Raw genomic sequence first — 144,179 nt, 5'->3', positions numbered from 1 at the left:
TATTCCTTCATCAGTCTAATAAGGTCTCACCAATTTTATTTATAATTTCAAAGAACTGACATGTGGTTTTCCTATTTTTTAAAGTTCTTTATCTCTTCTCTATTTTGTTTTCAAATTTCTTTTTTTAGATTCTTAAGCTAGAAGCTTAGAGAATTTATTTTGGATCTTTCTTTTTTATAATGTCAACTTTATAATTATACATTGCTCTCTAATCACTTTTTAAACTGCATCTCACAGACACTCATGTTGTATTTTCATTTTCAGTTAGTTAATTTATTTCATGATGTATTCTAATTTCCTTTTTGATTTCTTCTTTGAGCAACAAATTACTTAGAAATGTATTGTTTAATCTCCAAATATTTTAGGTTTTCTAGAAAGCTTTCTGTTACTGATTTTTAACTTGAATTCATTGTGGTAAAAAAAATACTCTATGATTTCATTCTTTTTAAAATTGCTGTGACTTGTCTTATGAATGAGCATGAATATTGCTTATCTTGATTAATATTCCATGTACACATGAAAATAATTTATATTCAATGTTTTGGGATGCATATTTATATATATAATTATATTTATGAATTTATATATTTATATGTTATTATACTGTGTAATAATATAATTTTACATTTTTATAGTCCAGAAAGTTGATGGTGTTATTAAAATATTCTATAACTTTGTTACTTTACCTATTCAATGCCACATACAAGAAAACAAAAAAGAAGAATACAGATTGGAAAGGAATGTTGAGAAATGTATCCAGTCACTAATGACATGAGAATGTACATAAAACTGACTGTTCTTTTCTAATGGAAAGTTAAACTTATTGTTTTTTTTTAATAGTTCCTATTTTAAAAGAAGAGAGTTAAACCTGTAAGCTCTGATCTTCAAAGAGAGAGAGAGAGAGAGGAAATCTAAATAAATACAAAGCTTCCCTTTTTGTTTCTTTGAAAAGAAAAAATTTTTTTTCATTTGTTTCTTGACTCCTATTCTTCTAGGAGGGAATGAGAATTTCTCTACTACATTCACATAACTTTATTCAGAGATATTTTATCTGCACAGAATCAAGGGTGGCCATCAGACAGAACCAAAAGGCCAGCCTTGATATTTTCCCGTCCCACTTGCATGAGACAAGTCACTTGAATATTTCTTGAAGTATTTAGAAATGATTGTATTTTCTGCATATCTAAAGATCTACCATCTTTGTCCATTATTTTCTAATGAAAAATTAAATTTACCATTTCTATTCAATAATTTCTACTTAATATACAGAAAGGCTTATTTCTCCTGGGAAACTTTCTATTGCTATAAATATTCAATGTATCCTTACAGTTTTTATTTTATCTTCACCATTGGTTGTAAAGAGTTGAAAATAGTATAATCATTCTTTGTGTGTAGATAGACTTATGCTACACAAAAGTTATAATAATGAAGATGATTGCTATGAAAAATGAGCTTAAACAGCTAAAACATTAACAGTGGAATTATCTAATAAACTTAAAGCAACTTGAGACATATTGCCAAAAACTGAGATTATATCAACATGTAAGCTCAGTTTGTGTTTAAATATCATTTATTTTTGTCATATTTTATCAGTCTAAGCAAATGCTTTTAAGGTACTTGAACGTAATTGAATTTTCTCTACTATAGCACTTCAATTATTTAATAATTTATATCACTCTTGAAGGTTTCTATTTAGTAATGTTTCTTTCTTTATATTTCATCTAAGATGTAAGATATATTCTGGGGGCTAACAGAATCATATTTCTAAAGGGTTGCATTCATCTTGTATTCTTACTATTCACTTTTAATTGTAAGCATAATCAATAGTCTAGCTTTTAAGATACATTATACAAGAGAGAAGTAATAAGGCTCTTTGAATGTTTTCCAGCATTTGCCTGACAAAAGTGACAATAAAAACAAATATTAAGATTCAAGCATACACTATGACCTAGCATGTGCTCTCCTTCATTTTGCAGAAAAAGATTGTCCAGAAGGAGCTAGTCTACATTTCTACATGTTATTTTGAACTTATTTTAAAACACTGTTGTTTAAAATAGTGCTTATTAAAACAAAAACCTTATTTTATTTCAGCTCGCTCTTCATTTTACTGTAAGAAGCCTTCATAACTTAGTAATTGAGAGGGTCCTGAGTCAGACTACCTGGCTTTATCACTTCTAATTCTGGGACCTTGGTCAAATTACTTGAGCTCTTTGTACCTCTACTTTCTTATATATATGTAAGGGAAATAATGATATGGTTTATTTCATAAGACTATGCTTTATGAGATAATATATGTTAGGGATTATAAAATTGGCACATAGATAGCACCTAATTAACATTAGGAACTTATTATTACTCTGAACTCACACAGAATGTTTAGTTATACACAGTTGTCATTTTGACAAAAAAAAAAACTTTTAGGAAGATAATTCTTTCATTCACTCAGTAAAGATATGTTGAGAGTTTACAATCTGTCAGGCAATGTGCTAAGTGTTGAAGGAAGGATAAAAACTGTTTCTGACCTAAAGGAGGTAACTGGTTGTAGGGAGACAAGTGAGGAGACAGCAAAACAAGATGATGGCTGCTATGATATAATAGAGCAGGGATCAGCAAACTTTTTCTGAAGGGTCAGATAGTTAATTATTTTTGGCTCTGTGGGTCATGCAGTTTCTGTTGCAAGTACTCAGTTCTGCTGTTGTACTGCCAGCTAAAAATTGGCATTTGCCATCTGCCTTTACAAGGGTTAAATCACAAGCTGCTGTGACTGCTGACCTACAACACCCCCTGAAAGGAGTTCAGCGTAGAGATCAAGAATGAGGCAGTCTGTGCCCTGTGAAAAACTGGCAGAACAGACCTTCAGATAGATAGATATTTTCAGGAGAAGATTTTATGAGCCCAATTCTTGGATCTCCTCATCTCTAGAAAAGCACTAAAATCATAAATGGTGACATCTGCTCTTCAGGACTAGCAGTAGCCTTCACAAGACTATCAGCAACCTTGTTTAAAAATATGTGCTTGATTGCATGTACTTCCCCTTAACCAAAATCACATATATACTGACCTACCCCCTTACATCTTCAGAGCAGTTTCTCAGAGCTATCTGAAATGCTTCCTCCCAGGCTATAGTCTTCATCTGGCCTCCAAATGAGGCAAACTTAACTCACAACTCTCATGTTGTGCAATTTTTTCAATCGGCAGTACTAAAGCACTTGTTTCAGACTATACAAAAATAGGTAGGAGGCCAGATTTGTCTCTAGTCCATAGTTTTTTTTTGTCTGTAGTTTGTTGACTCCTGAGATAGAAGGATCAGGGTTCCTGGAAGGAGTGGTTTTAAGGGAAGTCTTTCTGGACAAAAGTATGACAAACAGGTTTAAATATAGAGTACAGATAATTCAGGTGAAAATGAGTGAAGGAATAATATGCAAAGCATAAAATAGCATGTGCAAATAATAGCCATCTATAATAGCCTCCAAAACTGAGTACTTACTCTGTACTCTGCACTTTACATAAATTATTTAATTTATTCATCTCAATATCCATATGAAGTAGTCATTATTATGTCTATTTTGCAGAGAAGAAAATTGAGACTTAAAAAATTAGGCATCTTGCTATGGTCACACAGATTATAAGTACCAAAGGGGTGTTTTGAAACCAGATCTAAGTGATTCCATGCATGCATGAGCTCTTAAACATTAAATTATACGATGCCAACAGATTTTTAGCTATTTAGAAAACAGCAAATACTATGGCCAAGGCACTGAATGGATTTGAGTTGATGGAAGAAATGGGGCAAGATCAATGCTGTATTAGTGACTTTGGAATTTATCCTGAGGGTTAAGGAAGAATTATTATAGGATTTTTAAGCAACAGACCTGTGTTTTAGAAAGATGATTCTAGCCACATGGTGGAGGAAAACTCATTGATAATCAAGGCCCTCAATCAATATTTGTTAAATTTTTTTAAATAATGAGTGTATTAAAAGGGTTGAAACAGGATACATGAAATGTATTTGGAAACTAGAGCAGTGATCTAGGGAAGAGGTTATGAGGGTCTAAATGAAGACAGTGATTGAGGGAATGGGAGAAGAGATAATAGACATACAGTTGTTCTCAAATTTAATTCCCTAGCATAATTACTGTGGTGCTTTAAAAAATTCCACATGCTAAATATCATTCCTGGAGATTCTGATTCAATAGGCCTGGGTGGGAACTAAGCATCTACACTTTGTAAAGATTTCATGGATGAATCCGTCAGCCGCATAAAGAAGCCCTGGGAAATAGAATGAGTACCATGTAAATTGTGGCACATTTACTAAGATTAGGAATGAATGAAGGGGAAGAAGATAAATTTCAAACTGAAGAAGGTGCAGTTGAATCATTTTAGGTGCATCAAATGGAGACATCTGACAGGCACTGGATAGAGTTTCCAGAGCTCAGGAGCATGGCTAGACGGCCAATAGAAACATGGAAGTCAGTAATCATTCATAGAAAGAAGATTGAACATATGTTCTATAAGTTATGTTACAGCTGAATTCAAGATCAGAATGCCTCAGAGAGTAATCAGGCATTGGAACAGAGGACTATTGGCTTCCTAGTACTTTAAAACACACCACTTTTCTTTTTTTTCTTTTTTTAAAATTTTATTTATTTATTTATTTATTTATTTATTTATTTATTTATTTTTGGCTGTGTTGGGTCTTCTTTTCTGTGCAAGGGCTTTCTCTAGTTGCGGCGAGTGGGGGCCACTCTTCATCGTGGTGCGCGGGCCTCTCACCATCGCGGCCTCCCTTGTTGCGGAGCACAGGCTCCAGACGCGCGGGCTCAGTAGTTGTGGCTCACGGGTCTAGTTGCTTCGCAGCATGTGGGATCTTCCCAGACCAGGGCTCGAACTCGTGTCCCCTGCATTGGCAGGTGGATTCTCAACCATTGCGCCACCAGGGAAGCCCAAAACACACCACTTTTCAACCGTGGGTTTGTCCTTTATTAGGGTCAGCAAGGTTCTACATGCCAGCATGGTGCCATAAAATTTCCAGAAATTAGGCATTTTCTAGTGCTCTCCTCAAACGCGGAGTATAAAATTGTTTTTAATGGGGCTGAGTTGGTCAGGAGGAGACAATCCCCAACAGCACTAACACTCAGTGTACACCAGCTAATCGGAACACCCCCCCATCCCCGGGGGAGGCAGTTGCCACAATTAGCAGAACTTTTGCAAAACCGAAGAAGTAAGTGAGTACAAAAGAGAATGGGCTGTACACTTAGTCAACACCTACAGCAATTTCTAATGTTTCATTTAACAGAAATAGTCCGTGCCATCAGTATAAAGGACAATGCCTATCTTTTGTTTGTTGGAAAGAAAGCATATATCCAACTCTCATAAGGATAACTAAAACCATTTTGATTTTTTTTAAAAAAGGGAAGCTAGGGCAGAGACAGGTCTGAAACTTTCACAGTTTAGATGGCATCTTTCATGAAATTCTTGATACTGAGTCAAATTAACAAGAAGCTTTTGATAACTACTCTGAAGAAGCATTATAGAAATGCATTTTTGTACATTTGGGCTTGAGGACAATTATCTAGTAAATCAATGACTGATGGTGGGTAAATGAATGCACAAGAGCCTTTTTATTTATTTATAATTTCTGCTCTTTGGATTCCCAAAAGAACTTGAGGTGGCTTACAATAAAAATGTTTATATGTATATTTTATTTTATTTTATTTCTAAAAAAATTTTATTGGAGACTAGTTGATTTAAAATATGTTAGTTTCTGCTGTACAGCAAAATGAATCAATTATATATATACGTATATCCACTGTTTTTTTAGATTCTTTTCCCATATAAGTCATTATAGAGTATTGAGAAGAGTTCCCTGTGCTATACAGGGAACTGTATATTAGTTATCTGTATATTAGTTATTAGTTATCTATTTTATATATAGTAGCGTGTGTATGTCATTCCCAATCTCCCAATTGATCCTCCTCCCCGTTTCCCCCCTGGTAACCACAAGTTTGTTTTCTACATCTGTGACTCTATTTCTGTTTTGTAAATAAGTTCATTTGTACCCTTTTTTAAAATTCCACATATAGGTGATATCATATGATGTTTGTCTTTCTCTTTCTGACTTACTTCACTCAGTATGACAATCTCTAGGTCCAAAAATTTTTATTTTTATTAAGGCAAAAAATTTAAAAGTCAGTATTAAAAGGGCCATAATGAGACACAGTGACCCTCTCTCTGCTTTCTCCCTGAGTCCTTCTCCCCCCGAACAATTATTTTTCAACTTTTTCATGTTTTTTCCTGATATTTGAACATAATATATATGTTGCTATTACTTGACTTAATCTTTTTAATATATTAACTTCATTTTATATTAGTTCTCCTAACCCCCCTTAATTCTCCCTTTTCCATCCTTCTAATAATAGTTCTATCACAATGTTTGATTGAATCAATAGGCAGTGTCTACCTCATGTCACTATGCATATTATTCATTGTGGAGCCAAGTAGCATATCATGACTGTTTCCCTTCCAGCACAATCTTCTCTATCCTCCATATCCACAGAATTAATAATTTGCTTGCTTTTTCATTTACTGAACTTTATGTATGTATTGCTAATTCTTCCCAGTAGCACCAATAAGTTCATATGGTTTTCCAAATACTTACACAACTAACCTATATTTATTATTTTTTTCTTTCTTTCTGGAGAATGTCCTCCAGACCCTTCCACTTATCCGCTCTATTCTGGACAGGTTTCTTCTAATGCATAGGTGTCCTTTTGGGAACTTCTCTTTCTACTTTTCTACATTGGATTCCTGTTTCTTGAATCCAATGGTTTCTTCTTTCTTGGTTTAGTGCCTTGTTTTTCTGGATGACATCCTTCACTAGCCTACAAAGAAGTGGTGCATGAAAAAGAATATTTTTTGTCTCACTTTTTGAAGATGTCTTTTGCCATTCCATGGAATTTTAAAATTTGGGTTATCTTATTTTTAAGTTCCACGTGCTCTTTGTTGTCCCTTTATCACAGTATCTCTTTTGTGTTAGAAATGAAATAAATCTTTTTGGTGGTATTAATTATAATGATTTCTTAAAGTTTTCTTATTTTTCCCTGCTAACATTCAGTATAGTGTTCTATGTATGTCAATTAGGACAAGCTGGTTGATAGTGTTGTTCAATTCTTCCATATCCTTACTGATTTCCAGTACATATATTCTATCAGTTAATAAGAGAGATGTGTGAAGTCTCCAAATGTAATTGTGGATTTGTTGATTTCAGTTTTGCTTCATGTATTTTAAAGTTCTATTGTTAGATGTATATACATTTAGTAGTATTATACCTTCTTAATAAATAAACCCTTTTATTATTAGTGATGATAATCATTAACATTATGTAATCTCTCTCTCTCTCTCTTTTTTGGTAATAATCCTTGTTTTGAAGTCTACTTTGTCTGATACTAATAGAACCGATCAAAATTTTTTTAATTATTTTATTTTATTTTATTTTATTTTTTGGCTGCTCCGTGCAGCATGTGGGATCTTAGTTACCTGACCAGGGATTGAACCCATGCCCCCTGCATTGGAAGCAGGGAGTCTTAACCACTGGACTGCCAGGGAAGTTCCCAATTTTTCTTTTGATTAAATTTTACATGGTATGTCTTCTTTTTCCACTTTTATTCTTGCCAATCTATATTTTTATATTTAAAGTTGGGTTCTTATAGTTAGCTCAGCAGTTAGATATTGATTTTCTTTTTAATCCAATCTTACCATCTCTGCCTTTTAATTGGAATGCTTAGACAATTTACTTTTAATGTGATTATTGTTATCGTTACATTTAAATCAGCACTCTGCAGTTTTTTTCTCTATTTTTCCTATCTATTATTTTTTTCCCCTCTTTCCCTTTATTTTCTGTGTATCTACTATAGGTTTTTGCTTTGTGGTTACCATTAGGCTTACATAAAACAACTTATATTGATAACAGTCTATTTAAGTTGATATCAACTTAAGTTTGAACACATTCTAAAGCTCTATGTTTTTATTTCCCCACTGATGCTTTATGTTTTTGATGTCACAATTTACATCTTTTTATCTGTGTATCCATTAACAAAATACTGTAGTTACAGTTATTATTATTATTTTTTTTTTTTTGCGGTACGGTGGCCTCTCATTGTTGTGGCCTCTCCTGTTGTGGAGCACAGGCTCCGGACACGCAGACTCAGCGGCCATGGCTCATGGGCCCAGCCGCTCCGCGGCATGTGGGATCTTCCCGGACTGGGGCACGAACCCGTGTCCCCTGCATCGGCAGGCGGACTCGCAACCACTGCGCCACCAGGGAAGCCCCTACAGTTATTTTTATTATTGTTGTCTTTTAATCTTCTTACTAGCTTTATAAATAATTAAGTCACCACCTTTACACTATTAGATTATTTAAATTTTACTATATATTTACTTTTACCAATGAGATTTACACAGTTCACTCTTGAACAATGCAGTGGTTGGGGTATTGACCCCACTGCATAGTTGAAAATTTTCATATAACTTTACAGTCAGCCCTCCACATCCTTGGTTCTGCATCCACGGATTCAACCAACAGTAAATCATGTAGGACTGTAGTATGTATTTACTGGAAAAAAATCCATGTTTAAGTGGACCGCACAGTTCAAGGGTCATATTGTTCAAGGGTCAACTGTGCTTTGCTATGTTTTTCTGTTACTAATTAGTGTCCTTTTATTTCAGCTTAAAGAATTCTCTTTAACATTTCTAGTAAGACATGTTATTTCTTTCATTTGTCTTCTTTTTCTGTCTGTTTTTGATTAGTTGAATATTTTATATAATTATACTTCATCTCCTTAGTTGTTTTACTAGTTAAACTACATTCTCTAATTTTGTTTTTAGTAGTTGCCCTACTACTAAACAAAGTTGACAGCATACAGCCTTAATTTATTTCAGTCTAGCTTCAAATATTATAATATCACATTTTTTATCCTGTAAGAAACTTGTGACAGTAAACTTTCGATTTTTCCCTCCCTTTCATTGTGCTATTATTATCATAGTTTTTATTTTACCTGTGTTATAAATTCAAAAACATTGTTACTGTTTTTTTTTCTTTAGATAATTTTGGGATAGAACATTTAAAAATATTCTTTTATAGCTATCTTAATTTCTATTTTTTCCAGGGCTCTTCATTTTTTTTATTAGTTTCTGCTTTATAACAAAGAGAATCAGTCATACATATACATCTGTTCCCACATCCCTTCCCTCATGCATCTCCCTCCCTCCCACCCTCCCCATCCCACCCCTCCAGGCGGTCACAAAGCACCGAGGTGATCTCCCTGTGCTTTGCGGCTGCTTCCCACTATCTATCTACCTTACGTTTGGTAGTGTATATATGTCCATGCCTCTCTTTCACTTTGTCACAGGTTACCCTTCCCCCTCCACATATCCTCAAGTCCATTCTCAAGTAGGTCTGTGTCTTTATTCCCGTTTTACCCCTAGGTTCTTCATGACATTTTTTTTTAAATTCCATATATATGTGTTAGCATACAGTATTTGTCTTTCTCCTTCTGACTTACTTCACTCTGTATGACAGACTCTAGGTCTATCCACCTCATTACAAATAGCTCAGTTTAGTTTCTTTTTATGGCTGAGTAATATTCCATTGTATATATGAGCCACATCTTCTTTATCCATTCATCCGATGATGGACACTTAGGTTGCTTCCAGCTCCGGGCTATTGTGAATAGAGCTGCAATGAACATTTTGGTACATGTCTCTTTTTGAATTATGGTTTTCTCAGGGTATATGCCTAGTAGTGGGATTGCTGGGTCATATGGTAGTTCTATTTTTAGTTTTTTAAGGAACCTCCATACTGTTCTCCATAGTGGCTGTACCAATTCTCATTCCCACCAACAGTGCAAGAGTGTTCCCTTTTCTCCACACCCTCTCCAGCATTTATTGTTTCTAGATTTCTTGATGATGGCCATTCTGACTGGTGTGAGATGATATCTCATTGTAGTTTTGACTTGCATTTCTCTAATGATTAATGATGTTGAGCATTCTTTCATGTGTTTGTTGGCAGTCTGTATATCTTCTTTGGAGAAATGCCTATTTAAGTCTTCTGCCCATTTTTGGATTGGGTTGTTTGTTTTTTTGGTATTGAGCTGCATGAGCTGTTTATAAATTTTGGAGATTAATCCTTTGTCAGTTGCTTCATTTGCAAATATTTTCTCCCATTCTGAGGGTTGTCTTTTGGTCTTGTTTATGGTTACCTTTGCTGTGAAAAAGCTTTTAAGTTTCATTAGGTCCCATTTGTTTATCTTTGTATTTATTTCCATTTCTCTGGGAGGTGGGTCCAAAATGATCTTGCTGTGATTTATGTCATAGAGTGTTCTGCCTATGTTTTCCTCTAAGAGTTAGATAGTTTCTGACCTTACATTTAGGTCGTTAATCCATTTTGAGCTTATTTTTGTGTATGGTGTTAGGGAATAATCTAATCTCATACTTTTACATGTCCCTGTCCAGTTTTCCCAGCACCACTTATTGAAGAGGCTGTCCTTTCTCCACTGTACATTCCTGCCTCCTTTATCAAAGACAAGTTGACCATATGTGTGTGGGTTTATCTCCGGGCTTTCTAACCTATTCCATTGATCTATCTTTCTGTTTTTATGCCAGTACCACACTGTCTTGATTACTGTAGCTTTGTAGTATAGTCTGAAGTCAGGGAGCCTGATTCCTCCAGCTCCATTTTTCGTTCTCAAGATTGCTTTGGCTATTCGGGGTCTTTTGTTTTTCCAAACAAATTTTGAAATTTTTTGTTCTAGTTCTGTGAAAAATGCCAGTGGTAGTTTGATAGGGATTGCATTGAATCTGTAGATTGCTTTGGGTAGTACAGTCATTTTCACAATATTGATTCTTCCAATCCAGGAGCATGGTATATCTCTCCATCTATTTGTATCTTCTTTAATTTCTTTCATCAGTGTCTTATAATTTTCTGCATACAGGTCTTTTGTCTCCTTAGGTAGGTTTATTCCTAGATATTTTATTCTTTTTGTTGCAATGGTAAATGGGAGTGTTTTCTTGATTTCATTTTCAGATTTTTCATCATTAGTGTACAGGAATGCCAGAGATTTCTGTGCATTAATTTTGTATCCTGCTACTTTACCAAATTCATTGATTAGCTCTAGTAGTTTTTCGGTAGCATCTTTAGGATTCTCTATGTATAGTATCATGTCATCTGCAAACAGTGACAGCTTTACTTCTTCTTTTCCGATTTGGATTCCTTTTATTTCCTTTTCTTCTCTGATTGCTGTGGCTAAAACTTCCAAAACTATGTTGAATAAGAGTGGTGAGAGTGGGCAACCTTGTCTTGTTCCTGATCTTAGTGGAAATGGTTTCAGTTTTTCACCATTGAGGACAATGTTGGCTGTGGGTTTGTCATATATGGCCTTTATTATGTTGAAGAAAGTTCCCTCTATGCCTACTTTCTGCAGGGTTTTTATCATAAATGGGTGTTGAATTTTGTCGAAAGCTTTCTCTGTATCTATTGAGATGATCATATGGTTTTTCTCCTTCAACTTGTTAATATGGTGTATCACATTGATTGATTTGCATATATTGAAGAATCCTTGCATTCCTGGAATAAACCCCACTTGATCATGGTGTATGATCCTTTTAATGTGCTGTTGGATTCTGTTTGCTAGTATTTTGTTGAGGATTTTTGCATCTATGTTCATCAGTGATATTGGCCTGTAGTTTTCTTTCTTTGTGACATCCTTGCCTGGTTTTGGTATCAAGGTGATGGTGGCCTCGTAGAAGGAGTTTGGGAGTGTTCCTTCCTCTGATATTGTTTGGAAGAGTTTGAGAAGGATGGGTGTTAGCTCTTCTCTAAATATTTGATAGAATTCGCCTGTGAAGCCATCTGGTTCTGGGCTTTTGTTTGTTGGAAGATTTTTAATCACAGTTTCAATTTCAGTGCTTGTGATTGGTCTATTCATATTTTCTATTTCTTCCTGATTCAGTCTTGGCAGGTTGTGCATTTCTAAGAATTTGTCCATTTCTTCCAGGTTGTCCATTTTATTGGCATAGAGTTGCTTGTAGTAATCTCTCATGATCTTTTTGTATTTCTGCAGTGTCAGTTGTTACTTCTCCTTTTTCATTTCTAATTCTATTGATTTGAGTCTTCTCCCTTCTTTTCTTGATGAGTCTGGCTAATGGTTTGTCAATTTTGTTTATCTTCTCAAAGAACCAGCTTTTAGTTTGGTTGATCTTTGCTATCGTTTCCTTCATTTCTTTTTCATTTATTTCTGATCTGATCTTTATGATTTCTTTCCTTCTGCTAACTTTGGGGTTTTTTTGTTCTTCTTTCTCTAATTGCTTTAGGTGCAGGGTCAGGTTGTTTACTCGAGATGTTTCCTGTTTGTTAAGGTGGGATTGTATTGCTATAAACTTCCCTCTTAGAACTGCTTTTGTTGTGTCCCATAGGTTTTGGGTCGTCGTGTCTCCATTGTCATTTGTTTCTAGGTATTTTTAAATTTCCTCTTTGACTTCTTCAGTGATCACTTCGTTATTGAGTAGTGTATTGTTTAGCCTCCATGTGTTTGTATTTTTTACAGATGATGTCTAGTCTCATAGCATTGTGGTCAGAAAAGATACTTGATACAATTTCAGTTTTCTTAAATTTACCAAGGCTTGATTTGTGACCCAAGATATGATCTATCCTGGAGAATGTTCCATGAGCACTTGAGAAAAATGTGTCTTCTGTTGTTTTTGGATGGAATGTCCTATAAATATCAACTAAGTCCATCTTGTTTAATGTATCATTTAAAGCTTGTGTTTCCTTATTTATTTTCATTTTGGATGATCTGTCCATTGGTGAAAGTGGGGTGTTAAAGTCCCCTACTATGATTGTGTTACTGTCGATTTCCCCTTTTATGGCTGTTAGTATTTGCCTTATGTATTGAGGTGCTCCTATGTTGGGTGCATAAATATTTACAATTTTTATATCTTCTTCTTGGATCGATCCCTTTATCATTATGTAGTGTCCTTCTTTGTCTCTTCTAATAGTCTTTATTTTAAAGTCTATTTTGTCTGATATAAGAATTGCTACTCCAGCTTTCTTTTGATTTCCATTTGCATGGAATATCTTTTTCCATCCCCTTACTTTCAATCTGTATGTGTCTCTAGGTCTGAAGTGGGTCTCTTGTAGACAGCATATATATGGGTCTTGTTTTTGTATCCATTTAGCCAATCTGTGTCTTTTGGTGGGAGCATTTAGTCCATTTACATTTAAGGTAATTATTGATATGTATGTTCCTATTCCCATTTCCTTAATTGCTTTGGGTTCGTTATTGTAGGTATATTCCTTCTGTTGTGTTTCTTGCCTCGAGAAGTTCCTTTAGCATTTGTTGTAAAGCTGGTTTGGTGGTGCTGAACTCTCTCAGCTTTTGCTTGTCTGTAAACGTTTTAATTTCTCCATCAAATCTGAATGAGATCCTTGCTGAGTAGAGTAATCTTGGTTGCAGGTTAATCTCCTTCATCACTTTAATTATGTCCTGCCACTCCCTTCTGGCTTGTAGAGTTTCTGCTGAGAGATCAGCTGTTAACCTGATGGGGATTCCCTTGTGTGTTATTTGTTGCTTTTCCCTTGCTGCTTTTTTTTTTTTTTTTTTTTTTTTTTTTTTTTTTTTTTGCTGTACGCGGGCCTCTCACTGCTGTGGCCTCTCCCGTTGCGGAGCACAGGCTCCGGACACACAGGCTCCGCGGCCATGGCTCGCGGGCCCAGCCGCTCCGCGGCATGTGGGATCTTCCGGGATCGGGGCACGAACCCGTGTCCCCTGCATCGGCAGGCGGACTCTCAACCACTGCGCCACCAGGGAAGCCCTCCCTTGCTGCTTTTAATATGATTTCTTTGTGTTTAATTTTTGACAGTTTGATTAATATGTGTCTTGGCGTATTTCTCCTTGGATTTATTCTGTATGGGACTCTCTGTGCCTCCTGGACTTGATTAACTATTTCCTTTCCCATATTGGGGAAGTTTTCAACTATAATCTCGTCAAATATTTTCTCAGTCCCTTTCTTTTTCTCTTCTTCTTCTGGAACCCCTATAATTCGAATGTTGGTGCGTTTAATGTTGTCCCAGAGGTCTCTGAGACTGTCCTCTGTTCTTTTCATTCTTTTTTCTTTATTTTGCTCTGCATCACTTATTTCCACTATTTTATCTTCCACCTCACTTATCCGTTCTTCTGCCTCAGTTATTCTGCTATTGATCCCATCTAGACTATTTTTCATTTCATTTATTGTGTTTTTAATCGATGCTTGATTCATCTTTAGTTCTTCTAGGTCCTTGTTAACTGTTTCTTGCATTTTGTCTATTCTATTTCCAAGATTTTGGATCTTGGTAATAGAATCTTGGATCATCTTTACTATCATTATTCTGAATTCTTTTTCAGGTAGACTGCCTATTACCTCTTCATTTGTTAGGTCTGGTAGGTTTTTATCTTGCTCATTCACCTGCTGTGTGTTTTTCTGTCTTATCATTTTGCTTATGTTACTGTGTTGGGGGTCTCCTTTTTGCAGGCTGCAGATTCGTAGTTCCCATTGTTTTTGGTGTCTGTCCCCAGTGGCTAAGGTTGTTTCAGTAGGTTGTGTAGGCTTCCTGGTGGGGGGGACTAATGCCTGTGTTTTGGTGGTTGAGGCTCGATCTTGTCTTTCTGGTGGACAGGTCCACGTCTGGTGGTGTGTTTTGGGGTGCCTGTGGCTTTATTATGTTTTTAGGTAGCCTCTGTGCTAATGGGTGGGGTTGTGTTCCTGCCTTGCTAGTTGCTTGGCATAGGGTGACCAGCACTGTAGCTTGCTGGTCGTTGACTGAAGCTGGGTGCTGGTGTTGAGATGGAGATCTCTGGGAGATTTTTGCTGCTTGATATTATGTGGAGCTGGGAGGTCTTTTGTAGACCCGTGTCCTGAAGTTGGCTCTCCCACTTCAGAGGCACAGCACTGACTCCTGGCTTCAGCACCAAGAGCCTTTCATCTACCCGGCTCAGAATAACAGGGAGAAAAAGTAGAAAGAAAGAATTAGTAGAAGAATGAAAGAGAGAGGGAAAGAAAGGAAGAAGGGAAGAAAGGAAGGAAGGAAGGAAGAAAGGAAGAAAGGAGGGAGGGAAGGAGGGAGGAAGGATGGAAAGAAAGAAAGAAAGGAGGGAGGGAGGGAGGAATGAAAGCAAAAGGAAGAGTGAATGGAAGAAGGGAGGGAGGGAGGGAGGAAGGAAAGAAAGAAAGAAAGACAGGAGGGAGGGAGGGAGGAAGGAAAGAAAAATAAAGTGGGAAGAAGAAGGGTGGGAGGGAGAGAGGAAAGAAAAAGAAAGAAGGAAAGGAGGAGCGGAGGGAGGGAGGGAGGAAGGGAAGGTAGGAAAAAAAGAAAGAGCAGGTAAAGTAAAATAGAATAAAGTATGAATATAGTAGCGTTATTAAAATTAAAAAGTAGTTATTGAAAAAAAAAATGGACAGAACCCTGGGACATATGGTGGAAGCAAAGCTATACAGAGAGAATCTTACACAGAAGAATACACATACACATTCACTAGAAGAGAGCAGGGGGAAAAATCAAAAATCTTGCTCTCCAAGTCCACCTCCTCAATTTGGGATAATTCGTTGTAAAAAGAGGAAAAGGGCGAGAAGTCTGAAATCTTGCTCTCTAAGTCCACCTCCTTAATTTGGGATAATTCGTTGTAAAAAGAGGAAAAGGGGGGAAAGTCTTAAATCTTGTCCTCAAAGTCCACTTCCTCAATTTGGGATGATTCGCTGTCCATTCATGCACTCCACAGACGCAGGGCACATCAAGTGGACCGTGGAGCTTTAATCCACTGCCTCTGAGGCTGCACAGAGAGATTTCCCTGTCTCTTCTCTGCTCTCACAGCTCCCGGGTCTCAGCCTTGGACCTGGCCCCGCCTCTGCGCGTAGGTCGCCGGAGAGCGTCCGTTCTTCGCTCAGACAGGACGGGTTTAAAGGAGCCGCTGATGTGGGGGCTCTGGCTCAGTCAGGCAGAGGGGAGGGAGGGGCGCGCAGTGTGGGGCGGGCCTGCGGCGGCAGAGGCCTGCGTGACATTGCAGCAGCCCGAGGCGCTCCGTGCGCTGTCCCGGGAAAGCCGTCCCCGGGTCCCGGGACCCCGGCAGTGGCGGGGTGCACAGGCCCCCAGGAAGGCGGGGCGGACAGTGACCCGTGCTCGCAGACAGGCCCCGCGGCGGCGGCGGCGGCAGCAGGAGCCCCAGCGTCCCACGCCCGTCTCCGAGGTCCGCGCCTTTAGCCGCGGCTCGCGCCTGTCTCCGGCGCTTCCCCAAGCAGCCCTCTTAATGCCCTCTCCTCGCGCACCAGGAAACAAAAGGGAAAAAAGTCTCTTGCCTCTTCGGCAGCTCCAGACCCTTTCCCCGGACTCCCTCCGGGCTAGCCGTGGTGCACTAACCCCTTCAGGCTCTCTTCCTGCCACCAGCCCCAGTCCTCTCCCTGCGCTCCGACTGAAACCCGATACCCGAGCCTCAGCTCCCAGCCCCGCCCGCCACAGGGGCTGAGCAGACAAGCCTCTCGGGCTAGTGTGTGCCTGAGGGCACCGATCCTCTGTGCCGGAATCTCTCCGCTTTGCCCTCCACACCCCTGTTGCTGTGCTCTCCTCCGCTACTCCGAAGCTTTCCCCCTCCGCCACCTGCAGTCTCCGCCCTCGAAGGGGCTTCTAGTGTGTGGAAACCTTTCCTCCTTCACGGCTCCCTCCCACTGGTGCAGGTCCCGTCCCTATCCTTTTGTCTCTGTTTATTCTTTTTTCTTTTGTCCTACCCAGGTATGTGGGGAGTTTCTTGCCTTTTGGGGGGTCTGAGGTCTTCTGTCAGCGTTCAGTAGCTGTTCTGTAGGAGTTGTTCCACGTGTAGATGAATTTCTGATGTATCTGTGGGGAGGAAGGTGATCTCCGCGTCTTACTCTTCCGCCATCTTCCTCCGGGCCATTTTTTTATATATATTTCTAATTTGCTCTCTGAAGGACTTCATTTAACATTTCTTAAAGAGTGTGACTACTGGTAATGAATTCTATTATCTCTTGTTTATATAAAGAGTTCTTTACTTTTACTGGATATACAATTCTGGATTGACAGATTTTTTTCTTCATTTCTTTCTTTTAGTACTTTAAAGATATTGTCTTGTGACTTGTATAGTTTCTAATAATGTCTGCTGTAATTCTAACTTTTGCTCCTCTATACATAATTTGTCTTTTTTTTCTGTGTCAGCCTTCAAATTTTCTCATTATCTTTGTTTGTTTTTTAACAATTTGTGTATTGTCTTTGTGATTTTAAAATATTATTTTTACTGCTTGGGTTTCTCTGAGATTCTTGGATATATTTTTTGTCATGTTTTATTACTTCTGGAAAATTCTTTGCTTTTAACTCTTTACATATTTCTTCATAAAATAATTTCTTATTTTTCCTCTTCTCCTGGGCTTCAAGTTACATGTATATTGGACAATTTGATATTGTCCCACAGTTCTTGAATGCTTTTTTCTGTTTTTTTTTTCATACATTTTCTTTTTCTTTTCAGGTTGATTAATTTCTACTAACTTTTCCTAAAGTTTTCTGCTCCCCAGTTTATTTGTACTTTCTTTTTTAAAAAAAATCGGATCTTCTCTGTTCTTCATTTTAATCAAGGTATTTCTGAGTCATTTTGTTCCATGATTATTTCTACTTAACAAAATAGAGATGCTTTCTTTTGTTTCTATTTTGTTATTTTGAGATTTTGCATTAACTATTTTATCATTTCTATTGTTTTTAGTTTTACTCTTTTTTCACCCTAGTTTACTGAATGGAATGCTCAGCTCTTCTAAGAAAAAAAGTTTTTTTGTAATGTTTCATTTCATACTATTTCTTCTAAGTGATGCTTAGCTGCACCCCATGTTTTGATATATAATGCTTTCATTATTGTTCAATTTTAAGTATTTTCTAATTTTCATTATAATTTCTTTTATAATCTCCTTTCCATTGCTGAACTCTGGAAAAATCAAATACAGAAATAAATTTTAAAAACTTCATTTCCATTATTATTTCTTTATTTTAAAGCTGTAATATTATAATTGTAATTTTCAAATGGGTTTTTGTCATCATTTTTTATGTTATTGAGACTTAGAGGAAAAAAGGGGTCCTTATTAGCAATTGGCATGAGATTTACACAGCACAATTTTGAAAATTATAACCAGTTTTGTATACAGTTCACCCTTGAACAACTTGGATTTGAACTACACAGGTCCACATATATACAATTTTTTTTCAATAAATACAACAGTAATACATGATCTGTGGTTCATTGAATCTTCAAATGCTGAACCACAGATATGGAGGGCCAACTGTGGGACTCGAGCATCCACAAAATTTTGTTATCCATGGCCGGTCCTGGAACCCATCCTTCATGGATACCAAGGGAAGACTGTATTTCATTCGTAGCAAATCTTGGCCTTGTACTTCTGGTCTTCTACTATAGGTACACCAAATATTAATACTCAGGTTAATGGGAAGGTGTATAAAAATTTATATAGGAGAAGCCAGGAAATACAAAGATGGAATAAAATATAAGATTAAGAAAATACTTGGTCTGTTGTTTCAGCTGTGGTCCTGAAGTTGAACTTTACAGCAGTCAAAACACAAATAGTGAACACTAATTAAATTTCCCACAAGGAAAATGTGAACTTATTCTTTAGAAAATAGTTTTCCCTAGTATTCAGGACACATTTGTCTCAAAAAAGTTTTTCATAAGAGGGACACTTCATTGTGTAAGTGAGCTACTCAACAACTTCTCAATAAAAAACATAGTAATGGTATCACAGCAGTGCCCATGTCCATGCCTCTATGTAGTTCATGACTCTAGAAGACATCATTTGCAATGTCTTCTGTGCCAATGGCTCTCACTGACATTACACAGGATTTACACTGCCCATCTATACACAGAGTTCCTGCAATATATAAACCGAGGCTATAACACTGAATGTAGCTTAGTGAAAAGCTTCTCCAAGAGAGAAATTTGCTGTGATTCCTTTGAATAATTTCACCCTGAGCAATGGTCCCAAAACTAAGGGCTATGGAAAAACCCTAACCATTATTCATGACAACGTAATATCTGCCTCTTCTAAATGGCTCCACAGTTTTAGTAGCTGTGTGGTCTTAGGCAAGTTAGTTAACCTTTCTAAACTTCAGTTTGCTCATATGTAATATAAGGATAATAGTTAAACCTGCTTCATAGGGTAGTTTTAAGATCTAAGTGAGAACATCTATATAAAACACTGAGCAAAATATAAAACTATAATTATTTTAAAGTTGAATATGTTCTTAGACTTCAATACAACAGGGTTTCCATATGGTAATGGAAATACAAATATTTAATTGTCTATATATTCTCCTATATTGATTTTACTTTTAATAAAGGATGAACTACTAAAAACAAATCAGTTATTAACTCTTATAAAGAAAACATACAAGATTACTCACACATGCTCATATTTAGCTTAAGGAAAGCCATCTGTGGTATTCCTCCCTGCAGATGAAGTCATAAGGCCCAGTTTCAAGTGATGTCATTGTTACTTAGTAAATGTGCATTCTTAGGTACATAACGTAGTATCTCTTGGTTCATTTCTTCATCTGTAGAACTGAGAGATTGGAGTGGATGATTTCTGAGGTCCCACTGTGCATTCACCCTATATGATTCTTTGGCTCTTGTTGGTACTACTTTTTGAATAGTTCAAAACAACAGGATCAACAAATTTGAAATCCATCATGGTCCAAAAGTCTGAGATTAGTGGGAAATGTGGTAGTAAAGTTCCAGTGCAACAACAAATCAATATCTAACTGCCATTTTGCTGTCTTCAAAATGCAGCCCTTTATATCAACAGAATCATACAGAGCTCTGTTTCTTGGAAAGCAATCCAAGAAAGAGTGATTTAGAGAGAAAAGCTCGAGGAAAGATAAGCAAAGTCAAGGAGAAATACAAAGGTGGCTCATAAAATTGACCCACATCAAGAATCAAATTGGTGTTAGGATTCAAGCTAATATTTACTAGCTGCTTAGAAAAAAAATCCCCTGCAGGACGAAAAAAAATGTTTGAAAGGATACAAATTTGTTAGATGTCTATAAGCATTTGGAAAGGGATATGGAAAAAGAAAAAGAAGCAAATTGAAAGCCCTGAATGTCTTATGTTATTTTAGAGTAGAAATTAAATGCACAGATTGAAGGAGGCTTTTTGCATGTAACTGCAATAGCTACACCTACCCAGTGCTCTCCTTTGTTCCCCTTAGCCAGTCTAATTGTTTCATATAATAAAAACATCAGGGTTACTCTCAGTTTTTTTTTTAACTTGTAAGCAAAAGATATCATTAGTGTTGCTAATCATCCCTTTCATATTTCACAAACAAATAAGTTGTGCAGGTGTCCAATCAGAATAAAATAATCCCTCTCCCTAGAGTAAATTCCATGTAATTCCCTCACACTATCTTGCCTCTGTGACTCAACTTTCTAAGCAGAGTTCACATTTGTGTTCTGCTTGGTTTTTATACCTACAACTCATAACAGTGGGATGGGAGAGTGTGAAAAGTTCCCTTTTATTTTATTTTGAGGGATAGATCTGTTGATATATGGTGACCTGAAGGAAAAAAATGAACATATTTAACTGATTCCAAATATGTTATTTTCATTGATGATTCTCTGGTTATGAAGTCGAGATATTTTGATTGAGCCTTCCTTAGAAGAATTGGACTTTTCTTTCTGTTGTTTACCACAGAATTATCCCAGCTGGGGGTCCAAAATAAAATTTATTGTTTATACTTGCCTCAGCCTTCTGTAGATTTCAAATAGAAACATTAAAGCCCTGTGGGGAATGGTGAACTCTCATTGATTTTGAACTGAATTATCAAATATTCACTGGGATGATAGATAAACCTGTAGCAGTTTATATTACCTTTAAAAATGGCAAGACTTTAAAATTTCTGCAAACCCCCTCGAAAAACTTAAAAACATAAATATCAGTGCCAATCAGTGTTAAGAGCTCATTCAACTTTTATTAAGAAAACTAAGTTCATTTATTTTCTCACTTAGTCTTTGGTATATAAAGAAGAAATACATTAGTAAACAATATGCATCCTCCTTTTTGACTTAGGCAATCCTACCATAGATATGATTGTGCAGCTTGTTTCTATAATTACCATTTTTATGATATTTTGATTCTGTTATTCCTTTGTCAGTCAATACTTAGAAGTTTTTTGCATCTTCTTAAGTTTGAAAGTCTGACAAATTTTAAGCTTAAAATGTTTGCTAGGTGAAATGCTCCCAAGTGCTTTTTTCTTTTTTCTTTTTTTTTTTTTCAGGATCTAAAAACATTTTCTGTGACCCCTTAGAGCTAGAAGTATTGATTTTTTTAATGGGTACACTTTTCTCAAATGGAGTCCATCGTTTAAATCCAACATCCACTCCTTGTTGAAGGAGCAGTTTCTTGTTTCCAAGTAATTACTGTTCTCTTTTTTTTTTTGCCACTGATAATGCTATGTTTAAGGTTCTGTATATTCTTTCTCTCAAGGAAATTTAAAGTTGGTCTTCCATGCCAGAAAACAAGGAGGAAAGTGAATGTTAATAATTGATAAGTTGTTATAAAAGTTATGTCACAGAATTTTAAAACAGAATTTTGAGCTTTATTCTACATAATAAACATATTTTATATCTTTTGAGATCAAGTGGGTATATCTTCCCAGATTGAAGTAGATAGGTCCACTATTTTTTTTTCACTTTGTACAAATTTTCTCAAGAAGTTAGGGATTGAAATCTGTCAGATATTACGATTTTTTTTATTCTACCTTTATGAAAAATATGAAAAGCATCCTGAGAGCGAAGAAGTCATGGTATCCATTCTCCCAGAAGTTCCAGTCACTTACATTGTTGATCACATAACCACTAGGCCCTCTGCCAATAACCTAAGATATATGATGGTAGATGATGATAAGGAAGGCATTCTTTTATGGATTTGCAGTTACTTTCTTGCCTTAGGCAAGGTGGAGTTGAGATTTGTCTGGTCCCCCTCAGTTCTTTCTAGCTGCCTGGACAAGGTGTAGCTCATCCATCCATTTTGACACCAACCTCCTAAGATGGCCTTGCTCATAGACCTGGGCTACTAGCCAATATTCATTAATTAAACAAAAGTTATCTGACAGTTTGTTAATTCAAGGACAGTTTGCTCTGACTCTATACAGCTTAGGAAGATAGTCCAACCAGAGAAAGTTGAGAATTCATGGTATAGTGAAAAAGCACAAATAGTTCAATGGGTCTAAAATGTAACATTCAAGAGGCTCATTATGAGAGATGAGGCTGGAGAAGTTTGAAGGAAGAGGAAGGCAAATTGTTGGGTACCTTATATGCTGTGGTATAGAGTTTGTACTCAATTCTGAAAGCAGGAGAGCCATTGAATGACTATGAGTAGGAGAGTAACATATTAATTGTTTTTGTTTGTTTTGTTATTTTGCAAAAATTCAGTCTGGAAGCTCTTTGAAGAAAAGTTAAGAGCAGGAGAAACTGGAGTCCATCTGACCATCCAGGAAACTCTTTATCAACTTATTTAAGAAATCTAAATGCATAACAAAAGCAGCAACTATGGATTGGCGTACAAAGACAGATTGGAAAGACGTTGAGAGAATAGAATAGGTAACATTTATTGTTTATTTAGATATGGGGATATAGATATATGTAGGAATAAACTCACTGCTGCAGAAACTCATAATCATTTCCAGTCCTGCAACCAGAGAAATTCACATCCAGGAAGTAGTACCATTCCCTGAAAGAAAAAACAGGGGAGGGGGGAACAGATTTTAGAGGGAAATAATGCTGAATTCAGTTGAATCAGTATTAATTCATACCCTCTTTAATTAAATGGATATTTTACTTCTTCCGAATACTCTCTTCACCATTCAACACCTGTGGTCTTCTTGACTCCTGTCTCAGTGGTCCAGGAAGCAACCATTTTAGGGGCATCTGCAATATATTTTTGGCAAAGAAGTTTCCCTTGCATAAACTGCTTTCCTCTCTGCCTTAACAACCCTACTTCTCCTTTAAGGCCTAGCTCATTCTCTAACTCTTATATAGTGTAAGTAATCTATACTACATTTTAACAGTTGTGTCCGCTGGGCCCTATAGGCCTTAAATATTTGAAATCTTCTTTCCTTTCCATTTGCCCTCTCTACCACCACCATTCTGTAGACCAGCTTTTCTAAAGTATGAGATATGTCCCAATGGTAGTACTTGAAATGATTTTGGAAGATACACTAAGATGGTCTTAAATAAGATAGAATCACATAGTGAGAAAACATTCCCCTTTCAATTCTCTTTCATATATTCAGGTTACTTCAAGAGGGAAGGTTCAATTTTGACTGTAATGAAATAACATTAATTTCCTTTAAACCAAAAGCTAGTAAACCTCCATTAGAGCCTTTTAAGAGTCAATGTTACATAGCTAGAATTAGATAATTTCTTTGTTTTGTTTTTTATTGCATTCCTTTCTGTTTTCAAAAGGTGATAGTGTTGTGTGTTTTTTTAAAAATTATTTAGGGCGGTGAAATAGAACTTTCTTTTTAAATATATTTATTTCAGTTAAGTGAATTGAGTAAATTAATGACAGTATTAAAGAATTAATATAGATGGTGTGCCAATATGGGAAAAATTATGAGAGTATTATATTTGTATCATGAATATAGCAAAAATCAGAAATCTCAGATGCAGATCACTAAGTCTGGGAAACATAATTATGATTCCCACCAAGCCAAACTACTTGGTTTTCTGCAAATACACATTCCTATTTCAGACTTTTATGCATTTGCTGTGTAGGTACCTTAGCTTGGATATTTCCCCCAGCCTTTTCCACTTAACTTAGTTTCTACATCTCCAATGTGAAACCTTTGCTTATCTTCTCCTATTTACTCTGTATAAACTGTCACATTAAACTGTACTACAAGTATTTGTACAAATATCAAACTCCCCAAATGATTTCAAACTCTTCATAGGCAGAGATTGGTGTCATTCATCTTTAAATCTCTACTTTCTAGCACAAGGACAGATACAAAATAAGCAAATGTTTGATGAATGAATTAATAAAAATTTTGCTTATCTCTTGCAGATTAATAATGTTGTTACTTACATTGTTAGTTTTTTTAAACAATGAGTGAAAGTAGTAATAATGATTCTAGTCTGTGTGCATCTGGCATGTGTAGGTGTGTTTTAGCAGAACAATGTGAATGTACTTAATGCACCAAACTAGACACTTAAAAATGGTGCAATGGTAAATTTTACATTATGTGAACTTGTCCAAAATTTAAAAAAAAATACTTTACAGAAGATAAACAAAAATTTAAGATTTTAATGTTATTTATTATGTGAGCTAAGCAGACATCCCAAAAGGTGTCTACTCCCTCTGTTCAGGCTCTGTCACGGGCTGACCACCCTGACTGTCCCCAGTGTGCTTGGGTTCTCCAACCACTATGTTATTTCAGTAATTTGAAAGTAAGTATGAAACAGCAATGGGTCCAACACCCTTCCAAAAAACCTGAAGAACTGGATAAATGTACCTACCTGAAAAGTAATGCTTCCCACTCCATGAGACAGATATTGTCTATCATATCTTTATTTCCTTCATGTGTTCGTATCACAATGATCCTGTCTATTTATGTTTGCTCATTTATTGTCATCTCCACCTCCCACTCCAAGAATGTGAGCTTCGTGGAAAACCTTATCTGCTTTCTTCACTGTTATATCCCTATTACCTAGAAGAGTTCTTGGCATATAATTACTGTTAAGCAAATCGTTGGTAAATCAGTAATTTAAAAATATCTCACATTCAGAATGCACTTTAAGAAATATGTGAATGTGGACTTCCTTGGTGGTGCAGTGGTTAAGAATCTGCCTGCCAATGCAGGCGACACAGAATTCAAGCCCTGGTCTGGGAAGATCCCACATGCCGAGGAGCAACTAAGCCCATGTGCCACAACTACTAAGTTGCTGTCTAGAGCCCGTGAACCACAATTACTGAGCCCGCGTGCTACAACTACTGAAGCCCGCATGCTTAGAGCCCATGCTCCACAACAAGAGAAGCTACCGCAATGAGAAGCCCATGCACCACAACTAGAGAAAGCCCACACGCAGCAACGAAGACTCAACACAGCCAAAAATAAATAAAAATTAAAAAAAAAAGATGACTTGCACAAAGAACCCCTGAGAGGATGGAGGCTTGTAGTTACCTGCTGCAACAGATATGTGAGTGGGGTACATCACTAAAAATAGAGAGATGTTTAAGAATCTGGTGCCCTCTTATCCTCCAGCAGCCAGTCAAATTCCAAATCTCACAGATGTAGTCTGGAGGTATATCCTTAATATAATTTAAAAAGAAGATGCTTGGATCTAAGCATACCAGAGGGATGGGATAGTATACTGGAACTGAGTAAAAAAAAAAACAAACCCTCTTCTTTGGAGAAACTAAAAGGTCTAAGAGAAAGGATCTCCCAAGTCTGACAAATTATGATAGTGGGATTGCAACTAAAATTTGCTGCTTTTAAGAACTACACTTGAAAATATGAATGAGGAGACATTTGAGGAAAACCTCCAAACCTTCAAATGAATGAGGGAGCCTAAGAAACCAACAAAAACATACAAATAAAAGGAATTATGAGAAAATAGAGATGAGACAGGAAAAGCTAAAGATTTTAAACAAACATTACAGTACACCATGATATTGGATAGATAAGAGAAATTATCACTTCCATCAAAAAACATGATGCCATGAAAAAATAATTTGAAAACATGAGAGAGATAGTCAAACCAAAAGTTTAAAAGGAGGGTGGAAGATAAAGCTAAATGAATTTCTCAGAAAGTAAAAGAAAATGACAAAAAAATGAAACAAGGAAGGAAAAAAATAGCCTGTTAAACCCTTGACCAAGAAGGGTTCCTGAAAGGTAGACAAGAGAAAATGGGGAGTGGCAGTGGAAACTATCAAAATAATGGAGGGAATTATCCAGAGTTGAAGATCAAATGTCATCAGATTGAAAGATATCATTGAATGTTACCCTCACCCTCCAAAAAAGGTGCAGCATCATAAAAGTTCAGCTCACCAACGTTAAAAAGGAGATCCTAATAGCTTCCAGAGTGAACAAACAGAAGGAATAGAAATACAAAGGGCATTGGATTTCTTACCTGAAAGTTATATTTTCAAAACTGAGACAGTTATTTCATCTCAGGATCTGTAGCAGGTAAAACAGTCAATTGAGTGAGAGAAGAATAAAGGTATTTTCAGACATACAAAAACTTAAAATTTTACCTCACATGGGGAGAAGGGACAACTCTTTTGCATAGAAAAATTCCAAATAGCTTATTAGCTACTCCCCCCTTCAAGAAAGTAGAGCTTTACTCTCTACTCCTTAAGTGACATGTGGCACTTAATGACTTATTTCTAATGAGTACTATATGGAAAAGAGGAAAACATAACTTTAGAAGAGAGAAACCTACCTGGCAAACACTACCTTAACCATATGATCAAGTTTAATATCATTGGTGATAAGTCACGTTGTTAATGTGCACCTTTGATATGATGTAATGAAACAGCACTTTTTCCCCAAAACACATTACCCAGTTTAATCATGAGAAAAAAAAAAATCAGACAAATCCAAATTGGGGGACATTCTCCAAAATTCCTGACTGGTGCTCCTCAAAACTGTCAAGATCATCAAAACAAAGAAAGACTCTGAAATATTATAGCCAAGAGGAGCATAAGGAGACATGCCTGCTAAGTGTAATATGGTATCTTGGATAGGATTCTGGAATAGAAATGGAACATTAGGGAAAAAAACTAATAAAATCCAAATAAAATGTGGATTTAGTTAATAATAAGATATCGATATTCACTCATTAGTTCTGACAAATGTACCATAGTCATGTACTCTGTTAATAACAGGGGAAACTGGATGTGGGGCATAGGGGAACTCTCTGTACTGTCCTTCCAACTTTTCTCAAAATCTAAAACTATTTTAAAATAAAAAGTTTATTTTTATACAATTAACATCCACAAAGTTTTATTGGATGCTTCTGGAAGTTTTGAAAGTAGAGTAAGTAAAGGAAGACATGAGATTAGAAAATAGATGATTTGGCACAGGAATGTGTCATGAGTATGAAGAATACTGAGTTTCATTTTGATTGAGGTCTTTTGAAGCCTCAAACAAGAAGATCTTCTGGAAAATGATGCAATCTCAAAATTAACAATATGACAGAGCACTAGAAAACAAGTCAAACCTATGACAGCGTTGATAGAAAATTATGATCAGGAATATTGTCTTCTACATAAAAAAGGAAAATGAGGTAATATATGAAAATTAGGAAAATCTAAAGAAAGAGTGTGCAACAAAAGAAATGTAATTATAGCTCCCTATGTGGATCTGAGGTAGACAACACTCTTTCCATAATATCACAGAATGCATAATAAACTAACTCTCTTAGAGAATGAGGAATTGAATGGTGATGTAAGGGAGTTAACTTCTTATCTACTGTAACAATCAATAGTAATGCTTAAAATTCATAAAAACCAACACAGTAGTATATTTTTCTAAATGGGCATAAATACCAGGAGAAATAGCTAAACCAGTTGAAAGTGGTTTACTCTGTGTAGCAGAACTGAATAGTAAGGAGATGCAAGGCAGGGTTCTACTTTATTTTTCATACACATATTATAATTTTTTGTAGTTTAGTCAAATATGGAGTTTATTGCATAAAAATTTTGTTGTAAGAGTTTAAAAAATTTTTTTATTGAAGTATAGTTGATTTACAATGCTATGTTAGTTTCAGTTGTATAGCAGCGTGATTCTTTTTCTTTTGGATTTTTTTTCCATTATAGGTTGTTACAAGATATATATATATATATATATATATATATATATATATATATATATATATATATATATAATCACTAAGTCTTCAGTACCTGCTGAGTGAGTGCCTGCTCCCTAGTAAACAACCCCTAAACATTTGTAGACAATTTTAAAAAAATTAAAGTTTCATGCTGTGTATTTGCAGTTGATAACATGAAATCACTTGGTATCAATATTTTGGCATCTTCTCTCAAATCTTCTGCTTTGTCAGTTGTTAAGATGAAGATACTACTAATTATCTAATAGCATTTTGGTAAAGATGTATAAGGACAGCAGGCACAGTGTGTCTAGCACACTGACTGGCTCATAGTTAGAACTCAATAAATATGAGGTTTTGCCTCTCCCCCATGCTTTTTTTCCCTTCACTATTGGCACACCTAATTATCCTATTTCAAGCTTATTCCATACATTTCATTAAAAACAATTATTTTTAAACCTTTCCAGTGAGCTAGAGAAGGCCTTATTGTAGATTAATCACTCTTCTGTCAGATACTTCTTTGTTTCCCTTATACTTTCCACCTTTAACAAATGTTTTATTTATAGGTATATATTAACTAACATGTGATAAAAGTAAACATTTATATATAGCAATCTCTAGCTTAATATTATTAATCCATTCAGATATTCTGTGCAAAATAAAAATGAATCTAGACTGGAGGCATTCCCATCACTTTAAAAGGAAAAACTGTAAAGTGTTGCTTGTCAACTCCAAACTCCTAATCAAAGCTAGAACGGAAGAAAAAGAAAAAACTTACAAATAATAACAAACTATTACATTGGGAAATGGAAAACATCATTTTGAAACCATCAAATAACATATTTGTAAAAAACAAAACAAAAGCCCCACATCTCTGTGTATGTAGTACCATGGCCTCCCTTAATACCAGCAGCATTTGAGATGCATAATCACTTTATTGATGGTCTGCTGACACTTTTCAAATAATCTATATTTACTACTAATTATAATTAGATTACATTTCTAAACTTTTTCCATTAAACTTTTTTTTAATGTTGTATTGTGTTCTGGGGATACTGATATAAAATTTCCATATAAACATTAGGTGAAAAATGTAGTGAAGGATATTTATATTCTGGGAAGTTTGGGTATTGAAATCAAGAAGTATTTTTACTGGCAAAACATTGATGTGGAGACATTCTGCCATTGTGCAAGCACACAGGCTCTAATACAGTTCCATTTTAAAGGGAAAAGTTTGAATGGTTATAGTATTCATGTTTTTAAAAATAAAAATTGAAATAAATACTTTTATTATCTTACACTACCTGAAATCACTAGAATCACAGCTTAGGATATATTTATCTAAGGCAACACCTTTATTGTAATAGGATAAAATTTAGGTCCACAGAAGTGAATTGATATTCAAAAGACATATTAAGTTAGTGGAAGAGCTGATCATTGCAGTGGAACTCCTTGTTCTGTGCTCTTTGATGTAAAGCACTATTGAATTACGTTTAAATTTTAAGGGAAGGCTTTAATCAGAACCAGAACCTATATATTAAGGTAATTTCTGTGATAATTTTCTCCCGTCATTCAAGAATTGCCAAAATAACAAGGGACATACATTTTTAGAATGTTATTTCACGTTTGAAGAGTAATATAATTAGGGCAAGTATCTAAACTAAAAGAAAAAATTCAAGTGATTCTTATAAAGATAAGTGGCAATTCAAGTTTCAAATTTATAAAAATAGTCTTTAACTTTACAAATCAATTAGTTTTTCAACTTTCAGCCTGAGTACATTTAAAAGTTCAAGTATTTATTTATGATCTTTGGCCTGTACAAAACTCATGCAATATACTATTTTCTCCTAGCATAGGTAACTTGTGCTTGATTTTAACTTCCTTATCAATATCAAAATTCATCCTAAATTTTTAAACCTCATCAAAGGCACTTTATCAATTGGATTTCTGTCAAGTTTAAAACTGTATTCATGACCCTTCCCTAGTGGCGCAGTGGTTAAGAATCCGCCTGCCAATGCAGGGGACACGGGTTCGAGCCCTGGTCCGGGAATATCCCACATGCCGCGGAGCAATTAAGCCCGTGCACCACAACTACTGAGCCTGTGCTCTAGAGCCCGTGAGCCACAATTACTGAAGCCCGCGCGCCTAGAGTCCCTGCTCCGCAACAAAAGCCACCGCAATGAGAAGCCCGCGCACCGCAACGAAGAGTAGTCCCCGCTCACCGCAACTAGAGAAAGCCCGCGCGCAGCAATGAAGATCCAACGCAGCCAAAAATAAATAAATAAATTTATTTTAAAAAACTGTATTCAGTCAATATTAAGGATTCTTTAAATTATAAATGTCAGTTTAATTCTTAAAAAACTGAACTTACTGTTGCATAAAAAACAATGAATCTTTGAATAGTATATTTGATAAGGCATGATTGCCAGTGCAGCACATTTTCAATATATCCAATATACCTTTGTGTTTAAAATCATACATCTGTGGGATTTGGGGGGGAAATGGTCATTTTTAAGTCTGCTGTCCATCTCTCATATTTTACAGATGAAGAGGTAGCATTAGAAACGTGTGCTTTATCCAAGGTTACAGCATAATGGTACCATTTTAAAGAGTTGCTACATTGAAAGTTCATGAAGATCCTAAAATTGATTTAAGGCTATTCTGTTATTTCTTTCTTCTTTCTCCATGAGAAAAACAGCAAAGTCACTTAGGACATCAGATGACTTCTTTTTTCTAAGTATTTTTTAATGTTTTAAATATGCTTGAATTTGCTCTTAATGAGACCACTTGATTCCAGAAATGTCAAAAGGGGCAATCAATAATAATAATAAATATTTATCGAACACTTACTATTGAATGCTTTGGTCCTGGGGACAGTGAATTTTATTTTGATCTTAGCACTTTACTCAAAAACAAGAACAAAGTCAGATTGCTAAATCTTAGGAGGGAAGAGTTGTCAGGGGGAGGCTTTTGCTATAAACAAATCATCAACCAACCAACCACTTTCTGAGACTTCTACCTTTATGTATGCTGTTCACTTCTTCATTCATTTTAAGTTCCCAGTGCAAATTTTAGTTTTAAATACAAGTAGTCAGGGGAAAGATAGTAATATAAAAACAAACTCTGATCCAATCATCTTGCTGAACCAGTGAGCTTTGGCCAGAAACAGGTGGGCTACCAAGACTGAGAATAGTGATGGGAATATTACTAGACATCTCAGAGGACCCAGAGACCAAAGTTAGAGGAAATCTAGAAACACCTGAAATGGTAGTAAAGGACAAAGCAAGAGTTTTTATCAGTGGTAAGTTGATGGACATTGAGAATTAGAATTTTTCATTGTTCAGGAATTGAGGCAGACAAGACAAAGACTGAAAGAACCAACACTGACCAGAGGTCAAAGCTGGCAGGCAGGGATGTCCATAAGAAGCATGAGGGGCTTTGAGATAAAGTTGATAAAAAAATGCAGATGAGGTCATTTTCTGTACCAAACAGGAAGTTCATATAAACTGCTTACTAGCAAAATATTTAAATAAATATTAGTCAGTAAATCAGTCAGTCCCAGGCTTTGGACAGGCTAGAACCCAGTGGTGAGAGTAAATAGAAGAGTTAACCTGGATGAAAAAAGGCAGATGAGAGATCTCATCTGAAGCAAGTACTTGCTTCAGGTAGGATGGCTCTCCTCATACTTATGGTGTATTGCTCTATTATCATCAGTATTTGTGCAGTAGTCTCTAAATTCTCTTACCAGAGGACAATTTTCTCAGTTTATATGGTCAAGTGTTATGGCCTTGATATTATTTCTATTTGTAGGCACACAGATAAAAAGCTGGTGTTGCATACTTCAAAGAGGTCTACATTTTAATAGTTAGATGTTCAGCAAAATATGTTAGGATTTGTCAGAGTGCCAAGATAACTTCCTATTAAATATTATAACATAACAAACACTTGGTTTGATATTTGTCATTTGCTGTCTTAATTTTTGCACCTTTGAAAAGATTTTGTTAACACATGAAAAATCAACTCTACTATTTTCCTACCAAGTCTACTATCACCTTACCATGGTGATCATAAAAAAATGATAATAATTTATATGCCTTAAAAAATTAAACCCATGAGCTTTATTCAAGTTTAATGAAGTAGTAAAGTTAGATGTATAATTAATTCAGACTCTTAGGAATAAATCCTTTTATCCTCTCATGCTAGCATTTTTGTTTTGAGCATATAGAAATGCACTGTGTTGGGCCTCCCTGGTGGCGCAGTGGTTGAGAGTCCGCCTGCCGATGCAGGGGATACGGGTTCGTGCCCCGGTCTGGGAGGATCCCATATGCCGCGGAGCGGCTGGGCCCGTGAGCCATGGCCGCTGAGCCTGTGCGTCCGGAGCCTGTGCTCCGCAACGGGAGAGGCCACAACAGTGAGAGGCCCGCGTACAGCAAAAAAAAAAAAAAAAAAAAAAAAAAAAAAAAAAAAAAAGAAATGCACTGTGTTCATAAAGTCAAATGTATATTTTCAGTCTGGGAACATTGACCTATTCACCCAATCCTTCTTTAGAAAATTGATTTTTCTCAATGCAATATTTTATTGCTACTGCTATAGGACCACGGTTTTGACATTTTTTAAATTGGCAGTAAATGTGATATCATAATTTCTAGTTAATGTCTTATGGCATCCATAAATTAATAGGTGAATTGGAAGCAGGTATTGTCAAAGAGTGGATTTTTATAATCCATGTAAAGGGTTAGATTTTTAATCTGCATTGCTTTGAATTATGAAAGGTTACCTTTTTTTTTCTGGAAAAGTTCTGTGAAAAACTTTTTTTCCACATGGAGGTTACTGTTTAAAGAGTACCATTTAATAGTGGAACAAATGATTAAAATTTTCCTGATAGAGAAGAGTGAAAGGGTAAACTCTGGAAAACTGTGTAATGTTAGTATTTATGTCACAAGAGGAGTTTCCCTGAGGTAGCGTGCAATTTAACACAATACAAGTGAGCCTGCACCTGTGGAGACTGCAGGACTGGGAGGTGATCCAATATTGATGAAGTTAATCAATACCCAACCTTAGCAAACAGTTAAATATATTCACAAGAATTCAAAATAGTGGTCTGAAGTCAGAGTAATAAAAGCTTTTACCGAGGTCACTAAACAGAGTAATTAGAAGCAAGCCTATATTTTAAGTCCTCATGGCATTGTGTCAGGCAAAGTTTTTACCTTTGCTTCCTGCAGATGATTAATTCAGACCACCCATAAACCACATAGCCTTAGCATAAACAATGTGACTTTGGTAAGAGGAGACCGAGAAAGTGTAGAAGAGGGTAAGGTGGAAAGGTAACAGCATTTCTAACTGTGCACTAAGGCACATGGTAGACACTCCACAGATACTTGTGTATGAGTAAATAAATACGTGAAGTAAAGAATAAGTAGTGGAAAGAAAAAAGGAAAAGGGAAGGGGTGTGGATAGGGAGCAGCCATAAGGACTGATGGAAAATGTGTTTAGAGAAGCAATAAGAAGGGAACTTTGAACACCATTCTGGCCACAGTGACTCTACTGGCGATAAGTGGAGTACTTTAAAGCAGGCATGAAGGGGCCTTTACAGGACTGGGGGAACCCTCAAAAATGAAAGGGTTTTTAAAGCCTCACACAGGAGTAACCACTTGTGAACAGCCTCTCCTTATTCTCAGAAGAATTTGTCAGCGTCAAAGAGCCTCCAATTCCCCTAGAGAAAGAATGCACATAATTATGATATGCATAGCCTTTGAAGTCAAACAGATTTGGATTCAAAATTGGGCTGTTACTTCATAGCTGTATGATTTATCTCCAGCAAGTGACTTAACCATTCAGAACTCAAGGGAAACATAGTAGGTATTCAATAAATTGTGTACTTAAAATAAGCAGTGTTTACTTATATTCATCGAAAATAGTACTTCTAATGGTAGAACTGTCACTTACATATTCTGATTTGGTTTTATTCTAATTCAGGTGGTTCTGGGCTGTTTTCTACATTGATGAAAAATTTTCCAACTACTGCTGACCACATATGCAATTAACAATATCATTCTTTGCTGGTCTTGTAATCAGGTAAGACTATAAATATGCAGTATTGATATGTAATGTTAATTATGATTATCTGATGAAATAAAAAAAATTAGTGTAAAAGAAAATCTATTCCTATTGTTTATACTAAGAACATTTTGATCATAGAAATGTGGATTATTTCACAAAGAGGAGTTATCTACCCAAATTAAAACACTGCTGATCACGCAGCTAAACATCCAGCCCCACCAAAGACATTGAACATTTTTATTTTAACATTTGTAAAAACCATTCTTATTAAAGGCTTTATTCAAATTATTAAATCTTTTCTAAGTTGAAGTTTCATTTCTCAGTTTTAAAAATGGAAATCTTTTCATGATAGAGACTCTTCTATGATTACCTAGCAACTTTACTGCTTGAGTTATTTACAAATTACTGAGATTTCAAAATGTCTACATAAATAAATGGAAATAAATACCCTATTTTGGATTTTAAAAGCTTAATATTATAGTGATATGAACCCCAGCCAAATTAATTTTAATTATTATGTAATTCTGTTCAATTCTCAATATTATGAGAACTTGGTAAAATGATCTGAAAGAGTAAACATGCTTGGCTAAACAGCCAAGATATTCTGAAAATGAATATTAATGAAGAAGGCTGTTCCCTACCAGATATTAAAAACATACCTTAATGTTATATTTATTAAAACAGCATGGGACTGCTACATAAATAGATAGATCCATGGGAAAAAAAGGAAAATACAGAATCATACTCAAATATACAGCTTGCACACACATACAGCATTAACCCTGTACCAGGTATGTTTTTAAACCTATGACAACATTAATTCCTTTCCTTCTCACCACTACCCTGTGGAGTAGGCACTGTTATTAGCTCCTTTTTACAGATAAAGCTTGGTAGAGCATAAATAACTTGCCTGAAGCCACCCAACTCATTTGTGAAAGCTCAATTTGCATCTAGGCAGCCTGGCTCCCAGAGTCCACATTCTTAGACACTGCTTTAACCCACTTTTATTGTAAGCTAAAGAAGCGGTCCTTAAAGTGTGTGTTGGAGACTCCTCAGGTCCATGAGACTCTTCCAAAGTCCATAAGATCAAAGGTATTTTTAAAACATACTAAAAATAGTATTTGCCCTTTTCACTCTCATTCTCTTACAACATAAAATAGAGTTTTCAGAGGCTGTGTAGCATGTGCTATTGCAACAGATTCGATACACACCCAGATAAGAGAATCCTGCTGTCTTCTCTGAAGTTAAACATTAAAGATATTTGCAAAAATACAAGATAAAGCCACTCAGATCACTAAAATGCTTTTCTTTTGGAAATATTATTTTTTATGAAATGTTATTTATATTAACATGTAAAAGGGGTCTATTATTTTTCAATAAATAAATATTACACAAATTTCTGAATTTTCATTTTTAAAATAGTAAATATTGAGAGGTATAACCTGTTTTTGTTGTTTAAATTCCATAAGCAGGTCTATGAGGTCCTCAATAATACTTAAGAGCATAAAGGGGTTCTGAAACCAAAATGTTTGAGAATTGCTGTGCTAAATTAAGCATTTCAAATCATATGGCAGAGAAAGTTTTATTGAACAGTGTATTGGACACATGGTTCAACCATTTTGGAAAAATAAAAATTATAGTCTTCCAAAGACTCTACAAATTTCTGATAGAAGTAGAAATAGATAACAATCTTTCTCTGAAGCAATCTGGCAATACAGAACAAAAGCCTTAAAAATATGACTCTAATTCATCAGTCTCAAAGTTAGCAATATATCTTAAAGAAATAATGACTAATGTGTTAAAATAACTTAATTAAAATAATGCTAATTATTGCTTTCTAAAAATACTGAAATCTTAATTGTATAAAAATAGATTGATTAAATAATTATGAAATGAGTAAAGAAGTTCCAAGCAGCCATTAAAATGAAATAATCAAGGACTATTTCTTGATGTAGAAATACTTCCCTACATACTGGTACCCCCCAAAATTTATATGCATGCATACATGTGTATAATATACATATATAAAATACATATATTTTTATGATCATGTTCTTGTAAACATTTTTATATAAATCTCTAGCCATGCATATAGCATAGCAGAATGAATATATATCAACATTTAAGCAGAGCTATTCTTTAGTTTTTCATCTATATTTTTTATTTCTATATTATGAACATATATTAATTTCATGAATTTAAAATTTTACTTACGACAGTACAATTATTCAACAGTGAGGAAATGGTAAAATTGTAGCACTGCATGATATATTACACTGCAACCAAAATGTTCAGGATAAAGCATGAAACTAAATGTACTGAGGGAATTCCCTAGTGGTCCAGTGGTTAGGACTCCACACTTCCACTGCAGGAGGCACGGGTCGGTCCCTCATCCGGGATCTAAAATCCTGCAAGCCATGTAGCCAAAAAAATTAAATATATAAAAAATAAATGCATTGAGTGATATGTGATTGAATCTTGCAACAACAGAAAGAAAAATAACAGAAATAGCTATCAAGGACATAGTTTGCACAGTGGGGAAAATGTGTATATAAATCGGATATCCAGGTTTAATATCATTCTTTCATACATATTACATTTCTCAGGTGTAAAAATGGTTTGTAGTTATGTAGGAGAATGCTCTTGTTCTTAGCAAATATGTGCTAAAGTATTTAAGGGCAAAATGTCATGAAGTCTCTAACTTGCTTTCAAATGACTCAATAAAAAGTGTATATTGATGCAAAAAAATAAAAGAAAGAGCAAATGTGGCAGAAGGTGACAATAAGTGAACATAGGTGAAGGGTACAAGGGTGTTGACGGTACTATTATTGCTTTAAATAATAGGTTTGAAATCTTTTCAAAATAAACTGTTGGTGGGGGGAAGGTGAATAGCAATACTAAAGGCTGCAACGAGGGGTTGCAATTAAAGAGGAAGAGATGCAGCAGATAATTAGCCGTTAAACGATGTCTAGGTGGAGACATCTTTTTAACATTCATTGAGCACCCACTGCATGTTCAATAAATACATAAGTGTTGTGGAAAAATAGTCATGAGAAAGTTTTAGTGACAAGAGGAAATGTTTAGGCAGGACAAAACAATTACAGTATCATCACAGCTTTAAAAAATATATGTACAGAAAAAGACTATTAGGAAATATATGAAGTTGTTAAGAGTGGTTTTTTTAAGGAGTTAAATGCATGAGTGATTTTCATTTATTTCTCTATACAGTTTTTTATATTCCAAAGTTTTGACAATGACTAAATATTACTTTTCCAATGAGAAAAACATAGCTCTGAAATCAAATGCACCATGCCATGTGGAATCTTTGTACTTCTGATTTACACCTATTACATTTTATTGAAACAGGATGATAAACCACTTTGCACTCTCTAGCCTGTGAGAGCCTAACAGCCACAAGATGACACATTTCCAAGAACACATCCCAACAGTTTGTGAAAGTTTATGCATGGTAAAAAACCAGCAAGTACTGTGAGTAGGGCTGTATAAAGAGATGTCCAGCACTTGGACATTAGGATAAACTCTGAAAATTTTACTCTGAAAATTTAATCAGGGGCTTCCCTGGTGGCACAGTGGTTAAGAATCTGCATTCCAATGCAAGGGACATGGGTTTGAGCGCTAGCCCAGGAAGATCCCACATGCCGCGGTATAACTAAGCCCATGTGCCACAACTACTGAGCCTGCGCTCTAGAGCCCCCATGCCACAACTCCTGAGCCCACATGCCACAACTACTGAAGTCCACGTGCCTAGAGCCCGTGCTCCCAACAAGAGAAGCCACCGTAATGAGAAGCCCGCTCACTGTTGCGAAGAGTAGCCCCCGCTTGCTGTAACCACAGAAAGCCGTGCACAGCAACAAAGACCCAATGCAGCCAAAACTAAAAAGAAATAATAAAATAAATACATTTATTTAAAAAAATTATATCAATTAGATAAATACCTATTGGAAATAAGCAACTCTCATCACTTCACCTTAGCTAACTGAAGCCATTAATGGATCCAAAGAAAGAATATCAGTATGTGACAGGGGCCACTTTACAAAGGCAGTTGTGAGGGATAGATTAGCAGATTTTCCTTCATAATTCAGTAAAGGCTCTCTGGGCATCAAGTTTTGCCTCATAACTAGAGCAATGAGTCTGGAATCAATCACAATCATCATGTTTATTTTGATATCCTTGTTGATAGGATAACTTTAACTTTGCCTATGCTATCAGAGACAAAGGATGAATTACAGTTCATAAATAAAAGATGGCCAGTATTGAAATGAGAGCATAGTTTTCAGGTACTTATTTCAAAAATTCTACTTATTTTATGGGCCAGAGTTTCTGATTCAAGGTGAAATTTCTTGTTTAAATAAAAATAAGTGAAATTCCATTATAACATCAGATTTTAAAGTTGATATTTACATGTATCTTAATCTGTTGGGCTGCTATACAAAATTCCACAGACCTTGTAGATTATAAACAACAGAAATTTATTTCTCACAGCTCTGGATGTCAGAAGTCCAAAATCAAGGTGTCAACATGGTCACATTCTTTGGTGAGAGTCCTCTTCCTAGTTTATAACCAGCACCTTCTCAGTGTGTCCTCACATGGTGGAAGAGGCTAGGGATCTCTCTGGAGCTTCTTTTATAAGATACACCCCAAAGTCCCCATTTCCTAGTACCATCATCTTTGGGGGGTTAGGATTTCAACATATTAATTTTAGGGGTATACAAATATTCAGACCATAGTAACATAAAAAAGGAAATTGAACTACATTTCTTTTTGTAAATGGACTGCTGCCATTATCCACAAAAAATCCCATCAATTAGCAAATCTAAAATATAGCTCAGTGTTGGGTAATAATATAGTTTTGAGTGACCTGATGATATCTCTCTAAATTGCAAGTTAATTAGTTTTAAAACGTATTGTCCATATCTTTGTTCCAATATGGCAGCTTATCTCAAATCAAGATAAGTATATTTTAGTATGCCAAATTGTGTCAAAATTTATCAACATTATCCAAAGTTATACTGCAGGAATCAAACTGCCAAAGACACCAGGCTAAATGCAAGAAAAGCAAATCTTAAAATTGAAACAGTAAATTCACGTTTTATTTTTTGATTAGTAATTATCACTCAAACAAAGTCCACACCTAGTGTCATTACTTCCCTCTGCAATATTCCTATGAAGCTAGCGAGTGTTGATTAATTACATTTGGGCATTTTTGTTTCATTTTGGCCAACTGGCCTCATATTTATGTATCCTAATGGGTTGATATTCTGAATAAACATGGAGTACAACCAAAGGGCCTTCAGATATATTTTATTATAATATATTTCTTGGTAAGAAATGAATGAGAATCTATTATCTAAAAAGTCAACATATTACCTACAGCATTTATATTATTTATAAACTGCCTTCTCTAAATGTCAAATTTTAAATTTGACCCAGAATTCCAACTCTTGTAATTTATTCTGGAAGTAATCAGGAAAATGCATAAAATGTATACACAGAATATTATTCCAGCATAGTTGGTAATTTTTTTAATGGAAACAATGTTGATAATCAATTTTGATACTCCATAAACAAGGAAAAAGCTTGTTTACATTTATATTTATTGACATAAATAGAGGTCCATTAGAAGTTTTATGGTACAGGTAGAACCTTATTATAGTATGATCCTATCTGAGATGTTTATATGTCCATAATATTTGATAAATTGAAAATAATCTCGTAAGACATACCCCAAGCTGTTAGCTGCAGTCATAGAAATTGTAGGGAGATTTTAATTTATATTTTGTATCTCTCTTTCATACCATATGCACTTTAAACAAAAACCAAATCATTTTATAATTATAAAAAACTAAAATTCCAACAACACAGCCTGCCCGAGCCTATATTGATTGATATGTGACAAATGTATATTAGTGACCTAAGCAGTCCCCTACTCCATCTTCAATCCCATCTTCATTTAGTTTTTTCCTACTCACCTTCTTTGGACTCAACCTAAATATCACTTCCCTAGGAAAACCATCCCTAACACTTGTAAGCAGATTAGGCTTTCCTATTATAAACATGTTGCACTTATGTTTTGTAATAAAATTTACAATTGCAGTTTCTTGTTCTTATACATTTTATTTGCAGGATTATACAATTCATTATGCATGGACTGTAGCTGTGTTGATCACTGCTGTATTCCTAACACTTAGCCTTCTGCCAGGCTCATGGGATGGCTCAGGTACCTATTTGTTATATGTATCAATGAATGAATTTTAAAATGTGATGCATCATCTGAGAAAGGATAATTCTAAGTTTGTTTACATAAAATATTATAAAAAATATACATTTAGTTCATATTCAATAATTTGACAACTAAAAGAACGTGTTACACAGAACTGTCCTAAAATATTGAGAATATATAAGGTCTCTAAACATAGCACTGAATTTTGTTTGACTGAATGAGATTATAAGACAATTGAACCAACAGTTATTATTAATCCTATTTGTAGGTTGGAAAGCTGAGGGTTATGTCCCTTGCCCTAGAAATCTTTTTATGCTGTGGCTCTTTATATGAAATACAGAGACTTGGATCGTTTGGTTATTAGATGGTATGGGAATTAGAGTTGAAATCGTCTGTGTTTTATATTCTAACTTTTTCAGTTACTAGCTGTACATCTTAAAGAGGCAGCTAACCTCTTTGGGGTTAATTTCAGTTACAACCTAGTCACAATTCAATACTTAGAATGTGTTGCACTATGTAATGATCAAAACTCTTTTCTTAACCTACTGTATAGCACAGGGAAGTCTACTCAGTGCTCTGTGGTGACCTAAATGAGAAGGAATCCAAAAAAGAGAGGATATATATATATATATACGTATAGCTGATTCACTTTGCTGTACAGTATAAACTAAAACAATATTGTAAAGCAAATATACTCCAATAAAAGAAAACTATTTGCTTAATGTATAATTACATCTCCTCTTTCCTATTTTGTGCAGTTGCTTGGAAGCTAGTGGTGGAGATGGGAGACATGGTGCTTCTGCTATCTATTCTCTCTTTGCTCACTTCCTCATTACCTGCTACTTTGATTGAAGCTGGGAGAGGGAGAACAGGTAAAGAGGATAGGTGAATTCCTATCTGGCTGGTTGGGTTCATGCTCTGGTCTTGGCAGAGTTGGTGTACTTGAGTAGATGTTTAAAAGATTAAAGTTGACAGTGTTTTGGAGCATTTTTAGAGGCTATTCAAAGATATTTTGCCTGCATTCCATTCTGGAATACACTTTTCCCAAGAAGGTGCACATCCTTTCCTTGTAGTTGCTGGTTCTCCTTTCCTATCCACTAATAATGATACAGCTCCACTTAGCACCTCATTCTGCAGAGAAAATAAACCAAGATGATAGCCTGTGGTGCTCTCCTATGTACCCCATGTCTGGATCACAGAATTCCTTCCTTCCAAAAACTCTATGAGGTTAGGATGATTTCAGTGCATCAGTAGCACTCTCCTACCACCAAAGCAGTTATTCATCATATCTCTAATCCTTTCACAGGATTAACAGCAGATTAGAAACTGTGGAGTGAAAGATTAGTGAACTTGTAGACATAGCAATAGAAAATATCCAAAATAAAACACAGAGAGAAAAAAGACTGAAAAAATTAACAGAACATGAGTGAGATGTGGGACAACTTCAAGTAGGCTATGTCCATGTAATTGAAGCTGCTGATGGAACAAAGAAAGGAAAGAAAATAGAAAAATATTTTTTTAACTTATGGTTAAAAAGTTCAAAATTGATGAAAACTATAAGGCCAGGGTTTCAAGAACCTCAAAGATACCAACCACAAGAAACATGAAGGAAACTACTGCAAGGTACCTCATGACAAAATTACTTTCAGCCAGTTAAAAAGCACAAGACAACTAGAGAACAAAAGAGGGCTTCCCTGGTGGCACAATGGTTGAGAGTCTGCCTGCCAATGCAGGGGACACAGGCTCGTGCCCTGGGCCAGGAAGATCCCACATGCTGCGGAGTGGCTGGGCCCGTGAGCCATGGCCACTGAGCCTGCGTGTCCGGAGCCTGTGCTCTGCAACAGGAGAGACGACAACAGTGAGAGACCTGCATACCACAAAAAAAAAAAAAAAAAAGAAAAGAAAAGAAAAGAAAAATAGAGAACAAAAGATATGATAAATATAAATCAGTAGTTCTAAACTGGGGACTATTTCACTCTCTCAGGGGGACATTGAACAATGTCCAGATACAATTTTCATTGTCAAAACTGAGGGAATGAGTGAGTAGAGGTGAGAGATGCTGAATGACGACAGACATTGTGTCAGAAATAATGCAAGCCAGAGGATATGGAGCAACTTTAAAGAACTGATAGGAAAACACTGTCAACCTAGAATTCTACACTCTGCAAAAAAGTTGTTTTCAAAACAATGGTGAAATACAGACCTTATCAGACATAAAATGTTGAGAGAATTCATTATCATGAATTATAATTAAAGAAATGTTAAAGGAAGTCTTTCAGGAAGAAGAGAAATAAGACCAGAAAGAAACAGGGATCTACAAAAAGAAATAAAAAGCACTGGAAATGGAAAGTGTACAGATAAATATAAAATACGTATTTTATTACTTTTAAAGATATCTTTAAAAGGTGGCTGCCTAAAGCAAAAATAACAACAATGTAATATGTGGTTTATAAGGTATATTTAAGTAGAACACACAAAGACAATAGCACAAAGTCTGAGATGGGAGGAGAAATGGAAAATGCTATCGTAATATTCTTATGTGTGAAATGATAGAATATTACTTGAAGGAAGACTGCAATAAGTTAAACATGTATACTGTATACCTTTAGCAACTACTGGAAGAAGTAATTATAGCTTAATAACAAACAAATGAGATAAGATAAATCAGGCAAAATACATAACTCTCCAAAGAAGGCAGAAAAGGAGACAAAAAGGAATAAAGAACAGATTAATCAGCCAGAAGACAAGTAGCAAGATAGTAGACTCAAACTCAAACATATCAAAAAGCACATTAATGGATAAGGTGAAGACATTCCAATTAGAATGCAGAGACTGATGGATTAGATTTTTTTAAAGTGAGATCTAATTATATATAGCAAAACAGAAACCTACTTTAAATACAAATACAGAAGTACTATGAAAGTAAAAGGATGGAGACAGCTAACATTAATCAAAAGAAATCTGGAGTGGCTATATAAATATCAGAAAAAGTTGATTTCAGGGAAAAGAATATTACCTGATAAAGATGATCATTTCATAATGATAAATGGGTCAACTTATCAACAGGACATAAAAATCTTAAATGCTTTATTTAAAAATCTGTGAAGGAAAATACACAAAGCAAAACACATTAAAAAATACAGGAAGAAATAGGAAATTTTACAATTACTATTGTGCAAATACTGTCAAAATATAGTATGTAAAAGTACAAATACTGAAAATTTCAATAACTGCTAGAATAAGTAGACATGAAATCAATTAGATATAGACATTTATTGTACAATCTATCTTACAACAGCAGAATACACATTCTTTTTAAGACCACAAGCACCAGTTAAGACTGGCATATTTAAGGGTAATAATTTGAATAGACACTTCACACAAAACAACTAAATACATGAAAAAATACTTGACATTATTAGTCACGAGGGAGATGAAATCTAAAGCACAAAATGATATTACTATATACCCATTACAAAGGCTAACATTTGAAAGATTGACCATATGGAGTGTTGGTAGGAGGTGCAAAAAATATATGTTATGGAAAGCTTTTAGAATTTTTTGAGCAGGAGAGAAATATATGGTTTATGTTTTACATGATCAATATAGTATAGCTATTGTATCATTATGATAATAACTGATACAGATTATTCAAAAATCCCTTTGAGTTCAACAACTTATCTAACTAATTAAGTTGAGTACAGAATGTTCATGATTTGATATGTTCAGATAGTTGACATGGGTGAAAAATGAAAATCCAGACATAATTCAATGGTCTGAATCTGTGTACTGACTATGCTATGCAAAGGATTAATAATCTCTAAAAGTGAAAATTGGTCTTACAACTCTGCAAAGCACAGTTTTGTTTCTGGATAATTACAGAATAATATAAAATATCTATTTTATGTATCCCTTAGAGCAGTGGTCCCCAAACTTTTTGGCACCAGGGACTCGTTTCGTGGAAGACAATTTTTCTACGAAAAATTGGGGATGGTTCAGGACGTAATGCGAATGATGGGGAGCGATGGGGAGCCGCAGAGGAAGCTTCGCTCTCCCGCTCCCCTCCTGTTGTGTGGCCCCATTCCTAAGGCCGGGGACCGGTACAAGGGGTTGGGGACACCTGCCTTAGAGAACTCTTTAGACTAATTCAAAGTCTTACAGCAGTAATAATAGCTTACTGCCTTCCATTTTTCATAATAACAAGATACTGATTACTTGGAGAAATTATTTCAGTATATTTAATTTTTCTTTACATTTCACCTACCAGCTTACTAAGGAAAACTTGATATTATTGTCCACCTCATTAAAGAGCTTAAAAGAAGTCACAGAGGATTTAAAGTAAACAAGACAGTGGGTGTTAACAGAAAATTAAATATATTTTGATGCCTTATTTTTACATTTCCTTTTTTTTTTTTTTTTTTGGCTTTTGGCGGATTATGGGTGGTCAGACTCTATTTCCTGCTTAGAGATGCTAATATTCTGTTTTACTAATGAAATGATGGGAAAAAAGAAAAAGAAAAAACATGAGTCACATAGTGCAAAATGCCATCCATGCCATTTTCATTCAAGGTATATTCACTAAGCACCTTCTATGTGGCAAACATATTAGGGATTCAGTAGTTAATACCACAGGAAAATTCTCTGCTTTTGATAAATGTACATTCTAGTGAAAGATACAGACTAAAAGGAAATAAACAAATGTATATCTCAGGGGAGAATATAGTTAATGAGCACATGAAAGGGAATGGAGGAAAAGGAGTGCTTCTAGGGTCCTCAGAGAAGGTCTCTCCCAAGTAGTGCATCTGAGCTGAGATCTAGACAGTGAGGGAGGGAACTTAGGCAGATTTTCTTAAACAGTAACATTCCAGACTGAAGAAACTGCAAGTGCGAAGACCATGGGAATTATGCTTAGCCTGCTTGAAGAACAGAAAGGAAATCCGTATGACTGGTGTGTGACTGATGCAGAGAAATGTGGAGGAGAGTAGTCAGAGAAATTGTCAGGGTGGGAGTGGATCACAGAGCACCATGAAAGTTTTGGGGACTTTACTGTGAGTGCATTTGGATGCCATTGTAAAGCTCATCAGAAGGGGTGCATGAGCTGACTTACATCTTGAAAGGATTACTCTGTCAGATGACCTGAGTTACTACAGGGAGACAAAGATAAAAGCAGGAAGACTTCCTGGGGAACTTCTCAGTAACCTAAAAGAAAGAAGATGTAGGGAAAGAAGTGAGTTGCCTATAACTGATTTCCTGACAGACTACATGTGGATGTGCGAGAAAGAATCAAGGATGGGTCCGAGTTTTGGATTTCAAGCATCTGCAGGGAGGGAACAGAAATTAACTGCAGGAAAAAAAAGCAGGTTTGGAAGTAGACCATTTGAAGTTCATTTGGAGTATGTTAAATTTAATATCTTAGAGATATCTGTTTAATTGACTTCTGCACCCTTTGGATCAACACAGCCCAGCATATCTATTTTCTGATGGTAGAACACCAAGAAATGACCTGAACTATTCCTGTAGTCTTGGAGACAGGTCACCATTACCATTGACACCATTGCAGACCACAGCATCCTAGCAGCAGGCAATTCAGGGCCTGTCAATTTATCGACTGATATGTCCTATCAGAGTGTCATTTACTGCTCATGCCTCAAGTATTTTGCCTCCTTCCCTGGGACTTCTCCATAGACAATATGGTGTAGGATGTTGAAGATCTCATGTATTTCCCACACGTGATATCTGTAAGTGGGGAGTGATGACTCTTGATTTGAATCCTTGACCAATGAGAGGCAGGAACTGGTGAATATATTCTTCTCTCTTTCTCCATGAAATACAGGTATGTCCCAAAGGATGGAATAATTAGTCAGACTTGGAAATAGTAAGCTCCATGAAGGATCCTTATTTTGATGCTCCCTAATTTCTTGCTTATCTCTAAGATAGTATTCCATAATAAAATAATGGAACACAAGCTCCTTGCCTCAAGCTAAGACAACACCCATGTGGAAAATCTAGTCAGCAACTGGATAGACAAGACTTCAGTTTAGAAAAGATGTCTAGAAACAGAAAATATGGAGTTATTGGCATATTAATGGAATTTAAAGCTTTGAGACTGGATGAGAACCCCTAGAGAAGGGATGTAGATAAAGAATTTTCATGAAGACTGAGAGTTGGGACACTCTCCATTATTCAAAGTTTAGAAGATGAGGAAATACAGCAAAGGAGGCAAAGAGGAAGTAGTCGGTAAGATAAGAGGAAAACTGGGAGAATGTGTGGTATCCTGACATCCAAGAGAAGAAAGTATTTGAAGGAGAGCAGTCAAACGCTGCTGAGAGGTTAAGATGAAGACTGAGTTTGGATCATTTTCTTTGTCAACATGGTGGTCACTGTGTTCTTGAAAAGAGTTTATATCCTGGGGTACTGAGGCAAAATTCAAACTGGAATTGGTTCAGGAGAGAATGAGAAGATTGGAAGTAGGTTCAATAACTCTCCCAAAGCATTTCTCTGCATTCATTCCTTTGGTGACTACAACCAGTGTAAATGCATTAAATGCCATCTACACATTGAAAATGCCCAAATGCATATATTCAACCCAAACCTCTCACCTTATCTATAAAACTGTATGTCCAAATACTTTCTTGACATCTCAACTTGGATTTCTAATAGATAATGTAAATTTAACATATAAAACAGACTTCTGAACTCCTCACCTTCTCCCCCAAAACCTTATTCTCCTTTAGTCTTCCACATCTCATTGAATGGACATTTCATTCCTTCAGACTTCATGTCCAAAAATCTTACAGCCATCCATGACTCCTCTCTACACATATAACATTCAATTTGTCAGTAAACCCTGTAGATTCTATTTTTAAAATATATCTAAAACCCTACAGTTTTCACTTCTTCCTTTGCTACTATCCTGGTCCAAACCATCATCATCTTTTACCTAGATTATTGCAAGAGCCTTCACTCTGGCCTCCCTACTTCATTCCTTTCCTCCATCACTTTTCTCTATTTATATTCAATAGGGCAGGTAGGCATAATATTTTGGAAAGCAACCATACTCAAGTTTCTCCTCTTCCCAGAACCTGCTAATGACTTCCCCTGTCAGAGTACAAAGTCAATGTCTATTCGATGGCCTACAAGGCCACATGCTTTCAGGCCCTTCTTCCTTCTCTAATTTTATCTCTTGCTGCTTTCTTCCTCAGTGTACATTAGTATCCTAGCTGTTTCTCCAACAGTCTGGCACATTCTGGTCTCAGGGCTTTGCCTTGACTGTTCCCTCTGTCTGGAATGTTCTTCCACCAGCTAACCAAAAGAATCATTTCCTTACTTCTATCAAGTCTTTGCCCAAATGTGAAGTATTTGTAATACTTGATACTGCAACCCCAGCCCTGGCTCTCTCCCGTCCTCTCATCTTGATTTGTTTTCTTTCTATAGTACTTACTTGCTTTATAATTTATTTATTATGTTAATCCACTATCTTCTTCAAGTAGAATGTAAGTTCTTCTGACAGAGATTTTTATTTGACTTATTCATTCTTTTTTTTTTTTTTTTTTTTTTTTTCTTTTTGCGGTATGCGGGCCTCTCACTGTTGTGGCCTCTCCCGCTGCGGAGCACAGGCTCCGGACGCGCAGGCCCAGCGGCCATGGCCCACGGGCCCAGCCGCTCCGCGGCATATGGGATCCTCCCAGACCGGGGCACGAACCCGAATCCCCTGCATCGGCAGGCGGACTCTCAACCACTGCGCCACCAGGGAGGCCCTAACTTATTCATTCTTAATGCCTAGAATACTGACTGTGTATAGTAGGTACTCAAAACGTATTTATTGAATGAATAAAAATGATTACATCTCCATATTATATGTATTTCTCAGGCAGCAAATACTGGTAAAATTTTAAAACAAGTTTGATATTATTCACATTGGAATCAAACTGCCTTGATTCACTAGCTTGCTTTAAAACTCATGTAATCTCTGCATTGATGACATAACATTTTTGATGTAAATGTTCAAAGGTCTTACAAGTTCTGTTCCAGTATGTTAGAATGCTCTTATTGATGTGGAGAGTCAAAGATAAGGCAACACGAAGAACAAGATGAAAAGAGAGGTTTAAGATAGGGATATTTTGGAACATTTGCTGACAGAGCACAGAATATAGGTTTGTGGATATGAATTTCTTATTCAGAGCCAGGTTGAGCAATGTGACCCTTTGCCAAAGCTTCTTACATTTTCCTTAGATTACTGATGTGAAGCTTCTGTTTTATTGAAGCTTATGGTGATAAGAATGTTGGGCCCAGGTTAACATCTCTTTTTTCTTGAAATCCAATGAAAGCATTTTATCACTTATGAGGAACACCATACATTTGCATTCAGCTGAAAAATAGAAAGCTGAAAAAGTAAGCTTTTTACTATGGGCATTCTGAACTAGGTTTCAACCTGTCATTGTCAAAGAACACTTTCTTCCATTTTTTTAAACAAAATATGTTATTTCCAAAGACATGCTTTATTTCTCTGTAGAGATGTCCTGAAACTTAGCAGAGAAAAACAGATTGTTAGTACATGACTTAAAAGTAAAACAACAAAAAATTCTCTAACACAATGTCAAAAGAAAACCTAAGAAAATGTACTGTCCTGGATTTTTAGCTTTGATTATAGAGTGACAAATTACTGTAAAACCTAAGAAATCTTTCTTTAAAAAAAAAATTTGTTGTTTGCAGATTTGGAGAAAATTTTTAAATGTTATATAAAAAACAATATAAAAGTGTAGGTGGATGATTGGCAAAAACAACCTAGAATTTGAGATCAATGACCTTTATTGTTATTCTGGAATAAACATTAGAAGGGAAATAACCATTCATTAGACTCAACAATAGGTAGAAACCACAGTTGGCATGAAAGTTGTATTTCCCTTATATCTTTAAGTAGTGCTTTAGATTTGCTTAACAAGACAGACTGATTTACATTTCCTTATAGTTCTTTTTCTTTTTTGGCTTCCACCAGAGTGTACTGTTGGGACCATTTTCCCTTAAATCTTAATTTGTTTTCTGATCTATGAGTTCATTTTTCTAGTTGAAGGAATGGAACAATGTCCATAACACAGTGAAAAATGAAGCTTTCAATCATGAATCCCAGTTATTGAGGAAAACAAATGGCAATATGTTTAATAGAATGCCATATCCAAATATGTTGAATGGCTAAATTTCTTAACATTTTAGTCACTAGTATTATTTTTCTATTTTTTCCTTGTGATTTTCTTTCTAAATTCCTTTTTTCAGTTCTTTTTCTTTGTAATTTTATCAAATATTTTTCTTGTCACCTGGGGAATATGAATTTGACATATAACAAACAAATACCCTTAACACTTATAAAATTGAACTCTATCATAGGAGCATGATTAGTTTAATGTAAAATATAATTACTTAAATATATAAAGCTTTTATCATTTCAAATGACTACATTATTACATAGTACTTTTATGAATGATTCTATATCAAATATATTCAAAATATTTTACATGTTCCATTTAATATTAAGAACTATTTTTAGACCTTGTCTATAGCACATAAAAAGTTATTTCTATATTATGTAGGTATTTGCTCAAATAATTTCTATAGTGAATCAAGTTCTGGGGAAGATGAAGTAAGCATACTCTACCCTCTCTCTCCAACTGAATGTGAATATTAAACTCTGAACAGAAGAGAGATAGATAGATAGATAGATAGATAGATAGATAGACAGATAGCTATCTGACACTTAAAATAAATGATAGCAGAAGATTTGGGAAGGATTCCAGAATTTGATGTACCACCAAACCAGAGGTAAATATCCCTTTTTCCCCCCTCTGTTATCACCTGCCAGGGACTCAAAGGCAACTTGAAACCTAGCAGTGCCACCCAACAGGGATAGAGAAAGCCTCATTTTCTGTACCAAGAAGTTGTAAAGAAGACTCCTAAGGTCCAGAAAGAATAGGATTAAATCCTCTGTTTTATTTTCTTTCCTCTCCTGTCCCAGCCTCCAGGCAAGACCTCAGTGGCACAGAAGCTGAGCAGGCACCTAAAATACTGAAGGAAGTGATGTTCCTTTATTACCAAAGGAGCTGTGGTTCAAAGAACTAGAGATGAAGATACTTTGCTTTTTATTCCTCCTTTGTCCTCTTCTTACTAAGCCTCAGCTACCATATCAATTGTGGAAAGTGGAAAAATAGGGGCACTAAAGCCCTGGCTTTCTGATTAGAAGACCATGAAATGGGGACCCAGAGGACCAGAAAGTATTGAAGAGACCACAGAGAGAAGGGAACTCTAGCAAGATATTGCATAAACTGGTGTGTGAACCACTGGGCTCACATCCCCATGCTATGCATGTGTGAATCTGGTACACAACCACATCCCATAGCCTTTGAGAACTATGGTCAAAACCTCTTCTCAGGTCCAAGACTGGCCACTGAGTTAGTTGTGCAAGAGATTTTCACTGGAACCACAGCCCACAGAAGGTGGGATGGAAACTGTAGCCTGAACCTAAGTAGGTCGATTTCCTAGTAAAACAAAACTAAACAAAAATTTGACTATTATCATAGGATTTAAATAAGACCCAGAGTCTCATAACCTAATATTCAAAATGTCCAGGATACAATCCAAATGAAGAATCAGGCATATGAAGAACCAGGAAAATATCAGCTCACAAGCGATAAAAACAATCAATAGATGTCAATGCTGAGAGGACACATATCTTGGAATTATCAGAAAAAGTCTTTAAAGCAGCTATTATAACTCTGCCCCCAAAGGGTAAGGCTGAACACTTAAAACAAATGGGAAGGTAGAAAGTCTCAGCAAAGAAAGATAAGATGTAAAAAAGACTAATAGAAAATTTTAGAACTGAAAAATACAATAACCAAAATAAAAATGACACAGGAAAGAGTCAATGACCTTGAAGATAAATCATTAAAAATTATCCAATCTGAACGACAGACAGTAAAAAGATAAAAATAAATAAACAGAGCCTCAGGGACTTGTGGGACAATACCAGAACATCTAGCATTTGTCAATGGAGTCAAAGAAGGAGAGGAGAAAGAATGTGATGCAAAAAAATATATTCGAATGGCTGAAAATTCCCCACATTTGTTGAAAGGTCTAAATATACAAACCTGAATAACTCAGCAAGTTCTAAAGAGGATAAGCTCAAAGGAATCCATGCCCAGACACATGATAATGAAATTAAAGACCGAATAAACATAGCTAAAAACAGCCAGCAAAAAATGATGCATAACATATAGGTGTTTGATGATTCTAATAACTATGGATTTCTCATCAGCATCCATGTTGATGGGAAGGAAATGGAATATTTTTAAAGTGCTGAAAGTAAAGAACTGTCATCCTAGAATTCTGTGTCCACTGCAAATATATTTTAAGAGTAAAGGTGAAATAAAGATGTTCTCAGATTAAGGAAAACAAAAAGAATTTACTTCCAGTAGACCAGCCAGAAGAAAAATGATACTAGAGGGAAACTTGAAACACCAGGAACAAAGGAAGAAATAGAAATGGTAAATATCTGGATAAATATATTAAACTATTTTTTCTTAAATTCTTTAAAATATGTATAATGGTTGAAAGCAAAAATTAACATGGTCAGATAAGGTTTTCTATATATGTAAATGTAATACATATGAAAACTGCAACATAAAGAGGAAGGTGAAAAGGTCCTACCTATATGGTGGTAAGGTTTCTATATTCCACTTGAAGTGATAAATATTAATTATAAATAGAATGCAAAAATTTAAGTATCTATATTGTAATCTCTAAGGATATCACTGGAAAAAAATGTCTACAAATAGATATAATAGAAAACTCAATCAATAAATTTAAAAATGGAAATTAAAAGATGAAACAATCCAAAACTACCAGGAAAGGAGAGAGAGACAGAGGAAGGAAAATAGAAAAAATAAGAAGAAAACAAATACTAAAATGCTATACCTAGATTCTAACATTTTGAAGCACATGTCAATAATTACATTATATGTAAATGGTTTAAACACACCAACTAAAAAGACAGATTGCTGGGTGAATGGAGCCATTTTCAAAAGGTTACCTGCTGTATAATTCCATTTATATGACATTCTAGAAAAGACAAAACTACAGTGATGGAAAAGAGATCAGTGGTTGCAAGGGGTAGGCATGGGGGGAGGGTGTGACTATAAAGGAATAGCAACAGAGTTTTGGGAATGATGACTCTGTTCTATATCTAAATTGTGGTAGTGGTTACATAAAACTATACATGTGTTAATATCCATAGAATTATTTACCAAAAAAAGGTCAGTTTTACTATATGCAAATTAAAAAACAAAATTAAAAATAATATCTATATACCTAATCTTTGCTGTATGCCAGGCACTGTCCTTTAAAACATAATTTTGTATAATCTTTAGAACAATGTTTTGAACTAGATAGATTCTTCTCTATTTCACAAGTGATGAAAATTAATAATTGAATGCCTTACTAAAGTTTAGTAAATGACTCATTGAAAAGTAAACAATTAGAAGTTCACACCAGAATATAACCAAAATCTTTCTGATTCAAAAATCTTATTCTCTGTTTGATGATGCTTATTTACTCAGAAGCAGTGGTCCACATCTAAAAGTGGGGGAAAAAATGTTACTATCACACATATTAGAAAACAGAGAAACAAAGACATTATAACACAACAAGCATATTTTCTGCTAATTATTTTTATTTATTTTGCTGTGCTTTGTTTAAAGATAAAGTTTCTGTAGGATATTAGTAGTGTAGGAAGAATCTGTTCATTCATTTAATAAATATTTACTGAATATATTGCAAAACATCCTGTGCACTATGGTTGATTCAAAAATGAATCAGATACAGATCATATTCTCAAGGTGCTTATGATCTACAATGGAAATTAGAACACGTATATGGACAATGTTAAGTGTCTGTTCTGACTGTATCTCCATGAGTAACAAACCACACCAAAACTTAGAGATTTTTAGTAACTTAAAACAAAAATGTATTATTCTGACAGTGACATTTATGAACTGGGATCAGCTGGGTGGTTTTGACTTGGGATCTCTGATGTCATTCACACTCTCTTAAGAGTTGAGCTGGAGATATCTGAAGGTTCCCGTGGACTGAATTTTCAATATGCATCATTCACTTGGCTAGCAATTGATTCTGGCTGTTGGCAGGAAGTTCAGCAGGGGCTATCCATAGGAATGCCTACACATGGCCTCGCCATGTGTTTTGAGCCTCTCATAGCATGGCAGCTGGATTCCAAGAGTGAGTGTTCCAAGAAGCCCAGGTATAGCTACGAGACTTCTTAAGACATAGTTTTGGAAATAACACAGAATCATTTCTTATACATTCTATTGGTCAGTTCTGAGTCAGACAGATTTAAGTGGAGGGAACTGAATAGGGTCATGAATATTGAGAGGTGTGGCTCATTTTCAGACTATTTTCATAAACTACCACTCTCTGCCCTTTGGTCCCCAGTGAGCCGCATCTCTAATACATGCAAAATTTACTCATCTCCCACCCAAGACCTGTGAATTCTCATCCTATTACCGCACTGGCTCAAACTTGAAGTTGAGGAACTTATCATTTAAACTGGGTCAAGTTACATCATTCTGTTTGATCTTAAGGCCTATGGAATAATGAAAACAAGTTATCTGTCTCCCACAGTAATAACATATTTTGTATGTTGTGTGTGGGGAAGATACGTACAATATACACATCTGACATAAAATGGTGACAAGTATGAGATACCCACAATAGACACCTTCAAAAAGAGGGTGAGAGACTGAAGTATCTAGACAATTCCAAAATGCAGGCCAGCACAAGTTACGAATTCCTTGATGAGAGAGCAGTTGTGCTCCCTGGGAGTGATTCTCCACTCTTTACTATGAGTTACCCTTCACTCTTTACTGTAAATGGCCTATGTTTGCCAGTGAGTAACTTTCTCAGCCTGCTCTACCTGGAGCCTTAATGGCTCTTTTCACTTTGAACTGTCCTTAGAACAGCAGTCCATGCTGGTGGTGCTTCTGCCAATACAATTTTCTTCAAACTTCATGAGTTTGGGGGGTTTTTTTTGTTTTGTTTTGTTTTTTTTTGCAGCACGCAGGCCTCTCACTGTTGTGGCCTCTCCCATTGCGGAGCACAGGCTCCGGACGTGCAGGCTCAGTGGCCATGGTTCACAGGCCCTGCCTGTCCGCAGCATGTGGGATCCTCCCGGACTGGGGCACGAACTCGTGTCCCCTGCATCGGCAGGTGGACTCCCAAACACTGTGCCACCAGGGAAGCCCAAACTTCATGAGTTTTTAATGAATCTTATTAAAGTTCAGTCTAGACAAAAAGAGAAGGAAAAAACTCCTCACCCACAAATTTCTTTGAAATAGTTTATTTTCTGCCATTGGTTAAGAATCATTCTTTTAGGCATGCTGTAAATCTTTCTGGTGTGTTCTAAAGGAGCTTCCAGCCACAACCGTGATTTCAGCTTTACTCTGGGGCTACAGTTTACTGCAATGCCCTGGATTTGATATATGCCTTAAGGCATTTCTTACTTTGAAATTCTTTTGCTGGTTACAAAGAGACAGGATGAGAAACAGTTGTGTGGGGGTTTTGGGGGGTTTTTTTTAACCGAGTGAGTCCTAAGTCCTTTATATTTCCTATAGGTTTGTTAGAAATTGAACAGGACTCTTTTTAGTTCACCTCTTCTATAGCCACACCTTATCACATACAGCTAAAAGAAACCAGTTAGCACTTTCAACATATGCCCTAGTCTCCTTACCGAAATTTGCCAATTTTTAGATATGTTTAGCGTTTGCAAGGCTCTGAAATGTTTATAACTGAATAAAAAAGATGCTCTCTTTAGCTTCCAAAGACAATTTTCTGTCTTTCAAGTGTTCCCTATCTCTTTAAGGCTTTTGTAGGGCTTCCCTCGTGCCGCAGTGGTTGGGGGTCTGCCTGCCGATTCAGGGGACATGGGTTCGTGCCCGGGTCCGGGAAGATACCACATGCCACGGAGCGGCTGGGCCCGTGAGCCATGGCCGCTGAGCCTGCGTGTCCGGAGCCTGTGCTCCGCAACGGGAGAGGCCACAACAGTGAGAGGCCCGCATACCGCAAAAAAAAAAAAAAAAAAAAAAAAAAAAAAGGCTTTTGTAGTTTTCACCTACGATAAGATTTTGGGTTGTTTTTTTTTTTTTTTTTTTTTTCTTTTTGCGGTATGCGGGCCTCTCACTGTTGTGGCCTCTCCCGTTGCGGAGCACAGGCTCCGGATGCGCAGGCCCAGCGGCCATGGCTCACGGGCCCAGCCGCTCCGCGGCATATGGGATCCTCCCAGACCGGGGCACGAACCCGTATCCCCTGCATCGGCAGGCGGACTCTCAACCACTGCGCCACCAGGGAGGCCCGAGATTTTGGGTTATTTTTGCTATAACACAGTCTAAACTCTCCTAAATGCTACACATATCTCATCTCATTTGATTTTCACAAGAAGCTTATTAACAAAGATGTGTCTTTCATTCCAGTACATGGCTAATCAAAAGGTGGCTGGAGGTTCTGCCTACACCATTATTGTCCTCACTATCTGGAAAAGCCAGCATCTGGAACATTTCTAGGTATGTGGCAGAGGGAAGAGTGCTCCAGAGGATTGTATACAGACAAGTAAATGCTCAGCACAAAAGTGACACATGTCACTTCCCTTCACAAGTCATTAGCTAATGACAGCAACATGGTCATATTGAGTTCAACAAGGTGGGGAACTACAATCTTATCACATACTCAGGAGAGAGAGAAATAAATATTTGTGACCAGCTCAAATGACTAACACCTCATGAAAAGTTCCTAATACAGTTCTTATAGTAAAATGGATGCTCAACAAATAGTAACCTTTGCAGCTGTTATCATTATGGTTATTGCATCTGCTATGGTCTACTTTTAGTCCTCCATTCTGCTGACCATCTGTCCACTTGTAACCTTGCGATATAAAATAAATGGAACTGGTGTCTGAGTACAAACTTGGCCATTTACCAACTGTAAAAGTGGGCAAAACATTTGATTTCCATGTACCTCCATTTAAAATTTATTTTGCTAATTTTAAAACATGATACAAATGTAGGTCAATCCATGAGAGGCTGAGTCATGGCTCAACCTTGAGGCTTAGCCTAATTTTGGACCTATCCTCCCCAGTGTAACTGATGCCTTCTGTGAAACTCTGGGGTAAGTCAATTCTGCACCCTTTCAAAGAAACAAAACTGCCCGCTAGAATGCCTCTTCCCAGACAATGTCCAGGCAATGTCCCGAATACTACCCATCACAAATTATCTCTTCCCATGCTCAGTGTTAGTCCACTATGCCTGAAAGGATTTCCTAAAACTGATTCCTTTTATTGTGAGTAAATTTCTCAGTAATCTTGGCTTCATTATGATATTTCTAGTTGATGTACTTTAGACCTTTCTTGACTGTAGCACCTGATACAGTTTTCCAGTCCAATTCACCTCCTGGTATCATCTTATTTCACATCAATGTTCTCACCATTTCTTCTTCTTTTTTTTTTTGTGGTACGCGGACCTCTCACTGTTTTGGCCTCTCCCGTTGTGGAGCACAGGCTCCGGATGTGCAGGCTCAGTGGCCATGGATCACGGGCCCGGCCACTCCGCAGCATGTGGGATCTTCCCGGACCAGGGCACAAACCCGTGTCCCCTGCATTGGCAGGCGGACTCTCAACCACTGCGCCACCAGGGAAGCCCTCACCATTTCTTCTAATACCGTGACTCCACTGTTCTTTGCAAACCTCCATCATCTTCAATTTAACTTCTTTACTTTCATCTTCCTTCAATTCCAAAGACCATATCATCAGCCTTCCTATCAAAGCATCAACAAAGCCACTTAAAATTACAACTATGCTATGAAAGATAAATGTATTCTGCAATGACTGTGAATATTAAAGTGTTGACCTAATTGGGGAGGTAAAGGGAGGTTTTCCCTGTGAAAGCATGATTAAGCTAAATTCTGAAGAAAAAGTGGGAAAAAATTATGTCTGCTACCATTTAGAGTTGCTCCAATTCCATTATCTCAATTCCGAGTTTCTATTTGACCACAGCCATATTACCTTCTAACGGTGCTGTATATTATGTTTCCAAATCTTTGTTCTTATTTCAAACTTCAGACTTCTTAAACTTTTTTGCGTTTTCCTTATATACCTTCCACTTGCCTACCTACTCAAAATTGGCTTCTATTATCAACAATGTCATGTTACACACTAGAATATTCCAACATGTTGATTTTACTGCCAATCTCCATGTTTTGTAGCCAATCTAATGTTTCCACCCTGCTCACAATTACTCTTTCATTATATCAGCTTATTTCTTTATAGTAAGTCAAAGTCTAAAATTACATTTATTTATTTACTTATTTATTTTGGGGCATCTGCTTACATTTTTGACACAGGATTGCCAGCATCTAGAATATTTCCTGACGTAAAGCAGGTAGTCAATAAATGCTTGTTGAATGAATGAACAAATGAATGTTCATTCCAGATTTCTTTCACAGAGAAAGTGGAGAAATCTTGATGGTTGAGAGTACTATAAATTTAAGCAATCTAACTCAGTTTCCTTTTTTAAATCACCAGTTAAGTCTCCCTTACATTTCCTATAGCATTTGTTCCTAGCAACCATTTCTGCCACTCTCACTTTCAACAGATAACTTCTAACTTGCTAAGATCCAAATGAGCTCTTGCAAATAGCTTTCTTTTTTGATTTCCTCAGTTTTCTAGCATCAGTCTTGTTTGAACCATTCTCTTTAAATGACTGAAACAGATTAAATCAATTTGATATAATGAACTCAGCTTTCACTCATTCATTTACTAGCTTATTTATCAAAAATGTTTTGATGGTCCTTTGTCTAGAACAACAGGGTTTATCCCTGCCATTAAGAGGCTCAGAGAAGGGTCATGTTCTGTGATAACTGCATGTTCAAGGCCCTGCAAGTTCTGTCTGTTGTCTTTTTCTCTACATCCACTGCACTTGTTTTTCTCCTTTTTACTTGCTGTGCCCTCTTCCATGTATTATCCATGCACTCTCCAGCAGAACTTTCTGAGATGATGAAAATATTTTGTTTTTGCACCATCCAATACAATAGCCGCTAGCCTCACCTAGCTCTAGAGCACTTGAATCATGGATAGTGACACTGAAAACTGAATTTTAAATTTTATTTAATATTAATTTAAATTTAGATTTAAACTTAAATACACATATAATTACTACTGTATTAGACAGCACTTCTCTAGCCACTGTGGTGTTTTATCAGCTCTATTAGTTCCTTTCACATAGCAAATTATGTTTCTTTTCAGGACCTTTGCACATGCTATTTTTGCTGCCTGGCGTGCCTTCTGTTTACCCGGTGCTCCCTCACAAAACTGTTCACATGGTACTTATTTCTCTTCATTTAGAGCTTGGCTTAAGGGTACTATCTTCCTCATCCTGACCTTCCCATCTATAGTAGGAACCTCCTCACTCCCTGACCCCTTTTATTTTCGATCTTTTCCCCTTGCTTGTTTCCTTCACAGCACTTATTAAAACTGAAAGTATTTTATTTATTCATTCCCTCTTGTTTATAGTGTATCTTCCCCAGCAGAATGTAAGCTTAATGAAGGCAGGAACTATACGTATCCTATAAATTCTTGTGATTCCACAGACTAAAACAGTGCTTATTACATAGTAAGAATTTTAAAATATTTTTGAATAGTTGAGCAGACAAATGATGGCTGTAATTTTAGCCTGTAAAAAGTATTTGGGTGCACTTAAGTAGTGAAAAAAAATCTGCGTAGAACAGAAGCAGGGATAGCGTTCAGTGAAGAGTTTTATGAGCTTAAAATAATTAGCATGCCAAAGACATTTTTTTTTTTTTTTTTTTGCGGTACACGGGCCTCTCACTGTTGTGACCTCTCCCGTTGCGGAGCACAGGTTCCGGATGCGCAGGCTCAGCGACCATGGCTCACAGGCCCAGCCGCTCCGCGGCATGTGGGATCTTCCCGGACTGGGGCACGAACCCGTGTCCCCTGCATCGGCAGGCGGACTCCCAACCACTGTGCCACCAGGGAAGCCCCCAAAGACATCTTTGAGGTGGCAACTTCTGCTCCCCTATACCATCAAGTCCAAAAAATCTCCATATTTTTTTCTACACCAAAGTTACTAAACTGTTCTATGCATACTGCCTTGACTTTCTCACCCCTTTGTCATGTCTTCTGTTCCACCAGTTGATTAAACTGCTTTCCTAAAGGCAGTGCATCTCTGATCACTTTTCTTCCTTGCCCCAAACTTTGAATAGCCTTTCAGAATGAGATGAATGAAGGGTGAATTTTTTTCCCCCCCACGGTACGCGGGCCTCTCACTGTTGTGGCCTCTCCCATTGTGGAGCACAGGCTCCGGACGCGCAGGCTCAGCGGCCATGGTTCTTGGGCCCAGCCGCTCCGCGGCATGTGGGATCTTCCCGGACCGTGGCACGAACCCACGTCCCCTGCATCGGCAGGGGTACTCTCAACCACTGCGCCACCAGGGAAGCACTGAAGGGTGAATTTTTAAGCTTTGAATGTCACACTCCACCCTGGCACGGCCCTGGCTTCATCTTTCAAAATGTTTCTAATACTGAAACATAATGTAGTTGAAATGAACTATTTAATAATATGCTTTCTGTAATTGGTGAGCTTGGCTGTCGCCACATTTGAGAAGTCATCCCTGACTCTCCTGGACCTGATCTCCGGTGGCCTCGGCCTGCAGCAGCTTGAAGCAAGATCTCAGTTCCCCAGCTAGAGATTGAAGTCAGACGGCGGCAGTGAGAGTGATGAATCCTAGCCACTAGATCACGAGAGCCAGTGGCCAGTGACAAGATCCCTGGCTTGTCTACTTTGTAGAAATAAATTTCAGCAAAGAGACAGAAAGTAGTGAAACAAGTAAAGTGTTTATTAGGAGGAAAAAAGTATGTGTGAATAGACACACAAGGGTGGGCTCAGAGAAAGAGTTGAACCTTTGTGGTAGTTTAAATCACTTAAATGGGGCATTTCTTCCAGGTTTCCTCTGGCTAGTTATCTTGCACTGCCTGGCTCTGAGTCCATATTTGGTATAACTCAGGGTCCCATTCCCCGCCCCCCCCCCACACCCCCATGTGCACGTGCATCTCTTAGCCAAGATGTATTCTAGTGCAGAGGCCTATGGGAAGATTGACACCACCTACCATGGGGTGGTACCCCCTACCTTTTTGGCCCCCGAGGAGCCTTTCTGTGCATGTGTAGTCAGGAATGTCTTGACCTCGAGAATGAGAAATATGTGGTCTGTTTATCTCTTATCTGGGCAGGACTCAGCTGCTCCCTGCCCTGCCTTTATCTTATCTTGGAGTATCTGCCCACAGGGAACAGGTTCCAGCTGCTCAGCCTGGGACCCATCTATCTCCTGCCTCAGACCAAGCCCTCTGATGTCTCCCTGCTTGTCATTATATCTCCCTTCCTAGTGTGAGGTCTGACCTATGGTGGGTACTTTATATGGTGAATGAGTGAAGATACATTCAATTCAGAGACTAATCTTGGATTTTGAAAAAAATTTTCCCCATGCATGCCTAAATCTCAGAATTTAGGTGCTGTCAGGAATATTACAGGTGAAAAAGTATCATTTACTGTTTTCTCTAAATGAGAAAGGCACATGGTTTTGAATAAAGAAATGAATGGATGGATGAAAAAAGAAAGGCATAACCACCTTCAATGTTTTATTCATATTAATAAAGAGTTTACATTTGATTGCAGTGAGCAGCAGTAGTCCAAAAGCAAACAAATAAATAAATAGGCAGCGTCCATATTTGTAATTTAAAATGTATTTCAGATTCTCTTACTTTAAGTAAGTATGCATGGCTTAAGGGCTCAATTTAGGCTCATTCCTGTACTAGGAGACACCTGAGGCCAGATTAAAGGCATACAGACCCTGCACACACCCTGATCCATATCAGTAACCCTGCCCTTGAACCATGGCTATAAAGCTCCTCACCAGATCCTCTGGGGTTGGGATACACAGTTTTTGAAGAGCGTGAGCCTGCTGTGTCCCCCTGTGCCTGGCAAAGCAATAAAGCTATTCTTTTTTACTTCAACCCAAATTCTGTCTCTGAGATTCAATCATTCAATTCAGTACTGGTGCACAGAGGCCAAGTTTTTGGCATCATTCTTGTATGTTTAAAAAACCAGAAGGCCCAATTTATTACAGTTTTCCTTTATGAAAATTACCATCCTATGTTGCAGGTTTGCCCTCAAGATCTTTTTTGTAAAAATTTGTTTAGCAGTCCCTCCTTTCTCTACTGCTTCTTTCAACTATTTTCTGAATGTGTGTCCTCTGAACTACCATTTGATTATAATTATTGTTCATCATCTGCTGCAGAAAGATCCCAGCCAGAAGGATCCTCAGTGAACTGCAAGGATGTGCCAAAGAATTCTGAGTAGAACAGACATCCTCTTTTTTGGCCTTTTCATATGGGAAAGTCATAAGTAGAATCAGAAGATGCATGAGAATTTGTTCTGGTCAACTGAAGTATGCTTTTTGAATACAGTTTTATAGCAAAGAACAAAAAACCTTTGTAGATATACAAAGGTTTGATATAAAAGTCCATAGCAAGTTTCTATAATAGTAATAGAATAATAATTCTACAGTTAAAGAAGAATGAGTACTGTGGATACAATCATGACATTTTCATATCATGGATAGTTGTTGCCCCAGCCAAAAAGAAAAAAATATCCACTTTTCTACTCTTTCTCTGGGCAATTAGACATCATCACTGCTATGGTTTTAGGAGCTGATACTGTTCTTAATGATGGAAAATTTTGTGATTGGCAGCTGGGTCTACAAAGTGGCCACATATTTTCAGCAGTCTGCTCATAAGTGTTTCTAAGGTTTTGGAAGCAACGCACAAGAAATTTTGATGGCAGTGCAGGCCAGGATCTTGTGGCCTTTCATTTCCTTAAATCTAGGGGGAAAAATGGATAAGGATGTCAGGGAGGAAGAAATTTTTTTTTTTTAAGTTTAATAACATATATACACAGGAGGGATCCAGAAAAACGAGTAACTCACCAAAATGGCAGAGTTAAATACTATCCTAACCTTAAATACTATCCTCAGCCAAAGACAAAAGAAGATGTTGAGGGTAGGGAGAGTCATTCATGGGGTTACCAAGAAAAGCACAGTAAAGAAGGGTAAGGTTGTGATACAGATTTAAGTCCTAGCCTTCTCCATTGAGAAGTGTCTAGAAATTTGGCCATCCTTCTCTTCCAGGTACATGGTGGAAGATGACCTTACAAATGGAAATTTCCCTTACAAATGTAAATGTTTCTCACGAAAGGGCAACTCCCTTTTTGTTTTCAGAGTTTTCCCCATGTATGCTGTTTCCTAGAAAATAACCAGCTTAAAATAATATGCCAGAGACATATTTTAGCATGGCAAATTCTGCTCCCCTACAAGAATTTAAGTTTAGGATTATCTGATTAATCACTCAGTTTCTATACACAGGCTATTGTTTTCCAAAGGCTCATCTGCCTATGGTGAAAATGGAGGTGAGGTGGGATGTGGTAGAGGGTAGGGAAACTAGAAATGCTATTTAAGGAATGCAAAGAGAAGGAATGAATTCACCCTCTAACATTCAAAAGAGATTATACAAGAAGTCCATTTTCTTACAAGCAAGGCTCCTGCTCTGAGGGAATATTTTCTAAATTTCTTTAAGTCTTTAATCACAGTTTAAGCCTGGAGAGTTTCTCTCAATGTGTAGGGAAGATACCAATACTTCCTAGGACAGCAAGGCCAGCAACTTTCTATTTTATCGCAAAAGTATATGGGGATAGGAGAAGGGAGTGGTCAGTTGTGTGTCTGCTAATGCCCTGCAAGGACTTCAGCTCAGAGTAACTCATGTGTGTATGTGTGTGTGTGTGTGTGTGTGTGTGTGTGTGTGTATGGAGTTGGGAGGAGGAGAGCAAAAGGGGACAAAAAGATGATGATAACTCAGTAGGGGAGGAAAATGGGAATTTTGACTTGCATCCCCATTTAGGAATCTGAGATGCCTCTGTTTCCTGTGTGTATCGAAGGAACTCGGAAGTTTGAGAGCCTAGCTGGAGTGCTTGCCAGAGGGGACATCTAGGAGAGATGAAGTGGCTTTTCAGAGAGGCTACCAGGCGGCCAATTTAGGCAGGTGCTGAATTGTGCACAGCCAGACCACAGAGTACCTGAGATGAGCTAAGATCAGGCCAAGTCAGCCAGCAAGGATCACTGGGTCTAACCCAGTTGAGAGAGTCTACTACTTTTGATGACTCCAGGCAACAATGACAGACACAACTGCTGGCTGCTGGGCAATGCACAGACACAGAGGGACACCCGTGTGGGCCTAAAGAAACCTGCAAACATCCTACGCAAGAATCTCTTCACCTCTCCCATGATGTTGCAAACACTCAAATATCACTTTGAAGAAGAACTCTTGGGTTGGGGGTAAAGTGTTTCAGAGCTAAGTAATACCAAGTAATGTGTAATCAAAGGAACATTTTACATTATAATACTAGGCTAAGTTTAAGGTACTACATACCTTCTGCATTGTAGAATCACTTAAATTTGTTATCCCATTACACATGTGTGTGGGTTAATATATATGACTATACATAATTACATGTGTTTTAAGACTTTACTCTTAAAAGGCTATAAGAAAATATTTGCCAAGTGGGTGGGTAAAACACCATCATCAAAACTGGAGGACTTTTGAGAGCGAAAAGGCTTCTATTAATTACTCCAGCACAAAAAGGCATAAACCTGGTCCATCCCATGCCACCTGGGACACATTCTACAGAAGAAGCTGAATTCTGTTCAAGAAAATAAGTTTTCTTTGATTGAGATGGGGAGAGATGAGGGAAAAAACTTTTACCTTAATGTATATATTTGTTTAAAAATGGAGGTTACCTTGGGGCTAAGAGAATTTATGCAAATAAGAATTAAATTGTACTATTTAAGAAATAAACAGGGCTTCCCTGGTGGCACAGTGGTTGAGAGTCCACCTGTCGATGAAGGGGACACGGGTTCGTGCCCTGGTCTGGGAAGATCCCACATGCCGCGGAGCGGCTGGGCCCGTGCGCCACGGCCGCTGAGCCCATGTGCCACAACTACTGAAGCCTGCGTGCCTAGAGCCCGTGCTCCGCAACAAGAGAAGCCACCGCAATGAGAAGCCTGCACACTGCAGCAAAGAGTAGCCCCCACTTGCCGCAACTAAAGAAAGCCCGCCTGCAGCAGCGAAGACTCAACGCAGCCAAAAATAAATAAATAACTTTATTATTTTTTAATGGATATAAGAAGAATCCTTTGATGGAAAGAGTTACACAAGAAACTAACAATATTTTAGCACGTTAAAAACTAGGGTTGGGGGGAGAAGGGCATGGTTGGCCAGAAATTTACAGTGGAGGGATAGTTAGATGATTTGGATTTTAAACAGAACTTTGCTGTGCTGCCATCTGTATTTATACCCAGCGGACCCAAACCTTTGTAAAATCGGGAGTGTTCTTTGGTTACAGTGTTGAGGGATGGGAAGGAGGGAATGAAAACATGGAGCTGTCTGCAGTGCCAGGTGAAGCCAAAGCTGTATGAAAATAATTCATGAAGCCTAAGAACTGAGACTAGTGGAAATGTTAAATTCACCAGGAGCAAGACCTTAGAGAAAGACGTGACCTGAAGAATGTAAGCCCCTTATGAACTGAGAAGCTATCTGTGGGTGCAGTGGGTGGGTATGGGTTTCTACGAGGAAGATAAGGGTTCCAGAAAATCTACCATCATATTCAAGAAAAGATTGTTCTCCTAAGCCTGGAAACCTAGAAATAACTAGGCTGTAGAAATCTAGGTTAAACACGCTTTACACAATTTTATACAATTAAAATATAATTTCAGTGATTGGTCAATAACATTTATTAACTAGCCACTCCAAACACACTGTTGTACTCAAAGTCTCGAACTCACAAACTTAGTTAATTCCATAGTGAAAAATAAAATAAGGAAAGAGGTTCACATTTGCATTTTCTATGATTATTGAAATGTCTTTTCCTCCTCATGTGTTAACTATAAATAAACAATACCAATTTTTCACCCTTATATTGTTTTCATTATTATTAAAGTAACTATAACTTACATACAGTGGCATAGATTTATACCCACTTGTTATTTAAAGTTCATGAAATGCCTTCTGCTCCCTGGAGGAAATGTACCAAATATGTATAAAATAATAATAAAATAATACTATGCCCAAGGATAGACCGTGTTTCTATGTTTTCATACTGTGAACATCATGGGTATCTTAGAGCACAGGCTGTTTATAAATGAGGCCTCCAGCTGTTACTGAGAGACTCAGGCAGAAAAAGGGAGTAAACGGAGTATAATAATCTTGATTATTATACTGTTTCTATAGTGACCCAGGATGAGTTTCATTCTCCTTAGGAATAAACTGCTCAGTCAGTAGCTCCTACGAAGTACCATGTGGTAAATTACCTCCTTCCATGTACTAAATGATACCTTGATGCCTTGGAAAAATTAATGGGTGAGTGGTTTACTCTGAGAGCATTTTATTCCCTCTGAGTCAACATAGGATTCTGCCCAATTAAGTTTTGGAGGGCAGAATTTGCCCTAGAAAAAGCAGTTTAAAGGTTTAGAGTAATCAAAGCAATATAAAAACTAGTCCCTGATGTATAGTAAAGATTGGACTTCTCACCATGGCTAAGACTTTCATTATCACAGAGTTATTACATTTCCCTCGGTGGCCAAAAGAAGGGGGGGAAAGGGTGGGAGCTACCATTAAAATATAAAATACATTAACATATTTCTAAACATTTATTTACAGTCAATCAACTATCTCTTGGTGTCTTCTAAAACATGTCAAGTCATTTGGCTTATCACCATGTCTCAGACAATTCAGACTGTTGCCATGTCAGGTAAATAAAAGTTACTGTTTTCTCTAGAAATATATTTTCTACGTGTAATGGATTATATACTCATTGACACAACATAGAATTCAAATAGGCTGGAGGCATTGTTGGATTTTGAACTCATTTTTTTTTTTAATAGAGAAGGCCAAAATGCCATTTTGTGCAGTTTATTTATTGCTCAAGCTCTGTTCTACAGTTGGTTAAGTTAAATTAACAAAATTAAATTAATGAATTTTTGAGAAGGATTTTCTTTAAAGAACCTGATATTATTGTGGTTATTTAAACAAAATAGATATACTTTTTTATATAGTAAAAGTGCTTAGAGTGTCTGAATCTAGTACAGGCATAAATTACCAAGTAATATTCTACCAGTAATTATTTTAGGTTGACATACAGTGATATTAATATTATCACATTTATAAAGCACTTTTATTTTCTGAGAAATGGTGGATCTTTCACTCAAATATTTTAATTGTTATCAAAAGGCATCTATGAAATATATATTTTTTAAAGTTTAGGCTGTAGGGATGGAAGCCCAAAAAGAGCTTTCCCTGACTTTAGTCTGCTTCCCTGGGACTCTAATACACCTTTCCTCACAATTGTCAAACTGCAGTTCAAAAATGAACATCTGGTCATGAAACTCATAGACATGGAAACAGAGGTCAATAAACATATGTGCATGCATTTGTTTTTACTAAAATGGTGACTGAGAAATAAATTACACAAAGTATCATTTTGAAACAGGAGGGAAGGGGGTAGGGCACAACCTTTGAAAGAATGACATAGCCCAAGGACATGACATAAACGGATTAGAACCCAATGGGTCCAAGATGGTGGACAAGTTGACTTCCACTAGACCTTGAGCCTCAGTATATGTTCATTGTAATACAATCAGCAAGCTAAATGACACACCCACAGACGGCATGACAGTTCTAAGGCAATCAAAGGATCAAAAAGTGGGCTGTGGCCCAATTCCTGGAAACCCCTGCCTCTTCCCAAAATACCTGGAATACTCCTCCCACTCAGCCTATGAAATTACCCACCACTATAAAAACTGACAACTCCATACCCTGGTGCCTTTCTCACCTTCTGTGTTGTCCCACACTCTGTCTGTGGAGTGTGTTTCTCCCAAGGCCTTTCTCACCTTCTGAGGTGGCCCACACTCTGTCTGTGGAGTGTGTTTCTCTCTAAATAAATCCACTTCTTACCTATCACTTTGACTCTCAATGAATTCTTTCTGCAATGAGACATCAAGAAACTGAGGTTCATTAAGTCCTGAAACTGGGTGTGTGATCTTAGTTGGAAGACTGGGTTTTGGCTGGGTTTGAGTCCCGGCTGCGTGGGTTCAACTCCCAATCTTAGGTGCATGGTTTTGAATTTTATACTCAGGGTAACACCGCTTAGATCTACCTCCTGTCACAGCCACTTAACAGCTGTGCAGTTACCCTGTGAACTTTACATTTATCATCTGTAAGATGGGAATAATAATCACAAGACCTCATGCCAGTTGTCCTAATGATTAAGATATTTTAACTAATTTAAAACACATTGCCAAGCAATAGCAGCCCCCACGGTGTGACCTATTTAGATTAGAGGGTCAGGAAGGCCTCATAAAAAAAGTGACATTTAAAATGAGAATTGAGGGGGACCTTCAAGATGGTGGAGGAGTAAGACGTGGAGATTACCTTCCTCCCCACAAATACATCAGAAATACATCTGCATGTGGAACAACTCCTACAGAACACCTACTGAATGCTGGCAGAAGACCTCAGACTTCCCAAAAGGCAAGGAAATCCCCATGTACCTGGGTAGGGCAAAAGAAAAAAAGAAAAAACAGAGGTAGGGAGCTGTGAAGGAGGAAAAGTTTCCACACACTAGGAAGCCCCTTCACTGGCGGAGACAGCAGTGGCATTGGGGAAGCTTCAGAGCTACAGAGGAGAACGTAGCAACAGGGGTGCAGAGGGCAAAGCAGAGAGATCCCTGCACAGAGAATCAGTGCCAAGAGGCTTGTCTGCTCACCCGCCGGGGTGGGTGGGGGCTGGGAGCTGAGGCTTGGGCTTCAGAGGTCAGATCCTAGGGAGAGGACTGGGGTTGGCTGCATGAAGACAGCCTGAAGGGGGTTAGTGCACCACAGCTATCTGGGAGGGAGTCCGGGAAAAGGTCTGGAAATGCCTAAGAGCAAGAGGCCATTGTCTTGGGGTGCGCAAGGAGAGGGGATTCCTTCCCTGTCTGCCCATAGAAGGCAGAGCACTGCCTAAACGAGCTCCAAAGACAGGCACAAGCCATGGCTATCAGCTCAGACACCAGAGACGGGCATGAAACGCTAAGGCTGCTGCTGCAGCCACCAAGAATCCTGTGTGCAAGCACAGGTCATTATCCACACCTCCCCTCCTGGGAGCCTGTGCAACACACCACTGCCAGGGACCTGTGATCCAGGGACAACTTCCCCGGGAGAACACACAGCACATCTCAGGCTGTTGCAACATCACACTAGCCTCTGCTACCGCAGGCTCACCCTGCATTCCAATTATAACCTCCGTACCCCTCCCTCCCCCCGGCATTAGTGAGCCGGAGCCCCCTAATCAGCCACTCCTTTAACCCCGTCCTGTCTGGGCAAGGACAGATGCCAGAGGGCAACCTACACACAGAGGGGGGCCAAAACCAAAGCTGAATCCCAGGAGCTGTGAGAACAAAGAGAAAGGGGAATCTCTCTGTGCAGCCTCAGGAGCAGTGGATTAAATCTTCAATCAACTTGATGTACCCTGCATCTGTGGAATACCTGAATAGACAACAAATCACCCAAAATTGAGGTGGTGGACTTTGGGAGCAACTGTAGGACTGGGGTCTGCTCTCTACGACTGATTTCTTTCTGATTTTTATGTTTATCTTAGTATAGTTTTTAATGCTTGTTATCATTGGTGGATTTTATTATTGGTTTGGTTGCTTTCTTCTTTTTTATTACTTATTTATTTTTATTTTTTTATTTTAATATTTTTTTCTTTCTTTTTATCTCCCATTCCTTCTGAGCTGTGTGGATGACAGGCTCTTAGGGCTCCAGCCAGGCATCAGGGCTGTGCCTCTGAGGTGGGAGAGCCGAGTTCAGGACATTGGACCACCAGAGACTTCCTGGCCCCACATAATATCAATCAGCAAGAGCTCTCCCAGAGATCTCCATCTCAATGCTAAGATGTAGCTCCACCCAATGGACAGCAAGCTCCACTGCTGGACGCCCCATGCCAATCAACTAGCAAGACAGGAACACAACCCCACCCATTAGCAGAGAAGTTGCCTAAAATCATACGAAGTTCACAGACACCCAAAAACACACCACCAGATGTGGTCCTGCTCACCAGAAAGACAAGATCCAGCCTCATCCACCAGAACACAGGCACTAGTCCCCTCCACCAGGAAGCCTACACAACACATTGAACCAACCTTACCCACTGTGGGCAGACAACAAAAACAATGGGAACTATGAACCTGCAGCCTGTGAAAAGGAGACCCCAAACACAGTAAGTTAAACAAAATGAGAACAAGAGAAATATGCAGCAGATGAAGGAGCAAGGTAAAACTCATGAGACCAAACAAATGAAGAGGAATTAGGCAGTCTACCTGGAAAGGAATTCAGAGTAATGATAGTAAAGATGATGCAAAATCCTGGAAATAGAATAGAGAAAATACAAGAAAATTTTAACAAGGAACTAGAAGAACTAGAGAGCAAACAAATAATGATGAACAAAACAAAAAATGAAATTAAAAATTCTCTAGAAGGAATCAATAGCAGAATAACTGAGGCAGAAGAACGGATAAGTGACCTGGAAGATAAAATAGTGGAAATAACTACTGCAGAGCAGAATAAAGAAAAAAGAATGAAGAGAATTGAGGACAGTCTCAGAGACCTCTGGGACAATATTAAACGCACCAACATTCAACTTATAGGGGTCCCAGAAGAAGAAGGGAAAAAGAAATGGTCTGAGAAAATATTTGAAGAGATTATAGTTGAGAACTTCCCTAACATGGAAAAGGAAATAGTCAATAAAGTCCAGGAAGCACAGAGAGTTCCATACAGGATAAATCCAAGGAGAAACACACCAAGACCCATATTAATCAAATTATCAAAAATTAAATACAAAGAAAAATATTAAAAACAGCAGGGGAAAAGCAACAAATAACATACAAAGGAATCCCCATAAGGTTAATTGCAGAACTTTCAGCAGAAACTCTGCAAGCCAGAAGGGAGTGGCAGGACATATTTAAAGTGATGAAAGGGAAAAACCTACAACCAAGATTACCCTTCCCAGCATGGATCTCATTCAGATTTGATCGAGATATTTTTTACAGACAAGCAAAAGTTAAGAGAATTCAGCACCAACAAACTAGCTCCACAACAAATGCTAAGGGAACTTCTCTTGGCAGGAAACACAAGAGAAGGAAAAGACCTAAAATAACAAACCCAAAACAATTAAGAAAATGGTAATAAGATCATACATATCAATAATTGCCTTGGGCTTCTCTGGTGGCACAGTGGTTGAGAATCTGCCTGCCAATGCAAGGGACATGGGTTCGAGCCATGGTCTGGGAAGATCCCACATGCCACGGAGCAACTAGGCCCGTGAGCCACAACTACTGAACCTGCGTGTCTGGAGCTTGTGCTCCGCAACAAGAGAGGCCACAACAGTGAGCGGCCTGCACACTGTGATGAAGAGTGGTCCCCGCTCGCTGCAACTAGAGAAAGCCCATGCACAGAAACGAAGACCAAACACAGCCAAAAATAAATAAATAAATAAATATGTTTTTAAAAAGTAAATAAATAAAATAATTGCCTTAAATGTGAATGGCTAAAATGCTCCAACCAAAAGACACAGCCTTGCTGAATGGATACAAAAACAAGACCCAAATATATGCTGTCTACAAGAAATCAACTTCAGCCCTAGGGACACATACAGACTGAAAGTGAGGGGATGGGAAAAGATATTCCATGCAACTGGAAATCAAAAGAAAGCTGGAATAGCAATACTTATATCAGATAAAATAGACTTTAAAATAAATAATGTGACAAGAGACAAGGAAGGACACTACATAATGATCAAGGAATCAATCCAAGAAAAAGATATAACAATTATAAATATATATGCACCCAACATAGGAGCACTTCAATACATAAGGCAAATGCTAACAGCTATAAAAAAGGAAATCAACCATAACACAATAATAGTGGGGACTTTAACGCCTCACTTACAGCAATGGACATATCATCCAGACAGAAAATTAATAAGAAAACACAGCTTTAAATGACACAATAGAACAGATAGATTTAATTGACATTTACAGGACATTGCATCTGAAAACTGAAGATTACCCTTTCTTCTCAAGTGCATATGCAACATTCTCCAGGAGAGATCATATGTTGGGTCACGTATCAACACTTGGTAATTTAAGAAAATTTAAATTGTATCAAATATCTTTTCCAATGACAACACTATGAGACTAGATATCAATTACAGAAAAAAACTGTAAAATATAAAAATGCATGGAGGCTAAACAATATGCTTTAAATAACCAAGAGATTACTGAAGAAATCAAAGAGGAAATCAAAATATACCTAGAAACAAATGACAATGAAAACATGATGACCCAAAACCTATGGGGTGCAGCAAAAGAAGTTCTAAGAAGGAACTTTACAGCAATAAATTCCTGCCTCAATAAAAAAGAAACATCTCAAATAAACAATCTAATGTTACACCTAAAGCAATTAGAGAAAGAACAAAAAAACCCCAAAGTTAGCAGAAGGAAAGAAATCATAAAGATCAGATCAGAAATAAATGAAAAAGAAATGAAGGAAACGATAGCAAAGATCAATGAAACTGAAAGCTGGTTCTTTGAGAAGATAAACAAAATTGATAAACCAGCAGCCAGGCTCATCAAGAAAGAAAGAGAAGACTCAAATCAACAGAATTAGAAATGAAAGAGGAGGAGTTAACAATTGACAATGCAGAAATACAAAGGATCATGAGAGATTATTACAAGCAACTATATGCCAATAAAATGGACAACCTGGAAGCATGGACAATTTCTTAGAAAAGCACAACCTTCAGAGACTGAACCAGGAAGAAATAGAAAATATAAACAGATCAATCACAAGCACTGAAATTGAAACTGTGATCAAAAATCTTCCAACAAACAGAAGCCCAGGACCAGATGGCTTCACAGGCGAATTCTATCAAACATTTACAGAAGAGCTAACACCGATCCTTCTCAAACTCTTCCAAAATATGGCAGAGGGAGGAAAACTCCCAAACTCATTCTGCAAGGCCACCATCACCCTGATACCAAAACCAGACAAAGATGTTACAAAAAAAGAAAACTACAAACCAATATCACTGATGAACATAGATGCAAAAATCCTCAACAAAATACTAGCAAACAGAATCCAACAGCACATTAAAAGGATCATACACCATGATCAAGTGGGGTTTATCCTAGTAATGCAAGGATTCTTCAATATATGAAAACCAATCAATGTCATACACCATATTAACAAATTGAAGTATAAAAAACATATGATCATCTCAATAGATGCAGAAAGAGCTTTCGACAAAACTCAACACCCATTTATCATAAAAGCTTTCCAGAAAGTAGACGTAGAGGTAACTTATCTCAACATAATAAAGGCCATATATGGCAAACCCACAGCCAAAATCATTCTCAATGGTGAAAATATGAAAGCATTTCCTCTAAGATCAGAAACAAGACAGGGTTGCCCAATCTCACCGCTCTTATTCTACATGGTTTTGGAAGTATTAGCCACAACAGTCAGAGAAGAAAAAGAAATAAAAGGAATCCAAATTGGAAAAGAAGATGTAAAACTGTCATTGTTTGTGGATGACATGATACTATACATAGAGAATTCTAGAGATGCTACCACAAAACTCCTAGAGCTAATCAATGAATTTGGTAAAGTAGCAGGATACAAAATTAATGCACAGAAATCTCTTGCATTCTTATACACTAATGATGAAAAATCTGAAAAGAAATTAAGGAAACACTCCCATTTACCATTGCAACAAAAAGAATAAAATACCTAGGAATAAACCTACCTAAGGAGACAAAAGACCTGTATGCAGAAAGTTATGAGACACTGATGAAAGAAATTAAAGATGATACAAACAGATGGAGAGATATATCATGTTCTTGGATTGGAAGAATCAACATTGTGAAAATGACTATACTACCCAAAGCAATCTACAGATTTAATGCAATCCCTATCAAATTACCAATGGCATTTTTCACAGAACTAGAACAAAAAATTCACAATTTGTATGGAAACACAAAAGACCCCAAATAGCCAAAGCAATGTTGAGAAAGAAAAACAGAGCTGGAGGAATCAGGCTTCCTGACTTCAGACTATACTAAAAAGCTACAGTAATCAAGACAGTATGGTCCTGGCACAAAAATAGAAATATAGATAAGTGGAACAAGATAGAAAGTCCAGAGATAAACCTATGCACATATGGCCACATTATCTTTGGTAAAGGAGGCAAGAATATACAATGGAGAAAAGACAGCTTCTTCAATAAGTTGTGCTGGGAAAACTGGACAGCCACATGTAAAAGAATGAAATTAGAACACTCCCTAAGACCGTATACAAAAATAAACTCAAAATGTATTAAAGAACTAAATGTAAGGCCAGACACTTTAAAACTCTTAGAGGAAAACATAGGCAGAACACTCTATGACATAAATCACAGCAAGATCCTTTTTAACCCACCTCCTAGAGAAATGGAAATAAAAACAAAAATAAACAAATGGGACCTAATGAAACTTAAAAGCTTTTGCACTGCAAAGGAGACCATAAACAAGAAGAAAAGACAATCCTCAGAATGGGAGAAAGTATTTGTAAATGAAGCAACTGACAAAGGATTAATCTCCAAAACATACAAGCTGCTCTTGCAGCTCAATATCAAAAAAACAAACAACCCAATCCAAAAATGGGCAGAAGACCTAAATAGACATTTCTCCTAAGGAGATATACAGATTGCCAACAAAAACATGAAAGGATTCTCAACATCATTCATCATTAGAGAAATGCAAATCAAAACTGCAGTGAGGTATCACCTCACACTGGTTAGAATGGCCCTCATCAAAAAATCTACAAACAGGGCTTCCCTGGTGGCGCAGTTTTTGAGAGTCCGCCTGCTAATGCAGGGGACACGGGTTCGTGCCCCAGTCCGGGAAGATCCCACATGCCGCGGAGTGGCTGGGCCCATGAGCCATGGCCACTGAGGCTATGCGTCCGGAGCCTGTGCTCCACAACGGGAGAGGCCACAACAGTGAGAGGCCCGTGTACTGAAAAAAAAAAAAATCTACAAACAGTAAATGCTGGAGAGGGTGTGGAGAAAAGGGAACCCTCTTGCACTGTTGGTGGGAATGTAAATTGATACAGCCACTATGGCAAACAGTATGGAGTTTCCTTAAAAAAATAAAAGTTGAAATATCATATCATCCAGTAATCCCAATACTGAGCATATACCCTGAGAAAACCATAATTCAAAAAGAGACATGTACCACAATGTTCATTGCAGCACTATTTATAATAGCCAGGACATGGAAGCAACCTAAGTGTCCATTGACAGATGAATGGATAAAGATGTGGCACATATATACAATGGAATATTACTCAGCCATAAGACGAAATGAAACTGAACTATTTGTAGTGAGATTGATGGACCTAGATTCTGTCATACAGAATGAAGTATGTCAGAAAGAGAAAAACAAATACCATATGCTAACACATATATATGGAATCTAAAAAAAAAAAAAAAGATTCCAATGAACTTAGGGGTACGACAGGAATAAAGACGCAGACGTAGATAATGGACTTGAAGACATGGGGAGGGGGAAGGGTAAGCTGTGATGAAGTGAGCGAGTAGCATTGACATATATGCACTACCAAATGTAAAATAGGTAGCTAACGGGAAGCAGTTGCTTAGCACAGGGAGATCAGCTCTGTGCTTTGTGACTACATAGAGGGGTGGGATAAGGAGGGTGGGAGGGAGACCCAAGAGGGAGGGGATATGGGTCTATATGTATACATATAGCGAATTCACTTTGTTATACAGCAACAACTAACACAACATTGTAAAGCAATTATACTCCAATAAAGATGTTAAAAAAAATAAAAATAAATTAATAAAATAAAATGAGAGTTGAAGAGCTAGTTGAATTTGCCATAGGGAAGGATCTAGGAGAAAAGGCTCCAAGGCAGTAATGGATCTGGTTTGTTTAAAGAACTAAGAGAAGGGAATTGAACCTAAAATTCTGCTTCAAGTTGCTTATTGTGAAAAAAGAGGAAATGAAGTATTTCTCACAAACATTGGCAGCCCCAAGCAGTGTGTGATCCATTCTATTTCAGGCTGTTGGTCCTGGAGGAGGATAGAGAGCTACATCCTGGCAGTCCACAGGTGAAAACAATGCACAGTTGAGGGCCGGGGAATGTGGGAGTACATTTGGGGCTTAGGAATTGTGGAAGAGGATCACTGGGTAACAAAGGGAAGGATATATGGAACAGACTGGTGATTCAGAAGCTTAGATTAGGAGTAGGAGAGATGGAGAATGCAGAGACTGATAAAACTGAGGAGACAAGCAGTACAAAGTTTTTAGGCCACACTATAGAGTTTGTAGGTTTTCCATAGGCAATGGAGGATCATTGCATTTTTTAAAGCCATAAAGTGCCATGATCGGATTCTGATTTCTGAACACTTATAGTGCATTAGAATTTCTGGAAATGAGGTTCAGGGCTCTGAAATTTTACTAAGCATGCCATGTGAATCTTGTGGACAGTTCAATTTTAAGAGTTACTGTTGCTATTGTTCAAAATAGTCTTAAGAATTTTGATAACTAAAAATAAAAAGAATTTGTCATGCAAAAGCACACAGGGAAACTTTCTAAGGTGCTCGGAATGTTCTATATTGGGATTGTGGTTGGGATTACACAACTTTATACATTTGTTAAAATGCATCAAAATGTATACTTGCAGTTGGAAAGTTTTACTACTTATAAATTATCTTGATAAACCTGTTTTGTTTTTAAAAGCCAGTGGACTTGATGAATAGCAAGGTAGTGCTACCCTTCAAAAGAGGAAAGCCATTGCTACAAAAAGACTCACAACATTGCAAAGGGATGAAGGAGTACTGCTGTAGTGGAAACAATGAATACTTATTTGAGAAGTAAAGAGATAATCAGGAGAGAAATGGGAATGGGGAGGCAAGAGAGTAGCTCGATAGAGTAAGATGACTGAAGAAAAATTCTCCAGATGATATTTGCAGGTAGAGGAGTTGAAGCCAGTAGAGAAGCAGAGAATTATGTAGGGAAGAAAAGTAATTACTGGGGCAGTTACAGTGAATGGGATTAAGAGGAAAACTGGCAGAATTAATCTAATGCATTTTTTTACAATGACTGAAACAAAGAAAGCAATAATGAGACATGCTTCTAAATTTTGCCAAAGCAGTACTTTTGTCAGTAATGTAGGCAACCAAGCTTAGGCTAACATTTGTCCACCTGGACAAGCTCTGTTCTGCCTCTGACACACTGACACGATTATGTCCCTTCACTTGTTTCCACAAAGAATCCATTTCAAAAAGCTTTTCATGGGATTTATAGACTTTTACTGAATGCCTTGTCTCTGATATGGTGACCATGAGGAATGTTCAAATCTAATTGTAATGAGTTTCCCATGACAACATTGTGCTGCTTTCCCAAATCTGAGGTAAACTTTTCAGACTCTGCTCACTGGTACTATGTTGTTATGTTCTGGGACCCTTTGGTTAGGTAATCTTAAGACATTCATAGCAGTGGAAAATGAAAAATGTCCTCAATTCCCTGTCTGGCGAAAATTGAGGACATTTGACAGGACTATGAAAGCTTTTTTTTTAGAAATGAGATGATTTTTTCTTTCTACTCTTTCCCCTCCAGCTCAAATTAGAATTAATCCTCTACTAATTGGGCTTTTATTCCCTTTTCATTTCTATTTCCTGATGTTTTATTAGAAAAGAACTTCAAAGTCAATGAGAAACTGGACCCAAATTTTGAGGCATTTTTTTTTACCTCTCCTACTCCTTAGTCTTACTCCAGACCCTCTGGCATCCTGACTCTTAAATTCTAAGAAACTGTAGACTCATTTGAGAAGATTGCTTCTCAAATTCTTCATCATACTTCTGCACCAAAACTGAGGAGTAAAAATGGTGAGCAATCAACTTCTTTCTGATTCTCTACCTGACCATGTGATACATTCCCAAGTCCTTCAGCCAGTAGCCATTTTCTGTGCTTCGCTGACCCTGAGGAAACACTGCCTCTTTGATCCTGTGAGCCTTCTGCTTTCCTCACCCACACATCAAAGGAAAGCTGTGTACAGGGCAAGCCTTTGATAGAATATATGCATAGAGCTTCTTAGCAACCATGGCTTAAAAAGACACACTTTTTTGAGGGAAATGTTCTATACATAGTCTCAGAAACTAAAATGCTATTACTTTTTGAACAACTCCATGTGAATTACACATGAGAGACAGAGAAAATTATATTCACCATAATTTCTTCCAGGAAGAACACTGAATTTGTTCTGAAGTAACTCTTTTATAACCCCACTTGGGACTTGGGTACACCTTCCTAAGTTCAGTCCCCAAAGAGATTCCCTCACATGTAGAGTATTACTTATCCATAGGTAAGGAGTAAAAACTTTTATTGTCATAGGAAAGAGGTAAGAACAAGGAAAAGGGAGGGGAAAAGGGCTAGAGCAGATAAAATAGGCCATTGTGTGGTGTGAGCTTTTTCTGTATCTGTAATCATTAGTAAAAAAATATTTTTATTTTATTTTTTATTTCTTTGTTGAGAGAAGATGTTCTGAAGAGGTAGACTCCTATATCCAGAGAGTCTGGATTCGAATAGTCACAGCCATGAGAAAATAGGTACACAATACGTAGGTTGTGTGTTCCGTTTTGAAAATGGACTATTTGGGAAGATTGAGAAATGTATTAAATTTTAAAACATATTATGCACAATTATTTAGGGGTTATCTTGCAGTAGACAAACCTGGATTTAAATCTAGACTCTACTTCTTGCCAGTTATAGACCTTTTGTACTTCTGTTTGTGGGATTTTAAATAGATAGCAAATATAGAATACTTCCCAGGTAAATATTCAATAAATAATACCTGTGATAATGATAATGATGATGATGATGATGATGATGAACATCATGCCTACCCCATCACCTGACAGGTCGTAAGCTCTCAAATTACAAGCACATGCTAGCATAATAATTATTAACATTAGTGGAGCATAGTATTATTTAAAGTTTAAGCAAGTGTTTGTATGCTGATATATGTTCATACAAAAAAATATATAAAAAGTGAGTAAAAGTACGAATGAACAAAGATATGTTTTTCCATCTCATTAAATGAGCAAACTTAATGGTACTAGAAATGAAACTCACATTAGAAACAGGGGCCATAATCACAGCACTCGGTCCATTTCCAGAAAGACATACTGGAGTCATTAGGAAACTGAGATCAGAAGAAAATGTGACCTATAAACTACTTCTCCTAAAATAGCTTTTTTTATTTATAATGAACATTGACATGAATGTTCTGTTAAACACAAGCTTGGACAATTACAAAAAAATCAGGGTATGCTAATTTGATGACTCTAAGACACTACAGGTAAACCTTCCACAGGGACTTTTGCCCCTCCAGAAGTATAAATATGGATTGCTCTATGGATTAGCATAAATATAGAATTTTGAGAGTCTTTAGGGGATGTGTTTTTATAAAATATCAATACAGAGGAAAAATTTTACTACTTAAAGAATACTTCATCTCAGACTCTATACATCAAGAAATCTACAGTTAACAGAGTGAATAATAAAGGCAAATGAAGCAGTTTACTACAAGTAGCAGTCCATCTATAAATACCACTTATGACAGACACCATCTCATCTTTGCAAGATGTACTTTTTGTCAAGATCTTAATTGGCCACTGAGATTGTCAAAGAAGTAAATGTCTTAAATATTTCACCATTAAGGTGAATGTTCAGTGCTGTTAGTTCTAACAAAACGGAGCAATGGCCAGGTATGGCAGGTCAGCATCATCCAGCATTAACCTGCTCGAGATGAGCTTAATAAGGTATCCTTCCCCCTCCTTCGTTTTCCCTTTAGCTGAGGCCATCTTTTAGCTATTTATTAAGACACTGATTAAGATGCTATGCAGTACTTCCTTCATCATTACTGATATAATATTATATATTTTCTTTATTTTCATTCCATTCTTAGATGTGTGCTTCAGAAATATAAATTCATCATATTTTAGGTGTAAATAATTAGGTCTAACTGTGAAAATAAAGTTGAAAATTCTTATTTTCTTGACAAATGCAGTTTCTAGTATATTCAAATTTCTACTGTATCTTTTTTTGTTGTTTTTGCTATATTCTAGCTTTCTTCTCTATTTTTGTTTGAAAATTTTAACACAGAATTTCATGCCAAAAAATATTTTTTTTTCTTCTGAAAGCTGGAAGAAATCATTTCAAGTTTCAAGACTGTGAAAATTGACTGTGCCTGACTTTTTCCAAAATGACTCGTAATGCTTTTTGCCAGGCAGATTCTAGGACTAGTTAGTTTATGATCAAAACTTACAGATGGTACTTACAGAAGACTAGCCAGTAGGGCATTTTTCAAGAATGTCAAGATCAAAAACTATAATTAAAGGTTATTTTGGGAAAATTCAGCATCCCCATCACTAACTCCACAGGAGAAAAAAAAAAAGAATAAGAAGCAAAAATGATTTTGTGACAAAGTAATTGCTGACAAAAATATTGTAACCCAATGTGTCATTTGACAACAATTGAATTTCTGGTCTTTTCATTGCAGAAGCTTAGCTTTCAAAGTGATGGTTAGTGTTATAGTGTATAATGCTGACTTTTCCTTAAGATCACAGGTTATTTCACAGCTGTCATAGTTACATAGCCGTCTTCACTGTCACCAGTTCCTGTAGCTCGTCCTTGCTGGTTGATATCTTTATGCCCAAGCCCTTATTAACATTCAATCACCACAAGGTCGAGGTCACATGATGGCAAGCCAGTGATGAAATTTTTACCTTCTAACAATGTACAAGTGAAAATTTTATGCACTGAGGCAAAAGCAGGAAATAATGAATATCTATAGTTTAATTTCCATGCATCACTGCTAGTGGCAGTGACATAAATACCAGAGTGAAGTAATAGAGTAGTTGCAGGGGTGGGCTAGTGGGTTAAAGAAGAGAATTAATATCCATGATTAAAACTACATGTATCATTGCCAAGGGCTGTGAAAATATGTCAATTGCATGACTATGTCTGTTTCAATGACAGAGAAAGAACATTTAAAGTTTAATAATTGCTCTGTTTCCTTGTATGAAACAAACCAAAGTCCTTACTCCAAAGTCTCGCTAACAATAAATGAATTCTACAGATATCTGTTTTTGACAATGATCGACTTTAATTATATGTATATTTTTATGTACCAACTGATACATAGTTTTTCAATCTTTTTTTATTTAAAAACTATGCCAACCAACCTAATGTTGCATATCTGCAGGTTAAATTAATTTTGTGAATTCTAGGCAACAAGTCTATGATCATACAGTACTTAATTAGTCCTTGAATTAATATTTGTAGTTCAAGTTTATATTGCTTGAAAATGATGATGAATTTATAATATCCTGTTGCTAGGAAAAATGAAAGTGCATATTCTCAGTATTATTTAGTTATAGGTTTAGGGTTTTTGTGACCAATAACCATGTATAACCTTAAATTACAACATATAAAATGTTCACACAACAAACAACTTACTGGAGTAAATGAAGAACATGTGATTCTTTTATCCTAAGAATATATCTGATTTCAACTGTAGAGAATAAGTTGAAAAAGTATCCCTAGTATTCATATTCCCTAAATTTTCAGAAGTCCTGCTTTTCATCAGAAAGTGAAAAAGTGGGCTTCCAAACAAAGACTAGTTTGCAAGCCTGGGAAAACATTTTTTAAAACCATTTAACGTACATTGTTACTTCTCTTAGAATTCTTTTTTTTTTTTTAAGATTGTTAATTCACTACAAAGCAAAACTCTCAAATGCAAAGCTTTTTTAAAAATAATGCTTTCCTGGCTAGAGAAGACCTAAGATATACTGATTTACTAGCTATCAAAAACAACTAAATCACACGTACGTACATACACACGCACATACAGAGCCTTTGTCCAGATTTTTGCTCAATGTTATGCTTCTGCATCTTGTCCCCTTGAAGGCGATGAGTACTGTACTCTTTGTTTTGCTCAGAACTGAGGAACTGAGTACTTGGTCAGCACTCAACAAATAAGAAGTCATAATGATAAGTACCGAATCCAATTTGAAACCGTAGGGGAAATTTAAGTGGTCCCAAATGCTAGTGTTCTGTGAGTTAAATACATTTGTGGAGGAGCTGCAATTCCAGATGGAGGTTTCATGAAATAATTCAAATTATTCTCTTCTATTTTTAACTTCTGGTTGGGCCGAAGAGATTTTCACACCAAAGATTACAGCCATGGCTTTCACCAAGCTGAAAAAACAAGCTTTAATGTGATGATCCACACAAGACCAAACTTGATGAGAAATGTAGGGTGTTGCTATGGCAATTCCATTCGTTGGAACTTTTCTCTGTTGGCTTCATTCTGACAGTACATTCTAAAAAGAATTATATGAAAAGGTGTGGTGGCTGTGAAGACACACTTGAAGCCAAGAAGATAGAACTTTCTCATCTTTCTTTCTCCCAAAGAGAGAACATGTCGTCATCTTGTAATGCCACCCTAACGTAGTCAGAGGGCTAGCTGAGGAGGTGTCATTCTGAGATTTCATTGAAACCCTGGGGTGTATTTCTTTTTGGCTTAAGTGAAAAATTGGTGATGCTAGGGTTCTAAGCACAGTTACAACATGGAAAAGGATGGTTAGTCGAAATTGAAAGATGGTAAGTCCTCGGCTCCTGAAAAAAATGAAGATCTGTTTTGTGGTGGTGGTGGTGGTGGTGTTGTTTTGTCTTACTTTCAGCAGAGGGTGGATGTATTAAAATTCATTTAAATCTAGGCATCAGAAGTGAATGAATCCCAGGTCTGAGAGTCTCTGATGGAGAAGGGAAATTCATTAATTCACCTAATGTCATTTCTTTTCAAATAGACCTTCATTTCAGAAGTCATAATCAATCTAATTGTTTATAAAAACAAGCTCAGTTAGAATCTAATTGCAGGCATTGTGTCAAAGCAATTTTTTTCCTGATTAATATCACATACACTCTTCACAAACAACCCTATGAGGTAGATACCATTTTCAACTCCATTTTGTACATGAAGAAAGGGAAATTCAGAGAAAATATAACTGGGCTATGTTTGATCATCTGGAAAGAAGGAAATACAGAAGTTGAATCTAGAACCAAGATCTTAATGTGTTGTTAAACAGAACTAACTGTCAAAATTTGAAGGGAGCGGGGATTCCTAAGCAATTTACTAATAAGCAGGAAAATTTTTATTTTTGCCATTACTGTAAAAACTTCTTTTTCCATGCTACAAAACACAACCAATCAGGTAAGATTAGGGAGATGGTGTATCAGAGAATCTTGACCTTAAAAAGAATCCATTTTAAAAATTGAATTCAATGACAATCATTTATTGAGCTCTTAGCACATTCTCTAAGCATAAAAAACTTCTAAAACACCAGTTCCTACTCCAGAAGAATTTATCAATTACTGGGAGAATGTAGTCAGCAAGTAGGGATTAATCCATTTAGAAGTGAGCATAAGTGTATTTAGCAATAAGACAGAGGTTATGAATTAGTGGCCTGCTGGCTGATGTGGCCCTCAGACATGTTTAATTTGAACCACAAAATCTGAATCTCCTTTTTAAAAAAACCAATTATTTGTGAACACAAAGTTCACATTCCTATTTGGCAACAATTGGCTGAAGCTAATAGACAGTTTCCACTTTAGTAGTGGTGTGTACTCTCCAGTTTTCCAGATTCCCCACCCCTACTCTTTCTCCCACACTGAAGTTCAATGACAATTGTCATTCATTATAAAGCTTGTTTACTTTTTTTTCTTATGCCTATTTATATATGTTACTTTCCTGGTCCCTATAGGGTTTTGAGGTTGTCACCAACTTGTAAGGACACCAAAAGCATTTGAGTTTCAGATTTATGATGGGTAAGAACAAAAAGACCATCATTCAGGTAGTAGCAGATTATTTACTACTTTCTATCTGCTTCTGTGGATATACTCAAATATCTAAAGAAGAGATCTGGAATAAGAATTAAAGTTGGCACTACTACTGAGTTTTTCAGAGTCATGATTTATTACAAAACAATTTTGATTTATCTAAACATGGAGAGGATGTAGGTCATTGAGTTGCCCAGGTATGGGCGTGTTGTGTAAACATTTACAGATAAACAGGCATAATTTATGTGCAAAGAAAATTCCAACTGGGGAGGTAGATTGAGTAGAGGAAATATAATGGAGTAGAGGGCTAGAATGAGGAAGGAAGAGAGAGATAGGGAAGGAGGGAGAGACTTTAAGAGTTGTGAGATTATAGCCCCTCAAACTCTTAAGCGTTGCGCAGAGGCTTGGCCCTTTCTAGCCATTCATCCAGTAGCCTCTGATAAAACGGACGACGGGCTTTTTTCTTGGCTCTTGCTTTTATCTCTACCTGGAAAGACTTCTTTCTCTGCAAACCCTCAATTCATGTGACTTTTCTCTTATATTTCAACACCTCGTTCAGGAGGCTCATTTACCAATAAATTTTCTTGTTGCTCCTTAGAAAAAGGAAATAATTTATCCTTTTATGCTACAAATTTCTTGTATAGGTTTCATTCATTAGACTTACTACATCTCATTGAAATTATGTATCTACGTGCCTGTTTCCCTATAGACTATGAATTCTTGGGAAGGTGCCCATGTTTCACTTATCTTTGTATTGTTGTCTCCCAGCATGGTGTAATAAATATTTGTTGAATAAATGAATAAATACATCCTCAAAAGAGAGCCCAATTATTTTACTAACATTTTCTTGACCTATTCACTAATTACATAATTTTAAGAAGCCAAAATTCACTCAAAATAGCTAGTTTACATATGTAATTCTTAATTCAATTGATAAAAATTGTGATATTATTCTGAAGTTAAATGTGTATTTTATATATATATATATATATATCCATGTCTATATATCTATATCTATAGTTAGTTGAACATGTTCTTCATTTGGGTTACTAAATTAGGCACTTGGCAGAGCATCTGAGTGAAATTTAATAACATAATTAAATAAACATTTAATTTAATTATACAATTTACCAAATATACCTCCTATCCAGCCACCAACAGAAGTTACCATATTCCTTTTAAAAATGTTATCATTAAAATATTAACCAAGGCAGGGAAACGATTGTAAGTCTTCTATATAGTACCTGGAATAGGTATTTTTTTCATTTTATTGACATATAATGAAGAAAACTAAACATAAGGATATAGCTCAATTGAACAGACGTGTATAACAGCGCCTAGATCAAAAATACATTACCACCAGTTCCCTAAAACCCCTATTTCCTCTCCTGTCTGTATCTCTCTTGTAAGGTTAACCACATTCCAGACTTCTAAAAGCATAGATTAGTTTTTGCTTGTTTTTAGTAACTGAAATGTTTACTGCATTTAAAACACTACATAATGCACACATTATGACTTCATAAAAAAACATATATTCTGGGCCTCCCTGGTGGCGCAGTGGTTGAGAGTCCGCCTGCCGATGCAGGGGATACGGGTTCGTGCCCCGGTCTGGGAGGATCCCATATGCCGCGGAGCGGCTGGGCCCGTGAGCCATGGCCGCTGGGCCTGCGCATCCGGAGCCTGTGCTCCGCAACGGGGGAGGCCACAACAGTGAGAGGCCCGCATACCGCAAAAAAAAAAAAAAACAAAAAACAAAAAAAACATATATTCTTAACTCTACAGAGTTACAAAGGTAGAGAAGACATAATTTTGACATTCCAGAAGCTTATCTGATAGAGGTGGTAACACATAACCAAATACCTAATGTCAAATATGGACACATAGTAATACACAGTAAATGGATTCTGAGTTATAGCACAGTCTTACAAAGGGAAGCTCTCGTCTCACTTCATACAAAATGTAGAATCACTATGGAGGCACCAAAAAAGGTTTTCAGGCTCTGAAAAATGATTTTGAATAATAGGTTTCTTTCAGGTTGACAGGACAAAAGCTATTTATATCTCCATTATTGTGATAAATGTATCTCATGGGTAGATAGAGATCTCCATAATCTTCTTTCTGGTGGAAGCCTCTTTTTATTTATTTATATTTTAAATTTTTATTTATTTTATTTTTTTGCTATGTTGGATCTTTGTTGCTGCATGCGGGCTTTCTCTAGTTGTGGCGAGCAGGGGTTACTCTTCGTTACAGTGCGCATGCGCTGGCTTCTCATTGTGGTGGCTTCTCTTGTCGCAGAGCACAGGCTACAGGTGTGTGGGTTCAGTAGTTGTGGCGCAAGGGCTTAGTTGCTCTGCGGCATAGGCTCTTCCCGGACCAGGGCACGAACCCGTGTCCCCTGCATCGTCAGGTGGACTCTCAACCACTGCGCCATCAGGGAAGCCCAGCAGGCGGATTCTTAACCACTGTGCCGCCAAGGAAGCCCCTAGTGGAAGCCTCTTAAATCACATTAAAGGTGGGTTGAAGGAGAAAAGTTGGGCAGTGGCCATGATGGTAAGGCACCTCTTTAACCACTTGGGTTACTCTTTGGAAGAAGAACTGTTAATTAACTGCAGTGGTGCAGAAAAGTGCACCAGAGGGCTGAGTTTTGAAGCTACTCACACATGGATGAGAAGTCACACAAAGCTAGAAGTAGGAGTTTTGATAGGAAATAATTTGTTGTGGGTTACACATTGCCTGGGCTTGAGCTTGCAAATAAAAAAGGCTTCTACGTTGCAGAGCCAGGTAGGGTGGGTCAGTGGTTGTCTCTGGGAGGCTGAACAGCCAAGGGGGACCATGAGTGTGAACCGGTGAGTATGATACACTATCTTTCAGAAATGCCTTCTTTATGCTCTGATGAAAAATTAATGCCCTTTGTCAAATCATCTTTCTTGGAAGCAGAGTTGTCCTTACTCTATTAAATAGTTTTCTGTCCTAGAATCAACAATCTCTTGAGCTTCAGGGTCTCATCACCCAGAGCCCTGTATTTCAGGCTGTGTCTCGTTAGGCAATGCTTCCTATTACAGGCTACTTTCTTCTATAGTTGGCCATTCCTGACCTTACTCTGGTCTCAGCCCAGGAAATCATTTGTTTATCTGTCCTCACACCATCACCAAAACAATTTCCCAACAAAAATTCTCTTCTCAAAAAACTCCAACTAGTTTTAGAGAAAAACTGCTCCCCACATAAAAAATTGAATGCTCAGAGGTTATGCTATTATTCCATGATGTTCCAAGAACAGTAGAATTTGGCTGCAACTGTGCACTTATTTTGGTTTCGAAAAAACAACAGTCTGAATCACATCTTAACTCCAAAGGACTCATGTTCCCGAGTCACAGTGGAGGAGAGGTCTGGTCAGGATGGGGACTGTGTGCTTTAGGAGGAGCCTCCCTAGAGCACAATAAAGAAAGAACCATGTGCAGTTGAGCTCAAGCACTAAAGTAACAAAATATGATGACATTAACATAATGGCACAAAGTGAACAAACCCCTTCTCCCTTGAGTTCTGGAAATGGATGTTCCCTCAGCATATAAGAGAAAGTGCTTCCTCTGTGCCTCTTTGGATAATGTCTCAGAATTTGCCTTAGGGAAGATTGCTTTCTCCAAGCTCCAAATCATGTAAACACTAGTTCTTAGATTCATTTGAAGGATGTGTTGAAAGTAAACTTACTTTATAGTATGGTCTCAGTTATGGAAAAAAACAAACAAAAGCTATATGTGGTTTCAGCAAAAGGAATGTATACATACACACGTATATAGTACAAAGAAAATAATACAATAGAATATGACCAGTGATTCTCCTTCCTGGGTTGTTAGAGTGTATCCTCCCTGGTGGTGCAGTGGTTAAGAATCTGCCTTTCAATGAAGGGGATGCAGATTCAATCCCTGGTCAGGAAACTAGATCCCACATGCATGCTGCAACTAAGAGTTCACATGCCACAACTAAGGTGCACACGTGCCACAACTAAGGAGCCCAGGAGCCACAACTAAGGAGACTGCCTGCTGCAACTAAGACCCAACACCACCAAAAATAAATAAATAAAATAAATAAAATTTAAAAAAATTTGTTCTTAAACTTATCTATAATTTTCTAATTTTATGTATCAAGCAATATTAGTTATACAACCAAAACTAAAACAAAATTGTTGTTTAAAAACTGTGAACCAATGAATTATTAGAGATTCTGATTTGCTTTCTGGGGAATGTTCAGTGGTGTGGGCCCTTTTTGGCTCATAGCAACATTATTAAAACAGATCTGTCAAGATTGAGGTATTCCCAGAAGGGCAGGGTGAATTGGGCATCGCCACAGTTGCTATACAAAGTGCAGCACACTGAGTTCATGGGGTCTACATATTGACTTATATGTGTTTCCTATTTGTCTTTGACCTTGAGATAAACATGTAGCCCCAGTAAAGTACCTGCTACAAATCAATACATATTCATTGAATAAATGATTGAAGGAATGAATGAATTTAAATCATGTATGAATGACTGAATTTCCCAACAACCACTTGAGAGGTTTCCTAAATCTTCTACAATCTGTCTTCTAACAATTTTAGTTACCACCAACTAAATTCAAAATTTGCTTTAGAAAAATGGGAACAGAGTCAAAGTGAGGATGTTTTTTGATTTCTTTATTCCTTCTTAGGAATATACATTACCTATTAAAAAATTCTATTGTATCCTACCTAAAACAAATGTTTAAGGTAGGATACAATACTAAAAAGTATAGATTAGATGGCAAAAGTTACACTTGGGAAAATGTATTTATAAAATCAAATCAGTCTCTCTTATGGAATCAAAATAGTCACGGTCAGTGTAGATTGGAAAAAAAGTAAGATACCACATTTGATCATAAAACCTTATCTTGAAAAAAAGAAAAAAACTTTACCTTGAACCAAGATCCAATGAAGTAATGATATAAAAATTAGCCTTTTAGTAAAATATTAGTGTTTTATACAGATAATTCAATTATAAAGTCATCAAGCAATAGAAGAGAATATATGAGATACTAAAAATAATATGAAAATCTCCATGATATTACATAATTGGCATAGAATAATACATAGTTTTTGATTTTTAAAATATATCTATTTCCTTGTAGTAGGAGATAGCATTACCAGTTATACATTAATATTTCATGAATAAGCAACAGTAGGAAGAATATTATTAGCGGTATAATATTTTATAAAGATGTCACTTTTTTTTAAAGAAGGTGTTCATAGTACTGATCTGATTTGCCAAGGAGTTTATGACTCAAAATTAAATCAGGGTGACTGCTTCAAAGTTCATTAGATTTCTGGTTCCTCAGTAACCAGTATCCTGTTAAGGTGTCCGGAACACAGTTTTCCTCTTTTGAGTGCAAGCCAACAGATTGTGCTACTTTTCTGCTGAGTAGTATTTACCCACAGGGACAGATATTGAGAGTAATTTTCCTGAGAAAGTTGATATTTTCATAGAAATCAGGTAAATTCCACTTATCTATGGTGAAAGGTTGGCTTCTACAGTGTTGGCCTCTACTTATTACTAAAATACCCATGGAGAACAAAAGGAGGGATGGACAAAGAAGTCACAGGTACAATTTACTTTCTCTTAATTGTACATCTGCCCTACAAAGACCTTTATTAGGAATCTGTTCTCCAGGATTTATCACAAAAAATCATTTTTCTGTTGGTAGGGAACTCTCTCAATTCCTGGACTTCTCATATGATAAATGAGCATGAACCTCTCTGTGACATATCTATTATTGAATTGAACTGTTATTTAAATCTTACATTGCCATTTAATTTCTCACTTGTGTACGTTTTATCTCTTCAACTGAATTGTAAGGTTTTGGAAGGTCATAGAACATGTATTCCATTTTCTATCTTAACCACAGTGTCTTTCATAGTCTTTGGTAGGTACTCAATAAATATTGATGGATAGGGTAAGATTCTGAAAAATACCAGACCTGTACCTTACATATCAGCTGCCAGTTCAGTTCTATGACTTGCAAATTTAATTTTGAGTGAGTACAAAGTACTCACTTGTTCTGCAAAATGAAAAACTGTGCGTATTTAGAAAGAATCTATCTTCTTCTGGGAACATCAAAACTCTAGATTTTCTTTCTCCCCGAAAGGCCCAAATAATCTGCACACTTCTACCAAGTTAATTTGCAAGTATTGTAAAGTAAAAACTCAGCATTTCAAATGAACACATCCTACAAATATACTTTAAAATATGACATTTCTACTGATGACAGGTTTTACTCTACAGAAGGTTAGTGATTTTTACATGTGAATTATGAATCAATCAATGTAAATATTATATCTTGAAATACCAGCATCCTCCTAATTTTGAATTAGTATTCAATAAAAATTACAACCAGAAGGCATGTGGAGTTTTTATTTAATTTGTTTGTATCACATGGGTAAAAGATAAAGGCAAAATCACATAGTATTAGGGCATGGCTGAGTATTTTCTATTTACTCGGGAAAAAAAATAGTCTGTTTCAAATGAATGGTCAAATTTGCTAAACTTTTACATTACTTCAAATCATCTTAACAACCAAATATTTTCTTAATAATATGGAGGAATATTTTTGCAAGAATTTTCAGTATAACTTATCAATATAGCACTGTATCATGTTCTCTAAGTCATCTACCATACTGTGTCATATTAGGTATTTCATCCCAGCAATACTTTAAAAATCTTAAACAGATAGGAAAAAATACAGTGTGTCCAATCAAAGGGTGATAAATTTAGTAGCATCTGCTTTTACAGGATCATGATAACATTTTCAAACCAAATAACACAATACTATCAAAGATAGCAAATTGGCGTGAAACATTCATTTAGAGGAACTGGAATATGGAACTAGGATTAGATGTTTGAAAAGCAGAACTTTATACTTATCGACAACCTTAATATACCTTGTTTTCTCTTTCTCTGAAACAAAAACAAAAAGCTGTAAAACAACATCCTACCTTTAAGTAGTTTCAAAACCCAAGGGCATGTAGGTACTAATAGCCGTTTAACTAATAAAAACACTCACATGATACTGTACTGTGGTTTAAGAAAATTGCTGTTCATATTTATTTTGATGAAATGCTGAAAAGCCTAACTTTTGTATATTTTTAAGCAAATGCAGTCTTCTCATATTTTTCAATAAAAAATGCAGGGAATCAGCAAAATTATGGAATATATTTCAGTGTCCATTATGTGTCTCCAGGATTTGATTATTTGGAGAAAAATCAAAGCTAAATGGCTTTCATAAAGCAGATATTTAATACTCAAATGACATTTTATGCTTTTTAAAAAAATGATGGGCTTTTGAAAAATCCTGTTTTAAAAGAGATGTATTTTTTACAAATACACAAAATAGGTACTAGAAAAATGGCAAAGCTTTGGAAATAAGACAACAGCACTCCCATATACTGCTTTTGTTTTGTCATTGTTGATGTAGTCACTAATCATTTAGATTCAAAGACTGGAATCTTGCTCAAGAATCTTTCAGCTTCAACTTCCTCCTCCTGATTGCTATACTTATGCTGATATCTACCCTTTAGTGTAATTTAGTTATTTTCTTTTGTTCTTTGCTATCTTAAAAAAGAAAAATTATCTTAAAATTATTTTCTTTCTGTAGGCATAAAAAGTTCTCAGTCCCTTTACTATTCTGGGAAAAAAATGAAATGAATTGAAATGACGGCCTGGATTAGAAATAATTATTTAAATTGCTTTAGTTTCAGGAAATTGAAAAAGACAAAGCATATTTTCATTTAATACTAGCTCATTTTAAATAAGCTCCTCCAAGAATCTTGGCTGCAACTTGCCTGACCAGTGTCCACTAGATGACACTGTTGTATAAGCACAATAATGAGAGGCCATAGGTTTGACAATAACTAATTTACCATATATATATATATAGATAGATAGATATTGTCAGTGTCTCTCTTTCACGATGAAACTGGCTTAGCGTTTTTAATTGGATATGGATGATAACTTCACATAATTTAGAGTAAAGTTACCCTCAAAGGTTAAAACACAGGAAAAAAAAAAGAAACATATCTATTTCATAGCATTTATATTTTTTACAATAGAAAAATCTTTCAAAATCTGTATATTTCACAGTTAAAATAGACTTCATTATGAGTTTTAAATTGTGCCATTTTAAATCCAGTGACAATGATTGTACTGATAATGTTGGTTTTCAAGTAGTGTTTTGTCAGTAATCTTTTTTTTCCTCTCTCTCTCCCTTCTGCGTGCCCGAGTCCTCCCTCCCTTCTCGTCTTTTCAATTCTCTTTTTCTTCTCTCCTTGATTCTGGATTGGGAGCCATTCAAGTGCAGTGCCCAAATCAGGGGAAGAATCAATTGTCTTAAGCTAACAGTCTTTGTGACACATCCTTGCCAAGCTAGGAGACTTTAGCCTCAGAAAAAGCAGAGTAAAACAGACACAATCCTGATGCACTTGTGTAGATAGAGCCATCGAAGGAAACTTCAACTATCTGGAATTGTATACAAATTTCCGAACATAGAGATTTTCCTATAAAATCCGACATTTGGAGATATCATGTAGATTATTGAGATTTCCACTGATATTAGGATTCTTTTGTAATAACTCATTTTTCCACTGATGTTCAAAATCACTGTTACATTAAGCTTATTTGCCATGGCTTCAATTTAATAAGAATGTTGAAGTAAAAGCATTCATGCTCCTAACTATACGTTACATACACTTATCTCAGGCTGTTTACCTGAAAATCTCGGAGGAGGAGCCAGGCCTAAAAGGAAATTACTCAGAGTGCAAGTGGCAATAGAAATGTTTTATGGCAAGTGACACGTCTCAGAGGGAAGCGGCAGACACATCGCATTGTTGTTTTTCTCTTTCTTTTTTTAAGCCAGGCGTGCTAGAGCTAGGGAAGCGAAGTGTCAGATTCCTGCACTTCCATGAGAACCCCCTACACGACAGTGTCTGTCCCACATGACAGACCACACCCCTCCAGGGCTAAGCTCTCACTAGACTGTTTTGTCAACATGACTGGTGAACACAACTACCAGATTATGCCATTACATCTATGACAAGCCATAGAAAAGTGACCCACATACTAAAATTTGTTTTCAAAGTCATGGTTATAATCCTTAAACATCTGAACATCCTCGTAATAGGTGGATGGTATAATTAATTTCCTTTTCTTTCTCTTTTTTCTTTCTCCTTTCCCACTTCTCAGAGTCTGTGTTTTCTTTTCTGGTTTTGTTTTTGCTTTTACCCTCTGCTTACTCCAAGAAGAAAACCATTCTCTCTAGTCTTAACTGAAAACTATAATATGACAGACAGAAGGACATTTATATGCCCACTCTCCCACTCTGGGCATATTATATAATCTCACTGAGCCTTAGATTTCCTGGTACATAATTCTGCATAGTTGAAGATTAAATGAGACCCTAATATATGTGAAGTACATGGCAAGTTTTTGACATACAGTAGGTGTGCAGAAAATGCTGACCTATAGAAAGCATCCTAAAGGCGGGGTGGGGGGGGTAGTGTGCTTCAGAAGGAGGTGGGTGTTAGACAAGAAGCCAGTTCAATGGTGGACCATAAAGTGATGTTGCTTCAGGTCTAGATAAAAAGCAAGGGTGTAAAGACAGGAGTAGAAGAAACTAGAAAGTATCAGCAAGCTGGAGAGAAGAGAATCTGGAAATGGTGTTACAAGTAAAACTGAGAAGGAAAAGGGAACAATATTATGACAAGAGGAATTACCATTTCTTGCGTGAATATTGGGTGATAGGCACTGTCTATACATTCTCTCATTTAATTCTCACAAAACCCCCATGATGAGTTTTTATTAGCATCTACTTTTTTTTTTTTTTTGCAGTACGCGGGCCTCTCACTGCTGTGGCCTCTCCCTGCTGTGGCCTCTCCCGTTGCGGAGCACAGGCTCCTGACGCGCAGGCTCAGCGGCCATGGCTCACGGGCCCAGCCACTCCACGGCATGTGGGATCTTCCCGGACAGGGGCACGAACCCGTGTCCCCTGCATTGGCAGGCGGACTCTCAACCACTGTGCCACCAGGGAAGCCCAGCATCTACTTTTTCTATTGAAGGACACTGAGGCTCCTAGACTTCAGGTATCAAGCCCTAGGTACCCTGGTTCCTGAGTGGTAAAGCCTGTTAAATTTCCAAACACTTTCCACTGCCATTCAGCCACCTCTCTCTTAACACTTTACAGATAGATCAAATAGGACTCCAATTTCTGCCTTCCTGCCATTCCACACTGATAAATTTGGTGTTTAGAAATTTTATTGGAGCATGCAGAATATATTTTCCTTTAGGAATATGGTTTATAATGCTGGGTGGTTATTTAAGCTTTTTTATCAAAAGCTTAATTAATTCAGAATGTAGCTTATCTGCAGATTACAGAATCTGTATTCTATGGGCCTACAAGATAGTCTGCAGAAAACTATCCCTTCTTAACTCCAAATAAGAAAGTTGAAGGCACCCCACTCTTTACCACTTTAACACTTTTTACAACTTTAATCACAGCAGAGAGAAGTCACTTCTCTTATCCTCACCCTGTGGATAGATTTAGTATGTGTGAAGATGAAAATGAGGGATGGATTTCCCAAAATATTTAAGGAAAAATGTAGCACCCATTACTACACATTGCTAATTGTGAGCTATTTGGTAGGTGGGTGACCATGTGTGTTGGAAAATAAATGTATGTTTTGACAGACATATATAAGACTATATATCTGCAAGACTCAGAAGTTCAATTAAAGGCATAGATACAATAAATTTAGCCCCAGTAATAGTGCAATGTTCTCTCTGAGATCTGAGATATACCTGGCTTTGCATGCTCCTCTTTCCTAGCATTCACAGACATGTCTGAAATATGAAATCTGGATCTCTTACCATTGAGTTACTGTCACATGTTTAGCAAAAGGCAACGTGAATTTAGTAGTTGTTTTATAAAACTGGACGTACACCCCTCTTCCCCTACACACATATATCTTGGTGCCAAATTTTGGATCTTGAATGTGTTCACTAGCTTAGTTTATAGACCCAGAGATGTGGTGGGTATTTTCATTAAGACAGTCTCCATTTCCATGGCTCTTAGAGTAATGCCCTGCTGTATTCTTCCTCTTATGAGAGATCCGTATGTGAACCACCCAGTGATGACTGCATCAGTGGCATGAAGGACTCATCGCTTATTCTCAATCTACTCTTCACTGACATTGCAAGGGAGAAAAAAAGCTCACTGACATTTGCTACCTTTGAACTTTTTGTTCTACCTCTAGCCAAGTATCTTTGGTACTCCACCTCCCTGCCTCCAGCCTCCACTAACATTCTCCCCTTCACTTTACAGTACCCTTTGCTTCTGACATTACATACAATCTATGATCATTTATTTTTCTGAGGAAAATTTTTACTTATCTCCTATCTAGAAGGTCACAAGGCACAGCAAATGACCAGGAGAGTTAGGAAATCCTCAAAGATGTAGATCTGTTCCCAGGTACCTATGATTTTCTGATTAAGTTCCCTTAAGATTTAACAATTATAATTTAGTACTGGTGACAAGATTTCTGGGCTGCTGAATCCAGGGGTGAGGTGTTGTCTAGAACATCAAAGGGGTATAGCTATAGCTGCTCCTCTGTAAATTTAGGCTTTTAGTTACTTTTTCTATTAAACAAGGCATTTCATAGGACTGGATTCCATGGCTTGGCCTTTGGTTAAGAAAGAATGGTCTGGGACTTCCTTGGTGGTGCAGTGGTTGAGAATCCACCTGCCAATGCAGGGGACACGGGTTCGAGCCCTGGTCCGGGAAGATCCCACATGCCACAGAGCAACTAAGCCCACGAGCCATGAGCCCGCGTGCCTAGAGCCCATGCTCTGCAACAAGAGAAGCCACGCAATGAGAAGCCCGTGCACCACAACAAAGAGTAGCCCCCGCTCACAGCAACTAGAGAAAGCCTGCGTGCAGCAGCAAAGACCCAACCAGCCGAAAATAAATGAAAGAATGAATGAATTTTTTAAAAAAAGAAAGAATGGTCTGTGTTTAGAGGGGGACTTTTCTAGGGCCTAATTATACCTTAGGACATTAAGTGAGTTCTTCCATCTCTCTGCTAGATTGACATTATTCTATGACCTTTGTAGTCAGAGAATTCAGACTTTACATGCATGAGGGAGAAATTCTTTATTTTCAGCTAAATGCTGAAGATTTTGAAGCAGCACAAGTGCCCAAATGAGTAAGCAGTTCTAATTAGAGCATCTAGAGGTCTTTGTTCCCAGAACACTTGGGTGACATGCTTTTTTAAAAATTAAAACATCTTAGAAATTAAAGCTTTTGCTTTCTCTTTCACACACATGTTGCTAATTTCTTGGTAACTGGATAGTTTAATTTGAACAGGAAGGAAATGACTAGGAAGCTTTTTCTCAATTATCAGTAGAAGATGTATAGGACTATAAATTGCTCTTATTAAACTAACATCATAAAAAGACAAGGTCAAATGCTAATCATAAAGGCCAAATCATCAGGAAAATAGATACAGCTATCTGTTCCTTACTCAGCTGGGGAAGTCTGATTTTTCAGAGCAAACACATTGGTACATACTGAGATTTTTCATGTCTCCTCAGTATATACTTCAGACATCTGCCAACCCCCTCACTCAACATCAGAGGCTTGGTCCTCTCATTTGGATAATAAAGATGCCATTATTTTGAAGTTACTCTGAGGAGTAAGAGGCAATATAAAATATGTGAACATGTTTTTCAAAGGGTAAAGCAGTAACATGTGTAGATATTACTGTCATTTTCACAGCTTTGCATATATCCAGGATGAACTATGTTTAAAAGACAAAGTCGGGCTTCCCTGGTGGTGCAGTGGTTGAGAGTCCGCCTGCCGATGCAGGGGACACGGGTTCGTGCCCCAGTCCGGGAGGATCCCACATGCCGCGGAGCGGCTGGGCCCGCGAGCCATGGCCGCTGAGCCTGCGCGTCCGGAGCCTGTGCTCCGCAACGGGAGAGGCCACAACGCCCACGTACCACAAAAAAAAAAAAAAAAAAAAAAAAAAAAAAAAAAAAATCAGAAACTAATTTTTGAGATATCCTTAGAAATCATGAGGAATGAAACTCAATAGTTTATTTTCTAAATCGAAGTGCTGCCATTAAGTTGGCATTTTCTTGTTTGACTTGAACAACTAAGAATTGGTTTCAATGTATGAAAAAATTTGACAACTAAAGGAATTCACCCAAGCAAGTAGCTACCTTCTGGGGTAGAGCATCCCATCACTAGAATGTCCCCATATTATCATTAAAATGGTAGAGCCACTGTCACCCTGTTAAGGGTACGGTGATAAAACTTCTCATCCAAAAGAAGAACCCTTGATATTTCCTAGTCCTTCCCGAATAATTATCTCTAATCAACCCACTGTACACTTTACTTATTTGTCTGTTTTATTGTCTCTCTCTCTCTCTCTCATTAACATGTTAACTCCATGAAGGCAGAGATTTTAGTTTATGTTGTTCATCAGCATATTTCCTGTACTTAAAATTGTGTTGGGTACATAGAAGGTATACAGTAAATATTTTTAACATATTAAAGACTGGATGAGGTCCTCTCTAAGATTCCTTCCTCTTTTCACGCTCTCAGAAACTATGAAAAAAATTCAGTGAGTCCTATATATTAATAAAAAGATCACTGACATTATAAAAATATACAGATCTTCCATAGACAATGAATCTCTGCTTTGACTCTCCTCGGTGGATTTCTTTTATCTAACATTTGAGTATTTGGGAATCAACAGTGTCCATATACTCTTGTTCCCCGATTTAGGGTGTAAAAAAATATCAACTGCTAAAAATAAGATAACAAAAGAGCATATAGTTATTTTGTTTCTTTACTGACTATTTGGATTTCACACAGAAGGAAAATAGAGACCCATTAATTTATTCAACAAACATTTATTGAGTGCTTACTCTATGTCAGGCACTTGCTAAAAATTTAGCAAAATTTTTTCTGTCAGGACAGAAAAAAATTCTGTACTGGAAGAATTCACATTTAAGAATGAGGGGAAAAGACACTCTTAAGCCTCTTAATTTGTTCTTTTCTCAGAGCCTCAGAATGAAAGTGACAATGTGCATTTAAATGTAGTTGTGTTAGGAGGTTCTGCTCCTTCAAAGCCTTGCTAGCATGTTGGGAGGCTGATAAAATAAACAATGGCTGAAAATGTCTTCACAGACTTTAGCTGAGTCTCTATAATACACCAAACATTGCAAGGATTCAAGAGTATCTTCAAACTCTGGGAAGGGAAATAGACTTTTAAACAGAGCACTGTAACAGTATAAGTGGCACCCATCCATGAGTCGTAGTGGAAATGCAATGGAAACAGAGATCTACTCTGATTAAAAGAGTGGGGTAAATGAAAGTGTCCCAGTTAGAATTCTAATAAGAAACACAGGCACCCTCAAATTAGGTAGTTATAGAAAAGTCTTTTAATGTGACTATTTACCAAAAGGTGAGCAAGTGTAGGGAAACAAGATAGTGTGATATGTTGGAGGTCATTATACTCCCAGGCTTCATGCAGTAAAGGGGAGATAGAAATTTCTGGAATAGAAACAGTTATTTGGGGGGGGGAGTGGAAACTGCTAACAAGTGCTGTGGTTTTCAGTTTAGGGATACAGTTAGCCCATGCAGTTTAGGGATGCTAGCTAGCCAGCTTGCTCCCAGAGAGGGAGCTGGGGAGATTAAAAACCCTCGAGTCACTCTCCTTCTTTCCTCTAATCTCTGCCAGTGCTCACATTGGCTGAACCCAAGAAGAAGGCAAAGGACAGAGGGAGCCATCGATAAAATCAATACAGGTCAGCTTCTCTGGCCACAGAGCACAGGGGAGAAGAACAATGAGTCAGTATGGCAGGGCGAACAAAATATAGCCAATGCAGAGGTCTCTGGTGGCAGGAGACACTTGGGCTGGGGCTTGAAGGCTGAGTAGGAGTGCATTCGCTAGATGAACTGGGTAATTCCAGAGAAGAGTTTGAAGAGTGTCTGACAGGAGGGTTGCTACAAAAATTAGAAAATGTAGACTTTGTCTAATTGTTTAGGAGATTCCCTGAGCATGCTTTTAGTGCCACGAACTAATAGCAAAATAACTTAACAGAGTCAAAAGGAGTCTCAGAATCTGGGAACTGACTAAAACCTCTTGTAAATACTAGCAGAAGCACTTCTGCAATATCAAGATTTTAGGAGACTATTCCAACACCTTCAGTTAGATCCAAGGTGAGACTAACAGTTGGAAATAGTGTTATTTTATGAGGTATGATATGAAATCATAATGTGATAGACCCTTACAGAAAATATTAATAAGTGCTATGGATTGAAACTTCCTTTCCATGCCTGTTTGGTCAATATAAATCAAGGATAAATGGACAAAAAAAAAAAGTCTTCTGTCTCAAATTATTTCAGAGTATAATGGGTTGCATGTCTCTTGATGAGAAATTGTTTCTTTTTTATACAATTAGCTTGGACTTTGGAGTTCTTCTGATTCTTATTCATGTAACATCACTGAAGAGCTGATCTATAAGTATTGAACCCTAGCCTACTCTGAGCAGCAGGGTGACCTGATACAGTGGTTTGCAAACTTTTATAAAATGAATTCTCACACACAACTTCAATACACAATGGGATAAAAGTCAGGGTTCTCTGACAGTTTAAATATTCATTGTTCAGCAGAAAATGTTTTACTACTTGCCCCAAACCCTGAAGCACCATTGTGGACTTTTGAGTTTCCTTGAGTAACAGTTTGAAAATCACTGACCTCAAGAATAGGGGATTATAATTAGTAACATGACACCCAAGGTTCAAATCTCAGTTTTAAATTAAAATGTCCCCTGAAGTTGCATGGAAAGCAATGACACTTCTTGAGGGACACAGAAATACTTGTACTGATCCTCCTCAGAGGACAGATTCACAGTGTGACTCTGGGCAAGTCACCACACCTCCTCCTGCTTTAGGATCCTTTTCTGTAAAACGCGGTTGTTCATAGTTACCATGTCCCTCCTTTATCACACAAATACTGGGCAGATTAAGGAGTGGTTGCTGCTCAGGCTTTAAAAGATCCTTTGAAGAAAGGCTGTAGATAAGACAAAATAAAAAAGAGAAAGAAAGAAAGAAAGAAAGAAAAGAAAGAAACCCAATGTATTTTAATTGATTCTAACCAATGCTCTGAGAGAGTCCAGAAACAAATACCTAAACTCTAACTGGATAGTATCAGTTCCAGTTTACTTCTTTGCATGGACAGAGGTGGTGGCATTAGAGCCAACCAAGGATATACACCTCTGCTTTCTGGCGACTTGCTGTGTGAAAGCAGCCACAGGGTGGAGAGGAGTGGAGTTAGCAGATATGTCTGGGCTTCTGGAGACTAGTGAGATGAGGTGGAACAAGTAAAGTGTAGAGGGGAGAAACAAAACACTAGCAGGAGCTTTCTGAGCACTGCTGGGCAGGAGGGTTATTGATGTGTGTGTAAACCAAGAAGGAGCTGGTGACAATACACAAATGGAGGTTCTACAAGAATGGCAGCAGCGGGCTTCCCTGGTGGCACAGTGGTTGAGAGTCCACCTGCCGATGCAGGGAACACGGGTTCGTGCCCCGGTCCGGGAAGATCCCACATGACACGGAGCGGCTCGGCCTGTGAGCCATGGCCGCTGAGCCTGCACGTCCAGAGGCTGTGCTCCGCAACGGGAGAGGCCACAGCAGTGACAGGCCCGTGTACCGCAAAAAAAAAAAAAAAAAAGGAATGGCAGCAGCACCTTCAAGTGTGCTCTCTGGGGAGGAAGGCATCATTGGTCCCATCTTACAGATGTTGAGACCACCCAGTTTCATATCCTACATAGCCTCCACTTTAGCTATCCTGTCTGCACTGAGTTTTATCATTTTGCACAGACAGGACTACTTTCAGAGGAGAGAGACAACACCCCCTATGGAAATCCCTAGTGTGCACCTCTTTCTTTCCACACCCCTCACTCAGGGTTGGGCTTTCTTTACTTCCAGCTTGAGATATTTCAGTGGTTTTCTAAGCACAGTAGTCTTGGTCTCCCATCTTCATTTCTCCAGCTTCCAACTGATGCTGGAAAATTATCCCAAAGCACAATATGACCTCACAGGCCAAGGCTCAGAAACATTTCATCACACCTTGGCTGATATCATGCATGTCAAGTTTTTCATGTGGTTTTCAAGGTCCTCCATTATCTGAACCCAACTCATACATCCAGTCCTTCATCTCACTACATTGCCTCACTCTGAACATGTTACTGAACCAAACTTGGGTCTGCTCACCCATGCGTGGTAAAAGCAATCTATGGACACCAAGCTGTGGTGAAGGAAAGTGCAGCATTTATTGCAGGGCCAACCAAGGAGTGCAGGCAGCTAGTGCTCAAAAGGCCTGAATTCCCTGATAAATTTCAGGGAAAGGTTTTTAAAGACAGGGTGAAGGAGGGGGGCTGTGAGGTGTGTGATCAGCTCACAGACATTCTTCTGATTGGTTGGTGGTGAGGTAATTGGCAGTCACATTATTAACCTTCTGGTTTCAACCATTCTAGGGCCTACACGCTTGTGGGCAGCATACAGTTAACTTCCTCCACCTGGTGAGGGCTTCAGTATCTGCAAAACAGCTCAGAGGCCATAGCCCAGAATATTATCTCTAGCCCTTGAGGAGGAACTAAACACCCTTGACTTTGCTTAATGGCTAAACTATTATTATTTTGTTTTGTTTGACTATTTTCCTTTGCTTCTGTATTTTGTCACTTCTTTGATTAGATTTATTCTTTGGAACTCAGGGAAAGTCTAAGAGGCTAAAGTTTTTCTACAAATAAGAGACAGCCAGAGGACATGGGGTGGGGTCTGTCCCAAGAAGACCCATGGGGTCCTACTCAGTTACAAGCACATCATATTTCTCGTTGCTCTCAGAACTCAGTCCACAGTGTTCCATTTTAATGCCTTCTCACTCTCCAACATAAATTGCCCTTTCATTTTGCATAACAAGGGAACCAATGACAGTCTGTCCATCCTCAAATCTTATTTCAGCTGACAATCTACAGATTCTTTTCAGACTTCCCTACACTCTTCCCCTTTAACCTCTCCCACCACTCTGATTCCACCTCAGTTTGTCACTATATTTATTTTCACTTGGGACACGTGCAGTGGGCATGGAGTCCAAAGCCCCTGGGGTCCACAATTAGCCCTCACCTTGGGACAATAAGTTGTTGTGATTTGGGACAATAAGTTAATTTCTTTGAGCCTCAATTTCTTAACCTATAAATAAGAATAAGATACTTTTAAATGAGAAATGTATGAAAGCCCTTAGCCTTGTACCTGGCACAGAGGAAGTACTTGACAAACATTTATTAAGTGGGTGAATGAAGAAAACAACCAAACGGATGGATTCTGTAATGATACAGCATACTAACTGTTGTCTGGGAAGAGTGGAATCACTCATCCCTGCTTATCCAGCTCTAGAATGAGAACACTTTGTAACAAGGTATCTCTTACAAGATGTGTTGAATGACAGGCCTGTGAAACCTACAAGCTGCAAGTAGGAGGAGCCTTTTAGTTTGAGTGTCTGTGTTGGCTTTTTCCTGAGATGATGCAACTTTCTATTTCTGCATAAAGTCCTTCAGGTTTGTTTACCTCAAGATCCAGTTTCCGGCATTATGTCTGCTTCCTTGTTGTCCTTCTTCAAATTCCCTTTCACCAGACAAAGTGAAAAGTTTGGCTTTGAAGTCATAGGAAGCTGAGCTGTCAGCTACCGTGGGAACCCAGGTAGTACACGTGAAAGCAGGCATTAGAGACCATGGAGATCAGAGGGCATTTCAAAAGCGGTAGGAGCTATTCAGATTCTCTTATTTAAAGGGGCTCTGATGCTACAAGATGGTGTGTTGGACTCTTCTGTGCTCCCAGTTTGAAATGTAATTGTAGTTTAATCATAGAGAGTCCTGATTTAAAATTCCCAGTTTCAGGGAGAAAAGTGTTTTCTGTTCTAGGGCTCTTGTGCAGCAGCCCTTCCTGAGGAAGCCATAAGTCATGCTGTTTTACCATGTCTGCAATTCCTGGGGAGGATTTAGGAGTCAGGAGATAAAGGAAAATGAGAAGACGTTTGCTCTATTTATTTTTCTTGCTCCTAGGATAAGGTCATTGCCTCGATGTTGAACTTTGACCCTAGTGTGCTGTGGATCTAGAAAACATTAAGCAGATATTTGCAGATTGATCTGCTGATTTCAAGAATTGCTTCTTCAGGGCTTCCCTGGTGGCGCAGTGGTTGAGAGTCAGCCTGCTGATGCAGGGGACACGGGTTCGTGCCCCAGTCCGGGAAGATCCCACATGCCGCAGATCGGCTGGGCCCGTGAGCCATGGCCGCTAAACCTGCACGTCCGGAGCCTGTGCTCTGCAGCGGGAGAGGCCACAACAGTGAGAGGCCCGCGTACCGCAAAAAAAAAAAAAAAAAAAAAAAAAAAATTGCTTCTTCACTCTATGAGACAATGAAATTCTTTTCCCAAGTACAAATTTAAAGAAGGAAATGAGGTTAGCTGCGGGCAACCCTGTACTGGCATTTCTCTGACAACTGAATTTGACAAGTGAGAAGAAAGGAAGAGGAGAGGAGACTCTCCTGGTTTGCGTTTCACTCTGTGCAAAGTGATAAAGTTGAGGATGAGTAGACTTATTGAACTAAAACATTAAGTTGCATGCACAGGAAAACTGAAGAAAGCAAAATGTGCAGTTGCCTCTCCCTGAAAGCCTTTTATGGGCAGGGGAAAAAAAAAAAAAGTGTCCCTGTTGTCAATTTCCCTTCCCTCTTAGAAGCAGAATTCTCTCTTGCTGTCCTCCAGGTGATTTTTTTGTATTGTTATTTCAACTACCATAAGCACTTTACCAGATGACAGTGATTACTGGGTTAAAAAAATTAAAATCGGGGCTTCCCTGGTGGCACAGTGGTTGAGAGTCCACCTGCCGACGCAGGAGACACAGGTTCGTATCCCGGTCCGGGAAGATCCCACATGCCGCGGAGCGGCTGGGCCCGTGAGCCATGGCCGCTGAGCCTGCGCGTCCAGAGCCTGTGCTCCGCAACGGGGGAGGCCACAACGGTGAGAGGCCCGTGTACTGCAAAAAAAAATTAAAATCGAAATTAAATTTTGGATAGAATACATCGAGGAAATAATTGTATAGATCTTTCACACTTGAACCAAGTTTCTCAGCTGGAGGAACAACAACAACAACAACAAAAATAACATTTTTTCTTTTATTTGCATCACTGCACTATATTCTATTTTAAGAATTAAAAGGAACATGTTGAGCAGAACAGAAATCAAAACATACTGGGTTGAAGGGGAATAATGGTATGATTCAACTCCAACTTCTTATGTAAACTTACATCATATGATAATGTAGTTGTACTGCATATTCAATTTTGATATGTAACCTTTGAAATAAATTGGAATATTTTTTCCTGCTATTCTTGGCACATGCCGAGTGATCATAAACAATAATCTCATAAAGGTCACCTGCTCGCTAAGCGCTGCTCTCGGCAAGAAGTGTTCAGGACTACTCAGAGACATTTTTCCTTTTCTCTGAGACTCTTAATTTATTCTTTCTTCCTTCTTTGATGCTCCAAACAACACAAATTTTCTTATACCATGTAGACTCACAAGATTCCTGGAATGATTATTGTTTTTCTCTTTTTCTTACACTTTATTCTTTTTTTAAACTTAAATAGGCTAGTGGAAAGTAGGCAAGGCAGTTTGGGGTGGGGGAGGGACTTAAGTTATTCAGCCAAAAACTAATTGGCTATTTTAAAGAAAACAATTATTTGATTTCAGTCTCTCTCTACTCAAATTAATTTGTGTGAATAGACATGGTTAAAACACATAGGCATTTATACGATGCCTTGTGATGTTCTCTTTTACAGAACTTGTTCATTTATAAAAAGGATTTCAAGAACCTTATAACCAAACCCAACTGAGCTCAATATTGCTTTACCACAGTAACTTCAGCTCCTTATACAAGAACTAAAAGCTGTATTCAGTTAGATTCAAGCTCCAATCATGTCAGTTGTGTCTTTTACCTTTATTCACCAGCAAAATAGCCCCAATCAATATTATTGTACTTGCAGATAATAACTTATCTTAGTATATGCCAATTTGCTGCTAAATAATACAGGTGACTACCCACCTTACAAGATAATGACATAGGAAAGGACTTCCTTGACACAAATCCATCTAAAGATATTTAATATCTTGATATTTGGTCATCTATAAAGCAATGAGGAAGTTATATGGAAAGGGCAGTCAAGATAGAAGGTCATACAAAACTTTCTGTAGGGAACATTTGCCTGCATTCCTAACTTACAGCCCATTCATTTCAAATCTCTTCACCAATTCTAATCAAATAATGAGAAAAGGACATTTTCAGAATGAAATAAGTAAAATAAAACTTTTCATTATTTTTTCTGCAACTTATTCTAAGAAGACAACTTGGAGCAACTGAATAAGCCTAAGTGTAATTTCAATTTACTATATGCCAGTTTATTATTATTATTTTTAATCCTTACATTTAAACTCTCTTGGATGTTATAGAGTTGTTTAAGCAATAATTCTTGTTCTCTCTCAATCTCTCTCTCTTTCTTTCTCTCTCTCTCAATATGAATTAATTGCCATAAGTTTTCAAATAAGGAGGAATTGATTTGATTTCCAGTTAGAGTTATTATGAGAAAAATTATAGAATTGCTGTCATTTGAATTGGGATTGAAGTAGGAATAGATGTCAAGGGACACTGATGCAGGAATGTCATGTAGGCCTGGGAGTATTGGGAGAGGTAGTGATGAGAAAGCTTCTTTTTACCTTATGTCAAACTTTGCATCATTATAATGTCTAAAATTTATTATTACTGATGCTGTTACAGTGGACTTTTGGAAAACTGTGGGATCTTGTGAGATGTTTCGTTAAGATCTTATGTTCTTCTCTGATAATTAAAAAGTGAAAGTTTATCATAGAGGAAACACTAGCTAGAGCACACAGTACTTAGAATTTTTAATAAAATCAGTGATGGATTTGGATAAATCTAACAACTATTGTCAAAATTTAGATTTTACTGTCCACTGGATCTTCTTCTCAGCCACCAAAATAATAGAAGAATATGAATCTAACAGAAGCCCAGCTGAAGCTGACTTTGGGAAGGAGGTGAGCAATCGTGGCCTCTGATAAAGGAGAGACTGCTGTGGTTGTGACTGTTTCCCACAGAGCTTCCTCCTCTGTTAATGAATAAACGTCAGAGAATTTAAGATATGGTCAAAATTTGTAGTTTATTTTTATGGACTAAAGGGTACAATTATTTCTTTCTCTAGATAATTTTAATTTGAAACTTAAGTAGGCACAAATACCCACTTAAACCATAATGATCTAAGGTAAATATTTAAATTTAGAAATGCATATCTTTGAGACAAATTGTGGTATTAATATATGGTAGGGCAGATGGACCAAATAAAAATTCAGAACTGAACAAACTCCAGGCGCTATGAATATATTTTACAGCATATCTTCTATTTGTTCATTTTTTTAAAAAGCTGTTTCCCTCTTTATTATGCTACTTTAGTTGTCTAGCACCTATAGGAATGGATCTAGAAAATGTGACTTGATTTGATGAATCCTGCAAGAATTTGCATTTATCTTTGTCAAGAGGATAACTGAAGGCAGTGAGTTTCTGTGAAATATTCTAATTAATCCAACTCACCATATTTTTGTATTCTGAAAATCCCATCAACTAAAGTTCAGTTCTCATCTTAAGAAGGAAAAGAGCAGAGGTGTCCCTAAGGAGGAAAAAAGGGAGGAATTAAAACTTAAAAAGCAAATAGAACTAAATGAAGGAACCAAAATAAGAAGCTTCTGTATAAACATCACCCATCTCTCTGCTTTCCTTCCAACAACCCCTGCCCTCTATCTTCTTGGAGATCCAATCCTCTTTTCAGGGAACACTTTACTCTTCCAGAAAACCCAGAAACTTTTACCAACTTGTCTTCAACTCAGCCAGCTTGTCAGTCTGTGTCTGCATTCTGGCTGCCTCATCTGCCATACGTAGTAGCTGTCCCTAATGGGTGGCAAATTTGAGTGTTTCCATATGCAAAATATCCCTCACAGTACTAAGTAAAGCAAAAGAAATCCATTTTCTAAGACTCTGCACTTGAGAATGTTTTCGGACAATTTCTGCCCAGATGCTAGTGTGCAGATGCATATCTCAGACATTTTTTCCCTGATTAGCGTGCAGCCAGAACACCTGTTTTGCTGCCTGGTGGAATCAGATTTGAAATGAAGATACACCTGCGCAGTCAAATATTTGCGTTGTACTTATAAACAGAGTTCTTAGTGTTGGAGTGAATGACTTCCCATCAGTCCAAAGGTGTGTAGCTGTACCCTCTGAAATGACCTCAGTCCCATTTTGTAGCTTCTCATGGCCATTTAAAAAAAAAACTGAACTTTTAAGCAGGTTTGAACTGTTATAATTTCCACAGGGATTACTCAGCACTTGTGTGTTGTGTGCATTGGAAGGGTGACTATCCAAATCTGGGAACAAATATCCCACTTAGGCAACATGATAAGACAGACACCATGCATGATATTTCTGAATATTGAAAAGGACAGGCTGGCCATGGTCCAAATGTACACTTTTCTTTGAACACTTACCCATATTTAAACCATTTATCATTTGAAAGTTAAGCTTAAGCCTATAACTATAAATATGAAATAGTCATCTCTAAAAGCAAATTTAAAAAATTGTAGTTACTTAAAATTACAACAAATGACAACTCAAATACAACAAATGACAGTTATACTTTATTTTTATTATTGTTCAGAATGATTTTATTTTTAAACATTATATATACACTTATAAGTGTACATATGATATGTTTTGTTACATAGATTAGGTAGCTGTTTTTAAGGACAGCAGTGCCTACCAGAAAATTATTTTCTGCAAAAGTGTGGAAGATTTAAGGTCCTATTAAAATAATTTTTGAGAATGTGTCAAACCTATATAACTATACAGTTTGGGGAAAAAATGAAAGCCTGGCTATTATATGGCTTGATTTAAATGATGGAATTTGAGTAACATAATTCAGTATTTGTGATTAATATACTTCTTGGAACTGAGCTTTCAAACCTTTTCAAGTTCATCAAACACTGCTTTCATAGGCACTTGGGTGGATAAATTATATTCTAAATTCCTTAGAATTGAGAACATTAGAATTAAACTCTATCAGTTTAGTACTAATTCTACATGAGCCAGATCCCAGTCATTCATAACTAAAATAGTGAATCCCTCAGCCTAGAATAAGAAAGGAAACACTCAAATAAGACATTTGGGCTGTTATAGAGTACAAAAATATAGATTGGCCCTATATTTTTTACTTAATCTGTCTAAATCAATTAGACATTTGAATTGTGGTATTGTATTTCCGGGAAGCTTCATTGCTTTCTATTATCCTCATGACAAAAATAAACAATTCCTTTTGAAATCGTGAAGAAAAATGCCTCCCACTGAGTTGACGTTGTGTGCCGTTCTATGCAAGAATATATGTGTAATAAAAAATGAGAAATTATGGATCAAATAATGATGTTGGAGCCATTACATAAACAATAGAGGGCATTTTGGATGAGCTCCAAATATCGTCACTATTGTTTAATTTCAGCCCCCTTATGCACCTGCCTAGGCTGGTGTCAAAGATAATTTCACCAGATAGATATAAAATGCACAACTAAATTACATGGCTCTATTATTGTGTTTACACGTAGAACTAAACCACCTTTTTCCAGCTGACTGACCCAATGGAGTATTTTGTCCATTGAGCTCCCTTGCAAATTCAGTGGGCTGATGCTCATTTCTTTGTATATATTTGGTCATTTTGTACCACGGTAGGAATAAAGTAACTAAGAAGAGGCATGAATATGTTTGCTCTCTAATGAATCTGTTCTTTACATCTTGCTCTCTGCCTTTCACACACAATTATGGGCTTTCAAAGCAAGGGAGAGCCTTAGAGGAAGTCACAAAATGCCAGTTAAAAGAAATGGACAGAAGCTGGGTGCCAAATCATTCATTCTGGGAAAAAGAGGAAGACAAAGAGAGCTATGCATTTCAGCCCTCTTTGCTAAAACATCTTCTGCCAGTCAACACACGATAGGATCCTCAACTAGAAGGAGATTTAGAAAGTTACTCAGTCCAGGACTCTGTGTTTAATTCAAAACCACTTCTCAGAGAAAATTTTCATGTATGATACTAGCCCCCCACCCCCCACAAAAAAAAAAACAAGAAAAAAAAAACCCAAGAAAATTCTAGCCAGAAAATTTTATTGCCTAATTTATACCTAAAGTAAAAGTATTGTAATTTTGAAAGCTATGATTTGTTGGTGGAAAGAAATATCATATTCTTTTGTTAAGTCATGGATTGCAAGACAAAACTTTTGTCATTTATTTTCTTTGAATGCAAAGCATTGCACTCTAAGTAGGGCTGAACAGGATCTGCCTCTCCATCACTGACAGTTAATAATTAAATCAAACATTATATTCAGCAATAGAACATATGCATCAGCTTCTTTCAAATTGTATTTCCTTCCTGTTAGGTCCATTAGTGTAAACCAGACTGCCTTTAGAAATCCCCTTATTGCTGCTGTCTTTCAGCACAGTTCCTGAAATGGATAATGTGGTACATATTATGGGCAATTACACAGAACTCCCCAGCGATAGGGCTTTAGAGTTACAGAATGAAACAGCTGGAACTACAGAGCTATAAGCTAATCATAAAATAAGAAAATAGTTAAAAAAATAAATAACCCGGATTAAAAAAAAAAAAAAAACACGAGAGTTTCTATAAAACGATTGTTTTTAGAGAAACTGTCTGTACCTAGAAGAATCTCTAGGGTTCACTGTGTAAAACTATCTACATCTAAACATGTTATTTTTTTAAAAGGTATTTTGCTAAGTTTTTCACACCCATGGTGTAAAAAGCATATAACAAACAGCTAGCAAATTTGAGGTATTGGAACCTGACATTTTTCTCTCCAACTTTATCAGTGTGGTGTTTTCATATTAGTACATTGTGAGAAATCTAGTCTTCTTTTTCAATTTTATTTCCATGAAAACATATATGGTACTAGAAGATGAGTTTTCTATTCATTAAATGAGCTACACGCATAATATTTTCATCTTGTTATTTTATGCTTGTGCTTGGGTGTGCAGTGCTCATGCCGTAGAGATAAGAAATGATATAATCTATCTCTCCAGTTGGTTTGGGGACTGCAATTGGAGTGTTCTGCTTGAAAAATCAGACACAAACATTAGACATACACCTAAGGGAAAAGTTTCATATTCTAAGGGGAAAATATATGTTCTGATTTTTTTTCACCATTTAGGGAAGAAAGTAATAATGGGTTTGGATGGCAAAAATGTTGCTTCGTTTGGTTGTAAGCAAAGTGCAGTTTTAGCTTGTACCAATGAAGTGTTTTGAACATTTTCAGTAAAATTACTTTATAACTTGAGAAATAATGGAACAATCTGCACAGTAACTACTGTGAAATGGAACAAAAGTGGGTGCAATTTCAGACTTTAAATATAGCTACAAAACTATTTTCAAATTTGTTGCTAAAGCAGTCTACCAAAATCTGAAGATATTAAAGACAGAATATTTGTACAACTCTTGGAGGACTGTTCTTTTTCTCTCTAAAGAGATGGATTACATAGTCATAGCCAGATTTATGTGGCTACTTGTGGACCTTCATAAGGCTTTAGTAGCCAATATTTATTTCAGCAACAATAAAATGCAGTAGGAAGAAGCTGGACATAAAACATGCTATCTACTTTGATATCCTTAACAGTCATTGTCTCCTACTTCCCTTAAGAGCAGTGATTCTTTGTTGTTGTTAGTTTTGTTTTGTTTTGTTTTTTCTTCTTCTTTCCAGTAAAAGCTTTATTATGATAGAGTGGAAGGAGGGGAAACAGGAATGTTAACAAGACAAAATGTTAAAATCAAAGGAAGGCTATGTCTCCTCATTATAAAAAATAATGTTCATTATAACAGTGAAACCCTCATTTGTTTTTATTATTGAAGCTATATTGGTGACTGTACAGTATAATAAGTGAATATGCTCTGAATACCCAAACCTATTTGTTATGTAACAAACAAAGTTCAGGAGATTTAATTGGAGGTTATGTTTTTGTATGTCCCTGTTTTTCATAAGGAGGGACATTGAATGGAGGGAGAAAAGACCTAATAAAAATAGAGTGTGTATTGGGCAGAGGCATCAAGAAACTAGTAACTGATACTTAAAGAAATTTCTTACTTGCTTTTATTTCTATATGGATTTACCCCAAGAAGGAAAAAACTGTTATCTGTCTAATATAAGAAATTTCCAGGGCTTCCCTGGTGGCTCAGTGATTAAGAATCCGCCTGCCAATGCAGGGGACACGGGTTCAAGCCCTGATCCGGGAAGATCCCACGTGCCACGGAGCAACTAAGCCCATGTGCCACAGCAGCTGAGTCTGCTCTCTGGAGCCCGCAAGCCACAACTACTGACCCGTGTGCCACAGCTACTGAGCCCGCATGCCATAGCTACTGAAGACCGCATGCCTAGAGTCTGTGCTCCACAACAAAAGAGGCCACCACAATGAGAAGCCTGCACACTGCAACAAAGAGTAGCCCCCACTCACCGCAACTGGAGAAAGCCTGCACACAGCAACGAAGAGCCAACACAGTCAAAAATAAATAAATAAATTTAAAAAAATCAAAAAAAGAAAAAAAGAAAGAAATTTCCAGGGGACTTCCCTGGCAGTCCAATGGTTAGGACTCCATGCTTTCACTGCCAGAGGCCTGGGTTCAATACCTGGTCAGGGAACTAGGATCCCACAAGCCACACAGCACAGCCAAAAAGAAAAAAGAAAAAGAAATTTCCAGAACGATGTCCTTTTTTTTTTTTTTTTTTTGCTGTACGCAGGCCTCTCACTGCCGTGGCCTCTCCCGTTGTGGAGCACGGGCTCCGCGGCCATGGCTCGCGGGCCCAGCCACTCCGTGGCATGCGGGATCTTCCGGGACCGGGGCACAAACCCGTGTCCCCTGCATCGGCAAGCGGACTCTCAACCACTGCGCCACCAGGGAAGCCCTTAAATAACAATTTTTAATCTAAATTTGTCTGTATTGTTTAGCCATAAATATGGTTTGCATTTCTATTTAGACAAAATAATAGCCCTTAGAACACACTCTGCCAGTTGCTGCACTTGATAAATATTAACTGATTTAATTCTCCTAACCATACTATTATTATCCTCATTTTTCTGATGAAGAACCAAACCAGAGGAGTTACCTAAATGGCTAGTCACACAGCTTTATTAAATGCTGGAGCTGAGATTTTTTTTTTTAAAGACATGTTTATTAATTAATTTATTTATTTTTCCTGTGTTGGGTCTTCGTTTCTGTGTGAGGGCTTTCTCTAGTTGTGGCAAGTGGGGGGCCACTCTTCATCGCGGTGCGCGGGCCTCTCACCTTCGTGGCATCTTCTGTTGCGGAGCACAGGCTCCAGACGCGCAGGCTCAGTAGTTGTGGCTCACGGGCCTAGCTGCTCCGTGGCATGTGGGATCCTCCCAGACCAGGGCTCGAACCTGTGTCCCCTGCATTAGCAGGCAGATTCTCAACCACTGCACCACCAGGGAAGCCCCTGGAGCTGAGATTTGAACCCAGGAAGTTGGAGCCCAGAATCTGAGCTTTTAAATATTACAATATAATGCCCTCAAAGATAGGCATTATATTGAGACCTATAAGGTCCATAAATTATCAGATCTTAGAACACGCTTCTCAGCTGGTTCAAGAATGACTAGACAGAAATGAATCATGCATCCATGTTTGGAACATGCAAATCATGATTATACAACATTATTTTGGTTACTATTGGAAAGTCTGTAAAATTCTCACAGTTACCTTAGACCTAATTCCAAAAAGAAAAAGGACCGAGCCCCTCTTGCTAATATCATGCTACATTTAGTTCATTGATCTGTTAATTTAAAATATTTTGCTTCATTCTAACAGTTATTCTCCAGACAGCTTCATACTCTTGGCTGGATTGACTTTGAAAGCATCTGGAAAAATATCTTCCAATAATCCAATGAACATGAGACATAAAAAAGTTGCCTCGTGATAAAGCAGCCTACAATAAATTAACATAATAAATTAACACCACATTCAGATCTCTTAAAATTTATTATGTTTTGCTTCTTATTAAAACAGGTAATCACATGTATAAGTAGTATTTTTAAAATGAAAATATCAAAAGAACAGGATAAATATTCTTGAATACATAACCATTTTTAAATGTGTGGCAAAGATACCATGCATTTTAAAAATACATCCAGATTATAGACTAGGAAAGCATTTGCCACCCATATGACATAGAATGGGCTAATATAAATATTAACCGATATAAGGTGTTTCTTATAGTGAGGTTTTTTCTTACTGCATTATCTATACTAGTATTTCTCAACCTATATATAAATCAGCTAGAATCTTGTTAAAATGGAGATTGTGTTTCAGGAGGGATTGGGCCTGAGATTGTGCTTTTCCAACAAGCTCCATGTGATTCTGGTGCTGTTGGTTTACATATTGCAATTTGAGTAGCATTGCTCTAGACCATTCCAGTTCATGTGACAATATAAGTAACCTAACTGACTTCAAATCAAACTTTGAGAACAAATCGTCATGTTTTTATTCATTGCAATTGTTTGAAATTATGGTTACTTAAAAGGAATACATTCCTTTAACTTTGGATTAGAGAAAGTATTTCATATCCATATGACCTAAGGGTGAGATGAGAACTCTTTTTTTCCTTCCTATCCTCTCTAAATCTAATTTTGAAAGAAAAATAATTTTAAAAAGAGGACACAACCCAATAGGAAACTGGGCAAACAATAGTAAAAGATAATTGATATGAAAGGAAGTTAAATGGACAATAAACTTAAGAAATTATTTTTGATCTCACTATTAGTCATAAAATACAAATTAAAGGAGTAAGAAAATACCCATTTTTACTTATTATATTGGCAAAAATAAAAGAGTAAAAATAAAACTTTTGCTTCTGTGCAGATGTACTAGGTCATGGCAGGTCAGTGATCCTGTAACCTAAAAAAAAAGCTTATAGTATGTTACATTATAAAAGATGAGAAAATGGAGGCCCAGGGAAGGCAAATAAGTGTCCAAGGTCACACAACTGATAAGTGAGCAAGCTGGGCTTGCTGGGCAGATATCCTGCCCTTAGATCTTACTATTAAATGCTTCTGACTCTCAGAAAGGTGCTGATTATTTAAGAGGTCCAAGTGATTTAATTTATTACTATAGTGAGTACTGTTTAATCTAATTTTTACAAATGAGGGTTAACGGGAATGCTTAAGTTCTAGGATTACAGTGCAGATAATAAAATAAATTCAAAGAGCATTGACTTTCATACATCAGCTCTAATTTATATACTGTCTATTTGATAGAAAAGCACACTGATAATCATGTCATTGTAAAGAAGAAAACAAAGCTCTAAACATAAAATTTATAAAATACTGTACTTTATATTCAAGAAAAAATTCCATTCAGCTTAAAGAGTGAAGTGCAAAAAAAATGAAAGCATAAAATATTGGTATCAAGCGCAGATATACCCTATAATTTCAGGATGGTGAAATCTAAAAGTATTGATAAAGAAGAAAACACAAAAGAATTAAGGAATTATAGATGTGGTGAGATAGAAAGAATGAAAGAAAGAAAACTTCTGTCTCAATAGTACCATTTTAGGTATGTTGATTTATAAATTACATTTATTTATTATTATTATTATTATTTTTTAGTGGTACACAGGCCTCTCACTGTTGTGGCCTCTCCCATTGAGGAGCACAGGCTCCAGACGCGCAGGCTAGTGGCCAAGGCTCACAGGCCCAGCCGCTCCGCGGCATGTGGGATCCTCCCAGACTGGGGCACGGACCCGTGTTCCCTGCATCGTCAGGCAGACTCTCAACCACTGCGCCACCAGGGAAGCCCTATATTTATTCTTTTGAAAATAGACTGTTTACATTCTTGACAAATTTTTCTCAATTAATTTGTGCATTTTCTTATTGATTGATAAGAATATTTTATGCTAATAACATTAACCTCTGTCAAGTATTGTAAATGGTATTTCTCTGTTCATCCCTGGCCTTTTAATTTTGTTCTTAATGTTTTGGCATCTGTCCAACATACCTTCTGGTAAAAATATATAAATAGGCCCTTTATAAAAGAAGAAATATACAAATGTACAAAGACGTGTACAAAGAACATAAGGAAAAAATGTTCAATATGACTTCTAATGAAAGAAATAAGAAAAATTATTTTTTTCTCCCATTAGATCAAAAACAATTTCCAATAACGATAATGTACAGTGCTGGAGCAAATTCAGTTACAGGTTAACTTTTACAGACTTCTAGTTGAAATGTAAATTTGTACAGTGCTTATGGAATACAATTAAAGAATTTGTAAAAAAACAAAAATAAATAAAAAATTCAATCCCATAAATATCTTCATTCAGTGTGGTCAGGACCCTGAGTTAGTTCCCAGATTTACAGGTAAACATTACATAGTGTTTGACTTTACTGAGTTTAGGAATCCACAATAGAACAGAGTCAAGTGCTCAAGCAGATGTGGCATCTCTTCATGGCAGAATAAGTTATTCAAATAATTTTACAAAGACCAACTGAAAATTCTGGGTGGCATATAATAAAAGCATCCTCTTTATATATATATTCATATATATAGGTATATATGTATATGTATATATGATAGATTTTAAAATTTACTGCTATAGAGTTGCACATAGTACTTTTTTGTAAATATATATATTTTGTTTACAGACAAAATATATACATTTTTGAGAAATAATTTGGAAAAAATTTAGATCTAAGAATAGGTTGAACCTAGATAAGCAAACAAGCATTCTAAGCCATGCTTTATCTGAATGTATTTGTACTAAAATTTGTACTAAAATTCTGTGAAACTGAGCTGTTAGCTTATGTCTTTCAAAAAATTGTTCCACTGTATCTAAGTTGTTAAATTAATGTGTGCAGAGTTATTCATAATATTCCCTTATTATTTTTCTAATGTTTGTGGCATCCATAATGATATCTCCTCTTTCATTACTGATACTGATAATCTGTATCTTCTTTTTTTTTTTGTCAGTTGCTCTAGAAATTTATTTTACTGATCTTTTCAAAGAAAAAGTTTATTTCTTTGATTTTTCCTCTGTTGTTTTTCTGTATTCAATTTCATTGATTTTTTAAAAAATTTATTTGTTTAGTTTTGGCTGCATTGGGTCTTCGTTGATGTGCACAGGCTTTCTCTAGTTCCCGAGAGTGGGGGCTACTATCCGTTGCAGTGCACGGGCTTCTCAGTGTGGTGGCTTCTCTTGTTGCAGAACACAGGTTATAGGCGCGCGCGGGCTTCTGTAGTTGTGGCTCACCGGCTCTAGAGCACAGGCTCAGTAGTTGTGGCACATGGGCTTAGTTGCTCCGTGGCATGTGGGATCTTCCCGGACCAGGGCTCGAACCCGTGTACCCTGCATTGGCAGGAGGATTCTTAACCACTGCATCACCAAGGAAGCCCAATTTTATTGATTTTTTAATCTTATTTTAATTTTGTCCTGCTCCTGCTTGCTTTAGGTTTATTTTGTCCTTTTTTTAGTTATTGAGGTGGAAGCTTAATGAATGATTTAAACCTTTCTTCTTTTTTAATATAAGCATTTAGTGCAATAAATTTCTTTCTAAGGACTGCTTTAGCTACATCCCACAGATCTTGGTATGCTGTGTTTTCATTTTCATTTACTTCAATCCTTTATGAGTTTTTTTTTTTAAATGACACATACCCACCATTATAGTGTCATTCAGAATAGTTTTACTGTCCTAAAAATCCTCTGTGCTCTGCCTATTCATCCTTCCCTCTCCTCCAACTTCTGGCAACCACCGATTTTTAAAAAAATATAATTTTCTTTTTTATTCAGATTTTAAGGTTATGATGGATTCATAAAATGAAATTAGGACATTTTCTTCTTTTTGTGCATGTTAGTTTGAATTATATTAGAATTGCCTGTTGTTTAAAGGTGATGTAGAATTCATCTGTGAACCCATCCCACCCTAATACCTTATAAAATGATTGATTTTTAATTACCTTTCCAATCTTTTCAATGGTAAATAATTGATTTAAGTTCTTTATGTTTTTCCTTGGTTAACTGTTAGTAATTCACATTTTACTAAGGAACCATCCATTTCATCTAGATTTTAAAATGTACTGTTATAGAGTTGAATGTAGTACTTTTGTATAATGCTTTTAATTAATGTAATCTGTGATTATATTTCATTTCTCATTCTTGATTATGCATATTTTTCACTTTTTTTCTCTTTAATCAAGTACATGAGGAGGTTACTTAAATATATTTTTAATTGAGGTATAATTGACATAAAACGTATTAGTTTCAGGTTACAACATAATGATTCAATATTTGTATATATTGCAAAATGATCATCACAATAGGTCTAGTTAACATCTGCCACCATACATGGTTACAGAATTTTTTTTCTCATGATGAGAACTTTTAACATTTATTCTCTCAACAACTTTCAAATGTGCAATACAGTATTAATAACCATAGTCGCCATGCTGTACAATGCAGCCCTATGATTTATTTATTTTACAACTGGAAGTTTGTACCCTTTGACCCCCTCCACCCATTTCACATGCCCCCCCGCCCCCACTGCCTCTAGCAACCACTAATCTGTTACTGTTTCTATGATCTTGTTTTATCATTTTTTTCTAGATTCCACATATATGTAAGATCATACAGTTTTTGTCTTTCTCTGTCTGACTTATTTTTCTTATCCCAATGTCCTCAAAGTCCATCTATGTTGTTGTAAATGGCAAGATTTCATTCCTTTTTATGGCTGAATAATATTTGATGGTATATATATATATCTATCTCTATATATCACATTTTCTTTATCCATTCATCTGTTAGTGGAGACTTAGGTGGTGTCCATGTCTTGGCTATTGTAAATAAAGATGCAATGAACATGAAGGTGCATATATCTTTTCAAGTTAGTGTTTTTGTTTTCTTCACATAAGTACTCAGAAGCGGAATTGTCACATCATATGGTAGTTCTATATTAAATTCTTTGAGAAACTGCCATTTGAAATATTGTTATTTTTAAAGAACAAGTGTTTGGATTTATTTATTCTTTCTAATGAATTTTTTCTTTTATTAATTTTAGCTTTTATTATTTCTTTTGGCTACATTGGGTCTTAGTTGCGGTGCACAGGATCTCTTTGTTGAGGCATGTGGGATCTTTTATTGTGGCATGTGGGCTTCTAGTTGTGGTGTGCAGGCTTCTCTCTAGTTGTGGCGTGCAGGTTTTCCCTCTCTAGTTGTGGCGTGCAGGTTCCAGAGCGCATGGGCTCTGTAGTTTGCAGCATGCTGGCTCTCTCATTGAGGAGTGCAAGCTCAGTAGTTGTGGTGCATGGGCTTAGTTGCCCCACGGCATGTGTGATCTTAGTTCCCCGACCAGGGATCGAACTCGTGGCCCCTGCATTGGAAGGCAGATTCTTTGCCCTTGGATTACCAGGGAAAACTCCAGCTTTTATTTTTATTACTTATATGTTTCCAAGTTTGGGTTGATTAATTTGATTCATTTTCTAATTTCTTAGAAAATTAGTTTTAAACACAAAGTTCTTTTCTTTATTTTTATTTAAAATAGGACCCAGTTAGCATGAGAACACTGCTTTCTTTATATATAGGTTTTTTCAAGCTTTATTGAGGTATAATTGACAAAAATGTACATATATATTTGGTATACAATGTGATGACTTGATGTATGTATACACTTTGAAATGATTATCACAATCAAGCTAATTAACCCATCCATCTCCTCACATACTTACCTTTTTTGATGTGTGTGGTAAGAACACTTAAGATCCACACTTTTAGCAACTTTCTTGTATGCAGTGATTAACCACAATCACCATGTTGTACATCAGGTCCCCAGAACTTATTCCTCTTATAATTGAAACTTTGTACCCTTTGACCAATATCTCCCCATTTCCCCTCCCCCATTGCCCCTGGTAGTCATCATTCTAATCTCTCCTTCTATAAATTTGACTTTTTTAGATTCCACAAAAAAGTGACATCATACAGTATTTGTCTCTCTGTGTCTCACTTATTTCCTTAGCATAAGTCTTCCAGGTTCTTCCATGTTATTACAAGTGTCAGAAATTCCTTCTTTTTTATGGCTGAATAATATTCCTCTGTGTGTGTGTGTGTGTGTGTGTGTGTATTGCATTTTCTTTATCCATTTATTCACTGACAAACAAACACTTAGGTTGTTTCCATATATTGACTATTGTGAATAATGCTGCGATGAACATGGGAGTGCAAATATCTCTTCAAGATACTGATTTTATTTCCTTTGGATATATATCCAGAAGTGGGAGAGCTGGTTTTGATACCTCTTATTTCTTCATTCTGTTCAAACTTCCTACCAGCTTGAGGGTAGAGAATAGAGGAGACATGATAAAGGATTAGGATATGTCAGATCATCCCTCTATCCTAATCTAGGAGAATTCATTTCATTGTTTACCAGAATCCAAAGCAAAGGGTCTATTGGAGGAAAACTCATCTCCACAGAGAAGTAGAAAGAAAATGATTATTTGCATTTTATACCCAGCTTTACAACTTAGCAGCTTCACAACCTACATTCAACTACTTATTTTCTCTGATCTTAAATTCCCACTCCTGCAAAACAGACATAATAATTCCTCTTGTTACTGTTTTAGGTATTATACATTATAATATATATAAAGCTCTTTGTACCACAAAAACTCTCATCTCTGCCTTTTGAAGTTTTGCTTGGTATTTAGCTGATGTATTTACACTTCAGGTTAACTGAGCCAGTTCTAACCAAGCTGGCAAATCCATCATCAATTTTTTTTTTCCTTAAAGAAAAGGCTGGGTGGGTTGGTGGTATCCAGTGCTAGATCTGAGCATAGATGTGCAATACTTCAGTTGCAGTTTCTTGGCATAGAGTCTAGGGACAAGAGAAAGCACCCTCTAGGAATTCTGAGTCAGTCATGAAATAGACAAGCTGGAGCTAAGAAACCGAATGCAAATTAAGGCAAGGCAAAGGAGCAAAATCAAGGGACAAAGCCAAGTTCTAGTAGCACAAAGAGTGGGTGTATAGAAAGTTAGGGCAAATATAAAAACGGCAAAGTTAGAGAAATACTCTGGATAAACAGGAGCAGCTCTTTATAGGAATCTTGAGGTGAAGGTAGGGTTCGCATATCTAGGAAAACAGTCTGGGAATAAGGTCAGACATGGCTAACTTCTACTCTAATTGGTATATAATTCTGGTCCAGAGTCCTATTTATGGTTGCAGCCCAGAGACCAGCTAGCCAGCTTTCTTGTACATCCACCTGTTGTCTGATTCTGGCCCCAGGCTCAGGCCAGATAACTATCTAACTGGACTATCTCAAGCTTCCTGACATCCATTGTTTATTTGTATTTGCTTCTGTGGATTCCTGCTGACCACACTGGGGAGCATCTTCCTCAATGGATCTGTCTTTTAAGAAATCCTTACTTGATCCTTCTTCTGACCATGGGTTATTGTCCCAGGCACTTTGCATTGCTTCCAGCCCTATCTCTTTCAGTCTAACACCTGTTATTTAAGATGGAAGTGTTAATTACTCTTTTTACATATTACTGTTCCTCACCTGGGTCAACAAATGCCATTAAGTGGTTGGATTAACCTAGACTAAGCCATCTCTTGATATTTGGATTTCTTAATTGTAATATCTTTCCCATATTTCCAAACTGCCCCATAAATTACCTCTTTCTCTTTTCCCTTGAGTAACTGAGAATATAAAAGGGAATTCAATGAAACTTCTGGAGGCCTCATTCTGCCTTCTAATCCTAATTCTTTAATTCTGGGCTACATTTAGAAGTTGAGGATCCAATCTGACTAAATTTTCAAATGAACTTTTCTGCATATTTTGAAACATGTCAAAAAGATTAAACATGGCTTAAATAAATATAATTTCCCCCCAAAACTATGCTAATTATACTATTCTGGCTCTTCCTCCCTGAAATACAAGATACAAACCCAATTTTAGAAGAGCAACCACAAATGTATACAGCAGCTAATGGATACTATTTGTTACTTGATTAATATAAAAAAATTACACAGTGTTGCATACGACTATAATACAAATCATAGCTTATTAGACAACATGGAGAAAGGAAGATCTAGAGTTAGCATTCATAAGAATTTTATAAGAACTCAAGTTTCCAAATTTAAGATAAATTAGGGAGAAACAATTTGGATTTCAAAAAATTGATGTGATTTATGACAGAAGTCAGCAGAGTTCTTTAAAACAGTAAACCACCTAAATGAATGTAAAATATGGTTTTGATTTCCAAACATCAGTATGTATTTTTTCAGCAATACAACAATGGTTTAAATAGCCTAATACACTAAAAACATTATATAACTATGAATAGAACTCCTTGAATATCAGATACACAATGAAAATTCAAATTTACCATTAAATTACTTCAACTTTTCAGTCAGACTGTATTATCTACTTTCAGAACAGAGACAATTACAGTAAGTTCCCTACATACGAACGAGCTCCATTCTGAGAGTGCATTTGCTAAGTCCAATTTGTTTGTTAAGTCCAACAGTTAGCCTAGGTACCCAACTAACACAATTGTCTATATAGTACTGTATTGTCATAGGTTTATAATACTTTTCACACAAATAATACATAAAAATCAAACAAACACAAAAAGTAAAGAAAACGTTTTAAATCTTACAGTACAGTACCCTGAAAAGTGCCATAGTACAGTACCACAGCTGGCATACAGGGGCTGGCATTTAGTGAACAGGCAACAAGCGTTACTGACTGGAGGAGGGAGAGGAGATGGGAGATAGTAGAGTCAAAGCATCATCAGCAATAGGAGACAGAGGTCAAGCTGCAATTTTACTAATGCCTGACATTGATGGAAAGCACATTCACATCTTTGAAAGTTTGCAACTTGAAGGTTCGTATGTAGGGGATTTACTGTACCTGATTTACTCCCCTACGGTTGTCTCTTAATTATTTATAATAGGTGAAAAAAATGCATGCACACAGAATTTTGTTTTGTTTGGTTTGCATTCAAGTTCATGGCTAAGGTTTTGCTAGAAGATTATCTCGTAGTAGGAAAAACATGAAAACAAATAAAAACATCTAGAGACATACATCTTAAAGAAATAGAATTTATGACTATATTTTAACTTTATAAGGTGTATTTGTATATAATATAAATATCTAAATTCTGATCTGGTTATAATATAATTAAATCACTTTGCTGTGTTTTTTGTTTTTTGTTTTTTTTGCAGTACGCGGGCCTCTCACTGTTGTGGCCTCTCCCATTGCGGAGCACAGGCTCCGGACATGCAGGCTCAGTGGCCATGGCTCATGGGCCCAGCCACTCCGTGGCATGTGGGATCTTCCTGGACCGGGGCATGAACCCGTGTCCCCTGCATCAGCAGGCGGACTCTCAACCACTGATCCACCAGGGAAGCCCTTTGCTGTGTTTTTTGGTTATTTATATGAACAAAAAATCTGAAAAATAAATCTTACCCACAGAAAATAACAATACTTTAGAGCTTCATCTAAATACATATATTAAAAGAAGAAATGTTCATAATCTGAGAAAGAACATTTGTGGTAGTACCAAAATAATCAAAATGTTAAATCAAGGCTGTGATTGATATAAATTTGCCTTCAGTAAATAAATCATAAAAAATTTATCTTCTCATTATTGTACCATTGTTTTGTTATATAAATATAGGTGAAATCTCTGTACAGAAATTATAAAAAGGGGCCTTATTTTAACATGGAAGCTAAAATGTGGATTATGCTTTGCAATAACATTGTGGAAATTAATTGAGCTCAACAACTTTTTCCAGCCTGTGAGGCAAGTTTGAAAATATTTTTTTGGGGGGGGGCTTTTAAGTGGTGATTCAAGAGGGTATAACTATTCATGCAAAAACAAGATTTGAATCAGTGACTATAATTACGTTTGGATTATTTATGTTTATTTGGGCTTCATCATATATAGGTTTTGTGTACTATTTACTTATGTTTTTTGTAGGCTTTGTTAGTTTTAGAAATGCTTGTTTTTAATTAAATAGCCCTGTTTGATTCACCAAAAACAATTTGTAATTGAAGATCTAATATAGTCTTATCATTGGTAGTGGATGATCTTCACTGTCCTGTTTTTAAAAGTATGACACTGGAGAGTTTAAGAAGGTAGAAAAGATCCTGAACTCACCTTCTCCCACGGACACAACAGATCTACAGCTACTTATGGAATAATTTCCTCTGAAAATTGGATAAATAGAGTCTCCACAACAAAGGACAGCATTGAGACAGATAGGAGAAACAGAGATATGAGCTCACTAAGGGAAAAACCACACCTCAGCCAGTGATCCACAGTTGGGGAGGCTCACAAAGGTAGGGTTATTTTGCTGAAGAGTGAGGCATTTGAGTTCCACATCAGGCACCCCAACCCTTGGATCCTGCACAGGAGAGATGAGCCCCCCTCCAAACACCTGGTTTTGAAAACCACCAGAGAACATGTAGAACTATAGGGAATGGAAAACCCACTCTTAAAGGTCTCATGCATCAACTTACTTGACCTGAAAAGAAACACAAAAACACCAGACTGAAAAGCAGATGGACTATAGGTGGAGGGGACCCACTTACTAACCCTGAAGCATCTGCTGGAGAGGCAGGAACCAGTTGGGATGCTCCCTGGGGACAGGGACACTGGTGGGAGTCATTTTATCAAACTCAGACTACCTTGCTAATTTCAGCTCTGATGGGATCCATTTTGGAAATCTCAATCTAACTTGTTAGCATCAGTGGCCATCCCCTGCTGAGAGCCCTGCCCACCCCAGCAACAGTTAGCCAGACGATAACCCCACCCACTAGTATCCAGCAGCTGTGGTGGCTGCCCCCCAGGCATTCCAGGGGCTAGTCCCACCCACCAGCACACTGCAGCATCAGCTGCAGCCCTGCCATGACAGGCTAATATTCTGGATGAACATAGATGCAAAAATCCTCAACAAAATATCAGCAAACCAAATCCAACAATACATTAAAAGGATCACATAACATTATCAAGTGGGATTTATTCCAGGGATGCAAGGATGGTTCAACATCTACAAATCAATCAATGTGATACATCACATTAATGAAATGAAAGATAAAAATCACGTGATCAGTAGATGCAGAGAAGGCATCTGACAAAATTCAACATTCATTTATGATAAAAAAAATCTCTCAATAAGTGGGCATAAAGGGAATGTACCTCAATGTAATAAAAGCCATATATACCAAACCCACAGCTAAATTCATACTCAATGGTGAAAAGCTGAAAGCCTTTCCTGTAAGATCAGGAATAAGGCAAGTTGACTCACTCTCACCACTTTTATTCAACATTGTATTGGAAGTCCTAGCCATAGCAATTATGCAAGAAAAAGAAATAAAAGGAATCCAAATTGGAAAGAAAGAAGTAAAACTGTTTCTATTTGCAGATGACATAATACTAAATAGAAAAAGCCCTAAAGACTCCAACAAAAAACTGCTAGAACTAATAAATGAAGTGAAGCTGGAGGAAACAAAATTGATATACAGAAATCTATGGAATTTCTATAAACTAATAACAAACTATCAGAAATAGAAATTAAGAAAACAGTCCCATTTGTTACAATTGCATCAAAAAGAATAAAATACTTAGGAATAAATGTAACCAAGAAGGCAAAAGAGCTGTACACTGAAAACTATGACACTAATAAAAGAAATTGAGGAAGACACAAAAAAATAGAAAGGAATTCCATGTTCATGGATTGGAAGAATTAATATCGTTAAAATGTTCATACTATCCAAATCAATCTACAGATTTAATGCAATCCCTATTGAAATTCCAATGTCATATTTCCTGGAACAAGAACAAATAATTCTAAAATTTGTATGGAGCCACAAAAAGCCCTGAATAGCAAAAACAATCTTGAAAAAAAAGAACAAAGCTGGAGGTATCAAACTCTCTGATTTCAAACCATATTACAAAGCTATAGTAATCAAAACAGTATGATACTGGCACAAAAAAAAAGGCACATAGATCAATGGAACAGAATTGAGAGCCCAGAAATAAGCCAACATATATATAGACAATCTGTGACAAAGGAGCAAAGAACATACAATGGAGAAAGGACAGTCTCTAATAAATTATGTTGGGAAAACTATACAGCCACATGCAAAAGAATGAAACTAGACCACTCTCTCACACCATACTCAAAAATTAACTCAAAATGGATGAAAGAACTGGTTACAAGACTTAAAATCTTAAAATTACTAGAAGGAAACATAGGCAAACTCATCGACAGTGGACTTAGCAATGTTTTGTGGATCTGAGTCAAAGGCAAGGGAAAGAAAAGCAAAAATAAAAAAAGGAGATTACACCATACCAAGAAAGCTTCTACACAGTAAAGGAAACATTCATCAAAAAGAAAAGACAGGGCTTCCCTGGTGGCGCAGTGGTTGAGAGTCCGCCTGCTGATGCAGGGGACACGGGTTCGTGCCCCGGTGTGGGAAGATCCCACATGCCGTGGAGTGGCCGGGCCCGTGAGCCATGGCCACTGGGCCTGTGCGTCCGGAGCCTGTGCTCGGCAGCTGGAGAGGCCACAACAGTGAGAGGCCCGCGTAACGCAAAAAAATTTAAAAATTTAAAAAAATTAAAAAAAAAAAAAAGAAAAGACAACATACTGAATAGGAGAAGATATTTGCAAATGATATATCTGATAAGGGGTTAATATCCAAAATATATTTTAAAACTCATACAACTCAATAACAAAAGACCAAACAACCTGATTTTAAAAATGAACAGAGTATCTGAAAAGATATTTTTCCAGAGAAGACACACATATGGCCCACAGGCACATGAAAAGTTTTCAACATCACTAATTATCAGGGAAATATAAATCAAAAGCACAATGAGATATTACCTCACACCTGTTAGACTGGTTCTTATCAAAAAGACAAGGAATAACAAATGTTGGAGAGGATATGGAGAAAAGGGAACCCTCATACACTGTGGGTACGACTGTAAATTGGTGTAGCCACTATGAAAACCAGTATGAAGATTCCTCAAAAAATTAAGAATTGAACTACCATATGATCCAGTTGTTTCACTTCTGGGCATTTATCCAAAGAACATGAAAACACTAATTTGAAAAGATATATGCACCCCTTTGTTCAGTATAGCATTATTTATGGTAGCCAAGATATGGAAACAACCTAAGTGTTTATCAATGGATGAATGTATAAAGAAGTTGTGGTATGTATATAAAATGGAATACTATTCAGCCATAAAAAATAATGAAATCCTTCCATTTGCAAAAACATAATGCCCTCATTGACCTTGAGGGCATTATGCTAAGTGAAATAAGCCAGACAGAGAAGTATAAATACTGTATGATTTTACTCATGTGTGAAATCTAAAAAAAAAAAAAAGGAACAAACAAATTAAAATAAAACAAACTCATAGATACAGAGAACAGATTAGTGGTTACCAGAGGGGAAGGGGATTGGGGGTGGGTGAAGTGGGTAAAGGGGGCCAACTGTATGGTGATGGATGGTGTCTAGACCTGTGGTGGAGATCACTCTGTAGTGTATGGAGATGTTGAACTATAATGCCAGACACCTGAGACTTATATAATAAAAAAATAAAAATAAATAAATAAAAGTATGATGGTATGTGAGACACTCTAGATAACTTTGGAGTCTCTCAGTCTTTTTGCTTGATGGAAATATGTAGTCAGATAGGTAGGAGAGTTCTTTATGTACTTTGTATTTCAGGACACCCTTTCTTCTAAGCAAGCCTAGGATTATGCTTCTTCACATTTATGCAACAGATCTCTGAAAGAGATGATATTTTCATATTCATTATACAGATGATTAGCTGGAACTCAGGGAGGTTAAGTGAGTCATACAGTTAGAAAACTGCAGAGCATGGGCTTGGATTTAGATCTTCCATAATGAACTTCATTCTCTTTCTTGTCTATTCTATGTTGAATATCTATTGACTCCTCCATTGCCCCAGTGAGAGTTTTGCTGTGAGTCATACATGTGAATTAATTTGTGCCATGTATTACTTGGACCAATCAATATACTGAGTGAATCCATTTTGATGGGGAATGAATGGCAGAGAGCATACCTACTGCTAAACTCACTCATCAATATGTCTCAGTGTATATGTTGATAAATATTTATACAAATAAAATTTCAAAATCATATAATGTTTTGAAAAGACTAGAAGAGCTTTCTATTTAATTCAGTAAACATTTCTAGAGTGCCTAATATGTGGTAGAGATGCTGAAATGATTATATTTCTTATATAAGTATTTTAAAGAAAACTACAGTAAAAAGAAAATACATGAATGATCAATAAGCACATAAAAAATATTCAATATCTTTAGTTGTCAGAAAAATGCATATTAAACTTCACACTTGTTGGAATTGCTAGAATTGACTACTAGAAACATTGATGAGATTATGGATCAGTGTGAACTCTCATATATCCAACCACTTTAGAAAACTATTTGTTTTCTTTGAAAGTTAAACACATACCTACCCTCTGAGGCAGGAATTCTACTCCTAGGTTTTTACCTAAGGAAAATAAAAACATATGTTAGCAAGAAGATTTGTATAAGAATGTTTTCAAAAGTTCTCATCACAAGTTAAAAAAAAAGGTAACTATGTGTGGTGGTGGATGTCAGCTAAACTTATGCAGTAATCATTTCACAGTATAGACATATATCAAATCATTATTTCATACACCTAAAATGAATACAACATTATATGTCAATTATCTCTTAATAATAAATAAATAAAATCACTTTAACAACTTTGTTTTTAATAAATCAAACCAGGAAACAATTCAAGTGGCCATCAATAGGAGATATATTCATACAGTGGAATACTACACAACAATAAAAAAGAAAGATATACTGTTAACACTCAGTAATATTAACAAATCTCATAAAACTAAAGAACTGAAGAAGCCAGATATGAAAGAGTGCATACTATATTATTTCAATACATTAAGGTTAAAACAGACAACGTATGGGGATAGAAACCAGAACAGTAATTGCCAGGGTGAGGGTAAAATGACTCTAAAGGGGCATGAGAAAACTTTTTCGGATGATGGAAATGGGCTATATCTTGATTTGTGTGTTGGCTACATGGATATATACTTTTGTCAAAACTCATCAATTTGGTCACTTAAGATCTGTGTGTTTTCCTGTATATAAATTATACCTCAATTTTTAAAACGTAATCTCCTGGTAAATCCCTTTGTAAAGAAAACAACCTGCTTATAAGCAACTTCCACCTTTTTTTGTATATTAATAATTAATTTTGAAATTTAATGTTTGCTTAAAGTCAGGGGTACCAACCAGACCTAACAGGTATGAATTTTCAATCTATCCCTTTATATAAGTTCAGCTTCAGAATAGATTTTACTCATTCATTTGTATATTCATTCATACATTTATTTTGAGATTTGAGAAATAACCAGTCCTCACCTGGAGACTACCATTTTCTAGCAAATTGATAATAACATGTGTTAAAGACTAGGGTAGGTTATCAGCTATGATTTCTAACAATTGCTTCAAGACATTAAACAGTTATTTGCCAACTCTTTTCAGGCATAAGTATGAACGGACCCTAGGCCTTTGTGTTTAAGTGCTGCTATGGAAATGGATTGTTTTTGACAAGCACACAGCTCCCAAGCACTATGCAACATATAGCCTCAGTCATCCAGAGGGGCCAAGAGCACTTCCCTGCTTGGCTTCCCAGCCTACACTGCAGGCGACTTAAGAGGGCCTCACCCACAATGTTTGTGGAGTGCATTGTGCTAGTTTCCAGGAACATTCAATCTGTGGCCTCTGTGCAGACAGAGCCTGCCAAAAGCACTGCAATTGGTTGTACCAATTGTGTTGGTGTTTTATGGCTCTGTTCATCTTTAATGATCTGCAGCCTCTCTCACCAGGCAGGCTTCTGAATCTTGGCTCCTTCCCACTATTGATCTGAAATTTGGCCAGCAAGCAAAATCCTTTTGTTTGTTTTAGGGATTATTTTTATTATCTGGCTCCAGACAGGGAGTACAGAACCCGGTGGAGACTTCACAGAAATGAGGACATCCACTTCTTTGGTAGCGCTCCTGAGGGTCTAAGACCAGTCCTTCGGTGCTATAAAAGAACACTGTTCAAAGCTGTAAAGAGAATTCACATTAGCATTGTACTGATGGCAACAAGAGCTTGTCAGGCCCCCATCTGTCAGAACAGAAGGTATTCTGCAGTTCAGAGAGTCAGGGCTCTGAGGCACCTCTTTCCAGTATCTTTCCAGAGTGATCTAATGCAAGACAGCAGACACAAGTTTACAGAATACTAGTTTTGCATATAGGAAGAGACGTATCTTTCTATACATTAGCATTTCAGGGCTGAGAACCATCTCAAGTCTTGATTTATTCAAGCTCAAACTGGAGTTTTAAAGTCCTCTAAACCAGTGTTTCCAAAACTGGGTACCCTAGTAACTCTAAATGACAAAAGTGATTCTAGGAGTTTTGTGTTCAATTATTTTGGGGAAAAACTAAATATCATATTCATTGCTTAAGGATATATAATTTGTATTAACATGCTTAAAAGCTGCAAAAAATCCTCTGGGAAAAAAAAATCTGTTTTCCTTTAAACTAGCACCTCCCAAATTTCTTGACCATGGGCCTCATTTAGCAGAGGTTTTGCAAAATGCATCTAAAATTTGAATGTAATAACTTCCCATGGAAAACTTTTCAGAAGAGATATTGAATAAAATATACATTAAGGTAATAATGATTAATGTCAGGCATATTTTGATGGTACAGAACATGTGAGCACGTGTGTGTGTGTTTGCATGTGTGTGTGTGTGTGTGTGTGTGTGTGAGTGTTAGAGAGGGTTAGCTACCCAAAAAATCAATTATTCTCTTCTATAGTTATAGAGTCATAGCTAGGAAGCAGCTGCCCAGCTAAAGACTACATTTTCTAGCTTCTCTTACAGTTGGATATGGCCATATGATTAATATTTGCCAACAGCATCTGAGCAGAATTGAGATCTAAAACTTCTGGCTGAGGCTTTTCCCGCAAAATACGGATGACCCCAAGCCCTCTAGGGACACAATATAAAAGTTTGACTCTTAAATCGATGTCTAGAGGACAGCCACTTTATAAACAGGAATAAAAACCTGTACTATTATATGAATGAGAAATAAACATCTATTATATTGAGAAATGTCTTAGGATCTATTTGTTACAATACTTTTTAGCCTAGTCTTATTAATACTATATTGGGTGAGGGGATGTGAGCAATAACATTTGGAAAGATATTTGGAAAAGAATGAAGAGAATGACTAAAGAGCATCAAACACTTGAAGGAGATAAGCAGTAAGTATCTCCAGAGAGAAGAGCCAGGGTCTGATGGTTCTAAAATTTAGTTTTACTTTTTTCACTCTATCTAAGTAATTTACAGCAACAGCATTGGAGACAAATAAACCCAGTTTCAGTGTTTGGCTTGCACAGTTACTAATGTGTCTTCTCCTTGGCCAAGTCTCAATTGCCATGTGACCAAAAAAATGGATAATGATTTCAATTTGCACAATTATTTTGAAAATTAAATGAGAAGGTATAGGCATGTTTAACACAGTATCTACCCAGAAGCACACATATAAAGTCATTAAAGTCATTAAGCCTAGTCACTAACATTTTATGAGCCTTCCTTCTAGTCATATACTGTGATTTCAATTCCCTACCTCTTTTGAAATTAGGAGCTGTCATGTGACCTAGGCAAAAGTTTTAAGAGCCATTACACAATTTTCACATCTCCCTTTTCCTACCTTAGCAATTGTGAAACATGAACTGGATCCCATTTGACCTGGTACTTGGAAGAGGACAGCCAGAACAGAGTCCCCAGCTGATGTGCACTGGACGTGTAGCATGAGTGAAAAATGAACCATTTTGGTTCTAAGCCACTGTAGCCTAATGTGGTCATTACTGAATGATTCAGAAATTGGTACCAGCATTAGTTTGCCACAACATGAACCTAAATTGCACTTACATACATAGAATTTGTTTACTGTTCAGTTGACAGTAAAGAAACTATTACTGCAAGCTGGAAAGCTGGTGACCTACATTATGAAGTCACAAAATATTTGTTCAACCTGTTGCCTGCAATAATTTGGAAGGCAAACAAGTACCTAATGAACTTGGGATTCTAGGAGAAGAGATTGAAAAACAAAATGCCAGCATGTGTTAGAGTTAATCTTGGTTGCATTTGACAAGGCATTACCAAAAATGAGAGAAGCATAACAAAACACTGGCTAGTTCACAAGCAGAAGTGAAGGGGGTTAGCGTCCAGACTAGCATTTTCATAGCGTTAGAAAGATATGTGTTTTTCAACCCCAGTGGAAACAGATGAAACTGAAGAAGCTTTTGAGCAATAAAGACTGATTAACACTAAGCCTTGTGAGGAGGATCAAATCAAGAATACGGCTCTCACACCCATTTTTAAAACCCATGAATTAAGTTAATCTCAGAACAAAGACCCAATTACAATACTGGCAACCAGTAAATCCTTTTAATTGGAGAAAGAACATTGATTAGAGAAAAGAGATTAAAAGTCACTATGTGTTTAAAGAGAGTGAGACATATGGTGGGGGGGGATATGGAGAAAGCAAAAAAATATATACAGAAATAATGAAAATTATGTTAAAAATAAAACAATAGATGTGTTGATTTGAATATACATCTGAACATAATATAGGTAAGAAACAATTTTTTTGAGAAATTCATACCATCAAAAAGACAGTCTCTATTAAAAGAGAATCTGACATATATTGACCACTGACTTTCCAACCCCCAAGGTATAATCTTTAACACCTATTTCAGAGGTGACCAAAAGGGATAACAGAGAAGGCAAAACATAGAAGGCAGAGTCAGATTCCACAGGCAACACTGAGCATTACCTAAGCATCCTAGCCTTTGAGCCTGATGTCTTGATTGGATGGGAGACATACATTGACTGAAGTGAGCATTTGTACTCAGTAGTAATTACAAGGATTGTGGTAGTCATTAGGACTATTCATGATTATTCGATTTCTCCTCCATTTGGACATATGGTAAGTTAAAATATTTCTGATCTCTTTGCTATGAGGGTGTCTACATGATTTCCTTTGCAAATAAAATGGGAGTGGACATGACTCACAGTGTCAATTCCAACTGGAAACAGAGAACTTAGATTAATATGTCATATTTCTTTTTCCTTCTTGGCAATAATGGTAACACAGAGACAGGACCTGCTTTAGCTTGGGTCCTTATATGAGGATGACCTAGAAAGTTTCCAAGTACATGAAGACTGAAAAGCAAATCACTGTAATTTTAAGTCAGTGAGATTTTGAAGTTGTTTATTACTGAAGCATAGTCTAGCCAATCTTTTTTTTTTTTTTTTGAAGTAGAAAAGAATAGGTTTATTTCCTTGCCAGGCAAAGGGGGACACAGCAAGCTCCTGCCTCAAAAAGCCTTGTGTCCCAAACCCAGAGGATTAATCTAGCCAATCTTGACTGAGAGAAACTCAAGCCAGTTTTACAGGGATAGTTAGTTTTATATTAGGTTTAGTCAGAAAAACATGCAAAACTGATGTTTAGCAGTGTTTTTCTAACCATAGATTGCGACTTGCTTATCAGTGGGCTGTGAAGTCAGTTTGGTGGGTTTAGGGTGCAGCTTTTATACAACAGAAGGAAAATATACAGTAAGATTAAACACATTCTCTCTGTGTGTGGGGGCGGGGAGTGTGTGTAAAAGAGAACAGGAGAGAGGTCAATGTAAAGTGTATTTCTTAGTGTAACTCACTGTCAAAAAGTTTGAAAGTCAATGACTTGAAACCTAGTTAATTGGAACATTTGACTCATTGAATTTAGATATTTAAGGCTATCCCCAAAGGGTTTGTGATCTGGTGACATCAAAGGGCTCTATTCTCAAACATTTCCTGTTCAAACATTTGTTCATAGAGTTAAATGAAGAACTTATCGATACTTTATTGATATTTTATTGAGTTCAAATGAAATTGATAAACCAATGTTGGTAATGTATGAAAAACTATGTCGAATACAGCTAGAGGGAATGATAAAGATTAGCATATATTGTCCTGATTTTCAAAAAAGGATAAAGTTAGTGACACCTATGAGCCAGTGAGCTTGATGTTGTGACAGAAAATATTATAAACTGATAAAATGGTATATCTATAAAAATTTAAAGAAGTGACAGCATGAAATTTTGTGATTAAGTTATGCTGGATGATACATTATTTTTAACAGTATTCCCAGATATGGGTTCAGAGTTATGTTAAAGACTGTGTCAAGATTTCAGAAACTCATTTGACAGAATTTCTTATAATATACTTGAAAAAAATGAAGAAATTTGGGCAGGGAGATTGTGCTATTGGATAGATTAATGATTTCTATCATGACTATTTATAAAGGATGTTGTTAATAAATTCATTTATCTGGAGGGAAATGTCTAAGGACATGTTAAAGGCCTCTGCCCCCATATCTTTCCTACTCAAATATATCGTCATTGTCTTCAGTGAAGAGCTTATCTCATTTTGGAGTGACATAAATCTGAGGTGGATAGTGAATAAAGTAGGAAAGTAGGTTAGCAGCTCAAAGTTAAGAATGTCCTCGAAAGGATAGAATTCTGAGTCAAACCTAAAAAATAAAACCTAATTAAGATAATTAAAAACAAACACTTAAGGTTTAAAGGCACAAACAAACCCAGAATAGACAAAATTATACATACAAAGATGTGTTTCAAAGACAATAGCAAATAGTAAGAGAAAAACTTTACTTTGTGAAAAACACTTTTGTAACTGTTTTACTTATATTTACTCATCATGATCACACTGTGAGGTAGGTATCATTTTTATCCCCAATTACTGATGGAAAAACTGAGGCACAGAAATTTTAAACAGCTGCCTAACATCACAGAGCTGATAAACCATATGTTTTTAATACTAGGGGTGTTTATTAGAGGATGTGTACTAATACATCAAGAATATAATAAAATTTTTATGCATATAGTTGAGTTCAGACTACATGGTCTCAAGTATTTATAGGTCTGAGAGTTTAAGATTCTATGAACTTCAAAAAAAAAGGATACAAATTGGTGTCATTTCTTTTTAGCCAGAGACCACCAGGAACACGCTTATATTTGACCTGAGTAGAGTTTATTGGCTTGTTGCATTATTTACTCTTGGGGCATCTCAGTAAGAGGGTGTTAGAAACGACTTGTTTTAGGATTTGTCTGGGGTTAGGTATTTTGGGGGAGGCTTTAAGGAAGTGGGGCTTTAGTCTGCATCAGATGCTAAGAAGAAGCAAAGGTAATACTATGATTAAGTATCTTAATACTTCTTATCTAGAAGGTGAGAAAAAAGGAGTGAAGCTACACTTTTAATTGGTGGTGAAGCAGTAGACACTCCTATTAGCCAGGATAGGAGAGTATATGGGAATATAAAGTCTATTTTTGTGGTTGGGACAATATTTTGTTTTGTCTGTATACATATATGATTACACAGTTGCCTTGTTTTTGTCTTGATTTATCACAATCACAGAGTGGTCTGATTCTGTTGCTCTATAAAATTGTTTATGTTCAACCAGAGAACAGAAGCTTAGCTGTGAGGGCTAGGGCTTTTCTCCCCCAGCTTCCATACTGCCTGTGGTAGCATGTCCTTTATGACTTCAGCTCCTACATGATACGCCTGTCTTGGTTCCAACTTCCATTGGTAACCTGTTCTCTAATAAAATTCTCAAGAGCAAAGGCTATGCTTTATTTACCTGTGTATTCCAAGAATAGAGCCTTGTGTCTTAGAGTAGGCATTATTATTATATTATAGACTATATAATATTATTATATATCTTATAACATGTATGTTATAGAACATATTATGTATTAATATTTTATTATATTTTTTATATTATATTCTTATATTAATATACAGAAGTGATATGAAGTTAATGCTTGCATTTTGTTAGCTTTCCTTACTGAATTGAGTAGAGTGCTACTCCATTTAGGTGAAACCAGTACAACTTTGACAGGCTGAAACATCTCTTATTGGTTTCCAAAAACTTTAGACATTAGATAAGCCTGTACCTATAAGATTCTCGATGTCAAAATCAGATTACTTCACTAACACACCTGCAAAACTTGAATGAAGAAAGCATACAAAAGGGGCCGGGCAATTTAATGTGCAAATTCCATAATCAGACCTGTAGCAGCCCAGCTGACATGTGAAAATCAGTGCTTTTAACTATGCCCACTTCATTTAATAAAGAATCCTCTTAGAGTTTTCATGTTGGTTGCTCCCTCACTTTTATATGCATTGGAGTTTCCATGTAGTGTGATAGCTGTGAATGAGGCTTCTCATGCTATGTCCAAAATTTATTGCACATGCACGGAAGCCTCTATGTTTGTTTGTTAAATAGTGTTCTCTTACTCTTTGGCAATCTAAAAAAATAAAATAAAAAAACACTAAAAGCACAGGCATTTTTCAATACCCCTGCAAAGGTGAGTAGTCAGAAACATCAATAATGGTATTTGAAAGTCCTCATAGGTTGGTTAGGTATTTGCCTGCAATCACTACAGTTATAGTTAGCTCAGTTGGTTAGTACCTAGTGTTAAGGAGACCAAGTATCTGGCTTTGATCCATTTTGAACTAGAAAGTTTTGTTGAGTTGTTTGAGATTAAAAACTCTGTCCTATTGCCAAAGGCTATGAAAGGCCTACCTGGTTGCCGTTTATCCTATGGGTACTAGTGACAGGAGTCTGTCATTTCTGATGCTATAATGCCTCTTGTCTTAGCTGGGGCACTAACTCAGCCCCTTTTGCAGCTCTTGGACCTCCTGAATCTTTTTTGCCTCATTTTCCATTCAGCCCCTTCAACGGGCACAATAACCCCAGCTTCTGCTTCAGGGTCACCTGGCTTCTTCCCATAATATGCCCACTGGCTTTCAACTCAGAAGAGGCAGTGGTGACCTCTAAGTCCCATCCATACCACAGAGTCCAGGTCAGCCCAAAAAGCTGAGCTGGAAATTCCTTCTCAGTAAGAAATCATTTCTGTAATTTCTAAATTCGCATCCATTTTTTTCTTAGGGAAATGAATTGATCTCAGAGATGAGCAGCTTAAGGAAAATGTGGTTTGTAGAGAAATTAAAATACATTTGACTAACATTTGCAAAATTACTATGCTAGTTTCCTAACACATCTAGCCATTTATTAATCACTTACTAAGTGTTCAGCACTAGACCCTTGACATAATTTTTATCTCATCTCTTTGTTTTTTTTAAAACTTAGCAACAGGGCTTCCCTGGTGGCAGCGCAGTGGTTGAGAGTCTGCCTGCCGATGCAGGGGACATGGGTTTGTGCCCCCGTCCGGGAAGATCCCACATGCCGCGGAGCGGCTGCGCCCGTGAGCCATGGCCGCAGAGCCTGCGCGTCCGGAGCCTGTGATCCGCAACGGGAGAGGCCACAACAGTGAGAGGCCTGCGTACGGCTTAAAAAAAGAAAACAAAAACAAAAACAAAAAACTTAGCAACAGGAAATATTGGATGGGGAAAATCAAGGTGCTGGTTTCCATACAGAAGTAGGGACAGGGGCTTTCATTCCAACAAACTATGCCTACTCTCATTTTGCTGACTTTAGCATTCCATCTAATACCCTGGTTTTTCAGCTTGTGATAACCACAAAGATGCAGAGGTGATCTTTATACTCTAATACTATCATATTTTTCAAGGGGGCATAATATTATCCATAATATATAAAAGCACACTTTTTATTTGAAATAGATACAACATAGCATCTTTTGCAGATGGTGACCTAGAATTTGTAAATATGTTCAGCCATGCTAAAGCAGTAATGAGTGTATGGAGGGAGCCATCAAGGGTGTGGGAACATTTTCAGGACATCTGGGGCCCATCAGCATCAAATCATTTAACAGAGTGCAAACAATTTAACACTGAGAGCCTCTCAATTATCCACTTGCAAATAAATAAATGATAAAGTATAAATCTTTACACTGTAAGCAGTGAGTACACTTCTGGGTTGCCTCCTCAAATTTGGCATCATTAGTTGATGAATGTTCAAAAAATGCACAAAAAGTTTAACATATATCTGTGAAAAAGATAAATTACACATTTACATATATATTATAAATATGTTACAAATATAGATACCCTAAAAAACACTGAGGTAATGTAGTCAAACAGAAGTATAATATAGGTGATCCACGAGACAGGATAATTCATACTATTATTTGATGAACACTTACGTTATGTATCTGACTTGTATCTGGGGCCCTAATACTTGACTTTTTTATAGACTTTCTAGTATCATGACAAGTGCTAATATTTGGAAGCCAGACAGATCTTTTTGGCTTTACATTTGCTAACGATGTGACTGTGAGACTTTTTAAGCCTCATTGTCCCCATCAAAAAATGGGAGCAATAATACTAATAAAATACAAAAAAATGGGAGCAAGGAAGCTTGTGAGAATAAAAGAAAGGAATACAGCCAGCATTTACTATGTATTATTGTAATAGTAGCTGTTCCTGCTAATGTTATTATAATCATTACTTCAGTGCTTCACTAGTAGTACTTCATTTGACAGTATCAGTCTTTTGATATAAAGATCATGGTGCCAAGAAATCTCAGGCCCATGAAACAGCATTTCTTGTGCAAAGTTGTATAGATATAATCTTTGTCACAGTCAGATCACAAATTCCAAACTCCAATCAATGATGTTTCACTATATTATTTCTTATTCTTAAGGTGTGCCTTGATATTCTCTTACTTTCTCCTCCTATGCTTCATTTCATCTTGCAGCCATTCTCCTCTCCTTTCCATATACCACACTATGAATACTGAGAAAACTTCTGCCAATCACTGTAGAACTTTTCTTACATGCAAACCATAAATTCCGAAACAATATTCCCTTTAACCTCATGTAATAATACCTAAACTATTTTAAACAATGTTTTAGCATTTTGATCATTCAAGGTTTTAAAAACAATGAATGATTTAAAAATTTCAGAAATATTAGTTAATTTTTTAATTAAACTTTTTATTTTAGAACAGTTTTAGATTTAAAGAATTACTGCAAAAATAGTGTGGAGGGCTCTCATATACTCCACACCCTTACATTCATATGGTACCTTTATGATAATTAATGAACAAATATTGGTAAATTGTTATTAACTAAAGTCAATACTTTATTTGGTTTCCCCAGGTTGTTCAAAAGTCCTTTTTTTCTGTTCAAGAACCCCATCCAAGACACCATATTACATTTAGCAGTCATGTCTCCTTATACAACTCTTGGTATGACAGTTTCTCAGATTTTCCTTGTTTTTGATGACCTTGACAACTTTGAGGATTACCGGTTAGGTATTTTGTAAACTGTCCCTTAATTGGGATTTGTCTAATGTTTTTCTTGTGATTAGAGTAAGTAATGTGTTTATGGCAGGAAGATCACAGAGATGAAGTGTTATTCTCAATCACATGACTTCAAAGGTACATAATATCAGTTTGACTTATTGCTGTCTCCTTACAAGATGTGCTATTTGTCTTTTATTTTATACAATTTGAGTGTGATATGCCTCAATGAGTTGTCTTTTCTTTTTTTGGTACTTTTTAATGTTTCATAGTCTTTGAGCTTCCTAGATCTATGGTTTAGAGTCTTTCCTGAATTTTTAAAACTCATTATTACTCTATATATTTCTTCTACTCCATATTCTCTTTCTTCTTCTTTTAATATTACAATTACACATATGGTATATCTTTTAACATTGTAAAAATTAATAAACAGAAATCTCATTTAAAATGGAATTGGGAGGACAGAAAGGAGAGCTGTCATGCCCTACCACTCAATTGCAGAACCAACAGGAAGAAATGTATTTTAGTATCTCCAACAGGAAGAAGGTTACTACTTTACTACCCAGCAGGAGGAAGAAAACATTTTTCCTTGCCTGGTAACAGCCCAGCCAATTAAAGACTGTCACAACTCAGCCCATGAAAAGCTGCTATACTACAAACTTCCAGTTTCCTCCAAAGGACTCTTTGTTTACATGAGTCACTCCCAACTCCCCCTTCTCCTCTATAAAAGAAACTTTCATCTCTTATGTTCTCCTGACTTGCCTGTGGTTCACCACAGATTGCATGTCCCAAATTTCAATTCTTTGCTGTTCTCCAATTAACCCATTTTGCTGGTAAAATAACTGGCTGTTTTATTGTTTTAGGTCAGCAGTACTGGGTGTCAGAGAAATGGGATCCAGAGAGACCCCCAATAACTTTGAAGCTGGTGAGCAAACAGGTGCTGGGACCCACAGAGCCCACTGACCTCGCTGCTTTCTTGCTGACCTTGGAGTTTGAGGGTAAGTTTTTCCTGGATTTGAGCTCTGCTCCTTTTGTGTTCTGAAGCTCCCCAGACTTTTTTCAGGAACTGCTTTTTGTTGAAGGTTTGTCCTTTCTGTGAGTACTCATTTGGCACTTTGGCCTGACTCTTTTGGAACCAGGCTGTTCCTATTGGAACTGTGCTGCTAAGATTTTTGTCCAATTGTTTTGGAACTGGGCTGTTTCTATTGGAACTGGACTATTTAGAATTTTTTTTTCCATTTTGGATCTAGAGAAAAAAACCTCTAAGAAATAAGATCTCAGTCATCTAAATGTTTTGAGGACACTCCCCCTTCAGGGACCCTGGCTGGTTATAAAGCAGAAACTAATAAAAATAAATTAAAAAAAAAACCATGGTCCCTCCTCATGAGCATTTCTAACTATATGGACTGACTTAACCAGAAGTAACTTAGAACACTCAAGGACATTATTGGGAACTTTTGAACTCCCCAAAATTAATTTTCTTAAAATGGTATTGGACAGCTATGGCTCGGAAATTGTTAAAAGTGAATTGGATGCCTATTTTGACTAGTATTTTGAGGCTTCCAAACATTATCAAGAGTCTAAAATTGCCTCTGTACAAAATACCGTTTTTAAATTAACTGAGGCAATCAATTGAAGAAAGACAAAATGGCTTCTGAGGCCTCTCTTTCCTGTCCTCCATCTCCTTTGTCCCTGGAAGCAGGGCAGCCAGCTTGTGCTTAGGTCCTACCTCTGGTGCCATCTTCCTCCTTCCCTTCTACACTGCCTCTATTTCCTCTGTATCCCCCACTTTCCCATTTTAATTCTCTCCCTGAACTTCCCTTTTTCCCTAAACCTCTCCCCATTACCTCTTTCTCTGAACCTATCAGAACCTACCCTTTAAAGTTGTCTTCTGAGGATATGAATAGCCATTAGCATAATTAATGCCATTTGGGCCTGTTCTGTTCCTTCTGTCTTTCCACTGACCCAACCAAGGACTTTACTGTGTAGTAAACTTCTTCTTTCATCATTAATGGCTTTGTAGTGAATAGATATTGTTTGACGATCATTAGGTCTATGAAGCATGGCCTCCATGCTCTGTTAGTCTCCAAATAATGGTAAAAACATTCACTGACATATTCCTGGCACCAACAAGACTAGTTAACCATCAATAATCTTGACTTAGGAATGCATTCCCTATTTCCAAGCATGTACCCCCATACCCTAGGTTAACTTTAAAATTGTCCCAATGGTCCTTTGGCAGTGTAGATGGAGTGCAGCTGCAAATCCTTCTGGATCACCATCTGTCCAATCCTACCCTGTATGTAAGTTACCCTATAGTAAACTGATCCATTTGCTATATGGAGCTACCTGCCTCATTTTTCAGTCTCAAGATACCTTGTCAGTTCAGTGGGCATTTTTTATTCCCTCCAACCTGGGACAATTGGCAAGCCAGCCAGGAGACTGAAAACACAGGAATGGGTAGAGGGGTCGTGCTGGGGGAAAGCCCATTGTTGGTGGGGAAACACCAGTCTGGCTAGCCACTTCCATGTGGGTGAACTGGCTAGGTCTGTGGAATGCTTTGGGCTGGTGCATGAGTATAAGGAAGCTCCCCAAACACCAAAGGCCTTATTAGATATATTAATTGAAGGGGTGAGAAAGTAAAAGTGGAGAAAAGAAAGTGAGCAAGCTATTGAGGCTATAACATGGCCCTTGTTATGCATGCTAAGGATTAGCACAGAAAAGGAATTACGGCTCAGCAGGGAACCATAAAAGACTGAAGAGACTCTGGTGTTAAACAAGTACAGAGGGCATGTTCCACCAATTTGGACATTATGATAAAGAAAACACAACAAAAAGAAGAGCATATTGAAGTGATGGCATGTGAGATGACTAAAAGGCAGGGCTGTAGTCTGCCCCATTCAAAGATGTGCATGATTATTTTACAGGAGAACCTGGACCCCAAGAGGTGGGATCCTTAGGATAATGACTCATCAGAATATGAGGACAGGGACTTCCCTGGTGCCACAGTGGTTCAGAATCCACTTGCCAATGCAGGGGACACGGGTTTGAGCCCTGGTCCAGGAAGATCCCATGTGCCGCAGAGCAACTAAGTTTGTGCACCACAACTACTGAGCCTGTGCTCTAAAGCCCTCGAGCCACAACTACTGAACCCACCTGCCACAACTACTGAAGCCTGTGTGCCTGGAGCCCGTGCTCCACAACAAGAGAAGCCACCTCAATGAGAAGTCTGCACACCGTAATGAAGAGCAGCCCTCGCTTGCCGCAACTAGAGAAAGCCCGTGTGCAGCAACAAAGACCCAATGCAGCCAAAAAAAAAGAGGATGAGGACATAATTATACATAATTATAGAGGAGGAAGAGGACCTGTGGGCACAGTCTCTGATCCAAAGTAAAAACGAAGGCCACAAGAGAACTAGAAGATAATGCAAAGAAGATCCTGTGAGTCAGAAGACAACTACAGAAATATTTCTTCACTGAGCTAGTAGAATTAATCAGCAGGTTTAAGCAAAAGAGTAGGGAAGGAGTTCCAACATGGACACTTTCATTCCCTCCACCTTCAGACAATTTCTTTGTACTGGGACCAAACAAACTCAAGTTTCTTACATTCCCTGGACTAAAGCTGAATTATGAGCCATAGTTAAAGAGTTACCTAAAATAACTGAGGACCTCCATAGGTTTGCTGAAATTTTTAACATAGTTACTCAAACTTACCAACCTGTTTTTTTAAATATATCAGTTAGTTCACATGCCTGTTGGTGAGGGTCAAGCAAACACTGTATGAAATTTGCCTGATGGGAACATATTGAAAGGGATTTAGAAAAACAAACCCCTAACTTTTGGCAAAAGGCTAGAACAGCCGCTGAAGAACTCCACTCAACAATTACAGTAGCTTTTCCTAAGCCTATTGATTGAAACAAAATTCAGACTTGCACACAAAAATATGACAAACTTGTTCATGAATATTATAATTGACTTCAGATATAGTTTGCCAATATGTTTTCTGATTCGTAGGTTGTCTTTTTTCCCTTGAGAGTTGATTAATTTAAAAGGGATATTTGACCTAGAAGGAATATGTTTTCAAGATTATGAATTTGTTACACTCATTACAAAAAAAACATTAAAAAAACAAATAAGAGAGCAGAAGCAAGAAGAACTACAATCCTGCAGCCTGTGGAACAAAAACCACATTCACATAAAGATAGACAAAATGAAAAGGCAGAGGACTATGTACAAGATGAAGGAACAAGATAAAACCCCAGAAAAACAACTAAATGAAGTGAAGATAGGCAACCTTCCAGAAAAAGAATTCAGAATAATGATAGTGAAGATGATCCAGGACCTCAGAAAAAGAATGGAGGCAAAGAACAAGAAAATGTAAGAAATGATTAACAAAGACCTAGAAGAATGAAAGAACAAACAAACAGAGATGGACAATACAATAACTGAAATGAAGAATACACTAGAAGGAATCAATAGCAGAATTACTGAGGCAGAAGAACGGATAAATGACCTGGAAGACAGAATGATGTAAATCACTGCCACAGAACAGAATAAAGAAAAAAGAATGAAAAGAAATGAAGACAGCCTAAGAGACCTCTGGGACAACATTAAACAAGCCAACATTCACATTATAGGGGTCCAGAAGAAGAGAGAGAGAAAGGACATGAGAAAATACTTGAAGATATTATAATCAAAAACTAACACCTCACTTACAGAAATGGACAGATCATCCAGGCAGAAAATTAATAAGGAAGCACAAACTTTAAATGACACAATAGACCAGATAAATTTAATTGATATTTATAGTACATTCCATCCAAAAACAGCAGATTACCCTTTCTTCTCAAGTGCACAGGGAACATTCTCCAGGATAGATCACATCATGGATCACAAATCAAGCCTCAGTAAATTTAAGAAAATTGAAATCATATCAAGCATCTTTTGTGACCATAGGCTATGAGATTAGAAATAAATTACAGGGAAAAAATGTAAAAAACACAAACACATGGAGGATAAACAATACATTACTAAATAACCAAAAGATTGTTGAAGAAATCAAGAGGAAATCAAAAAATACCTAGAGACAAATGACAATGAAAACACGACTATCCAAAACCTATGGGATGCAGCAAAAGCAGTTCTAAGGGGACCATTTATAGCAATACAATGAAACCTCAAAAAGCAAGAAAAATATCAAATAAACAATCTAACCTTACACCAAAAGGAACTAGAGAAAGAAGAACAAACAAAACCTAAAGTTAGTAGAAGGAAAGAAATCATAATATCAGATCAGAAATAAATGAAATAGAAACATCAAAAACAATAGCAAAAATCAATAAAAATGAAAGCTGGTTCTTTGAGAAGGTAAACAAAACTGATAAACCTTTAGCCAGACTCATCAAGAAAAAGGGGGAGAGGAATCAAAACAATAAAATTAGAAGTGAAAAAGGGGACATTAAAACACACACCACAGAAATACAAAGCATCATAAGAGACCACTACAAACAACTCTATGCCAATAAAATGGACAACCTGAAAGAAATGGAAAAATTCTTAGAAAAGTATAACCTTCCAAGACTGAACCAGGAAGAAGTAGAAAATATGAACAGACCAATCACAAGTAATGAAATTGAAACTGTGATTAAAAATTTTCCAGCAAACAAAGGTCCAGAACCAGAGGGCTTCACAGGTGAATTCTATCAAACATTTAGAGGAGAGCTAACACCCATCCTTCTCAAACTCTTCCAAAGAACTGCAGAGGAAGGAACACTCCTAAACTCATTCTACAAGGCCACCATCACCCTGACACCAAAACCAGACAAAGATACTACAAAAAAAAAAAAAGAAAAAAAAGAAAATTACAGACCAATATCACTGATGAATATAGATGCAAAAATCCTCAACAGGGCTTCCCTGGTGGCACAGAGGTTGAGAGTCCACCTGCCGATGCAGGGGACATGGGTTCGTGCCCCGGTCCAGGAAGATCCCACATGCTGCAGAGCGGCTAGGCCCATGAGCCATGGCTGCTGAACCTGCGTGTCCGGAGCCTGTGCTCCGCAATG

Source organism: Mesoplodon mirus, assembly GCF_964341445.2.
Source record: "Mesoplodon mirus genome assembly, chromosome: 3".
Taxonomy (NCBI): Eukaryota; Metazoa; Chordata; class Mammalia; order Artiodactyla; family Ziphiidae; genus Mesoplodon; species Mesoplodon mirus.
The sequence above is the reverse complement of the archived record's forward strand: the minus strand, read 5'-3'. Positions refer to the sequence as shown.